Source organism: Saimiri boliviensis, chromosome 12, assembly GCF_048565385.1.
Source record: "Saimiri boliviensis isolate mSaiBol1 chromosome 12, mSaiBol1.pri, whole genome shotgun sequence".
In the NCBI taxonomy this organism is placed as follows: Eukaryota; Metazoa; Chordata; class Mammalia; order Primates; family Cebidae; genus Saimiri; species Saimiri boliviensis.
This window is the reverse complement of record NC_133460.1, coordinates 17,272,403-17,416,581: the sequence shown is the minus strand read 5'-3', so window position 1 is coordinate 17,416,581 and position 144,179 is coordinate 17,272,403. Positions and strand designations below refer to the sequence as shown.

The following is a 144,179-nucleotide window of genomic DNA, read 5'->3' as shown; positions in this document are numbered from 1 at the left end:
TGAGTTCTGATCTTAAAATGATCAGTATATAAAAGATGGAAAGAGGGGCCCAAAACTAAAGGTGAATACAAAAGAGTGGTGAGCATGGAGTCTCGGGGAGGCTGTGGTGAAAAAAAAAAAAAGAGCTAAGGCTTGCAAAAATGTTAAGGATGAGAAGAATTGATTTGGGGACACATTGGAAGCAAGAAGATAAATTACAGAATCGTGCCAACACATGACAGATTAAAAGCAGAACTTGGATTTCAGTTTGTTTCCAACAAAGAAAATGGTCTTCGGATTTGAAATAAGAAATCCTTAAAAATGAAATTTAAAGAGCAAGGGAGGTATAAAAAGAGACAGAATTTTGCTTCATTAAATAAGATTGAGCCCCCAAACCTGGCATAACTGTTAACTCAATCCCCTACTCCGTCTCTTGGGCCTTTTTTTTTTCTCCCCCAAGCTTGGCACTCAGGTCGCTTATTGAGTTCCGGGTATATTTCCAGCCAGTCCTCAGCTCTGTCTGATGAAAGTGATGATTAGGGAACCACACCAGGTGAAGACTTGTTAGAAAGAATAACTCTTCCATAGAGGGGCCTCTCCTGATCCTTATGATCGGTGTAGAAGAGGAATGAACAGCTGAGCATATATATGCTGGGTTGTGTATATGTATGTGCACAAGGGGTATTTCTTTACAAGGGAGGTCAAGGCGGGGGTGTCTTCTGATGATAGGAAACTAGGCTTTATTGTCACCGTCTCCTCCACCCGAGGTAGGAGAGTTTGGGGAACACAAGAGCTGTGGTTCCCCTGCTGCTAAGAAGAGCAACAGACATAGTTTTGGACTTTTCCAATCTCCTAAATACTCTAAGAAAAGTTGATAACACCTTCCCTTCTCTTGTAGGAGCCCCACAAAACATACCTGAGATGCAGAAAACCCTGGGGAGGTTGCTGGAGTGATACCCCAAGTAACAATTGCTAATTTTATTCAACAAACTAATGTTTCTGCATCATTGTTCTTGGATAGCAATATTGACCATCTCAGATCATAGTTCTGCCTTAACACAACATAGCAAATTTAGCCTTTATCTGGGTGCTTAAAATACTAATCCTGCATCAAGATCTCTGAATGCCCCTTTCCCGCTGTGTTAGAATGTTTTTCTGTTGCTATAAAGGAATACCTGAGACTCGGTAATTTGTAAAGAAAAGAGGCTCAATTGGCTCGAGGTTCTGCAGGCTGTGCGGGAAGCGCAGTGCTGACATCTGTTTCTGGTGAGGCCTCAGAAAACTTACAATCATGGTGGAAGGTGATGGGGAGCCAAAGTGTCACATGGTGAGAGTGAGAGCAGGAGAAAGACAGGGAAGCTGCGAAACTCTTTTAAACAACCAGCTCTCATGTGATCTGAACGAAAACTCACTCATCACCAAGGGGAAGGCACTAAGCCATTCATGAGGGATCCAACCCCACAACCCCACAACTTCCACGGGGCTCCACCTCCATCATTGGGGATTACATTTCAACATGAGATCTGGAGAGGACACACACCCAAACTATATAACCACCATTCTTTATAAGGCCATAAAAACATCTTTCAAAATTTGATTATTGCTTGAAAGTTGGGAATGACCCATACCCATGTTAATATGCTTTAATACACTTATAAGGCCGGGTGCGGTGGCTCAAGCCTGTAATCCCAGCACTTTGGGAGGCCGAGGCGGGTGGATCACGAGGTCGAGAGATCGAGACCATCCTGGTCAACATGGTGAAACCCCGTCTCTACTAAAAATACAAAAAATTATCTGGGCATGGTGGCGCGTGCCTGTAATCCCAGCTACTCAGGAGGCTGAGGCAGGAGAATTGCCTGAACCCGGGAGGCGGAGGTTGCGGTGAGCCGAGATTGCGCCATTGCACTCCAGCCTGGGTAACAAGAGCGAAACAACTCCGTCACAAAAAAAAAAAAAATACACTTCTAAATGCTTTCTTCTGGAGCCCATTTCCCTTTCCCCTGCTGAGCTGTCCTTAGTGTGGTCTTGACCTCTCTTTTTCATAGTCCAAACTCATAATTTACCCATTATCTCCCTGGTGGAATGACCTTGACTGTTGCACTCTGGATTGGACATTGGGTGTCCATGTGGTCATCTGACTATTGGGACCCAACTCTGCTGCCACAAGGGGTACCTATTTTCCCAGTTCCTAAGAATGGGATTCCATTTTGATTCCCATTCTTTGCTCTTATTCTTACAAATTGTTTGTGCTTTCCATCTCCCATCCCCGTGGGGATCACTGTTCTCACTCCAGCTGGGGGGCTGGATCCTGCCACCTGCAAGGAGGCTTCTCAGACACTGCCTTTCTGTCTGCCTGGGCTTCTGAGCACTGTTCTTCTGGAGTCTTTCCCTTAACCCCCATATGTCATTAATTTCCACAGCAGCCATTGCACCAGGCAACCACTTAGTTACACCATGACCATGGAAAATCATACACACATACATGCGGGAGACCACATCTTGCTATTTTAACCTGGGAGGTCAGCCCCTGCTACTTTCTGTGTCTTTTCCTTACTAGAAAGAGAATCTAGTCTAGATCATGGTCTGTCTGCCCTACCTACTTGACCTTGCTGTGAATTCTCTATTCTTCCTGACTCCCTTTGAACGGTAATAGTTCTAAAACTTATAAATATGAGATTCCCAAACAACTGTCAGTAACCATTTGACTTTTTGAGAGCGAGATGCTGAGTCTCATTCATCTTTCTGGCCTGGGGCAGTGAACAGCTACGTTTACAGGAAGAAAAATCAGGAGACTGGAAAAAGATGCCAATCTCTGTTTCCAAAAAAAAAAAAAAAAAAAAAATGGCAAATTCCAACAAGCAGAAGAGAGTTAAGTGGCGAAACCCTAAATAAATCCTTGCAGTTTTGCATTGTGGTACTTGGAAAAGAATGACAGTCACCAAGTGAGTCATATGAAATTGACCTAATCCCTAATTCTGAGGGGATGAGTCTCAGGGATATAATATAGAGGTTGTATATCTCAATCTTTTAAAAACTATATATCTTTATATATTTTATTTAAATATATATATTTAAAACTATATATCTTTATATAACATATGTATGTGGTAACATACGATCCTCCATTGTAACCATTTTGAGGTGTACATTTCAGTGGCATGAAGTATATTCACATTGTTGTGTGACCATCACCATCATCCATCTCCAGAACTTCTTCAACTTCCCAAATTGAAACTCTACCCAGTAACTCCCCATTCTCTCTTCCCCAGCTGCTGGTAGCCACTGTTCTGTTTTCTGTCTCCATGCATTTCATGACCCTAGGAACCTTTTATAAGAGGAATCATACAATATTTATTCTTTTGCTACTGCCTTATTTCACTTAGCTTAAGGTCCTCAAGATTCATCCATGTGTAACACATGTCAGAGTTTTCCTTCTTTTTAAAGCTGAGTAATAGTCTATCTCAATTTTAAAAAGACAGTTTCTCCCACTGTCCTACAGGAATCCGGACAGAGGGTTGAGATACAGAGACATCACAGAATCCATCCATCTGGAGGAAGCTGTCTCAGGAAGTTCCACAATACACTTGTCCAGGCTCTGTGCTGGACAACATTTCTAACAATGACTTAAGTGAGGACGCAGGAGGGCTGCCAAGCTAATAACTTGTGAATGACACAAAATTGGGCCTAATGTCTTTTCTGTCGAATAATGAATAGATTCAAAATACGTACTGTACTAAAATGGTATACTGAAACCAAGGAGATGAAATTTAACAGCAATACATATAATTTACTAAAATTAGGCTAAGGTGCACATGCGCATATGTGTGCATGCACGGGAGTGTATGTAACACACACACACACACACACACACACACACACACACAACTGCAGAAGCACAGGATGGACTACAATGCCTAAGAGTTGTGGATTTTAATTGACCACAAACTCAGTCTGAGTCAACAGTGGGATGTGGTTGCCAAAAAAAAAACAACTAATGTGATCCAGAGGGGCATTAATAGAAGCACAATGTTCAGAGCAAGGCAGGAAATAGCTCGTCTGCAGGCCCTGATGGTTAGGCCGCCCCTGGAATGTTGTGCTCAACTGGGTACCGCAGTTTATGAGGGCTATAAAAAAAAAACTGGAGGGCATTTGGCAGAGGGTGAATGGTCTAGAAAACGTGCTGCATAAGAAGCAGGAAGCAAATCTGGAAATTTAGCAGATAGAAAAGAGGACTTTGCAGGGACCACACAGAGAATGGCTTTGCAATTTGGAAGGCCTCCTTCTGTGTAGCATTAGGAAATGGAATCGTTACTCATGGATGGAAATTCTGGGGAGGGTAATTTCTACTTAGAAAAAATAAACAACTTCCTTATAGTTGGACCTACCAAACAATAGAATGGGCTTTTTTCAGGAGTGAGTTGCTCATCATTGGAGGCAATTAATCAGTTGCTTTAGAACAGTGGTTCTCTTAACCACGTGTGGTAGCTCCTGCCTATAGTCCCAGCTACTTGGGAGGCTGAGGCAAGAAGATTGCTGGAACCCAGAAGTTCAAGGCTGCAGTGAGCTATGATCATGCCACTGTACTCCAGCCTAGGTGACAGAGAGAGACCCTGTCTCTAAATTTAAAAAAAATCTTTTAAAAAAGAACAGTGGTTCTCAGGGACAATTTTTTCCCCTAGGGGATATTTGCCAATGTCTACAGATATTGTTCATATTCACAAATGGGGAATGGGAGGTGCTGCTGGCTTCTAGTGGGATGTTGCTACAATGTGCAGGACAGTCACCAGAGATTGAATGATCTAGCTCAAGATATTAATAGTTCTGACCTCTCCCTGTAATTCCAGCACTTTGGGAGGCTGAGGCGGTGGATCATCTGAGATCAGGAGTTCAAGACCAGCCTGGCCAACATGGTGAAACCTCATCTCTACTAAAAATACTCTCTCTCTATATATATCCAGGGGTGGTGGCAGGCATCTGTAGTCCCAGCTACACAGGATGGTGAGGTGGGAGAAACGCTTGAACCCGGGGGTGGAGGTTGCAGTGAGCCAAGATCACACCACTGCACTCCAGCCTGGGCAACAGAGCAAGACCCCATCTCAAAAAAAAAAAAAAAAAAAAAAGTAGCGCTAAGCTCAAGAAACTTCCTTTTGCTTTAGAAGGAAACCCTATACTAAAATGTTTTAGAGCAGAGGACCAAAGCTGCTGGATCTGGCCTGTAGATTATTTTTTCTTTTTATGTCACTTGCCAACTTTTAAGAATCCTGAGATTTAACATGGAGATTGGATTTCCAGCCCCCTTTAAAAAAAAATCCCCATATTTAGCAATATCTGGCCCACCTGCCTGCATGGCAGTAACTGCCTGGAGCTGAGTAGCTGATGTCTCTTTAGGATGAATCAAGAGCTGTCTAGTTCATCACAGTCCTCACCTGATTACCTGTCTGACATTGCAGGCATTTGAATTTGTGACCTCGTATGCCTTTCATCCAGTGGATCTCAATTCTACCGCGCACTTGATCACCCGGGGAGCTTAGAAAAATCCCAGTGCTAAGGCTGCACCCTCCACCAATTACCCCATCGGACTCTCTAGGGGTGAGACTCAGGCTTCTGTATTTTTTTAATAGGTCTCCAAGATGGGTCCAAGGTGCAGGCAAGGGTAAGAACCACAGCTGTAGATAATGTAACACTATAACCTGCAGGAAGGAGTTCTAAGACAAGCTGACTCACACCCAGCAGATAAAGAATTTAAACAACTGAATGGGCTGCTTTGGAAGTGACCTCCCAAAGAAATCCTGACTTTGGAATATCTGGTAAGGACAGAGATTGGATGAAAGCAGAGGTTTGTTGCCCTGAATGTGGATGCCTTGGGGAGTATCCCCAAGTACCCAGGTTCAGGTACCATCCTGGAAGATTATAATTTAGTAAAGTCAGGTGGGCTGAGCAGGTATAAGTTGAAAACCCTCCCCAGATGATGCTAACAGCTCTTAAAAGAGACCACTAAGTCAAATGGGTGACCTCTACAAACCCCCAACCTCAGCCTTGGCAATGACTCAGGTCCTTAAGAAAAAAATCTATGTAAACCTTCAAATACACACTGAAATACAAACATAAGTCACATAACCATTATGGGTTGGGGGGAGTATTTTTTACTGAGATTAAACTTGAAGCTGCAAGATTCTCTGACTTGGTCTAACTTTAAGGCCTAAAGGATGCCAGGAAATCACTGTTTTCTAGGTTCTAGCTCTTTTTCTGACATACTTGACGTGTGATGCTTGCTTAAATAACCTCTCAGAAAGCAGCTTATGTACTTGTGTGAGAGTTCTTGGCTTCAAGCAACAGATACGATGCTTGATGGTGCCTGCTTTAAGCTAAAAGGAATTCTATTAAATGGATGACAGTGTAAAAAGATTTTTGAATGTGTTTGCTTTAATAAAGTATGATACATCAATGCAATGGCTGATTTCAAAGCCATTAAAAGCTATTAAACTGATTTAAACTTTTTGGTATGTAAAGATGTTCACAATATTGGACTTTGTGAGAATACTAGGTTGCAGAACAGAATATAAACTATCGTGTGATTTATCTTTATAGCAGCATACATTTATACTGATAGCTATATGCAAGATCTGGAAAAACAACTAAACCTTATACCTTATTTAAAAATTAAAATAGATCATACTGTTAAATATTAAATGTAAATCTATAAAAACGTTAGAAAACAAAGAAAAATCAGCTGGGCATGGTGGCTCATGCCTGTAATCCCAGGACTTTGGGAGGCCAAGGCGGGCAGATCACAAAGTCAGGAGATCAAGACCATCCTGGCTAACAGAGTGAAACCCTGTTTCTACTAAAATTACAAAAAATTAGCTGGGTGCAGTGGCATGTGCCTGTAGTCCCAGCTACTTGGGAGGCTGAGGCAGGAGAATTGCTTGAACCCAGGAAGCAGAGGTTGCAGTGAGCCAAGATTGTGCCACTGAACTCTAGCTGGGGTGACAGAGAGACTCCATCTTAAAAAAAACTTCAAGATCTTGATTTTTAGACTTAACACCTGTAAGAGGAAAGATTGATAAATCTGACCTCATCAAAATTAAAAACTTTTGCTTTGCAAAAGACCCCATGAAAAGAATAAAAACATAAGGTGCAAACTGGGAGAAAATGCCTGTAAACCACAAAGGACTAGTAGCTATAATATATAAATGATTCTCAATACTCAACAGTAACAAAAAATAAGATGAGAAAATTGGCAAAGATATGAAGAAACATTTCACCAAAAAAGATGTGCATTTGAAAAATAAGCATGTGAAAAGATGTTCAGGATCATTAGCCATCAGGGAAACATGTTAAAACCATGATAAGGTATCAGCCACATACATCAGAAGGGCTAAAATAAAATAAAATAAAATAAACGCAACAACATCAAATGCTGTCAAGGATGTGGAGACGGGATCATTCATACATTGTAAAATAGTGTGGCTACTCTGAAAAACAGCTTGGCTGTTTCTTATAAATGATTGGGTTGGTGCAAAAGAACTTTGCATTTCGGACGGCCTGCTTCTGTGTAGCATTAGGAAATGGAACTGTTACTCATGAATGGAAGTTCTGGGCAGGGTAATTTCTACTTGGAAATCAGGTTGCTTTTGCACCAACCTAATACACATGCAATTACTATTTCATCCAGCAGTTGAGCTCTTGGACATTCATTTATCCATGGAAATGAAAACTTATGTCCACACCCAAAAACTTATACACAAATGTACATAGCAGTTTTATTTTTAATAGCCAAAAACTGGGAACAACCTAAATGTCTTTCAATGGGTGGATGATAAGAAACTGTGATACACCCATACCATGGAATACTACTCAGCAATAAACAAGAATGAACTATTGATACATGTCACCTTTTAAATCATGTAATATTATTTCATTTATGTAACACTGGTGAAAAGATGAAATTTTAGAAATGGAGAACAGATTAGCAGTTAGGGATGGGGAGTAGGGCAGGAGAGAGGTGGGTGAGGTTATTAAACGATACATGAAGGATCCTTGTGATGATGGAACTGTTCTGTCTCTTGACTGTGGTGGTGGATGAATGAACACAATAATACTGTATTCAATTAAACACACACACACAAATGAGCACAAGTAAAACAGGGGAAATCTGAGTAATATCAGTGGATTAATGTCAATAGCTAAATTAAAAAATTAGCTGGATGCATTTGCCTGCATCTGTAGTGCCAGCTATTCAGGAATCTGAAGCAGGAGGATTGCTAGATTCCAGGAGTTTGAGGCTGCAGGGAGCTATGATAGTGCTACTGCACTCTCGACTGGGCAACAGAGCAAGACCCTGTCTCTTAAAAAAAAACAAAACAAGAAGGTCAATATCCTGGTTGTGATACAATAGTTTTCCAAGATTGGGAGAAACTGGGTAAAGCATACATGGGCTCTCCTTGTATTATGTTGTACAATTGCATGTGAATCTACAAATAACTCAAAATAACACATTGAATTTATAAAAAGAAAAATGGGCCAGGTACAGTGATTGAGGCCTGTAATCCCAGCACTTTGGGAGGTCAAGGCAGGTGGATCACTTGAGATCAGGAGTTTGAGACCAGCTTGGCCGACATGGCAAAACTTGTTTCCATTAAAAATACAAAATAGCCATGTGTGGTGGTGAACCAGGATCATGTCACTGCACTCCAGCCCAGGTGACAGAGTGAGACTTTGTCTCCAAATAATAATAATAATAATAAAAAGAAAAATGCATTGACATGTAAAGATGTCCACAATACAGGGTTTTGTGAGAAAATTAGGTTGCAAAACAGAATATATTCTGTGACTTATTTTTGTAATTTTGTATATCTATATTAATGGTTACATATAAAATCTGAAAGATTATATGCTGAATTGATAACAGTCAATTCTGCAGGGTGGCAAGATTATGAGTAACTTTAATTATAACTTTCTTTTATTTCTGTTTGTGTTCTATTGCTCTTTCCACTGGACACATGGACTCAAGGGGTAGAAATAAGTAAACATTTTAAAAGAGATAATAAAAGGCTGTTGGGTAGTTCATAGAATTGCTGAGATGTCTGGAAAAAGAGAAAAGTGGGGAAGAGAAAAAAAAAAGAAAGAAAAGAGACTGAGCAGCAGAATCTCTGGCCAGATCCCCTCAAAAGTGGCCTATTTAGGGTACTGCTGCTGCTACCCCAGCAGTAGATGCAGCTCACCATCAGCACCACGAGCAATGGACTCTGGAAGACCCCATTCTTCCTGCTACCATTTGTCTTCAGAATATTAATCTTGCTGCAGCTGCCACTGACACACACACACACACACACACACACACACACACACACACACACACACACAGTGTGGGGTGGAGACTCTGTATAGCCCTTGCTTTCTTGTGTCTTTTGCTCCTGATCAAAGACCAGAGCAGATTCCCAGACAATTCCTAACATTTTCAGGGTTTAGAGCAAGAACACAATTGAAGGCCAACTGACTGTATGCTTAAACATTTAAAAATTATAAACCAAACCTGGAAAAGTATTACATAAAATATATTCTATAATATGCCTTCAGAACATTCTGAAAGGCCCAGTTCAAATGAAGGTGATGGCACAGGGAGAGCCAGCCTGGTCTGTGTCTCAACCCCCTTCTCTCTTCACCACTTACTCATTCTCCACTTTAAGTTGCCTTATACACAAGCATGTAAGCATTCAAGCACCAACCACACACTTCCCGCATCCTATCCCTGCAAATGGTCACTTCATGGCCACCCTTTAAGCCTCAGGATGTGTATGCAATCCGCCCTCTAAATAATGGACTTGGGGAGGAGACTGTACAGGCGAGATGTGGAGTGGGTCATAGGTGAACACATCTTGGCCCTGTGTACTCCTTACCACGTGGAAAGGGACACAGCCAGAGTCTGGATTTCCCTAGCTGCAAGGGAGTCCAGAAAGTGAAATATGACATTTTTCAGCTTAAGGTTTTGCCTGCCACCATGACTCAGTGAAGGGATTCCATAAACAGGAAAAGTGCTCAAAGCTGAGCAGCTTAAAGAAGAACAAATGTCCAATTTACCCAATTTGCAATGTTATCCAATTGTTGGCTCAGAGATTCACAGACTGATGATGATGATGACGACAATGACATTGTTCCCAATAAAGGCTAACATTTATTGAACATCCACTTCTATCAGGCACCATGCAAATCTCTTTACATACATTATTTTATTTTATTTTATTCTCATGATGACTCTAAGATTTAATCCCTTTGTTATTGCTGCCCCCAACAGAGATAAGAAAACCGAGATGCTAAGAGGTTAGATCACTTAGTTAAGGTCACTTGGGTAGCAAGTAGCACAGACAGGCTTTGAAAACAAGTCTACCTCTCTCCAGGGGTTTACCTCTACACTGGACATCCTCTAGACAGTAGGCTGGTATAAATGAACTTCCAAATCAACGTATACATTAGCAGCTATCTGCCTTGACTCTAGAAAACCTGACCAATGCTCCCTACAAATGTTTCATTCTGAATTAGAAAATCCACTTAAGATGAGTTCACTGGATGGTGAAGACATCCTAGCTGAGTTCAATTACATTTTAACACTGTTGGCCTTTACCCTCTCCTCTCACCAGCCTTCTTTAGGATCAAGGATTAACAGAGGTTGAAGTTGTAGAGATAGGACTGAGGAATCCCAATAGAAATGGAAAAAAGATGGTGAGTGGCCGGGAGGTGAACGTGTGTTACCCTCGTGGCAGAGAGAAGTTAGGCATTCTCTGGTCTGTTTCTTTTCTTCTCCCCATCTCCACACCACAAGTGTAGGCTTAGGATGGGATGCTTTTAGAGATTATTAATAAAGAACAGATTTTTCAGTTTTGCAGGAAGGTGATAAGAGATGAAAGAGCCTTTCATAGCTGAGGTGTTTTAGAGGAATTTAGTTTGGGAGCATTTGAGCAGAATGGTTGAGAGGAGGGTGAAATAATCCAGGTTCTACTGGGAGTACTGGAGGTACCTTGCTGCTTAGGGATAGATCCTAGGCAAAAGTTCCCCAAAGCTGTCTTCCCATTGGAATCACCTGGTGCACTTTTTAGAAATACAGCTTTGAGCTGCAATTCAGACCTACTGAATCGGAATCTCTCAGGGAGATTTATTGGTCAATAGATGGTTAGCCCGGTTTAAAGGAAAAAGGATCCAAAATCATATTCAAGCTTATTTTGGGGTCCAGCTACAATAGGAAAAGAGGCATATAGAGGCTCTCACTAGAAATAAAAGCAAACATTGGGCTATAGCAATGTTTATCCAAGTGTGGAGTGTTTATGAGTATCAAGATAATATTAGGCGTTACATAGCTATCAATTCACAAAGCAAGTTATTCTTTTGCAAACCTCTTTCAGTCCTTCTGATTACATCAAGAACTATCAGTCTGGTGCTAAAATGCCTTTAACACCTCTCTTGCTTATTCCTCTTCTAAACAAAGAGAAAGCAAGTCTCAAATTGAGCTTCTAGCAGACAACAGGATCTAAAGAATGTTATAACATTGTTTCATCTGTATTAAATGTGAGTGGTTGATTTAAATTATACTTTAAATTTTGAGATATATGTACAGGAGTGTTTTTAAAGATTTTTATTTCCTGGTTACTTTTTAATTGACACATAATAATTGTACATATTTATGGGATACCATGTAATGTTTTGATACATGTACACCTTGTGTAATAATCAAATCAGGATGTTTAGCATGTCCATCACCTCATACATTTATCATTTCTTTGTGGTGAGAGCATTCAAGTCTTCTTTTCTGGCTATTTTCAAATATGCAATACAATATTGTTACCCATGCTCATCCCACTGTGGAATAGATCATTAGAACTTATTTTTTCTATCTAACGTAACTTTGTATGCATTGAGCAGTCCCTTCTTATCCCATTGCTCACCTTTCCCTGCCTGGTGACCACTATTCTACTCCCTACTTCAATGCATTTGATTTCTGTAGATTTTACCTGTAAGTGAAATCATGTTGTATTTGTCTTTCTGTGCTTGGATTATTTCACCTAACATAATGTCCTCCAGGCTCATCCATGTTACTGCAAATGACAGGATTTCATTCCTTTTATGGATGAGTAGTATTTCATTATGCATATATACTATATTTTCTTTTTCCATGAATCCATTGACAGACCCTTAATTTGATTCCATGTATTGACTATTGTGAACAGTACAATGCTCCTAGTTATTGGGAGAACTAATATTGTTAGAATATCTATACTACTGTAGTAACCTACAGATTCAGTGCAATCCCTATAAAAAAATCAGTGACGTTCTTCACAAAAATAAAAAAAAATTCTTAAAATTCATATGGAACCACAAAAGACCTCAAATAATCAAAGTAGTCTCAAGCAAAAAGAACAAAGCTGGCAGCCTCACACTACCTGGCTTCAAATTATACTTCAAAGCTATGATAGCCAAAATAGCATGGTACTGACATAAAGATAGACACATTGACCAGGGGAATAGAATAGAGAACCCAGAAATAAATCCACCAACTTATAGCCAACTGACTTTTAAGAAAGCTACCAAGAACACAAAATAGAGAAAAGGCAGTCTTTTAAATAAATGGTTCTGGGAAAACTGTATATTCACATTCAGAAGAAGGAGGCTAGACCACTATCTCTCAACATATACAAAAATCAACTCAAAATGATGTAAGACCTGAAACAATAAAACTACTGGAAGAAAACAGGAGAAATGCTTCATGGTTGGTCTGCAAAGATTTTTTAGATAAGATCTCAAAAGCACAGCAACAAAAGCAAAAATAGACAGATGAGACTACACCAACCAAAACACTTATTCACAGCAAAGGAAATAATCAACAAAGTGAAGAGGCAATTTAGATAATGGAAGAAAATATTTGTAAACTACGGATCTGACAAGGGATTAATATCCAGAATAATAAGAAATCCAAATGATTCAATAGCAAAAGAAAATCTGATTTAAAAATGGACAAAAGATCTGAATAGACATTTCTCAAAAGAATGCATACAAATGGTCAACAGGTATTTGGAAAAAAAATGCTTAACATCACTAATCATCAGGGAAATGCAAATCAAAACCACAATGAGATATCATCTCATACCTGTTAGAATGACCATCATCAAAAAGACAGTTAAAATGCTGTATGGATGTGGAGAAAGGGGAACTCTTATACATCCTGGGTGAGAGTGCAAATTGTTACAGCCATTATAGAAAACAGTATGGAGGTTTCTCAAAAAATTAGAAATAGCTGGGTATGATGACTCATGCCTATAATCCCAGCACTTTGTGAGGAGAGCGTATCACATGAGGCCAGAAGTTTGAGACCAGCCTGGCCAACATGGTGAAATCTTGTCTCTACTAAAAACACAAAAATTATCCAGCCATGGTGGCTTATACCCGTAATCCAAACTGCTCGGGTGGCTGAGGCACAAGAATTGCTTGACCTGAAGAGGTGGAGGTTGCAGTAAGCCAAGGTTGCACCAGGGCCAGCCTGGTGACAGAGAGAGACCCTGTCTCAAAAAAAAAAAAAAAAAAAAAAGAAAGAAAAAAAGAAAAACTACCATATGATCCAGCAATCCCACTATTGAACATATAGCCAAAGGAAATACAGTTAATATGTTTTAAAGGTAATCTTCAATTTGGGGAAATGAGACTGCTGTTTTATTTTGAGTAATGATAAGGTTAACTTTTGAAAAATAAGACATATGTGTATTTCAGAGTCAGATAACATAAAAAAGTTACAGAAATAATCATACTATTTGTACCCTGGCGGGAGAGAAATCATGAAGGTGCAATGTGAATGAAGTTTGGGAAACATTCCTTGGAATATTCCCTAGTCCCCGTTTTCTCTCCCTTGGGAATCCGAGTGTGACGGAAAGAGTACAGAAAATTAAATAGTAGCCACATATTTTCTTCTTTAGGTCTTTCATCTTATTCTCAGAAAGAGGGACTCTAGACATTAACACGTCACTTCCTTTAATATATTAATGCATTATCTGACATGAAGTATAGTCCTTGCAGCTCCCAATGTCATTAGATAGGTTGAGGAGGTTAGGAGTCAGAGATAGAGCAGTAGGGGCATTAGGGAACAGGCAGTTGCTGATGAAAATAAAGAAGCCTTTTCATGGTTTGCAGCTAAGCCTCAAGCCATCACTGTGTGAGCAAGGAAGTGCTAGAAAGTTGTTTGTGTGAAATGAAGTGTAAACTGCAAACGTGTTATTGAGGTGGAGGAGAGGGGAACAGAGACTGAGGGAGTAGAAACGGAAGGCATGGACAGAAGGAGGGACCCGCTCAGGAAGCATTAGCACCCCCTGCAAGTGGGAGACATTGTAGGAGTTTGGCTGTCCTTATTTATACAATTCCAGATAAGGCTGCAGCTCACACTCTGTGTTTGCTGCCGCATCTCCATCAACAGATGGAGGTAATAAAGAGGCTAAAAATGGAAACATGAACTGGTGTGTAGTTTTGTTGTGGCAGTTTGTCACAGAACAGTCCAAGAATCCTTCGCCGGTAAGTGTGCTTGTGAAGGTCACCCATGACCTCTTTGATATTAAATCTAATAGACACTTGGCTGGTTGGGCTGTAGCATGACCAGGGAGGCCAGTCTCTTGGGGCATGAGGTTGGCCGCTGCCCATTTGTGATCAGTTGGACTCAAACAATGGTGTGGCTTCCCTGGGGTTTCTTGAGGGCTGTTAGTTCCAGCTTTGGTCAATAGCCTATATAATTAATCAACTTAAAGGGAGTGCTGGTTAGCAATGGTTTTTGACCCTGGTTGCACATTAGAATCACCCAGGGAGCTTTAAAAATAATACCAATGCCTAGGCCTCACCCAGGACCAATTGAATCGGAATCTTGGGAGGAGGAGGTAGCTTCAGATATCAGCATTTTTTTAAAGCTCCCCAGGTGATTCTAATGTGCAGCCAGGGCTGAGAATCACTAGGCTAGATCATTAAGGGACAAAGTTGAGACACACATGCCTAATACCAGTCTGGCTTCCTGCCTCTTCCCTGTCAACTCTAAATTGGGATAGAGGGTTGACACTGAGGGACCGTAATTTATTTAAGCAATAACAGGTTGATGCAGCATTAAGATTGCTTCCAATTTTATTTGTATAAGGTGACAAACACTAACCTTATGCATAAACCTTATTTTGAGAGGCTGAGGTGGGCAGATCACAAAGTCAAGTGATCGACATCATCCTGGCCAACATGGTGAAACTCTGTCTCTACTGAAAATACAAAAATTAACTGGGCATGGTGGGACATCCCTGTAGTCCCAGCTACTCAGGAGGCTGAGGCAGGAGGATTGCTTAAACCCAGGAGGTGGAGGTTGCAGTGAGCCGAGATTTCACCACTGCCCACTGCCCTATGGCCTGGTGACAGAGAGACACTCCAGCTCAAAAAAAAAAAAAAAAGCCTTTGTATGTATCTATAATCTATTTTCTTGGGGTACACTTCTACCCTGAGTGAAAAGGTATGAATACTTTCTAAAGTGTGTGACACACACTGCTAAATTGTCTTCCAGAACAACTGTTCCAATGTAAACACTCAAGTACGTATGAGTGTGCCCTTTTTATATAGGTTTGATAGCTGGAGCTTATCACTTAAAAAATATTGGCCAACTCATCGTTTTTGATGGCTGTGTAATATTCCATGGTGTATATGTACCACATTTTCCCTGTCCAGTCTATCATCGATGGGTTGGTTCCAGGTCTTTGCTATTGTAAATAGTGCTGCAATGAACATTCGTGTGCATGTGTCCTTATAGATGAGTTCATGTCTTTTGTAGGGACATGGATGAACCTGGAAACCATCATTCTGAGCAAACTGACACAAGAACAGAAAATCAAACACTGCATGTTCTCACTCATAGGCGGGTGTTGAACAATGAGAACACATGGACACGGGAAGGGGAGCACTACACACTGGGGTCCGTTAGGGGGAAATGGGAGAGGGATCGGGGGGTGGGGAGGTGGGGAGAGAGAGCATGGGGAGAAATGACCGATATAGCTGACGGGAAGGAAGGCAGCAAAATCACACTGCCACGTGTGTACCTATGCAACAATCTTGCATGTTCTTCACTTGTACCCCAAAACCTAAAATGCAATTTAAAAAAAAGAAAAAAAATATTGGCCAATTTGAAAGGTAAATTCTACTGAACATTAGTTTATTTTGTACTTCTTTAATGTTCAAGTTTTCCACTGGTAAATTAGTCACTTCTTCTTTTCTGAAACAGCTACTGATATGCTTTGACCATTTTCCCATTGTGGTGCTCCTTTTTTCTTCCCGATTTTTTACAGACTTTACTTATTAAGGGTATTAAACTTTGCCATATGTTGTTGATTTTTTTTTGGTGTTATGTGTTTTAAATTTTATTTTAAGTTGCTGTTTTTTTTTAATATACAGGTGTAAAGTGTTTACATAGCCAAAATTTACCATCTTATCCTTTATGGTATCTTCCACTGCTTTTATGTTTAAAAATTTCTTTACCTCAATATGTTCTTATAATATTTTATGGGTTAATTTCTAATATTAAATGCTTCAGTTCATTTGGAATTTGTTTTGTTTTGGCAAACAAATTGCCTCAACTCCAACAACCAAATGCCTACCCCATCACATATTCAGCAAATATTGAAGGCTTGTTAGTTGACTTTCTTTTTCATCCTTTTGATCAATTTGTGTGTTCTGTCTTAGACTAATACCACGCTGTTTAATTATCATAACTTTATAACTTATTTTAAGATCTGGGAAAGTACAACATTCTTTTTTATTTTCAAAAGCATTTTGTCTATTCTTTATGATTCTTCTTATATATTATTTCTAAAATAATCTTACAACAATATTACAAAATTAAAGCATGTTAAGATCATACTGTTTGTAAATATTGACAAATGGATCTATGGAATCAGAGAGGGAGTCTAGAGATTAAAAACATGGCATTTTATATCAGCGAGAAAAGAGAAGATCATTCAGTAATTGATTTTGGAAAATTACTTATCCAATTGGAAAAAAATTGGTGCACTACTTCAGATTTTAAACAAAAATACACTCCAGGAAAATTGGTAAAAGTCTGTGGAGAGTCAATTTATATGATCGTGAAACATATAAAAGATTCTCACACTTGGTGATAGGGAAATGCAAGTAAAAACAAAAATTTTATATCATTTTTCTTCCATACTATTGGCTAAATTATTTTTAAGATATAATTTCTTGATGTGTAAAATTGATGAGGTATTGGGATGGTATTGTTGGGGTGATGTGGATTAGCATTACCATCTTGGAAGAGAATTTGGGAGAATCTATCAAATTAAAAATATGCATACCCTGTGACCCAGTGATTCTTCTTTAGAGACACACTGCCATGTGTACACTGTAAGGAAAATATAAGCAGGCTTCTACCAGTTTCTAAAATATTGAAATGCTTCTCCTTTGGTTGGTAGATAGCCTCAAACTTAGGTCCTTTAAGTGTTCTTGACCTTCACTCCCTGGACCACTTCAATCCCTTATCCCTTGACCTTTACTCCCTGGACAGCTTCAATCTCTTACCCTTAGCCCCGTGCTTTTCCAGGACCCAGCAACTAAAGAGTTAATGACTGGCACAGAGGGCCAGGGTCTGTCTAATTGGCTGAGGATATTTTGACTGACCTTTGTTGTTAAAAGATGTTTATTGAAGCATTGCTGTTAGAATAAGAGTATAAACAACTTGAGGCAGAAACTGCGAGCTGCCTACTTCCTATTCACTTCTCTTTCAAAACAACAGAATCAATGAACACTACCACCCATCAAAAGAGTACATACCCTAGCTTTCCTTGTGGACAGATGTGGCCATGTGATTAAATTCCAGCCAATGGAAGGTAATCAGACATTCGTGTAGACTTCTGGGAAATCCTCTTAAGAGGGAGGAAGAGTACCCTTCTCTGTGTCCTCCACACAGTCAACAGGATTGGGGATGTGATTGTGGACATGTCAGGTGCCTATTTTCAACCGTAAGGAGGTGGGAGACATCCAAGGTTGCAGAGAGATGGAAGAAGCTTGGGTGCCTGATAACTTCATAGAGCTGCCATACAGACCCAGATTCCTTCCTTTTTCACTTCCGCTAAATGAGATAGATATATTTATATCCGATTCAAACTGCTGTTGTTTTGGAGTTTTCCATTATATGCAACCAAATCTAACCCTAAAGGATAGAAAGTTAAATGCCCATTAACACTGAAATGGATACATAAACCAAAACACAGAATCAATATAAACTGGAAATAACTTGAGGTATCATCTACGTGATGAAAATACCTTGAAGAGCCTAAGTCAAATCTATAGGCATTAGCATGTTCCGTGAAAAAAGCAAGTTGCAGAATACCCTTACCATGTCTGTACCTAGCAAAACCCCCAACCAAGTACGCTGGTTTAAAAATTTCTCTTCTATTTCTCTATACATGAAGGCATAGGAAAAAGATTAAAAGTATGCTACCTAAGCTGTGATAGTGTTAACAACTTTTTGGGAGAGGAAGAGAGCACAAAAGTTGCTGGGGGCGGGTGGTTAAGGGCACCTTATCTTTGGCTATGCTATTCTACATTTTTACAAAAGGACTGAGTCATATGCTGCTTGTATCACACAAGTTAATTGGGTTTCCCTCCTACCCACTGACCTTCTTAAACTGTTTACTTGCTCTCTGCTTGTCACCTGCAGAGTCCACATTTGAAAACGGCCAGAGCTGAAGACTCAAAACTGAAGGAGCTGCCTCTTTGGTACAGGAAGATTAACTCAAGGGCCACCACCTGAGTGTTTTTTGTTGGTGAAATTCAAGGTTGTTTCAGAACCCTTCTGTCACATAGATTGTATTCCTCACAATACCACCACATCTAATGGAATGAAATAAAGGTATTAATCTACAAGGACAAAGAAAGTGAGAGGATGCAATGGAAAATGTAAGATTACCATAAAATGTTGGAAGCATTACCCGGCATAGCAGACGAGTAGTTTGCAGCTGACTGCCTACCGTAGGAAATACTGCCTCAGAAATGCTCAAAAGTCTCAGCACTTGGAGGCATCAGGTACTGTGGGGAGCAGGAAAGAGGCACAAGTTTGAGCAGTTGGACACCCCATCTATCCCTTGCCATGCACGCAACCAGAAAACAGTGCCACTCACTCTGTAGTCACTTATTCTGCAGGAAAATGGATTAAGAGGAGCTTCTGACTGGGAGACCTCAAACATAGTGGTGGGAAGAGTAACAGTGTTAGCATGAATATTCATGGATCCCATACCAGATTCTTCTGATTATTTCTCATTTTAAAAAGGGTTAAGTTTTTAGTCTATTTGTTGCTTAAGAATAGGGTAGGGTCAGGGAGGAGGTGAGTGGTCTGTGCAGTTGGCAGTATTATTTTGGTTTATTGTCCCCCAATATTTCTTACCAGGTTGACAAGTCTTTAGCCTCAGGGATAGATCTTCTATTTAAGTGATATTAGAGGCCACAGAGGGCTTTAAATAGAAGGATTACTCTTTTTGAGTCTAAACTTTAAGAAGATCTGTTAGAGGACTATATCAGTCAGCATCTGCTCAGAAAAACAGAACAGCTCTAGGTAGTTCACAGAAAGGATTTATTAGAAGGAATTGGTCCCAAACGTCCTGGGGTTTTCCATTATATGCAACCAAATCTAATCCTAAAGGATAGAAAGTTAAATGCCCATTAACACTGAGTTAAAGGGGAGGAGCAAAAAGGGGAAAATAAAGTTACCTAAAAATTAATAACTGCAAAAACCATGCCTTGATTGTAGGATTAAAGAGAAAGTGGTGTTAACAGAGCCCATGACTGCTACATCACTGTGATAGCTGGAGCATCTGCTACTGTTACTGCTGCCTTAGGAACCATGGCCACATCCACCTTGCAGGAAGCCAGAAGGTCACACTTCCACTAATGTTGCAGGACTCTGGGGCACCCAAAATTGTCTGAGAGGTAGAGGGTCCATTATATCTGTGGGAGCCAGGACCTATGAATTCTGTGCTGCTGAGACTATAGGAATGCCCACTTCAACCACCACGCCACATGAGAAGGAAATAATAAATTGTGCACATTGCCATCCCTGCTGTTCCTGCTAATGCTATATGAGACATCTCTAGAAGCAAAACTTGGTTTTTTTCCTTCCATTTGTTTTCCAGTATTCTGCCAGGACCTCCTGTGGGTGAACCTAACTGGAAAACCAACTGGCCAAAGATTCTGGGAAATGTAGTTTTCAGACTTCCAGCATCTTGCAATTCAAAGGAAAATATGAAAGAGTGGGAATAGAATCCAGAGGAAAGAAATGACTGATAGTAGCTATCACAGGAATCTAGTTGAGAAAGGATGGTGACTTGGACCAGGCTGTTAGCAATGGGACTGTGAGTCAGTCAGATTCAACAATAGTCCCCGTTTATTCAAGAGGGATATGCTTTAAGACCCCCAGTGGATGCCTGAGACTGTGGGTAGTACTGAACTCTGTATACACTGTTTTTTCCTATATACATACCTATGATAAACTTTATAAATTAGATACAGTAAGAGATTAATTTATCTAAAATCACAAACAATAACTAAAAATAGAACAGTCATAACAATATGCCAGCATTACTGTTCTTGTGCTTTGGGGTCATTATTTGGTAAAATAAAGGTTACTTGAATGCAAACACTGTGATGCTGCAATAGTCGGTCTGATAACCAAGAAGGCTACTCATGATGAACAGGTGGGGTAGCATCTACAGTGTAGCTATGCTGAACAAAGGCATGAATCATGTCCCAGGCAGGACAGAGCAGGATAGGGAGAGATTTCATCATGCAATTCTGAATGCTGTGCAATTTAAAACTTACAAATTGTTTATTCCTGGAATTTTTCACTTAATATTTTTGAACCATGGTTGACTGTGGGTAACTGAAAATGCAGAGAGCAAAATTGCAGATGGAGAGGGACTACTGTATAGCCTTTGAGGAGAGAATCAGCAAGAGTTGCTCACACATCAGGTGTTAGTATGAGAAAGAAAATAATCAGGACTAATTCTAGACTTTTCTTGGCCTGAGCAAATGAAGACTAGGGTTACCATTTATTTACATGACTAAGACTATGAAAAAAGTAGGCTTTAGGGAACTCGTAAGAGTTCAGTTTGGGACATGTTTATTTGAGATGTCTATTAGGCATCCAAGTAGAGATGCTGAGTAGACAGTTTAGAGGAATGAAGATACGCCTTTGAGACTCGGCAGCATGTAAGTGGTATATCAAGCCACGAGACTCATATCACTAAAATAATGAATGTAAGTAGCAAAGAGGTGATGTCTCAATACTAATCCCTAGGATACTCCAGGTTAGGGGTCAGGGAGGCAAAAGGAAGTCATCAAAGGAGGCTTTGAAGGAGAAGGAGAGAAGTGCTAGAGACACTAGAAGAATGTGGCATCTTGAAATCCTGATGAACAAAGCATTTCAAGAAGAAAGTGTCAGCTGTATCAAACACTGCTTTTAGGTGGGTTCAATGAGGATTAAAAATTGACCTGAGTTCAACAACATGGAATTCATTGGTGACCTTGAGAAGAACAGTTGTAGAGGAGAGGGGAGAGGTAGAAGCAAAAGTTGACTGGAATGGGTTCAGGGCAATTGGGAGCACTAAAGATCATTCTGCTGAGGAGTTGAGCTGTAAAGGGAAGCATATTAATAGAGCACTAGAAAAGGCAAAGGTGAAGTCAAGATAAGGTAGTTTTTTGCTTTTTAAGATATCACAAATAACAACCTACTTGTATGCTGATGAGAGGGACCCAGTGGAGAGGGAAAGTTGACCACAAACGAGGGAGAGTGAAGAATTTCTGAGGTCATGTCCTAGGGAAGACAGGAGTAGACTGGGTACAGGTACAAGTGGAGGGGTTGGTCTTATCTAAAAACACAGACCATAAAATCATATTAATAGGCATTTGCAACAACATGGATGGAATTGGGGATGATTATGTTAAGTGACCTCCAGCCACAGAAAGACAAACATCTCATGTTCTCACTGATTTGCGGGATCTAAAAAGCAAAGCAATTGAACTCGTGGACATAGATCGTAGAAGGATGGTTACCAGAGGCTGGGAAGTCTAGTGGGGTATGTGTGTGGGGGGGAGGTTGGGATGCTAGTGGGTACAAAAAAGTAGCTAGAAAGAATCAAGACTTACTATTTGACAGGCCAACAGTGTTTGACTATACTCAATAATAACTTAATTGTACATTTAAAAATATCTAAAAGAGTGGAACTGCATTGTTTGTAATACAGAGGATAAATGCTTGAGGGGATGGATACCCCATTCTCCATGATGTGATTATTATGTATTGAATACCTGTATCAAAACATCTCATACACTCCACAAATATATACACCTACTATGTACTCATAAAAATTAAAAATAAACAAACAGATCACAAAAAAAATCATACTAACAAGAGATAAAATCAACTATATGGACACAGATGCAGGTAGGTGAGCAGAGGTGACTGTAAAAACTCTCTTCTGATTGCTTCTATTTTACCAGTAAAGTAAAGGCAAGACCATTGGCTGATGGGGATAGTGGAGAAAGCCTTAGAGGTTTGCAAAGAGGAGGGAGGTTACTAAGTAGCTATATAAAGCCTGAGAATGAATGGACTAGGAAATGTAGTATGATTGCCAGGAAGTGTTAAGGGCCCTCTTGAGAATAGAAATGATGAATTTTAAGTGAGACTAGTCGTCATGCTTGTACGTTTGCTGTGTTCAGTTGTGCGGGTGCAGACATTGAGTGGAAAGAAAGTTGATCTCAACCCAAGAAATACAGCACAGTGAGAAAGGGTCAAGAGGGTTGGTGGTTATAAGTGAAAAGGTGATTATCATGCTTATCCATGGAGTCGTGACTGAATAAAGAGGGAAGAGAGGACATGAAGGAGGTGATCAATAAACAGAGAATTTGGTCCTTTAAGGTAAGTTGTACCATGTCCTCATGGCTAAAATTGTTGTCCTTCAGGCAAAGGGGTGTTTGAAGGTATTATCTATCTATTTATCCAGTAAGCACTTATTGAACACCTGCCATGAGCTATGTCCAGAGAGGATATTTGGTTTCTTCCCTAGAAACTTTTAAAATACCAAGGAGATACACCGGATTCAAAGAAGAGGGGTCTAAAGTGATTACTGAGAACAGAAAATGATTTTATTTTGTTGTCAATAAAATTCTCAAGTTGGTTGAAAGATGTGTAGCAAGTTGAAAAGTACATATCTATATCAATCAAAATGGCTAAAGCCAAAAAAAGAATTTATTGATGGATGTAACTCAAAAGTTTTCAGCATGATAATAGCTAATGTTTATTGAGGGCCTATTGTTAGCCAGACTGTGTTCTAAGTGTATTACATTTATTACCTTCTTAAATCCTAGTAGCAGAGCCAAGATTTGAACCCAGGCAGTCTGCTTCCAGAGACTGCACTCCTAACAACTATGCTTTGCTGCCTCTTAAAGAGAGAGCTTTAGGCAAAGCTGGATCCAGGGATTCACGAATTATTATTAAGACTCAGCCTTTCACTGTCGCTCTGCTTGCTTCATATGCAGGTTAATTCATATGCAGGTTAGGCTTTCTCCATTCGTGGTAGCTGCAGACTCACACCGTCTTTACATCTAGAGTTTTCAGGAGAAAATGATTTTCTCTTTCTAAAAGTATGAGGCTCATTATTACATAAGTCTGTATTTAATAGCAGAATAGAGTCACACTACTACAAAGTTAAAAAAATCAGAACTTTACAAAACAGTAGGTATGAGCTAAGCCATAAGTAAACCAACATCCAAATACATTTATAATTGGAAGGATGTAAATAAAATGTGAACAATAGTTATTTCTAGGTGTGATATTTAGAGGACTTTTTTTCTTTTTTCTTCTCAGTATTTTCATTGTTTCTACACTGAGGATATATTACCTATATAACAAAAATGTTAAAGAGAAACCAAAAAATCAGTACAAAACAATAAAGATATCTCACTATATTGTTCTCTATAGCTAAATATTCTTCCATTCATTCCATCCTATACCATTAAGGTCTGTATTTTAGCAAATTGACAACAATTGTGGTCACCCCTATTTCAGTAGTGTCATTTTATCTGCTTCCAGATAAAAGGAAAATTAGAGGAGAGGGCGCATTCCTAGGTCAGCCCTACTGTATTATTGTGCAAGTGAATGGGCTTAGTATCATCTTTGCCTTTACAAATAACCCACACTGGACATAGTTGGAAATGAAATGTTAGTTCTTCCTTGGAAGCTCCAATGTGAGTAACAGTGGTCCATCAAAGAAGGAGAAGGGGATAAAGAACCCAAGGGAGGAGTCTCAACGTGAACATGTAGCCCAAATTCCAAGTGCCAGGCTGAGTTAGAACTTGTCACTTTGTTCCTGCCCCCAAGGAGTTCACAGTTGCATGAAGAAGCCAAGATGGTTAAGATTGGGTGAGATGAGATCGTATGGTTTAAATAATGCAGGATGGGAGATGGAGGTGCTAAACAGTACTGACCCACAGGATGATTATGAGATGAGTCAACCTGATCCTGGATCTCTCCATTAATACTTTTTTCTCACTAATTTCCCCCTCCCTCAGCCTGTAACATCTGTGGGAACATGGAAAATTCAACCTGCTTGAGACTTTCCTTATTTCTAAAGTAGGGATAATAATAATAATGCCTATTTTATTGGTTTATTGGAGTATTAAATTAGGTAATGCACATAAATGCTTATCCCAGTTCTCGGTGCAGAGTAAATGCTCAATAAATAGCACCTATTGTTATTAATGGCAAAAACACAAGTCACCCACATGGAGAATAACAAAGGATTTGGTCTCCAGTCTTCTACATTTGGATCCTTTCCACAGACAGTATCTGAAAGCCCCTTGAGCTTTTACCCTCTGCTTTTAACCAAGGAATGAAGCACAACTGAAATCTTCTCTCATTTTTGTGCTCAACCTCTTTCCTAAATGAAGCAGACATATACACATCCTCTGATTCAGATGTGAGCTTTGCACCTGAGAACCTGCAGGCCATGTGACTCCACTTCGCTGTCCTTTGCCCTCTTTTGGCAGTCACCCTCTTTAGGACATTTTCTCACATTTTGCAAAACGCTGCTTTAGGGAACAGATTTGAAGCTTACACACTGAAATAAAACTCAATAACAAGGCTTGATTAGGCCTAAAGACTGAAGGGAAAGAAAAATTCCTTCTTTTATAATTTTAAATTCAAGGTCTTGAATGCAGGGCATTAGAGTGGGAAGGAAGATTCAAGTGAATACTGACGCAAAAGAGAAATGAACTCAGAAAAAGAAAAGAAACGGAGTATAATGTGCTCTGTGGTTGATATTCTATTTAAGCCCAGTTCTCCAGCCTTCTTCTTAATTCTGTGAGCTATCCCAAACTTCCTTTCCTGTGTAAGATATTCCAAATCTCTTTTTTCTTCTAGTAACCATTACTGATTCATAAATTAAGAGCAATGGCAGTTAAGAATGAGAAACAAAATAAGTAAGATACAAGAGGCAGAGGTTGCAGTGAGCTGAGATTGTGCCACTGCACTCCAGCCTGGCACCTGGCAACAGAGCAAGACTCTGTCTCAAAAAAAAAAAAAAAAAGATACAAGAAAAGTAGAGAAGTTGAAAAAGGTAACTGGATCCTATGACTATCTCAAACTTGGAAGGGTTGCAGTCCTGGTGTATTGCATATCCTTCAAAATAAGCCCCCATCCCACCTCCATCACTTTATTTAAATAGTACCTATTCTTTGCAATTAAGGGAGGAACTCCTTTTGCTTGTTTGTTGTATTAGTCAGGACTCTTTCAATTGCAAGTGCTAACAGAAAGATAGCTAATCACTGGAGCAAAAAAGTCCAGGGGCCATGCATTCAGCATGGCTAGATTCAGAGGTTCAAAGGATATTATCAGGAATCTGATTCTCCCTCCTTCAGTTCTGCTCTCTTCTTCATTGGCTTCATTCTCCTCTTCGTGGCAGAGATGACCATTAGAAGCTTCAGGCTTATTTTAGATTAATTCATCATCTCAGAAAAAGAAGAGTTTCTCTTTTCCAATAGTTTCAACAAAAGTTGCGTGGTTTATTCTCACTAGAAAGATTTTAGTTATTTTTAGTCCTTGAAATATAATTAGAAAGTGATGATGTCAGGCTTGGTCCTATGCCTGTCTTTGAACTATGTTCAACCCATAAAAACCACATGGGAAAAAAAGAGGGAAAACTGTTTGTCCAAGGATGGTAAAGATTACCAGTCGTCCTCTGCAACTGTTCTTTAGTGCTTTCTTGATAACCAAATCTCAAAGTGTTAGTCCAGGCATACAACCATCCAGAATCAAGACTACATTTTGAAGCATCTCTTGAAGCTAGAAAGCCAAATGATGAAATGTTGTCAAATTGAATATGAGTGGCAATAATATAGAAAACTTCCAAGAAATGTCCTTAAAGAGATATGGCATGTCTTTACGTATTTACTGTGACCAGAATGTGAACATGATGGCTGTAGATGAATAAGTCACTGCAGACAATGTGGTGACTTTAGAATGGAGGAAACTCCTGGTAGAGTAACACATTAGAGGGAACCTGGGTCCCAAACGCTTTGGAGCTTCCATACAAGCCCTGAACCACCTTCATCTGGATTTCCATGGATACAAAAATAAACACATACCTTGCTTAAGTGAGTGTTAATTGACAAACTACACAACCCAACACAGTCCTACCTAAGAACCCCAAAGCAGAATCATGTTTGCTGCAGTAAACAGATAAAGATATGGGAGATGAGCAGGTATGTCCACTGTCTCACTTCCTAAAAAATTCTATCCAAGTCAATCATTACTCTGATTGGAAATGTGAAGAGAAAATGATTCCTGGCTCTGATATGTGTGAGTACCCAGGGATATCACAGCTTATGAATTCAAAGATTAAAAATTATTTAAAAATTGAGTCAAGCACAGAATTATGAGAAATCATTATATTCATGTTTTATTTTCTAAGGAAAAGTGTACTCATCATCGCAGCTTACTCCACATTTAACCTTTTAATTTTAACAACAGAATACAGAAATAGCAGATTCATTATATGAATCATTGTTCAAAGTATATTTAAGAGCTCATTTCAGGCCAGGCATGGTGGCTCATGTCTGTAATTCTAGCACTTTGGGAGGCTGAGGCAGGAGGATCACTTGAGCTCATGAGTTCAAGACAAGCCTGGACAACAAAGTGAGACTTCATCTCTACAAAAAATTTAAAAATTAGCTAGGTGTGATGGCACATGTCTGTAGTCCTAGCTACTCAGGAGGCTCAGGCATGAGGATCCCTTGAGCCCAGGAGGTGGAGGCTGCAGCAAGAACTATGATTGCACTACTGCATTCCACTGTGGTCAACAGACTGGGAACTTCCCCCCACCAAGAATAAGAATAAGAATAAGAAGAAAGAAGAAGAAAGAGAAGGAGGAGGAGGAGGAGGAGGAGGAGAAGGAGGAGGAGAAGAAGAAGGTCTTTCAGCACATTTGTTTTGACATTTTTATCAACAATTAGAATGACGTGTTAAGATTTGGATAATGGAATCATAGAATTACACAACATCTAAACTTTGAGAGGCCTTCAAGTGATTCATAGCTTTCCATTTTACAGCTGAGGAAGCTGAGGCTCAAAAGGGGTCCATTTGCCCAAAGTACACCTGGAATAAAGGGTAAAGCTACTTTTTCTTTTTGAATAAATGAAAGCTACCTCATGATTTGACTTCAAATAGACATTTGAAAAAAAGAACTGGAGCCGTGAACTGATGAGACAAGATGAAATGTAATCAAGTCAAATCTATAAGGACCTACATATTGGGTCCAAAAAGGCCCACTGTACAAGCACAGTATGGGGTGGCTGTGCCTTAATCAGCAGCACTTGTAAGAAACATTCAAAGATGGCACTTGGCTGCAAGTTTGAGATGTCAGCAGTATGATATAGCTACAAGAAAAGATAATGGAGTCTTAGGTAGCATGACTAGAAACAACTTATGAAAGAGAGGTGAGAGTCCTGTTGAACTTTTCAATCCATATCTGAAATTCATTATGCAGTCCCAGGTGCAAAATTTTAGAAGAGACATGGACAAATTAGCTCACATCTGGGAGAGGAGCCTAGGATGTAATTAAATGAGTAATGGCCAAAGGAAATTAGGAAGCTGCAAAGTGCTGTAACTAAGAGCTTGAATCTTGGAGCCAGACTACCTGGGTTTAATCCCAGCTCTGCCAGTTACTGTGTATATGTTTGTTAAACCTTCTTTTCACTGCCTGTAAATTAGGAATTACAATAATGCCTATCTCCAAAAATAAATGAGGTAGTGCATGTCAAGTGATTAGCGCATAACTGGCACAAAACAAACACTCAATAAATGCTAGCTACTATTAGCGTTAAGAAAGCAAAGTGATGTGGGGATAGTGGTAACAACTTCATAGGTTGTGGTGAATATTTAATCAGTTAACACATGCCAGGTGCTTGATATAAAGTTGGTAGCTATTATTATTATCTGCAGTAGAATTGGTTTAAGGTTTCTAGGGATGAGACTGGTTTGGAGATAAAATATTTTCTGGTTTGGGCTAAGGTTCACAGAATCTAATGATCAGTTTATGCCCTCATGAAGGAAGTCAGTTATAACCTGATTGGGGTGGGGGTGATTGTGGTCATCTAGACATTCTATGGCGGGGGTCGGGGGAAACTCACTTTGTGAACACCCGAAAGTGGTGACTTGGGATTGGCATTGTTGTTGAAGGACAACTCAGCTCTCAGCTGTGCTCTTGGCCATGGCTATTTAGGCCTGTTCTGATGTAGGGTTCTGATCCAAAGTACCAGTGTGGTTCCTCAGTGAAGTACTGGAGATGGTCACTCAAGCCTGTTCTGGGCATGGTCACCGAGAACTGTCCTGTGGGCATTCACTTAGGAATCAATCATTCGAAGTGGAATTGCTCCTGGATACGTTCTCTTTGTATTCTGTTTCCTCCTCCTAGCGTCTCTGCGTCAGGAAGCCCTCAGGATTCAGCCTTCAGTGACCCTCTAGTACCCTGGACAGCTCCCCGAACAGCTCCCGGGGGAGCAGTCTACCGCTAGGCGGCGGCAGCTAAGAAAGGAACCTTCCTGGCGCGGAGTCTGCGGCTCCGGGGCTCGCCCTCCGGCCAGGCCCGGGAATAGGGGGGTGACAATGGGCTGGGGTGCGAGCGTGCCTCATAGGTGTGAGACAGAGCGAGCCGCCGGGGTGTGAGTCAGCGTGCGGGGGGGCTAAGAAGCTCGGTGAATAGTCACGGAATCTCACTCACGCTCGGCTCCTCCACCCATGCCGTCTACAGCGCGTGTCCCAGTCCCGGGCGGGCGGGCGTGCGCTCGGTGAGCGATTCCGGGCCGTGTGTGTGCATTTGGCGAGATGTCGAGGGCGGGGGGAGTGTCCCTGTCAGTGTATCTGGGTCCAGGTTAGGGAACTTCTCCTCCCCGCCCCTGCGTGGATGTGGGGGTGTGTCTGGGCTAGGGCGCGTGTGCTTCTGTGCCTGTGCGTGCCGTGTACGGGTCAGGGTGGTGGGACCGCGCACCAGGGCAGGGTGCCTGCGTCTGCGTCTGAGTCTGTCTGGTCTAGATGTCGGCGCGATCTCGACCTGGGTTCCTGCCCCTGGGTGTCAAGAGGCCCGCGTGGTGGGGGTGTCCAGCCTCCCGGAGGAGTACCATGCCTTGACACCTCTTCACCACCCCAACCTGGCCTGGGGCTCCGTAGGGAGTGGCCTGCGGGGGGAGGGACCGCGTGCTGTGTTTCTGGGAGGGGTAAGAGAGTGGGGGCGCAGGGGGCGGGCCAGGTCCCCGGGCGCGGCGCGGGCTCGGGGGACCCGCGCGGCTGACGTCAGGCGACTCCTTAAATAGAGCCGGCAGCGCACTCCGCTCGGCATTTCCCGAGGAGCCAGATCACGGCCTGCGCCAGCGCCACCGTCCGGTCCACCCGCCAGCCCGCACAGCTGAGCCGCCGCCGAGCGTTTCGTGCGCGGCGCTCGGAGGATCAGGAATGGGGCTTCGGGCGCTGGGCGCGCTCCGAATCCGGCGCACGTAAGAGCCAGGGAGCGCCCGAGCCGCCCGGCTGCCCTGAGCCCCATCGCCTAGGACCACGAGATGCTGGAAATGCAACCGCCTGTTACCCGAGGAGCCGCTGCCCCCAGGATCCCGGGGCACCGTGCGCGCCCCGGCCAGCAGCGCCTGGAGAAGACGGTGCCCCCAACGTCCGACTCGCGCGGCCCGGGCAGAGCCACGCGAGCCCTCTAGGCGACCGCAGGGCTACAGCAGCTCCGCCGCCGGTGCCCCCTCGGAAACCATGAGCCCCGGCGCGGGTCCATGGAGCCATGGCCTATAGGGTCCTGGGCCGCGCGGGGCCACCTCAGCCGCGGAGGGCGCGCAGGCTGCTCTTCGCCTTCACGCTCTCGCTCTCCTGCACTTACCTGTGTTACAGCTTCCTGTGCTGCTGCGACGACCTGGGTAGGAGTCGCCTCCTGGGCGCGCCTCGCTGCCTCCGCGGCCCCAGCGCGGGCGGCCAGAAACTTCTCCAGAAGTCCCGCCCCTGTGATCCCTCCCGGCCGCCGCCCAGCGAGCCCAGCGCTCCCAGCGCTCCCACCGTGCCCGCCCCTCGTCTCTCCGGTTCCAACCACTCTGGCTCACCCAAGCTGGGTACAAAGCGGCTGCCCCAAGCCCTCATTGTGGGCGTGAAGAAGGGGGGCACTCGGGCCGTGCTGGAGTTTATCCGCGTGCACCCGGACGTGCGGGCCTTGGGCACGGAGCCCCATTTCTTCGACAGGAACTACGGCCGCGGGCTGGACTGGTACAGGTAAGGATCGGGAGCTCCACTCCTTGCTCCGGGTCTCTGATCGCTTCCATCGGGAGAGCCGTCTGTCTCTTGTGTTTCCTCTATCTTAACCCAACTCGTTGTATGGGTTCAGGTTGACACGTGGGGCTATGGGAGACTCTAGCAGGATTTACCCAGAACTTCCCAGTGATTATCTAGACGGGCAGATTCTGGAACTACAAAGGGCGTTCCCTGTTGTCACTGGAGTCGCTGGAAAAGAAAGGAGATCTCCAGTCAAGCCTAAGTGCCAGTTGGAGGGCAGGCTCCCTCTGTGACCAGCCCTTGGGGTGCCCAAGGAAGGAACTGGCAAAGACGTATGCTTCCTGAACGCCGCCCCATCCTGACCCTCTTTAGGTCTTTGCTGGTCCCCAACACCTGAAGGACCCTGAGGAAAGGAAGTCAGTTCAGAACCGTTTGCAGCAAGGGTCTGCTTGGGAAAGGTCCCCATAGTTCAGGCCAAATGAGAGCACATCCCCAGAGGTCTCTAGTAAGAAAGGTGCCTTAGGGAGTCTCAATCTCAAACCCAAGTATTTGCTGCTGTAACCGGGCTGAGACTCCCCCCCACCCCAGTAGCTCTGGCCCTGGGAAAGTGGTCTTGGGGTAGTGGAAAGAGCCCTTGAGTCGAGTCTTGGCTGTCACTCAAGCTTGAGCAAGTTTCTTCAGCTCTCTCAGCCTCTCTTTTCTCATCCATCCCAATGGGCAGAAAACAGTCCTTGTCCTGTATACCTTCCAAGGCTTTTCTAAAGCGTCTTAAAGGTGTAAAAGAGACACTTCATGTTAAGTGATGCTTCTAAACCAGCGGCCAAGATGTGGAGCTTGAAGGTGAGCACTGTGGGTGAAGTCTGGCCAGGGTCTTAGGGGCAGCCAGTTATGCATAGACTGTCTGTGCTTCCCATGCATGCCAAGGAGGAGAATTATCCCCACTGGGGGTATCAAGGCACAAACCAAAGCTTCTGTAAAGTGGCAGGGTCCACTCCTCAATGCCCATCTGCCTCCCCAGCTCTGTATGGTCCTGAAGTGTAAGACTGGACCGCGTGTGAGTGATGTAACGTCTGGGTTCCCTGTAACACATAGGTCACAGAATTCTCACCGTTCATCTGACCCTTTGAAGACTTTCTGGAAACATCTGCATAGGGGAGGGCTAACATGGTAGCTGACAGAGTAGCTGAGGCTAAATCTGCTATTTTTATCTACGGCCTTAGGCAGTAGAGGTCATATGCATTGGACAAGGGACAACTTCTGCACTTATAATAGAGGGCCTTGGATTTACCAAAAATGTGGGGGCCACAGACCTAATTTAGCACCTTTGCAGGTTACTCCTGACCCACAATAGTTGTCGTTGTGGGGACAAGGAGTAGGTCATGCACCACCCATAGCAGGCAGACACATAGTCTATCCCTATTGCAGCCAAGCAGGGACTAGCGAGCCTGTGGGTGGCCCCAGCACCATTACGCTGGTTAATAGGGTAGGTTGGCACAGAGTGGCAGATCTGGCTGTGTGCCAATGCTGATAGCTCACTGTGCTTTCCAAGCTGTGACTCACGGGCATCCCGTCTAGGTGTGTGTGGACACTGTCTTAACCAGACCCCGGGATGGGGCGGGGGGCAAACGCATTGACCAGCAGAGCCCTGAGTGGGTCAGCCATGACTGCATTCGAATGCAGGCCAACATTTCCTCGATGGAAAATCTGAAGATCATCATGAAACCTTTTGCCAATGTGAAGTGCCTTTTAAGTGCAAAACAGCAAAATTCTGAGCGTCTGGCTTTTAGATAGTGTGGCCTCTAAATACCTATACCCTCAACCCAGACTCTTTTCCTCCCCTCTCTTCCTTCCACCACTAAACAACATAACTCAGGCTTCCATCCCAGAGCCCATGTCATTCAGGGATGGCTGCTTTTTATTTTTAACCTTGGCATGTGTGATTCTAAGCCAGCTTAGCTGTGAACCTTAGAGATGGGAGCCATGCCTATGCCTTTTTTTTTTCTTTTCTTTCTTTCTTTCTTTCTTTCTTTTTTTTTTTTTTTTTAGCACATTTGGATTCTGCTAAAATTCTCAGCTGAGTCTTGGTAGGTTTTATTTAACATCAAGCATGCTGACAGCTCCGCTTCTCTCTCCTCTCCCCCTCTACCACCTTTCCCCATTTTATATTTCTAAGATATTATCCTAGAGGTCTGGTCATAATTGCCCCCTCCCTGGTCACAATTGCTTGACCAGGAAGGCTGGGAGCCTCCAGTGTCAGGAAAGGGCTGTGTGGTCTGTGCTTCTTTCAGTTACAAATCCACACCCCTAGAGTCAAGTGTTTAGCTTGTGGATTGCCATTTCTGTGCAAGGTTATACTACCCCACTTGGATGCTGTTTTGGTAATCTCCAGAACATCTTTCTGTATGTAAAAACATTTCTGTATATTTCTCTTTATTATGGCCAAGTCATATGCATTAATCGCAGAAATCACGGGGATTTCTGGAATCCTTTAAAACCCATGTTCTCACTTTCTTCCTGAATTCCATGAGCCATGTACAGTGGGTGACAGGATGTTCCCCTCTCTGTCCACTGCCTTGTCAGTTCACAGCTTGCCATCATAAATCCAGTGTCCACTGGGAAGACATGGCCAAAGAACCCTCATCCCATTGGAGTGGACTGTGCTTTCCAATGGGGAGACACAGAGTTGCAGGCAGTGTGGATCTCAGTACGATCTGCCCACATCAAAGCCCCTGGTGATAACTTCCTGGTCAAGAGGCTGAAATCCAGATAGTAGAAAAACAAAAGTTTTACCCTGAACCCAAAGGAGGGGCTTCTTTCTGTGGGTGAATGGAGATAAAGCTGAAGGCTGAGTGATATAGCTAGAGACAGGCCATGATCTGGAGAGACCAGGAGACAGTCTGCACCTCCTTGTCCTCAGCCTGATCCCCTTCTTGGGAACCAGTCCAGTTCAGGCCACCACTGGAGAGCTCAGCCTTCCACAGTGGCTTCTTTCCAATTTGCTGTCTTTCTGTGATGTCATCTCTGATGCTTACCTCACCTACGTATCTGGCCTGGGTTACCCCGACAACATTTCTTCCCCGAGATAAGAGCTGCAGGGTGAGATCTCCTAGCTGCCTGGACAGGTGGGCAAAGCAACACCACACTGATGAGGGAACCCACTACTGTCACAAGACCAGAGGTGGTCACCTAGGTGCTGTGTGACTTGAAGAAAGATGATTCTCCCAAGTCTCAGCTTCCTCATCATATAATGCGACCTGTAGTAACTATCCTAGAAGCTTGTTGTGAAGAATAAATGCAAAACCATACGTGAAATTGCCCTGGAAAATTCTATGCTATATAAAGATAAGGCAGTAATGTTACTACTGTCACTGCTACTAATTACTGCCACAGTCCTGTTATCACTATTAGTACCATTAGTATTAAAAATATTAATTTCTGATCCTGCTGCTGTTACTAAATGGGGCTGAGGAATTAATCAATTGCTATAAAGATAGTTTCATACTTTCCCCTCCCTCCCTCCCTCCCTTTCTTCCTCCGTCCTTCCTCCTCCCTCTCTTTCTTCCTTCCTTCTTTCCTTCCCTCCTTTCATGTTAACAAAAAGTCAGTTCACATATCTGTATGTCAGCTTGCTCACCTGTGAAGTGGGAATGATGCCTGAACTGCCTTGCAATCTTATAAAAATCAATTAAGACAATCTATATAAAAATGCTTTCCCAAATCTAAGATTATATTTAGGATGTCTTCCATTCTAAGAAAGTTTGGATGTGAAGTAGACTCTTCAGGGTCATCTATTATAAAGAGATGTAAGCTTTGCTATGTGTAGTAGTTTTTAGAGACACAGGGACAGCTGAGTTATGTCTGAAGTGTTCTCTCTTTTGCTCGTGTTTTGGTATGGCAGGTTAATGTGTGTGTGGAGGAAGTGAATCTTTTCTAAATACATTGAAATGCCAACAAGAACAAGTTAATATGTGATAATTGACTCTGCGTTCTGGTGTCCAAATTTTGATAGATGAGCCTGTTCTATAAATTTTAGACTTCACTTCACAACTCTGGGTATTTATTTGTTCAGCATCGATGATGTTCTTGGGATGGTGCAAGCATAGAAGGCAACTGTGTATTTGCTCCAGAGGCAACAGTCTAAGTAAGAAAGAGAATAAAAAGCACAGAATAAGATCTATCACATTATCCAGTACATTTTCATCAAGAAATTATATTTTAATTGCAAAGCCCAACTCTGGAAATGCAAACCTTAGAAAAAATTAAAAATCAAAGGCAGAAGTTAAGGGGTCTCCTGCATGAAGTAGTTAATGCAGACAGTTCTATCATCTCTTAACAAATTGACCAACACATGAAACAGACATCTGTGCTCACTGGGTGTGCACACAGATGAATGTGCGTGCACACCCCCACACGTACACCTGCATGCACAATTGCAGTATCTCTGCAGACTTAGGCCTTTATACAGAAATTGCCTGCCTTGGTCCAGGCGGACATTACACACTCTGATTAAATGAAACCATTGCGTCCAGAAACCCCCCATTTGTCTTGCAGCACTCTGTCAGCCTTGCAGCATGCTGGAGATATCATAGTTAGTGCCAGCACATGCACAGTTCTTGTCAGGCACGGAGGAACATTCAGAATGGGCAAGGAGAACTGTCATTGCTCAAGGAAGTTTTTTGAAGAGCGTTTCCCTTCCCCTTGGAACTGAGGACTGGCAAGAGTTTGCAATGAAGAATGGGCTTACCCCAAAGCCTTGGTCTATTAATTCATTTTCACACTGCTGATAAAGACATAACCAGGGCTGGGCAATTTATAAAGAAAAAGAGGTTTAGTAGACTCACAGTTCCATGTGGCTGAAGAGGCCTTACAATCATGGTGGAAGGTGAACGGCATGTCTTACATGGAAGCAGGCAAGAGAGAAATGAGAGCCAAGCAAAAGGGGAAACCCCTTTAAAAAACCAAGAGATTTCGTGAGACTTATTCACTACCATGAGAACAGTATGGGGGAAACCACAATGATTCAATTATCTCCCACCTGGTCCCTCTCACAACGTGTGGGAATTATGGGAGCTACAACTCAAGATGAGATTTGGGTGGGAACACAGTCAAACCATATCACTTGGCACGGGAGCATTTAAGTGGAGAAGATGCCGACAGCCCCAGTACTTTCCAGCCACATGCCTTGTTAAGGCTGTTTTGGATTTGTACATGTGAAAATAGGACTTAGAGATTCTAAGAAGCATGTTTAACATCTCTGAAATTCACAAGTATCTTATGATTGATGGTGTCTTAGATCGAAGAGATAGGATGTTTCCATAGTGATTCCTGAAATGACCTCTCCCTGGGAGTCCTAGCTTCCCCAGCCTAACCTGGACCCTCTAAACCTTCCAAAGAGCCAGCAACTAGACCCTGCTTCATCTCTGTAGCCAGCAGGGCTCTCTTCTGATTGGCCCAGGAGCTGAATCCATTTTACGTTTTTGAATGTTACTCATGCCATCTCCCTGAAAGCAACTATCCTGAAATTAGGGAAGGTGTGGGGCTTCACGGGTATGCGTGGTGGGCATGCCCTTCATGGCCTGCTGTACAGAGGCACTCGCTGTACCTCGCACACATCTGGAGACACATCCAAAGGGCCCTAACAAATCTGAAGCAAAGTCAATGTCCAACTGGTGCTATTACCTGCATGATTTGGTAATGCTTTGGTAATGTTCTGTGTATCTGGTGTGCAGAGATGCAGAATAGCTTCCTTCCCTTTGGTTAGACCTCTATGAAACATGGGGGGAGGTCATCTCTACCTGTCCGTCAGGGCAGGTGATGGGGGGTGGGGCTTTGAGGGGTGGTGAATCAGCCTTATAGGGGCTGACAGGCCACACAAGCAACCTGTGGGACTCACTGTCTCCACTGGAGCTAACTCTGATGCAGGTTAATCCATTCATTTGTCAGATGCTTTCCATTGGCCAGGCTCGGTGCCAGGCTGCCATAGGCTAGCTCGGCTGCCACTTTGTTCTCCTAATGGGCTGCAGGGCTGGGCTGAAGCACTGTGAAGTTCACAAGCAGCTTGACGAGGTGGGGAAAAGCCACCCAGGAGGGGAAATGACTTTGTGCTTCCGAGGTAATTGCTGTCTGTCAAGCTACATTGCTGGGCTGTTGGTTCAATGCTGTGCTCCCAGCAGCTTTCTCAGTGGGATAAGGGGACAGGGTGAGGACAGAGGACAGGGGAGTTATTATTAAGCACGTTCTTACAGGGCATATGAGACAGAGATTTGGGTTGGGTGATCTGGAGCCCAAGCATGACATGGATTTCCTGGGCATGGGTCCACTAGGTGTATCTTCCTAAGCTTTTCAAATCAGAGGAGCTGACAATGATTCTGCCTCAGTGCCTATGGCCACCAACCATCATCAACACTCCCCATGTGAGAAAGCCAGATGTGTCTGCTCTAGGTGAAGGCTCAAGGGCCTCTCAAGGTGCCTTCCAAATGGTGGCTAAGTTATTTGGGAGGGAGAATTTTTTTTCAGATTTCAGACATTCTTGTGCCACCTTCGTGACATTTGCCAAAGCCTGGCATGACCTCCACTATTATTTTCTTAATTTTTTTTTGAGACTCATTCTGTCACCCAGGCTGGGGTACAGTGGCACAATCAAGGCTCACTGCAGCCTCAACCTCCCAGGCTCAAGTGATCCTCCTACCTCAGCCTCCCAAGTAGCTAGGACTCTAGGTGTGCACCAACACATCTGGTTAATTTTTAAAATCCTTTGTAGAGATGGGGTCTTGTTTTGCTGTCCAGGCTGTTTTCAAGCTCCTGGATTCAAGCAAACCTCTTGCCTTGACCTGCCAAAGTGCTGGGATTACAGGTATGAGCCATCTTGTCTGACCTTCTTGATTTTTTTGCTTAAGCTAACCCATTTAAAAATTAAAAATTTTCACAAAGAACAATTTTTCCCTTCAGTGTATATATTTTAGAATAAGCAAGATATTCAGCTGGGTGCTGTGGCTCATGCCTGTAATCCCAGCACTTTGGGAGGCTGAGGTGGGCAGATCACCTGAGGTCAGGAGTTCGAGATCAGCCTGATCAACATGGTGAAACCCCATCTCTACTAAAAATACAAAAATTAACCAGGCATGGTGGTGTGTGCCTGTAGTCTCAGCTACTTGGGAGGCTGAGTCAGGAGAATTTCTTGAACCTGGGAGGCAGAGATTGAACCAGTGAGCTGAGATTGTGCCACTGCACTCTAGCCTGAGCGACAGAGCAAGACTCCATTGCAGAAAAGAAAAGAAAAAAAAACCACCCAGATATTTATATAGTGCAATTCAAAAGTGACAAAGGGCATTCAGAAAAAATTAATCCCTTCATTTCTACCTCATCTTTCAGCCAAGAAGTTCCTCTTCCCAGAAGCAACCATAGATACCTGTTTTTATGTGTCTTCTAAAGATAGGCTATGGATTGGCAAATCTAACACATACTGTGCAAGTATAGTTAAAATAAATATTGTTTAAAAGCAACTTTATTTTAAAGCCACCCTAAATGGAAACCAGCAACACTTGCCATAATTAGAAAGTGATCATAAAAATAAGTTGGATTGAAAACAAAACAGTGTTATTGAATTTTTTCTCTTTAGTGTGGCTGGAATGTTCCAAGCCTGCAATCTTTTCCATCTTTGCTTAAAAGAGGATACTAGGGGACACTACTAAGAGCAGTTAAATAAATATCAATATCAATGTGAGATGTTTCTTCTTGATGTAATCAGAAGGAACGAAAGCGAAGAGGGAGAGATAATACAGGTATCTGTGTGATCTGGTGGTATTTAGTAGGTCTATGTAGCACCTAAGATGAGGCACACACTGACGTTATGGGAAATATTGCTGGAGTTTGCTGAAAACTCAGCTTAAGTAAATCCAGTGATGTGCTGGGTGTGGTGGCTCATAAGTGTAGTCCCAGCACTTTTGGAGGTCAAGGCTAGGGAATTGCTTCAGCCCAGGAGTTTCAGGCCAGCCTCTGCAACACAGGGAGATTGCATCGCCAAAAAAGAAAAACAAAATTAGCCAGGCATGGTGGCGTGCACTTGTAGTTCCAGCTACTTGGGAGGCTGACGTGGGAGGATCACTTGAGCCCAGGAGTTTGAGGCTGCAATGAGCTATGATTGTACTACTGCACTCCAGCCTGGGTGACAGGGTGAGACTGTTTCTAGCTTTTCAGGTTCCTTTAATGTGTTAGTAATTGGGAAAGATCAACCAAAAGAAAACTCAGAACAAACATGAGCACTAAGAGGAGAGTTTGACCTGCGATATTTACAAGGGAGTGTAGCCCTTCCCAGCAGCCAGGTTCTCTGAATAAACGATGTGGTGGGCATTTAAAAGACAATGTAAACTCACAGGGTTACAATGAGTTTCTTCATTATTCTCACTGGTGGAAAGTCAGCAGTATTCTCCACAATTATTGCATCTACATAGATTGTGAGGTATGTGTAGGAGGCAGTGTAACAAAAGTCAGAGATAAAGTTGTCTTCACTAGGGAATCAGCAATTTATGGGACAGGCACAGGGCTCTTCTTTATTTTAATTTTGAGGCTCATGTGAGACAGAATGCCCCTTTTGTAAAATCTCAGGATGCAAAATATCTTTTCTTCCATTCTGGAAAACATGACATGAGGCTTAAAAATATGACATGAAGCTTACACACAGGGCAGAGCAGGATGTCAGTTTTGCTTTCTCAGGCAATTTAATTTCACTGAATCAAGAGTGGAAGACAATGCAACTTCTTTGTGTGCCTTTGAATATGTAAAAGGAGACTCACTGCAGAGAAAATGGTCCCTGGAATGTCCCTTATATTGTTAACAGAGGCAATGTAGAGGGTGCTTATGATGATGGGGCTTCCCAAGCTTGTCTTTAATTGGGCAGATGGTCAACTAAAGGGAGGTGGCTTTCTGCCAGCTCAGGTTGCCTCCTAGCCTCAGTGCTTGCTGCTGGGTGAAGGAACCCCAGATCAACCCTGGGGCTGGTGGAGAGATGAGTGGGCATTGAAGCAACGGTCCATGGTGGCACAAGGGCATTTTTGGAAGCAATGCAAAGATCTTATTGGAGAGAGAGAGAGAGAGAGAGAGAGAGAGAGAGAGAGAGAGAAAGAGAGAGAAGCCCAGATTCCAAGCATTGACTCAAAATAGAGATAAAGATGCAGAAACTACTATGGAAGGCAGTTTCAGCACAGCTATGAAAAACTCGGACTCTGGGGTCAGAAGGAATGTGTAAGAATCTCAGCTCCACTGCATGCAAGGCGTGTGGGCCAACCAGTGGCTTCTCCATCTCAGTTCCTCCGTCTGCACACTGGGACTAATCATATTGACTGCCGCCTAGGGTTGCTGTGAGGATTCAATGAACAGCGATACATAAAAGTGCTCAGAACATCTGTGGTACACGGGAGGTATTAAAAACCTGTTAGCTGTCATTATTGGTCATTGATTTCTTTATCATACCTTTATTGAGTGCCATGGTGAGGACACAGAGATGAATAGAACACAGAGCCTCTGGGCTCTTCGCTGTTTGGTGAGGCTATTAGATGTTCATGGGAATTTTGCACACAAGTCAGATGAAGCTAGGTACCATATTAAAGATACAAGGAGAGCTATAGTAAGTAGCATGGAAAGGAGGGAAAATTCATTTAGGGGAATTTTGGAAAGCTTCCTGGAGAAGGTGGTAAGTTATTTGGACCTCAATGGCCAGAGAGGATTTCCTTGCATAGAAATGTTGTTGGTTGGGGGGCTAATGAGGGGGACCCTGTAGGGATGCTGTTGCTAAATACATTCACTTCATGATTTTTACCTCTATTTACAGTCGAATCACAAAATAAAGTTGTTTCTGGGAGCGGTGGCTCACGCCTGTAATCCCAGCACTTTGGGAGGCCAAGGTGGGTGGATCACCTGAGGTCAGGAGTTCAAGAACAGCCTGGACAACATGGTAAAACTCCATCTCTACTAAAACTACAAAAATTCGCCAGGTGTGGTGGGTGGGCGCCTGTAATCCTAGCTACTCAGCAGGCTGAGGGAGGAGAATCCCTTGAATCCACGAGGCGGAGGTTGCAGTGAGCCAAGATTGCGCCATTGCACTCCAGCCTGGGCAAAAAAGAGCAAAACTCTGTCTCATTTAAAAAAAAAAAGTTGTTTCAGATCACTTTAGTTCTGCATGAATTTATTGGGTACCTGCTATTTGCCAGGCAATATGCTAAGCCCTAGAGAAATGAAGATGATAAAGAGAATTAATCTCTCCTTTAAAGAAATGAATGTGTAGAGAAATTCAGTAGTCAGACTTACTGAGAGAGAGAGAGCGAGCTCCTAGCATTTGCGGGGTCACAGATGAGGGGACCCTCATGCAGAGTGGGTCAAAGAGGCTTTCAAGAGAGCCAATGCCTGTTTTGGGGTGTCTGCATCCATCTGCTGTTCCTCCACGGGGATTATTCTTCCCCAAGAATATCTCATATCTGGCTACTTCTACACAGGTCCCAGCTCCAATGTTACCTGCTTAAAGAGACATTTCTCAGCCTCCTAGTCTAGGCTGGCTCACCTCTTCATCACTCTCTCTTTCCTTACCACCTTGCTTTGTTTACTTCTTACTCTCACCGCCATCTGAAATTATTGCGTTCATTTTCTGTTTTCCTTACTGTTCACCCACTAGCCTGAAAACTCCCCAAGAGAGTAGGAACCTTGTCTGTCTTGTTCATGGTTGTATCCCTGAAGCTCAGAACAGTGCCTGACACACAGTGGGTGCTCAATAAACATGTTTGAGCAGATACTCCTATCTACGAGGGATGACTAGGAATTAAGGAGTCTGCTCCCTTTATAAAGCTTGCCACACCTGGTTCTGAAAGAATGTGGAATACAGATGCTGGTAACTTGGTAATTATGTCAATAGGTGTTTATTGAGCACCTACTGTGTGCCAGTCACATAGTCGCTGGGGAGCGAGCAGTGAAAAAAACAGGTAGCAATTTCTGCCTTCATGAGGCTTACTTCCTACACGGTGGGAAGGAGATAGTCAATAAATAAGTCAAACATATCTATGCCAGATGACAGGAAGTGCTATGGAGAAAATACAGGGAAGGAAGAGGGAGAGTACTCGGTGTGGGGAAGGTGTTGCAATGTTAAACACGGTGGTTAGGGAAGGCCTAGTGGAGAAGGTGGTACTTGAGCAACAATCTGAAGGAGGTGAGAAGGCAAAGCATGCTGTGATCTGGGAGAAGAACATTCTAGCAGAGGGAACACACATGCAAAGGCCCTGAGGACAGAGGGTGGCTGGCATAATTGAGGAAAACTCAGGGGCTAGTGTGTCCAGGGTGGGAAGCAGAGGGAGTGCACAAGGGATGGGAAATAAACTTGGTAACAGGGGCCAGATGGTGCAGGAGCCTGTAGGCCATTGCAAGAATTTTGCCTTCTACTCTGAGCAAATGCAGGACTGTTGGATAGTGTTAAGGCACTATATGATCTGACTTGCACTCTACAAGGATTTCTTGAGTTGCTATGTAAGGGAATAAGGATGGAAGCAGGAAAACTGGTTAGGGGCTGTTGCAAAAGTGGCTGCAGCAGTACTGGCGGAGAGAGATGGGAGAGGAGACAGATGGTGGGTGCACTTTGAAGGGACAGTGGGAGGATTTGCTGATGGATTGCATGGGGCAAGGTGTGTAAGAGAGGACTCAAGAAAGATGTCATTGGTGATGATGAGGGTAGCAGTGTTGCTGCTGAGGATGATGATGATAGCCTTTCTCTCTCTCTCTCTCTCTCTCTCTCTCTCTTTCTGACAAGGTCTTGTTGCTGGAGTGCAGTGGCACAATCATGGCTCACTGCAGCCTTGACCTCCCAGGCTCAAGCGATCCTCCCACTTCAGCCTCTCTAGTATGAAACTACAGGCATGAGATATCATGCCTGGCGACTTTTTGTATTTTTTTAGGGACAGGATGTCACCATGTTGCCCAGTCTGGTCTCCAATTCCTGGATTCAAGCAATCCTCCTGCCTTGGCTTCCCTCAGTGCTGGGATTACAGGTGTGAGCCACTGTGCTCAGCCCCGGTTCCTATTAAGGACTTGCTATCTTTCAGGCTCTTCATTACAAGTGACAGGCTGGAGTGTGAACCAAATATACTTCCCAATGCAGCCCCTGGCTTGACTGGTCCTGTGTATCTATGGATGCCCCTGAACTAAGCAAAGAACATTATGTTCCACTGTAGCTTGGAGTCCTCACTCCCAAGTGGGTGGGAGAGGGCAGATTCCCCGTTTCTAGAGATCTTTGAGGCCCTTTTTATATATATAGAGTTCTTAGGTAACCTCTTGAGATCTGTTAAAGGTTAAATTAGCCCTGCTCCAACCCAGTAAATGGACGCGTCACTCAATGGGAGCCACCCTGTTTCTCAGTCCTGTTCCAGCCTCATCAACATGCATGGGGAGGTGTCTGAGGTGCTGACGCTGCCAGAGGTAGGGGGCTTGTGTGTGTGGCTTCCCTCAGGCAGAATCAAACACTCTAACACCTTCCTGCAAGATAGTCAGAATCCAAATCCCTCCAACTTTCCCAAAGCTGCTGAAGCATGGGGAAATGTTCTCTGCCTTGGCAGCCTCTTTGCAGTGTGTTTCTGCTTTGATGGTTTTAATGAAGATATGAAATCATCTAACAGCTTTCATTTTGCTCAGGCGAGATGGCTTAAAGTGGAGGTAGCATTTCCTAGGATCAATCCCCATTTTCAGAAGTGGTTGGTTAAACTCTCTGCAGTTTATGGCCACTTCTAGCTGAAACACCGTGGGATCTGAATTATTAATTCTGTGAAAAATGAGTTAAGTCATTGCAAAGCTCTGTGGTGGTGCAGTCCCTACTTTAGGCTCCCTTTCCTGTATTTTCTCTAGCACGAACATCTCCATTAACAAGAAATTCTTGGGTAACTTGGCCAAATCTTTGTCACTCCTCTCATGGAGAGGGAAAGAACCTGACTTAATTCCATTGTTCTTTCCTGCCTAGGATGAAGAAGAGAAAATAACCAGAAGTGACTCTGGGGAATACTCATGTCAAAGCGACTTACAGGGTCTCAAATCTGGGCACCATTCAAATTACAACTATGCAAGCAAGGTAGTCTATAAAACATGAACCTCTGAGCACCTCCTTCTATCCGGGTGGCTGCTGCCAAGGGAGGTGTGTAGATGGAAGGGGAAGCTCTGAGCTGTTCTGCATATATCTTAGTGAGCTGGGGATAGTGGCCAAGCTGCAGAGAGCTCCTATCCCTTGGAGAAGCAGTTGGAAGCAGTGATGACATCACAAACTCAACATCCTTAGGGGCTCTTTGGGCACATAAATGAATGAATGAAGTTGGCTGTGGGTTATGAAGAATAGGTGGGGACTTGTCACATTTATACGTCTCATTTAAATAGAGTATTTGGTCCCATTTAGATAGAGTATTGATTGTCCCATTTAGAAGACAGTAGTCAGTCCTAAACAACATTTTTGACATCTCTGCATGGCCACATCTCCCAGCTATGGCTTTTTTTTTTAAAGTAAAAGCTTGAATATGGCATTTTAAAGAAAGTGAACTCTCAACTTGTAATCACATCTTACTGATTCACAACTATTATAGAACACTTGTGGGTCAAACAGAACATGTCTGTGGGCTGGATGTGACCTACAATCTTCCCTTTTATGACTCTAGGAAGGGGGGTATCAGAAATAGGTACTAGTAGCTTCTAATCCTCCTTCTGCTATGGCTGTGGGGTAAGTTGCTTCGTCTTTCCAAGCTTCGGTTTCTCTTATGTAAGTTGAGGATATGATGTATTCCTTCCTTATAGGTTGTAGTTGTGATTCAATGTGATAAGAGAGTGTTTGATTTTATTATTCCTGTCTTGGGTCCTGCTTCCCTGATCATGTTTGAAGGAGGTGTAATCATCACTAAGCCGATGGCTGTGCTTGGAAGGCAAGAGCCACTCACTGTCATCACGTGGACCTTGGTCAATATGAGGGAAGCTGGGGTCTTACCAATTGGGCCAAAGAGGAGGAGAAGAACCTCAAGCCAAGATGATCCATGGTTGGAGAAACTCATTTGGTTATAGAACTGGACCCCAGACAGAGAGCCAGCAATCTCCACCCCTCTTTATTGCTATTCATGTACATGCCCATGGACTCCCTGTAGGATGTTGAGTTTGTGATGCTGTCACTGCTTCTCTGTGGGATAGAAGCTTTCTGCAACTTGATCACTACCTCCAGCTCCCAATGACATATTTGGAACAGCTTAGAGCCTCCCCTCCATCTATACACTTCTCTTGGCATCAACCACCTGAATCAGTTGGAGGTGCTCACAGGTTCTTGTTTTAGAGATGAGCCTGCTTGCACAGAAGGTGAGTGTCTCTCTGATTCTAGTGGTTTGGATGAAGTCTAACCTGGAGCATGTGATTTTGCTAACAGGAGGAGACTAAGGGATGAGCAGTGCACCCTAAAGATCACCTGTAAAGAATATCTGCTCACCCTTGATGAGTACTTTGCATCTGCCGAATGACAGAAGAACATTGGAATGGTTGGGCAGAGAGGCCTAGAGAATGAATACCTGCCAAGGTGGCCTCAGAGATGACCCAATTCTCTTTAAAGCCAAGCAAAACTTTGATGCAAGTGGAGGTTTGTTGGGATTGATTCTAAGTTCAGTATTGAGAGCCTGGTTGCATGAACCTTTGGTGGAAGAGCTGGGAGACCATCCAAACCTTGCCTTGCCTCTGGGGCAATCTGTTTACAAACCTCTCCAATTATGGGGTCATCAACATCCTTTACAAAGTCTAACACATTGCCTCCTATCCTTTAATCATTTGTGTGCCATCTTCATATTTGGTTTTTGGACATATCTACCAATAGTTCCATTTACTTTACATCAATTGAGGTCCACTCATAACTTTTACTCAAATGCATTTACTTAAAATTGAAACTTTATATCACCATCCTAAATGAGGCTCCTCATCTATTACCATAAATAGAATGTAGTCATAGAATGAATGCAGTGAAAACCAAACAAGGCAGTTCAATTCCAGCCCAATACAGTTGTCTATGCCTTGTTCTACCTGAGGCATCAGAAAGGCGTTAGTGACATTCTAGCACCCAACGAAGACTTTCTCCAGGATGGAAGAGGAAGACTTGAATAGAATGGAAAAGGAAAGATAATTGTCTTCTAATGATGTGATTAGATGACATTTAAAGCCATATCATGTGCCACCTAAATTTGTTTTTATCCACTAGTGGTACATATTCCATATCTTGAGACATGCTGACTTACCTAGTAAGATCCTCCCTGCTTTGATTCCACTGTATTATTTTATCATGTTTGGTTGTCATGGTCTATCAATAGCCTGGGAGGGTCTGGCTGACATTACAAAGTCTGAGTGGTTTAAAAAGCTGTGATTCCAATTTCAATTGCAAATGGATGGGGCATCATGGGAAAGCAAGTGCAGACGTGGAGAACTGGAAGAAAAGATTCAGCTATGCAGTATTTTTAGGTCTTGTTCCATGGATCAGTTTTACGTAATTTGTATCTGGACTGTAAGTTTGATAAGTTCTGAGATCTGCTCTCTAATAGTTGTTTTTTTTTTTAAATTGCAATTTAAATCACCTATGGAAATCCTTTGTTTATTGTTCCTTAAAAACCCTGTGACTTGGATGAATCTCAAAGGCATTATGCTGAATGAAAGAAAGGTTATGTACTGTATGTTTCCATTTCTATGACACACTCAGACACAACAAAAATGACAGAGAACAAATCAGTGGTTCCAAGGGCTTAGGGCAGCGGGAGGGGTGACCACAAGAGGCAGACAAGTGAGTTTTCTGGGTGTTTTGTACCCCAAAGGGAACTCTGGGGTGGTGGTCACATGTATCTGTACGTATGTTAAAATTCATAGAGTGAATACCAATAAAAAGACTTTTTTACTGTATGATAATTTTAAAGATAAAATTTTTTATTTTATTTTTATTTTTTGAGACAGAATCTCATTCTGTTGCCCAGGCTGGAGTGCACTGGTGCGATCTCAGCTCACTGTAGCCTTGGGCTCCAAGGTTCAAGTGATCCTCCCACCTCAGCTTCCTGAGCAGCTGGGACCACAGGCATGTGCCACCATGCCCAGCTAATTTTTTGTTTTTGTTTTTTAGTGGAGATAGGGTCTTTCTGTGTTGCCCAAGCTGGTTTCAAACTCTTGGGATCAAGCAATCCTCCCGCTTCAGCCTCTCAAAGTGCTGGGATTACAGGCATGAGCCACTGTCCCTGATCTGAAGATAAAATTAAAAAATAAAACTTGGTTCAAGAAACATCCCTGATTATACAACTCAGCAACTGGTGGGCATCCAGCAACACCCCTCAACTAAGTGTGGTTCCCATTGATCAAAGAGATCCAGCCCTCACATTTTGGGGATCCACAAACTTGCCTAAACTTTCATCTTTATTATGAAGATGAATTATGAAGTTAGAATCAAGGATGTGGGTAGTATTCAAGTCTTCCCCATCCCACATCCACATTCCTGAATGATGCTGGGGTCTGAAGTAAAGGCTGGGAAGATTCCACTGTGGTCTGAGGCCAGGGTGGCTAGAATAGATGTCCAGCCAGGCTTCTACTGAAAGGCATGAGAGCTGGAAGGCAGCTATGGGAAATGCATCTCATAATAGGAGTGAATGCTGGTGGATAGAAAGATCCACCTGAGGTCCCGGGGAGAGTTGAAGGGGATATAAGATGAGGAAAGATGAGCCAAAAGCCACAGTGGAAGGGGTATCCCAGGGTTTTCCCCAAACAAGATAATTCACTATCTACTGACAGCACTGATGACCTCCTGACCACCGGACAGCCTAAGGACTGAGATAGAAGCGTCCCTGTTGCTCACCCCACCCACCCTACATCCTGAGCTAACTTAGCAAGGACGAAAAGCTCTCTGATGCGCTGTCCCCAACCAGAGTACCCCAGAGTTAGGGGAGAACATCTACCCTGGACTGTTGATGCCCACAGTTCCCTCTTCTCAGTAATGTGTAGAGAGAACCCATGCTTCCCAGAGGCTCAGGTGCTACAAGACCTCACTCCTCAGCCTCTGCTAAAGATGGACCATCAATGGTTTTGATCTGGAATTTTTGGACACAGAGACTATGTATCTAACAGAGAGAGTCGCCATTAAAGCCTGGCTGAATTGCTTGCACTTTATATCCACAAGGCACCCCTGCATTCTTCCATAACCCCAATTTTTCACTTGGCCGAGGTTGAGTGGGTTTCTTTCCTTAGGTGACTAAGACAATGCCTGTGTGGTTGTCAGCGCACACACTTGGGTGATTGTGCTGAAGCCACCTGGACTAGAGGCAAGAATGCATGTCTTGCTAGCCTGTGGATGATAATTAAATTCATGGAAGCAGCAGCAATGACCCAGGAGCACGTATAGCTGGAGAAGAAGGTCAAAGGTAGGATGTGACTAGGAAATAGATTAACAAAGCGGGGAGGAGGGGCAGAAGATGGTGTCACTTCATAAATTAAGGTGGGACAGAGAGAAGGCACACCAGACCTATTTGGGGAGTCTACTATTCCAAAGGCTCTTCCTCTGGGCCATCCCATGAGAGAAAGACATTTGTTATTTCCTTCCATTTTTCCATGGTTATTTGTCTATGTGGACTCTTGTAGGACCAGCTTTAGTTATTTATATTTGTCTATTTTCAAGATAATGACAATCACACTACATATTGAGATGTGTGGGATCTGCTACTGTCATCATTGTCTCCAACATATTCTTTTATCTTTTGTGATTATAAGAATAATTAATTTACAAATAATTATTTAAATAAGCAAAAATAAATAAATAAATAAAGAGACATTCACATGGCAGAATCCAGCATAGCAGATGAAAGAAAAATATATACTCTTATGGGAAGTTCTCAAGATACATTGTTCATTTAAAAAAAAAAAAAGCAAAGTAAAAAACATATTATCTTTTGAATAAAGGAGGGAATAAGTAATGTATATTTAACTCATCTTATTTATGCATAAATAAATTTTGAAAACTTATGCAGGAAACTAATGAGAGTTTCCTGGGTGTGAAATTGGGCGCATGGGAAACCAGGCATAAGAGAGAGACTTTTTGTATATCTTTTGCATTTTTTGTGCTATATGAATATATTCTTTGAAAAATTAAAGTGGAAATCGTGCATTGTGGAAAAATTAGGAAACTGATAAAAGAATCTAAAAATTACCCAAAGTGTACTCACAGTTGTAATCATTGTTAGGATTTTGCTTTTAACCATTTTAGACAAATCATGTGTATACTTAATATACCATTTTACACTGCTATTTATGTCAGTATATATTGCAGATATTGTGTGCTTTATATTCCATTTTATAACTTGCAATTTTATTTAACAATGTGATACAGATATCTCTCCATGCCAATAAGTATGGATGTACAGAATCATTTTAAACAGCATCTAGTTGGATAGATATACTATTATTTATACAACCATTAGCCAAATCACCTACTGATAGATATTCAGATTTTCCCCACTTTTTGTTGTTTAAAAATGAAAGGATACCAGCAAGTATTATGCCCAGTGATTTTGCTCAGGATAAATTTATTTTAGAGGAATTTTTGGGTTTGTGGGTAATCATGTTTTAAAAAGTATCAATTTTTAATACAGATTATCAAGTTTTCCTCACCCTTATGGCAATATGACTGAAGCATTTATACTTCCCTAGGAAAGTCTGAAAGGCCTTTCTTTTCCAAATCCTTGTCAACATTGACTGTTAGCAACTTATTTGTTCTTTGTCAATCTAATGCATGAAGACTATCTCCTTTTCATTTGAATTTTGGGGTAGTTGTTTTAAAATGTTTATTGCCCATTTGCATTCATATTTTGAAATTTTTGCTTATTTTTTTCCCTGTTGGAGATATTTCTTTCCATTTTTAAAAGAGGATGTTTAATGATTAATGATGCTTATTCTGGATTGACTTCGTCTTTCAGTGTTTTATTACTTCAGATATTTCTAGTGAGCTGAATTTGGCTAGATTTTATATTTTCATCCAGTGTGATCATCTCCATCTTTCAGTAAGAAAGTCTGAATTTTTTATGTATTCTGATTATCAACATATTTGGACTTTTCAAATATTCATTTTGTTCATTTTTTGTTTCTTTTTTTCTTTTTCTCCTGACTTTTCAATATTGGATTTAGTCCCCTCTTTCTTCCTTCTGAGGTGGAAGGTAGAGAGGTTATTTCTTTACTTTTTGTTTGTTTGTTTTCTCCTCCTCCTCCTCCTCCTCCTCCTCCTCCTCCTCCTCCTCCTCCTCCTCCTCCTTCTTCTTTTTTGATGGAGTCTCACTCTGTCGCCCAGGCTGGAGTGCAGTGGTGCAATCTCGGCTCACTGCAACCTCTGCCCCGTGGGTTCAAGCAATTCTCCTGCTTCAGCCTCCTGAGTAGCTGGGATTACAGGCATGTACCACCGTGCCCAGATAATTTTTGTATTTTTAATAGAGACAGGGTTTCACCATGTTGGTCAGGCTGGTCTCAAACTCCTTACCTCATGATCTGCCTGCCTCAGCCTCCCACAATGCTGGGATTACAGGCGTGAGCCACCATGCTTGGCTCATTTTTGTATTTTTAACAGTACTCGTTTATCTGACCACACTAAGACTTAACAAAGAGTAACTTAGAGAACAACTCCAAAACTCCCTCTGCTTCAATTCTATCCATGTTATGGCTGCCAAGTATTTTTACTGCACTTTGTTTTTGTGATTTTAATGCTTATCCAAATAATAATAACATGTCTACATAGTTTAAACCGGTAAATAATATTATAAGGCTTATCACAAAACAGTAGCCTGCTGTCTGACTACCCTGCATTCTGATTCTTGCTCCACAGAAGCAACAGATTTTCAATTCTTTGGGCTCTCTCTCCACTTCTGTGTTCCTCCATATTACTAAATAACCCTGTGTATATTGAGCAGTCTTACAAATCACAAAAAGGATAGCCTTGGGAATTAAAATTGCAGCTGTCAGTTACTCAGGTAAAAGATAAATTTTAAAACCGCAGTTGTATAACATATAGAGAGTAATGATAACGTGTACAATACTTACTAAAACAAGTCAGATGTAGCCAAAACTACACTTAGCAGCAATTTAGCTTCTTTATTAAATGAAGAAAATGAACTGGCTAAGGATTCAACTACAGAAGTGAGTGGACTGTTGAAGATAAGGAAACAGGAAGTAATTTGGAAAGATGAAAACAGAAATTAATGAATGGAGGGAAAAGAAGCATTGATTCTTAAAAAAACAAATACAGGACTTATTCTTTGAAAAGAAATCAATAAAATATACAAACATCTATCATTGATTCTTAAAAAAACAAATACGAGACTTATTCTTTGAAAAGAAATCAATAAAATAGATAAACATCTATCACTGATTCTTAAAAAAACAAATACAAGACCGAGACTTAATCTCTGAAAAGAAACCAATAAAATAGACAAACATCTATGGTATCTAATCTAGAACAAGAGACAAAATAGACAAAATTAGGAATGAGAAAGAGGAGATAACCAAAATCTGCGAAGGGCTCAAGCATCTTTATGATACTGAAAAAAGGATTAGATAAAATCTAACATTTAATCTTCATAAAACTCTGGTTACATATTAGAGATAGTTTCTTAGCATGATTTTAAAAACAATTTTCAAGCTAAGAGAGGCATGCTAATAGAGGTATTAGTCTGTTCTTGCAATATCCATAAAGAAGTACTTGAGACTGGGAAATTTATAAAGAAAAGAGATTTAATTGACTCATAGTTCTGCAGGCTGTACAGGAAGCATAGTGGCTTCTGCTTCTGGGAGACCTCAGGAAACTTACAACCATGGTAGAAGGTGAAGAGGAAGCAGGCATGTCTTACATGGCCAGAGGAAGCAGAAGGATGTTACTTTGGATGTTGCACTTAAGCCTTATGACTGTATCAACAATTACGTCTTTGTTTACTGGCTCTGGTTCTCTCCTTCTTGTCTTCATTAATTTATACCTTTCTTTAGTTGCATGTTTGAATTTATTCCTCAATCAGTTGATGGACTTTTATGAGTAACTCGTTTTGTTTTATTTTGTTTTTTCCAGTTAGTGCTTTAACCTAACTGGTGTACAAGTTTAAGAATTTCTGCTTTTCTCACACATGAGCAGTAATTCAGCCAAATTAAAATTTTTAGAATGGCTCATTGTGACCTCTGTTTCCCAGTTTCAAGTGATTCTCCTGCCTCAGCCTCCCAAGTAGCTGGGATCACAGATGTGCATCACCACACCTGGCTAATTTTTTTGTATTTATTTATTTATTAATAGAGTCAGGGTTTCAACATGTTGGCCAGGCTGGTCTCAACCTCCTGGCCTCAAGTGATCTGCCCGTCTCAGCCTCCTAAAGTGCTGGGATTACAGGTGTGAGCCACCATGCCCAGCCAGGACAAAATCTTTTTAAAAACACCTCTGAAATCATGGATCTGTTGTCTTAGGGTGTGTGTGTGTGTGTGTGTGTGTGAGAGAGAGAGAGAGAGAGAGAGACAGAGAGAGACAGAGTGGCAGAGGAGACTGATGACTGATGTCAGCTAGGTCGTTTTCTTTCCTCCTTTGTTGGCAAACTCTATTGCTTTGTTTTTCCTTTCTGGATGCCTATACATTTTCTTTTCTATTATTTAAGTAAAAACAGGGCCTCTAGAGTCAGACTGTCCCAAATTCAGCTCCCTGCTCCTCTGCTTAGTAACCTGTGTCCTCTTGGGCAACTTGTGTATCTGCTCTACGTCTCATTCTCCCGTGTGTGAAGTAGGGGTGATAATCATACTTGGATGATACGAAAAATGAGGAATTAACTGTGCAGAGTGCTTAGAGGAAGACTGAGCCCATAGCAAGTACTACATAGGAGTTTTCCACCTTGATATTGTAGTAGTCATCCCTTATCCAGGGGGCTATGTTCCCAGATCCCCAATGGATTTCTGAAGTTGCCAATAATACCAAATCCTACATATAAAGTTTTTTTCCCTATATGCACATATTTATGACAAAGTTTAAGATCCAAATTAGGGAAAGTAAGAGTTAATGCATAATGAGGCACAGTATTGTTGAGAGATTAACAACTAATAATAAAATAGAATAATTATAACTATACTATAATAAAGTTATGTACATGTGGTCTCTCAAAATATCTTATTTTACTATACTCATTCTTCTTATGATGATGTGAGATGATCTATAACACAGCAGTCAGAATTTAATGTTTTCAAAAATAAAAATTTAATCTTTTCAATTCTCCACATGTGCTCTTACATTTATCTACTCTTTGTGGCAAGAGGTACTGGTTTTCCATTTGTGTGCCTAACAAAATTTTAGGTAAAAAATAGTTTTATGTAAGTTTAAAAAAATGAGTGGAATTCAAAGAAAAATATAAAGTAAACAATAGTGCAAGAATATTCCAAGAATTGTGGGAGTTGCATGTGAATGACTGAATTTTGAGAAAATAGACTTAAAGATTCTTTGTCCAGCTCTAGAATCTCTTTGTGCAAAAATCCCTCTGTGCAGTACTCAGAGGGATTTTTACACAATGAGATTCTAGAGCTGGACAAAAGATCTATCTCTTGAGCTCAAAAGGGGGCTTAAGATGTACTACTCCATAGCCCAGGATTTTGAAGGCTCCCTTTTGGATTCCTCTGGAATATATTCGAAGCTGACCCGCTGAGTATGCCTGGAGCTGCACCTTTCAGATGCAAGCATGCCTGCCACACTGGATCAAAGAGGCTTTTTTGACAGTTGGTGGAGGCCTCTCTCCTACTGCAGCCACAGAATGAGTCCTTAAAAATCATAGACGTCAAATGGGCTCTTTGGCTGCTTTGACATTCTTATTTAGTTCAATCCAAGTGTGTGGTAGCTGAATAGTTTGGACCAGAGTCCTGGCTGGGGAGAAAATCGTTATGAAAAGCTATCGATTAGGTGTCCACAGCTGCTGAAACTCAGCCGTGGAAGCTCCTGGAGCTGCATTTATGAAAGGGCAGGGGGCATGGAGAAGGGCAAGAATGTGATGGAGTGAGGAGGCAATCTGTTTAAAGGACAGTGGTGTGTGAAGGCAGGCAGCTAATGAAAAGTCAGTTCTTCCTTGTGCTAGGTAGCTGAGTGGGTCGTACGGTGTCTGCTAGGTTGTGTCTTACGACCCCTTGAAGCCTGGGAGAGAGTTCAGGGGATGCTGCTGCTTCCTGTGAAGGCCTGCCTTGCATCTCATTACCTTCCTTTTTCACCAGTCCAGACCATTGCTGCCCTTCACTGCCCAGCAACAAACACTCAACCCCACACTTCCCTGCAGAACCCAGCCTGCACAGCACAAGCCAACACTGCTTCCCCAAACTATGAATGGCACTGAGCTGTGATTAACATGGCGCACCCCTGCGTTGCCTCTGGCAACCCTGTAAACATGCTCCTTCGCTGTGCTGAACATCCTTAAGCACCTGAGCATTACTGCAAAATGAAGCACAGCCCTGCTTATGCCTCCATCTTCTGTGCCTAGAAAAGTGCTTGGCACATAAAAAGATTGATAAATATTTGTGGAATGAATGAATGAGGGTTTGCACCAGATGGGGCGGGACTCAGCAAGGCTCACAGGTACCCACTGAAAACATATCAGACTTATAGCTACAAAAGCACGAAAGACTGAAAAGCGCTCAGAAAACCTGGAAGGAGCTCCTGACAAGAACAAAAGTGTAAGTAGCAAAGGAGTAGAACAATGCTCCTTCCTGCCTGGAGCTTCAGAATAGTTGTAATTTTGAATGGTCTGTCAATCACACTTGATAAATGAAATCATACCTTACAGCAGCATTTCACAACATTGTTTTCTTCTTGGCTCAAAAGCTGCGGCATAGGTAACTCTGAGAGTTATGTGAAATTTTCTTTTCTGGGTAGCACTAACTTCAGTCTTTTTCTTCAATTCAAGTCAGGATATTGTAGGCTTTTTTATTTTTTGAGACAAAGTTCAGTTTTTTCTCCTTTTACCTAAAGATTCTGATATCAGCCACCCACCTGCTACTCTTGCTAGTTAGAATTAACGTCTTGGATGCTTCTTACCCTCATTTTGTTCATCAATTTACGATGAAAATTACATTGCCATCTCTTTCCCCCAAATTTGTAAATACATACATGCAACATTTTGCAGGGACTGCATCCTATTTCAGTGGAAGACGATTACCTTCAAAACCATGCAATGTGAATGTGATCTTTACAAAGTGCTATCTATTCCCTTTTGCCTGAGCTTCTTGATATAAAAATACATGATCATATTCTGGAAAAAAATATAATGTTTTTTTTTCCAGACCCAAAGTTGTGCAAAATAAGACCCAAAGCAGCCTTTAATCTTACTCAGAAGGAAATTTCAGTGATAATGTGGCTGATGTTTAGCTTGCACAAGGAGCTGAAACTGTGGTGCAAAGCCACATGCCATCTCTGACATCAAATCAATTCTGACTTTGGGTTTTGATGGTGTCTGGCACCTGACTTACAAAAGTAAGTAGAAGCAAATGCAGCCAGAGGGTTCCATGGGTACCTTTGCCTGATAAGGGTGGCCATGGGTCAAAGGGCACAAGATTTCTCCAATACTTCTCTAGATGAATTCGTGTCACCTCATTTCCTTTGTGCTTGTGTCAGGGAGGTCATTTCTAGCCCAGTCTGCATATTTTTTTTTTTGCTGGATAAAGGAACTTCCTTATTGCAGAGATGTCGCCCGTCTTTGCAATGTACCAACAGGAGCTTACAAAATTGGAATATTTTTTTCTTGAGACAGAGTCTCATTCTGTCACTCAGGCTGGAGTGACGTGGCATGATCTCAGCTCATTGTAACCTCCACCTCCCAGTTTCAAACAATTCTCATGCCTCAGCCTCCCCAGTAGTTGAGATTACAGGTGTGGGCCACCATACCTGGCTAATTTTTTTGTATTTTTTAGTAGAGATGGGGTTTCTCCATGTTGCTCAGGCTGACAAAATAGGAATTCTTTGATGGTGTCAGGGTGCATATATGAGGTAAGCACAAGCTTCTGGCTGCCCTGCGAGGTAGCAGCAATTTATCAGCTACATGCTAGAAAGAATGGGGGAATTATCGTTTTCCCCATGACGGTCCTCATACTATTATGAGAAATGCCAGTGGTTCCGGAGTAGATGATGACATTCTAAGGAGGCACTCCCTGAGTTTCTTTTAGCACTACCTGCATTTCTTCCTTTGCTCCTAGCCACAAGCCAGCTTGACAGCCTCGCTGACTTCTCTCCTTCAGCTACTATGGAAATCATCTGTCCTACTTATATTCTTTAATGATTATGTTTACTTAACAGTTCAGAATTCATCAATATTTTACTTTCTCCCCAAATAATACAAGAACCTTAGCACACTAATTCCTATCACCACCCCCACCTACTATGCAATTGTCTAATATTTTAATTACACCATGTTTGTATCAACCAAAACTATATCATCATTATTGCTTCGTTTTAAAAAAAAAAACAGTAAACATGTAAGTAGATTTATCCAGAAGTTTTCCTAATTCTCCTGGTTACCACTGCTGCTTTCATCTACTTCTTATGAGTTCAGTTGCCTGTAGCGGCATTTTTCCACTGGTGAATTCTGTCAATATTTTTTAATGAAAATGTCTCTGCTTTGCCTTCGCTTTCTTCTTTTTCTTTTCTTTCTTTCTTTTTTTCCTGTTTTGAGAGGGAGCCTCATTCTGTTGCCAGGCTGGAGTGCAGTAGCACAATCTTGGCTCGCTGCAGCCTCCGACTCCCTGGTTCAAGCGATTCTCGTGCCTTAGCCTTCTGAGTAGCTGGGATTACAGGTGCATGCCACCACACCCATCTACTTTTTTGGTGTTTTTAGTAGAGACAGGGTTTCACCATGTTGTCCATGATGGTCTTGATCTCCTGACCTCCTGATCTGCCTGCCTCTGCCTCCCAAACTGCTGGAATTCCCAACGTGAGCCATTGCACCTGGCCCTTCACTGACTTTTTCTCTTTCTTTTTCTTTTCTTTTTTTTTTAGACAGAGTCTTGCTCTGTTGCCCAGGCTGGAATGCAGTGGCATGATCTCAGCTCACTGCAACCTCAGCCTCCGGAGTTCAAGCAATTCCCTGCCTCAGCCTCCTGAGTAGCTGAGATTACAGGCACGCGCCACCATGCCCTGCTAATTTTTGTATTTTTAGTAGAGACGGGGTTTTATCATCTTGGCCAGGCTGGTCTTGAACTCCTGACCTTGTAATCCACCTGCCTCGGCCTCCGAAAGTGCTGGGATTATGGGCATGAGCCACCAAGCCTGGCAGGCCCTTCCCCTTCAATTAATTGTTTAGCTCAGTATGGAATTCTAGGGTGGCGATTATTATAGACTCTGGAAGACATAATTACAGCATCATCTGAGCTTTTCTATTGTTGTTGAGAAAACTTCCCTGAATCTAGACAATCTGTCTTTTCTCGCTGGTTGCTTTTCACTGTATCTTTGGTGCTTTGTAATTTTTTTTTTTTTGACAGAATCTTGCTCTGTCACCCAAGCTGGAGTGCAATGGTGCGATCACTGGCTTATCACAACCTCCACCTTCTGGGTCCAAGTGATTCTCCTGCCTCAGCCTTCTGAGTACCTGGGACTACAGGTGCTATAGGTGTGCACCACCACACCCAGCTAATTTTTACATTTTTAGCAGAGACAGGTTTTTGCTGTTGTTGGCCAAGCTGATGTCAAACTCCTGACCTCAGGTGATCCGCTCACCTCAGCTTCCCAAAGTGCTGGGATTACAGGTGTGGGCCACTGTGCCCGATTGGAGTACTGTAATTTCATTACAAAGTGTCTGAACATGGATTTATTTATCATTTTTCAAGAATACAATATATTGTTATTAACTCATCACCTTGTATAGATCTCAAACATATTCCTCATATCTAATTGAAATTTTGTATCCTTTGACCAACATCTCTCAACCCATCCTAGCTTCTGTAACCACCCTCCTACTTATTTATTTATCAGAATACATTTTGCTTCCACCTTCTGAGGATTCATGCCATTTATCCATCCCAGAAAATTCTCGGGCATCATCTTTTTGCTTTTGTTCTCTCCCATTCTCCTACTTCCTCCTCCCGGAGCCTCCTGCTGGACACACGTTGCTCCTTTGGATGTGTCCCTCCCATCTCAACCTTCTCTCCAGTTCTCTTTCCTTTAATCTGTCTGTGTTGAGCCATAGAAAATTTCCTCTGTGATTTTTCGTTTGTTTAGAGCATGTATTTTTAACAAGAAAAAGATTCAATTTGGAAAGACTAGAGCTTTTGCCCAAACTGGGATTTGCCTGTCTCCTCATGCCACAAAGTGTGTTCTTCTTTCATTAGCATTTCCGTTCTCTTTAATCTCTTCCATTACAGTAAATGTACTTACGTTATAGTTTCCTTTAACTTGCTCTATTATGTCAAGTTTTGGGGAAGATGCCATTCTCTTTTTGACATGTTGTGTAAGGAAAAACTTACTCAAACCATGTTTTTCTTCTACTCTCACACTACAAAAATCATAATCACGGAATAAGTTCTCTCTCTCTCTGTCTCTCTCACACACACACACACACATCATAACACTGCACATGTCTTCTTACTTTGCATTATGATGAATCATTTCCTGGCATGTTTCGTCATTTTTGAATTTTGAGCTCATTTTAGCTGAGTTTTTGTTGTTGTTGTTGCTGTTATGTGAGTGCCATGTGTCCCAGGTGTGGAAGCCATTGAGTGGCTTTACATTTTGCTTCTGCTGCATTGTGACAAACTTTTCAGCTAATTTGTCACTTTGGGATTCCTGCGTCACACTAGACACAAGCTCAAAGTTTCAATTTCTCAAGACTTAGTTTTTCCTTCCAGAGCCCTGAGTAAAGACAAAGCTTCTTACAGTTCCCATGGGCTAGTGGGAAGAGTTTCCCTAGTCTTCCTTCCTTGAGGACACTGTTCCCCAAAATGGCAACCTTTACAAGATTCCCAACTCTATGCAGAGTCTCAGTTCTGGGTAACCTCCTTATATAAACTGGGGGTGGCACTTTCAGTCTTTCTGCGGGGGTGATACGGTTCGGAGCTGTGTTCCTACCCAAATCTCATGTTGAATTGTAATCCTCAGTGTTGGAGAAGGGGCCTGGGGGAGGTGATTGGATCATGGGGGTGAACTTCTCCATTGCTGTTCTCGTGATGGTGAGTGAGTTCTCACGAGATTTGATTGTTTAAAAGTGTGTGGCACTTCCCCCTTCTCTCTCTCTTCCTCCTGTCCCCACCATGTAAGCCGTGCTTGCTTCACCTTCACCTTCCACCATGGTTGTAAAGATTCCTGAGGCCTCCCCAGCCATGCTTATTGTACAGCCTGCAGAGCTGTGAGACAGTTAAACCTCCTTTTTTGTGTGTGAGAAGGCTCTCACTCTGTTGTCCAGGCTAGAAGGCAGTGGCATGGTCTCCACTTACTGCAACCTCCGCCTCCCGGGTTCGAGCAATTCTCCTGCCTCAGCCTCCTGAGTAGTTGCAATTACAGGCACACACCATCACACCTGGCTAATTTTTTGTATTTTCAGTAGAGACAGCATTTTACCATATTGGCCAGGCTGGTCTCGAACTCCTGACCTCAGATTATCTACCTGCCTTGGCATCCCAAAGTCATGGGATTATAGGCATGACCCACTGCACCTGGCCTAAACCTCTTTTTCTTATAAATTACTCAATCTCAGGTAGTTCTTTATAGCAATGGGAGAACAGACTAATACAGGGGGCAGTACAACTTCATCCACTAAGGCCTATCTCTGTAGGCTACTGTAGCATCATTCCAGCTGCCAATGCACTCATCACTTCTGGCATTCAGGAATTTTGTTTTTTTGTATGAACTCATCTATTTATTTGTGATATTTTATTCATTATTTTTATTGGTACAGAAATCCATGTTAGGTCAGGCTACTTTGCTGTCAGGCCTCATGATATCTCTTTCATCATGGTAACATTTGTTTAGCAACACAAGAAGCAACTTGGTAGGATGCTGAAGATAAGGGTTTTGTGTTAAAGCAAATGCAACTTCTGATGACGTTTCAGTCTTTTCAGATTGAGTTTTCTTCTCATTGATAAAAGCCTCTTATTGCCTGATGTCGTTACAAGATGGGAAGACAGGAGTTGACACTTCAGTTTTATCCTCATTATTCTCTCCCATTTCCCTCTTCTATAGGCAATCCGTGAGGATTCTATACATGAGAAATCCACGACACTTCAGATTGGTTGCTGCATTGGGCCAAGAGGCCCAGTCGACCCTTGTTAACATATTATTGTTGGCTATGAGGCTGGGCATGGGGGCTCATGCCTGTAAAACCAGCACTTTGGGAGGCCAAGTCAGGTGGATCACCTGAGGTAAGGAGTTCGAGACTAGCTTAGCCAACATGGTGAAACCCATCTCTACTAAAAATACAAAAATTAGCCAGGTTGGTGGCATGCACCTGTAGTCCCGGCTACTCAGGAGGCTGAGGCAGGAGGTGGAGGTAGCAGTGACCTGAGATAATGCCAATGCACTCTAGCCTGGGCGACAGAGTGATACTCAATTTCAAAAACAAAATGTATTATGTCTGTATATATATAAGTATATATATTTACTTGTATATATAAGTATATATAATAAAGTATATGTCCGTATATGTAAGTATATATATTTACATGTACAAATAAGGATATGTTTAAGTATATATGTCTGTGTGTGTATATATATATACATATATATATATATATATATATATTATTGTTAGCTATGGGCAGTGGTGTGCCCAATAATCTCATTGCAAACCCTTTCTTTGCTCTCACCTCTAATGCTTCCCTTGTTATATTCCAGGTCTTGCTTTCTGCCCTCATGTTAGCTTAGTGAGAGTCTGGACCAAGTCATATGTGTGTTTCACATCACTCATGATGTCAAGCACAGAGTGAGATGTTTAAAAATCTGGATGTTTATGTGAACTCATTTGTAATCAGATATATTAAAATTACCACCATTTGAGTTGTCATTTAACACCAATTAGACTGGCAAAAATTAGAAAAATGCCACGTGTTGGGGTCATGAGAGGTTCAAGGAACTGCTGTGTGCTGCTGATGGGCAGGTGGATGAGGGCAATTCCAAAGAGCAATCTGACGTTGCTGTCAAATTAAACATATCAAATCCCAGAGATCCACTCCTGGCCATGTAACTCAAAGACAGTCTCATAAACCCTAATTTAAAAATGTACTAGGAAAGTAACTGCAGAGTGGTTATGATGGTGGGGAGCTGGAGACAGTCTGGATGTCCATCTCTGGCAGAGTCAGGGCACGAACGTGGGATACACAGCATGGCGTTCCTCTACAGTGCTGAGAATCAGTAAATGTGATCAACACAAAACAACACGGACAGATTTTTTTTTTACTTTTATTTTAGGTCAGGGGTGCATGTGCAGGACTCATACCATGGTGGTGGGGAGGGGCGGGAATATACAAAATCATTTGTACAGATTATTTCATCACCCAGGTACCAAGCCTAGTATCCAATAGTTATTTCTTTCTGATCCTTACCCTCCTCCCACCCTCCACCCTCCACCCACCTTCCTCAAGTAGGCCTCAGCTTCGGCTGTTCCCCATCTTTGAGTCTATGTGTTCTCATCATTTAGTTCCCACTTATAAGTGAGATCATGCGGTATTTGGGTTTTTCTTCCTGCATCAGTTTGCTAAGGATGATGGCCTTCAGCTCCATATATGTTCCCACAAAGGACATGATGTCATTTTTGTGGCTGCATAGAATTCCACCGTGCATATGTACCACACTTTCTTTACACGGATAGCTAGATCTTAAAAACATAGTGCCCTACTGAAAAACTCAAGAAAGGAAGTGAGATATTTAGATAAACATCATTTACATAAAATTTTCAAAACCTCTTTGCAAATTTCTTAAAGCCCAATGCTAATTTTTAAAAACTCAGTGTATATTGCGAAACAATATACATTTTGCAAGATCATAGTGAAGCCAAAAGATACACATTGGATATATGTTTCCTCATGGATTGCCTATAGGAGACGGAAATAGAGGCGAAGAATGAGGCTACAACTGAAAACATGAATTAATAAATATATTTTTAAAAGGAGCTGGGCAAAGGGCATACATGATAAGCCATTAAGCCATAGAGTCAGGAGTACAATTAACTCTAAACACCTGATGATAAAAACAAAAAAACAAAAACAACAACAACAAAAAACAACAACAACAAAAAAACAAGCAAGAAGAGGGAGAGGAAGAGAAAGCAGAAGGAGGAGGATGAGGAGAAGAAATAAAAAGGAAGGAAGAAGGGAGGGAGGGAGGGAAGGAGGAAGGGAGGTAGGAAGGGAGGCAGGGAGGGAGGATCGAAGGGAGGAGGGAGGGAAGGAAGGGAGGGAGGGAAGGAAGGAGGGAGGGAGAGGGGAAGAAAGAAAAAGAAGGAGGGAGGAAGGGAGGGAAGGAAGAGAAGGAAGGGAAGGGAAAGAACAAGGAAGGAAGGAAGGAAGGAAAGAAAGAAAGAAAGATTTGTTCAATATTTTGTCTCATTTTCTTCTCAAATTCTTGCCTGATCAGGTCAGCCTCGAGTGTTTTTCTGGAATCTGTAATTCTTGTTTTAATGTGTCCTTTTCCTATAACTGGCTGGTAAGCCCCTTCATTGCTGGTGTTATGTTTTGTTGTTTATTGTTACATGGCTGCAGCGAAATGTAGCTAGAAGAGCCTGGAGCCTCTATCACTTACTGCCTGTTTCACCTTAGGTGGGTCACGTCATCTTCTGAGCCTCAGTTTCCTCAGTTGGAAAACAAGGGCAAGAAGACCTCTGATGGCTGTCCCAAGGACTAAATGAAATTTGGACTTTTGCCGATACCGGGCCTACAGTAGGCACTCAGAAAATGCTGGCTTCCTCTCCTTGATTTTATTTCCTATAATTCCCAACACATTATAGGTGTTCTGTCAAGATTTTCTGACCAGACATTAACTGATGTTCATCAGATACTGGAGCAGAAGATGATGGCTTTAGCTCAAGCTGAAAAAAAAACTTCCATACAGCATTTTTTAAAAAGCCTCAGGATTGCTTCTGAGTGCAGTTGTGAAATATGCTCTTTTGAATACCTTTAGAAATGAATTCTCTGCTTTCACATACGCTTCCACCACTGCACTCCCTGGTTTTCTCTGTGTTCAGTCTTGAGCATCCTGTGACTTCTCACTCACCTTCCTCCCTGCTGGTCTCTTGCAGAAGTGCTCTACATATTCCAGTTGATTTCTCTCTCTCTTTTGTTTTCTGCTGTCTGTTAGAGAGATCATACCTTAACATGAGGCTCTATGATTATCCCTATGCCAGCTGCCGAGGGAAGGAACCCTGATACTGTACCATGCATGGTGGTGATTTTCTGAGGCCTTTAGATTGATTGCATTCATCTTAGCAGCAGGTTATACCCGCCTTACAATTATCCAGCTGCTTTTATAAAACCCTGCATTCAATGTGAGAGTCTTTAAAAGCTTTCACATTTGGAACATTTAAAACTCCAGCAGGTTTGGACAATGAAACTGACTCACTGTGCTTTGGGTGGGTGTTTTTACGTCTGTATGCCTTGCTTTTCTCATCTAAGAAACGGGAATAATCTTCTATGTGGCATAAAACGCCCAGAGAGACTCGAAGCATGTGATGTGCCCTAAATAGCAGGTTTCATGAATGCAGCCCCACTCCCTGGCATTTATGGCTCCCTGACCCTCTGAAGGAACACACTCGTGCTGTCTCACCGTTTCCAGCCAACAGGAACTCACAGATGTATGCACTTTCCTCTTTAAAGTAACCCAATCCTCTCTTTAAACTAAGCCAGCCCATCCAGATACTAACCGTATAAATTAAGGGCAAACAAATCTCTTACTAAAATATCTGCAATACAGAAATGTTACAGCTCATCTTCTATATATGGAAATACCATCTTTTATTTATTTATTTCTTGGTCTAGTTCTTATTCTAAATCTATTTAGCTGGACTGAATAGGTTAAGTTGTGCTGCAGTAACACCCACAACATATCAATGACTTAGCACAGCCAAAATGTGTTTCTTGCTCATGCTACATGTCCTACAAGTATCCATGTGCTCACTGCGGCCCCTCAGGTACCCTGCTGATAGACGCTTTATCTCAACGTAGGCTTCCAAGGTTGTCACAGAAAAGGAAAAGGAAAAGGAAAAGGAATGCAGGGAATTGTGCACTGGCTCTCAACATGTCTGCCTGGAGGCAGCTTCAGGCAAGGCTTGATTCAGGACACGAACAATACCATTATGCTCCATCTTTCAGATCTGCTTCCTCTGGCTAATCTCTATTCTTGGCTTCTGCTGGATAACCTCACGGCACCTATTCAGCCAAAGGGACAGGATGATTTTGAATTAGTTCTCACACCAGTCCTGGGATTCCCTTTCCCATTACCCTGGATGGGGTAATATAGCCATCCTGAAGGGAAAACTGTAGCTAGGGGGATACTAGCTAAGTGTAAGGTCCTCCCAGCTCCCAGGGCTGCGTATGGGAGGCGGGTTGCTCCCATACAATAAAATACAGGATTCCCAGCTAAATTTGAATTTAAGATAAACAATTTTTTTTTAGTATAAGTAGGTCCAAAATATTGAATGGGACATACGTATACTAAAATTATTCAGCCGGGCATGGTGGCTCATGCCTGTAATCCCAGCACTTTGGGAGGATGAGGCGGGCAGATCACAAGGTCAGGAGTTGGAGACCAGCCTGATGAACATGGTGAAACCCCATCTCTACTAAAAATACAAAAATTTAGCCGGGTGTGGTGGCACCAACCTGTAATCCCAGCTACTCAGGAGGCTGAAGGAGGAGAATTTCTTGAACTCGGGAGGTGGAGGTTGCAGTAAGCCAAGATTGTGCCACTGCACTCCAGCCTGGGCAACAGAGCAAGATTCCGTCTCAAAACAAACAAACAAACAAACAAAAATTCATTGTCTATCTGACATTTAAATTTAACTGGGCATTCTCTATTTGTATTTACTAGTTAATAAAACAGGTAACCCTTACTGGGAGCCCCTTTCCAAAACACATGTAGGGAAAGGGTGGTTCCCTCCAATGCAAAGCTGGCATGTAGCATGATCAGAATGAAGACAGTAGTAGCAACCATAACTGTTCACTCTAGTGACTGTGTTAGGGCTTGAATGGGTGTAATCCTCTCTGTATGTGTATATGTGGGATATCGCCCTAAAAAATAATATCTTACGACGGCATGCTTGTTCCAGTTACCTATTGCCATGCAACAAACAACCCTGGAATTCAGTTTCTTGAACCATAATTTATTATTTCTCATGATTCCATGTGATGACTGGGCTAAGCTCTTCTTATTCAGACTCTCGTATAGGCTGGGCACAGTGGCTCAAGCTTGTAATCCTAGTACTTTCGGAGGCCGAGGTGGGTGGATCACTTGAGGTCAGAAGTTCAACACTAGCCTGACCAACATGGTGAAATCCCATCTCTATTAAAATACAAAAATTAGCCGGGTATGGTGGCGCTCACCTGTAATCCCAGCCTCATCTCAGGGAGATGAGGCAGGAGAATCGCTTGAACACAGAAGGCACGGAGGTTACAGTGAGCTGAGATCATGCCATTGCCCTCCAGCCTAGGCAACAGAACGAGACTGCATCTCAAAAACAAACAAACAAACAAATAAACCAAACAACAACAACAAAAACCCAGAATCTCTCATACAGCTACAGTCAAATATCAGTTGGTTTGTAACCATCTGAGGGTTCTACTGGGATGAATGTCCAGAATGGTTCACCCGCATGGCTGGCAGCTGCTGCTGGCTATTATCTGTAGTTCAGCTTGAGTTGTCAACCAGACTAACGACTCATGACCCCTCTGTTGAGCCTGGGCTCCCTGCACATGGCAGCTGGGTTCCGGGAAGGAGTATCTCAAAAGCAAGCGTTTCCAGAGGTCCAAGTGGAAGCTGCAGGACATCTTATAACTTGGTCTCAGAAGTCCCAGAGCATTATTTTTGCCTTATTAGTTAAGCAAGTCACTGAGGCCAGTCTCAATTCAAGGAAAGGGGAATGAGACGCCATCTCTTATGTGAAGAGCATCCTGTGTGTACAGGGAGGGGAGGAACTGATGGGGCGCATGTGACATCACAAACCACCTGCATTTTATGTGTATAATGTAATTTAACACTCACATCAGCTCTGTTGGGTAGAAACTGATTTTGTCTCATTTTATAAGTCGAGGGACTTGCTCAAAATCAAAGAGCGAGTAGGTGGCAAAACAAGAACTAGAACTTAGTCTTCTGATTCTCAGTTGATGCTATTTGTTTTTTCCCCGTTGCAGCCCAGCTGCCTGCTCGTTGGAGTGGTATAGCCATAAAACATGGGCTTAAGAATAAAGATGAAAATCTATCCTCCTGAAGGAGGGAATCTCAGATATAATCCATACTCTCCGGATTCCTGGGAATTTCCCATCCCCTAGTTGTTTATCATATTTCCTGGGTCTCCTCTAGGATAATTTAAGATAAAAGGTGAAGAACTCCTTAGACTAATATAATTTCAAGCCAGCTGTGGTGTTGATGGCTGTGATAGTTTGATGATTCCATAAATATTCACTCCCATCTCCCCTCCACTGGGGCAAGGTACGCCTGCTCACTCCATCAGAGTTGGGCTTGACCATGTGGCATGCTGTGATCTGGGGATGTTTGCTGATGTGACATGACCAGACATTTGAAATGTGCTTGTGGAGTTGGACTTGTCCTTCTGCAGTCACCTATGCGAACACCCTGAGCTACCTGGTCCCAAGAAGATGAGAGACATGTGGAGCAGGCTTGGACCCAATCTGAAGCTTAGACCCAGGCCCAGGTGAGTGCAGCTCAAGCTCAGCCTAGACCAGTGGTTCCCAACTGAAAGTGATTTTGTCTATCAGGAAACATTCGGCAATGTCTAGAGACAGTTTTGGTGGCCACAACTAGGAGAAGGGTGTTATGAGCATCTAGTGGGTAGAGATTACTTCTAAACAACACAATGAGCAAGACAGTCCCCATCATAAAGAATTTTCTAGCCCCAAATAGCAATAGTGCTGAGGTTCAGAAACCCTGGTCTAAATGAGCTCCTAGTGTAGACACAGGAGCAAAAATAAGTGATTTCTGTTTAAAACCTCCGAGTTTTGTGGGAGGTTTTAAATGCAGCATGATTGCGGTAGTAAATAGCAGATATAATGGCAAATGTGAGAACCATGTTTTATGAGGCAAGCTCAGTAAATCGTTCCTTCTAGTGAAACTTTGCAATCTCCCCGCTGGCTCTGGTCCCCAGTCCTTCCTTCTGGCATAGGACAGTCCTGCAGATGAGCTCAGATGTGTACCAGTTGTTAGACACTCTGGGAGAGGAAGTCACCACCTTGGACCCCAAAGATTCCTCCCTCAAGCTTCATGGCATCCTTTCTTGCCTTTTGAAGACCTTAATGACTCTCTGCCTCACAAGGCCTGCCCCTTTCCCTCTCTGTCACATTCAATTTGTCTCAAGAATTTTCTCCAGCTGGTTATTAATGCGGGTTTCTCCTGCAGAAAAGCTCAACCATTTCTCTCATCATTCCAGGCTCAACTCTCCAGCCCTGAGGACCACATGCCCTTGATGGTGACTCGTGTTCCCCAAGGAACCGAATTCATTCTGTACTTTTCCAGAAAAGATGAAAAGTGTGTCCTTTGGTCCCTCATAAAATCCCCACATCCCTTAGGATATTTTTACCTAGGTTTGGTTTCCAAACTGAGAAAAGAATCAGGTTCTGACTAATCTACACGAAAGAAATTATAGAAACATTCTTTTCCTCTACTGATCATGCTATCCCATTTTATATCAGCTTACCTTTCTCACCCACTTGGAAGAGTTTTTAAGAATTGAGGTTTAACTTTGCATATAGCAACATGCACCAATTGGAAGGGTACAGCTTGATAAATTTTTACATCTGCACACCCTTGTGTAACCAGCACCCAGATCAAAGTTTGGGATATACTGTCACCTCAGAAAATCCTCTGTGCCCATTTCCAGACAGTCACTACCCCCACAAATCTGCCTGATTCTGTCTTGTACCACCAAAGGTTAATTTTGCCTGTTTTCAAACTTCTTACAGGTGGAATCATACAGTATGTCTTACAAGATATGCACATGTGTGTCGGAGTTTTTTCAGTTAATCTCAAGTTTTGAAATTCATCCATGTTGTTGAGTGTAACAGTTAAAGGATTCTTCCACAGAAAAGAGGAAGGATTTTCTAACAATTTCTTCCACTACTATTTCAGGAATCCATGAATAGGTAAAAGAGATAACTAAGGACTCCGGGGGAAGATGGGGACTTGAACACAGGCATCTACATCTTCCGTCCTTCCTTCCTTCACTCCCATGGCAATGATCAGCACTAATAGGAGGATAATACACATTGGTTTTCAGGTGCTAGGATAGCTTCATCCCTCTGGTGGAGACTTCAAGATGAGATGGGTCTGAAGGTGCCATGGAAGTCAGCTTCCCTCTTCCTATCCTGAGAAGAGGAGAGAGAGAGCTGTGAGATAGGCAGAGGTCCCTACAGCAGAAACCAGCAGAGGGATAGGCAGAGGCCCCTGCAACAGAAGTGGCTGGACCTCCAAGACTGGAAGGCTGCCATGATCACAAAAGTTCCAAGGAAGGCATCTCCCCAGCGCCCGAAGCCAAAACAAATAAAAATCCACTGAGACAAGCCATCCTCTGAGGCTGGTTGTCTGGTCAAGCAGGAAACCTGGCACACTTATTGGCCTCAACAAGTGGACTCTTCTCCAGTCAATTCTGGTGATTTATCTTTTTCTAGAAGACCCTCTACTTCCTATTTTCAGTTTCTAACCAGGGACTCACATGGTCTCACTATTGTATTTTTAATCAGCTGATGATTGGCTGGAACATGATTTCAGTTGGGTAGAATGTAGGTACTGAACTTCCTGAGCCCTAAAATACCCGAGAATATCTTCCCGTTGCTGTGCAGAGGGGAACAACAACTTGGTTATGTGTGTAGATTCCTGGTGTTGCAGACTTCCAGAACCCTAGAACTCAACATCGTCTTTGCTGTCTACTGTTACAGAGGTAAAGTCTGAGGCCAGGCTGATTTTTCCTTTAAAAGTATGCTTTTCCCCTGCGTATTTATAGAGTTATTGTCCTTGAAGTTAGAACTTTTCCAGAATGGACATCTAGGTTTTAGTCTCTTTTTTATGAATTTTTTTTCTGATGTAATTGTACTCTTTTGAAACACAGGTTCAGATTTTTCTTTAATTCAGGAACTTTTCCCTCATACGGACTATTGCTTCTATTGTACTTATTTCCAGATATTCATTTTCTGTGTGTTATGTCACATTGTCTTCATTATCACCACTTCCCTCTATCCTTTTGCTCTGAATCCTGAGGAACTTTCTCAAGCTTCTTCTTATCACTGAGTTGCTTTTCTGCATTGTTAATTTATCTGTTACTGTTTCAAGTTCAAATGCTTTTTTTTTTTTTGAGACAGGGTCTCACTCTGTCATTCAAGCGGGGGTGTAGTGGAATGGTCATAGCTCACATCAACCTCAAACTCTTGGGCTCAAGCAGTCCTCTCACCTCAGCTTCCCAAAGAGCTGAGACTATAGGCGCGTGCCACCATGCCCAGCTGATGTTTTAAAATACACACCTGTAGGGACAGGGTCTCACTTGGTTGCTCAAGCTGGTATCAAACTATTGGCTCAAGCGATCCTCCCACCTTGGCCTCCCAAAGTGCTGGTATTATAGGCGTGAGCCACCAGATCCAGCCTCAAATGCATTTTTAAATGGTTTAATTTCTTTCTGGTTTTAAACTACAATCACTTGAATCTCTTTTTCTTCTCAACTCATCTATGTTTTTGTGTCATGGAGTCTGCATTTGAAAAAGAAATTTATAAAAAGGAGAAAGCAGATGCTATTGAAATTTACTCTATTTCCTGCAGTAAATCATTTTCCAAACCACATTTTCCTCTGCCCATTTTATGACGTAGGCATTTTTCATAGGCCTCACATCTTCCCCCTGTTTATTGCTTTTAACTGATGAGAGTTCTATTTGGGTCTGGCATGTCCTCCCAAGCAGAGGGCAATGGATTCTTCTAGTAATTTCCCCCAACGTGGGCCTTGAGCTGGGGGGTTTTGCAAGTTCAGGGGTTGAGCATCCTTGGGGACACAGAAGGAAGGTGAGGCCACAGACAATCCCAGGCTCCTCCACATTTGACAAAGTCACCATGGCAGACTTCAAATACCTTCAGCATCCAAGCCCCGTCTGTCTGGCTGCTTCCTACCAAGCCTGCAAGAAGCCTGCTGCCTTGGGAAATTTCCCCTGTCCAGCTGCAACTGCCATGCCCCTGCTGCTCTCTAAACATCTGGAAGGCTCTCCTGCTACCCTGCTCTTGAACTCAGAAAGCATTCCTTTTCAATCTCTGATCCTCTCCCACCTCCAAGCCATCTGGCTTCGGGAGTATCAGGAACAATGCATCAGTTCTCTCTCTTTGCTCTTCTATATTCTTCTCTCTTCTCTCTACTTCATATGCTGACTTCATTCTCAGACCCCTTATGTCGACATGATGTTTCAACCCTTATATCCTCACAATTCCAAGTGCAACAGAATTTTCTTTTCTCCCAGCATTCCCAGAAAAAGTCTAGGTGTGACTCATTGGCTCTGACTGGGTGACCTGCTCATCTTTGAACCACTCATCACATCTAGCGAGTAGGATATTCTGCCTGGTTTAGGCATGGGTCATATGCTCACTTCTTAAGCAGGGATTTGGATCTGCCACACCCAAACTCTAAAAAGCAATGTTGGGGTGTCATTACTATAAGATGGATAAATGGTTGGTAAGCAGCACAAATAGTAGACATACATTACAGAAGACTTCTCCACTTAATTCTGCAAAAGCACCCTGGTTCCTAAGTATGGTAAATTGTGAATTGACTCAGCAGGGAGGCCATGTGAGACTGAGCAGGTTGTGCACTGCACAACCATGCACATCTAAGGGGCCCCTAGTCACATCATAGACACTACAGATTTGCGTAACTTGTACAGTTTTCCAGCAGATGGAAGTAGGGTTTTGAGGAAGGGACATCTTGTGCTAATCATACAACAGTGCCACGTAGACTGGTGACAAGTGACAGTCTTATTGAGATATCTTTGCTCAATACTCCTTTCCACAACCTGCAACTCCTTTGCCTGAGCTGCCAGTCCTGATGCAGTTTCTTCAGATTATTTTTGCATCTTTAAGTCTGCAAGTCTCAGACTTCTGCCTTTCCCAGAAATAGAAATCCTATTGCTAATATAGGATTGTCCTTCTCTCTTGCTTCCATGCTTATCCCCAAAACACATAACCTCCACTAAGAAACCCAACTCTCCCCTCCTTTATCTTTGGGGTTTTGAGCATTTCTGATGGGAAAGAGTGATGTAAAGTCCCTCCTGGGGTAGCTGGATTAGACTCTGGAGGAGCAGGAGAGGCCTGTGTCTGTTTCCATTCGGTAGCTGATGTGTCCAGTTGGCGGTGACCTCAGAGCACCCTGGGGAGCTGTCCTCTGTGATCAGGAGTCCAGGCCAGGGATCACCTGGATTTTAGTCCTGACTTTTCTCTGCCTTGGGCATGTCACATCACTTCTCTGGGCCCTTCCATGGGAGTGCAGAGCTGAGTCATTTCTGAAGGCTTTTCCACTCTCAGATCTGATGCCTGTGGGTGTCATTCAATCGCGAGAATAAAAACATTTTCAACAGATGCTATGTAATCTCAATGGCAATCCTTAATACAGTGGACATACAATATACACGAAGCACCGTCCTAGGTGTTTTGTACGTACCATGCCGTTTCATCTTTCCAGCAACCCCACAGATACATGTTACCATCATGATCATTTCATACATGAGCAAAGTGAGGTTCAAAGAGGCTAAATGACACCTCATTAAAAAAAATCAGTTAGGTCTCAATCTCATGACTTTGCATATGATTTCCTGGTGCTGAATATAATGATGAAAGTAATGTTATTAATTTCCACAGTTATAATTTTAAACACAAGTCAGTATGAATTCAGATTGTTTCAAACAATGCTCTTGCATCTTTCCACGCGTATGTTACCTAACCACCGTCTTCTTTCTTCAAGCTAGAGGCCTTTTGATGATTTTCTTTTAAAAAAGCACCTCTTTGTGATTTTCACTGTAGCCTCTTGATGAGTATTTGAGATGATTTTAAAGCGTAAACAGTGGAAAACGCGTTAATATCATTTCCTTTCCAGCCTCATTTCAAAATGAAAGGGAAATGTGTTTGGGGAAAAATTCACTTACAAGTTTGGCCAAATGCCTAAACTACGCAAACAGCCTGACAAATGGAACAAAGTTTAACTTGCTCTAAATAAAATCTCCATGCGTCTGGTTCTGCACTGGGGAAAGCTCTTACAGTGACCCGTTTGCTAATGATAGCCCGGACATCAATAATGGAATGTGAAAGACAATCTTCTAATCAATTTTTTTTTTCCTGCTGGTTTAGATTAAAGCATAGAAAATGCCCAAATGCTCCATCTGCTTCCTCTAAGATTTCTGGTAGGCTGGAGCCCAATTATGGCTGCCTTATCCATTTTTAATAATCTACTTATGATCGTGCAAACACAGGGTGTGATTATACCCACATCGGTTTCTGTTTCAGAGCTTCCATTTCCATCCATAATTAATAAGCCACTCAGTACATCGGAGGGGAGCTGAAGGAGAGATGTGAGACATTCTTAAGTAGGATAGCTTCTGCAGTGGTTGTTCTTTGATTCATTTTACAAACCTTTGCTATGTCTGCAATGTGCCAGGCACTGTGCTAGACACCAAAGGTAAAAGAATAACACACAGGACTGGGCGCCGTGGCTCATGCCTGTAATCCTAGCACTTTGGGATGCTGAGGTGTGAAACCACCCTGGCCAACATGGTGAAACCCCATCTCTACTAAAATACAAAAAAAAAAAAAAAAAAAAAAAAATTAGCCAGGTGTGGTGGTAAGCCTATAGTTCCAGCTACTCGGGTGGCTCAGGCAGGGAAAATTGCTTGAACACGAGAGGTGGAGGTTGCAGTGAGCCAAGGTTGTGCCACTGCACTCCAGCCTGGCAACAGAGCAAGACTGTCTCGAAAAAGAAAGAAAGAAAGAAAGAAAAAGAATAACACACACTTTTGCCCTCTTTAAGAGCTCTCGGTAGTTAGAAAGAATGAATAAGACCTAGTATTTGCTAGCACAAGGTGACTATAGTCAAAGATGATTTAATTGTACATTTAAAAATAGCAAAAATAGTAAAATTGGGCTGTTTGTGACACAAAGGATAAATGTTTGAGGGGATAGATACCCGATTTACCTTGATATGATTATTATATATGCATTTTCTGTATCAAAATATCTCATATAACCCATAAATATATACACCTAGTGTGTACTCACAAAAAATTTTTAATTTTTTTTTAAGAAGAGCTCTTGGACGATCAATAAAGATGTACATGCATGTATGTTTTGTTTGTGATGTGAATTGGGCTTTTTAACCAGAAAATTCAGCTGCTAAGACAATCAAAATGTTTTATGTTCCCAAATGATGAAGTATAGGATTATTAGATCACTATATTATTACAAATACAATTCTAAGAGGCCTTATTTTGGAATCCTTTTTGTTGCTGTTTGTTTGAAAGGAAGTGAGCTATTCTGGGGAGGTAGTCAATTTTATAAGGATATGAGAATAGAAAAAAATAAACTTGCAGCTAGACAGCCTGTGTTCAAGTCCCAGCTTTGCACTGTGTGACCTCAGACAAGTCTCTTGACCTCTCTGAGTTTGTTTCTGTATTGTAAAATGAGGAAACTAGTGCCTTCGCTGTGCTTCTCTGAGATAATATGCATGAATTCAAGGTATGGTTTGCAAAGTGCTATATCAGTATAATAAAGAAAGTCCAAAATCTTACTGATCAGAAATATGATAAAACAACTTTTGGCCAGGTACAGTGGCTTACACCTATAATCCCTGCACTTTGGGAGGCTGAGGTGGGAGGATCCTTTGAAGCCAGGAGTTCAAGACTAGCCTGGACAACATAGCGAGACCCTGCCTCTATTAAAAAAAAATTAAGAAATTAGGTGGGCATGGTGGTGGTCACCGGTAGTTCCAGCTACTTGGGAAGCTGAGATGGGAGGATCGCTTGAGCCCAGGAGTTAGAGGCTGCAGTGAACTATGATCGTGCCACTGTACTCCAGCGTGAGTGTGACAGGGCAAGAACCTGTCGCCAAACAAACACTTTGTCCTCATTTTTCTGATTCTGTTACTCTAACCAGTTCTCCAGCCAAATATTACCCATGCTGTGAGAAGAACAAAGCCTTTACCTTAGTGACTAGTATGATGTATTTTGCAGTACTCAAGGTACAAGCTTTTTAAAATTTTTAATTTTTTTTTTATTTTTGAGACAGTCTCGCTCTTTGCCTAGGCTGGAGTGTGGTGGTACAATCTCAGCTCACTGCAACATCTGCCTCAACCTCCACCTCCCAGGTTCAAGCGATTTTCCTGCCTCAGCCTTCCAAGTAGCTGAGATTACAGGCATGTGCCACCACATCTGGCTAATTATTTTGCTTTTTTTTTCTTTTTTCAGAGTCACCCTTTGTCAGCCAGGCTGGAGAGCAATGGCATGATCTTGGCTCACTGCAACCTCCATCTCCTGGGTTCAAGCAATTCTCTGCCTCAGCCTCCTGAGTAGCTGGTACTACAGGCATGTGCCACCACGCCTGGTTAATTTTTGTATTTTTAGTAGAGACGGGGTTTCACAATATTGGCCAGGCTGGTCTCAAACCCCTGATCTCGTGATCTGCCCGCCTCAGCCTCCCAAAGTGCTGGGATTGCAGGTGTGAGCTGCCGCACCCGGCCAAGTTATTTTTCTTATTTGCAAGCAATGCAAACTGCCTCTAATAATTTTTAACACAAAAGGGATACTTTAGGGAAGATATTGGGGCCTCACACATTTGCAGAAAGCTAGATAACTGAATTTAGTCCATGTTCTGTTATTATTTGCTGAAAATGTAATTGAATCAATGATTTACTACTTATTCTCTCATTTTCAGTGTTATAGCTGTCAGATTCCTTACATCTTTATGGGTCTTGTGTTAAGATTCCACCGTGCTCACCCTCCTATCTCAAAGTCGTCCTTATCGGGCCAAAGGGGTTCTTTCTTGACAAAGTTGCTTTCTTAGTCAATCTCAGAGGAATTCTCTACCTCTGGTTTCAAAACTCCCACTGCTAGGCTTGATGGAAAATTCCAGCAATCTATAACCTATGATTTATAGCTGAATGAAACCTACAAACATTAATCTCCAGCAGTAACTGAGCAGTATTAAGTGAGGTTGTAGATGCCTGTTTCCAAGGCACAGAGTTACTCTGATCTGGTCTGGGTCTGGTCCAAGGGGGTTTCTGACTTGGGCAGGTAGGGGTGATTGGCAGTGGAGTGGATGCAGAATGGGAGGGGTCTGAGCCTGTGCACCCCAGCTCCCTGACATCCCCCTCAATCTGAAGTCCAGTCACATTGCTCTTCCTCAAATACATCAGGTTCACTCTGCCTCAGAGCCTTTGTACTTGCTCCTCTTACTAGAATTCTCTTCCCCCGGAAGGCCACACTGTCCATAACAACTCTATTTAAAACGGCAATTGCCCTCTCCCTGAGTATCGATCTGTTCTCTTGCCGCTAATAAAGACCTACCTGAGACTGGGTAATTTATAAAGGACAGAGATTTAATGGACTCACAGTTCCATATGGCTGGGGAAGCCTCACAATCATGGCGGAAGATGAAGGAAGAGTAAAGGGACTACTCACATGGCGTCAGGCAAGAGAGAGCTTGTGTAGGGGAAATCCCCTTTCTAAAACCATCAGATCTTGTAAGACTTATTCACTAACCCGAGAACAACATGGGAAAGACTCACTCTCATGATTAAATTACCTCCCACTGGGTCCCTCCCATGACACATGGGAATTATGGGAGCTACAATTTGAGATTTGGGTGGGGACACAGCCAAACCATATTGCCCCACAGGTGCATCAGAACTCCCCATCTGATTTCTGTGCTTCATTTATTTATTTAGTTTTGGAGCAATGATCACTTTTTACTACATAACTTGTTTTGGGGAAGGGGTCTGTCTCCCCCCTTGCGGCAGGAATTGCCATCTATTTTGTTCACTGCTGCAATCCTCAACACTTACACCATTTTGGGCAATTGTAGGCTCCCAATAAATATTTGTGGAAGGAACCAGTGAAAATCCTAGTCTTAGATATATAAATTGCCTTTATGTATCACAGTTATGAGTGTATAAAAGTATGCAATACAAAATATACATATTTAATAAATTAATCCCTTTTATATATTTAAAATCTTATAATACATGGTAGCATATATAGCATATTGACTATAGTAAAACATATAGTTAATATACTTATATAGAGAGAGACAGGGTCTTGGCTTGTGGCCCAGGCTGGAGTGCATTGCTGTGATCGTAGCTCAATGCAGCCTTGAACTCCTGGGCTCAAGCAATCCTCCTGCCTCAGTCTACTGAGTAGCTAGGACTACAGGCAAGCACTCACCACACCTAAATAATTTTTAAATTTTTTTTTTGTAGATACAGGGTCTCACCATGTTGCCCAGGCTGGTCTTGAACTCCTGAGCTTAAGCAGTCTTCCTACCTTGGCTTCCCAATGCACTGGAATCACAGGCATGAGCCACCACGCTCGGCCTATAATTATATTTTATATATCATAGTTGTATATCTTCGTTTTGATATGTAACTTTCTTTTCTGGCCTCTAGAACCACCGCCCACTCTGAGGGGTCCATCAGGGACTCTGCACTTGTGGGCCCATCTCTCTACTTTTGTCCCTGCTTGTGGCCTGGGGGCAGCTGCCCTGGCTGCATCTGAACTAGAGTTGAACCCAGTTGGCTACTGGCACAAACGGCACCTGTACTTGCTGGAGAGGAGTTTCTTGTTTTTGAGAGGCCTGGAGGACTGAGACCATGCCCTGGAATGGCAGTGGTTAGGTGAAGTGACCAGAGCTGGAGGAGCCACAGACCCCAGGACCAGTCTTGGCCCTCTCCTCTTCCACAGGCATCTGAGCTGTCATCTGAGTACTAAATGATGCATGGAGATATTGACAGTCATAGAGTTTTGGAGCACAGTAACTAAAAGAAATACAATTTTTAATCCAGAGCTGGGAAGAGAGCCTCCTTCTAGAAGTCATGAGTCAAGGAAACTTAATAAAATGCGCATCTCTTATTGTGGCCTCCAGCATCTCACGTGATACAGCTGCTGCAATCCTCTGTGGACCTCCCACCTTCCCCTTGCTCACCACCCTCCAGCCACAGTGCCCTCTCTGGTTTTTGAACCTGCTGAGCCACTGTCCTGCCTTATAACCTTTGCACTGCTCTCCTAAAGAGACCTGTTCCCCAGACTCAGCCTCCTCTCATCATTCAAACCTGAGCCCAGTATATCCCATTGAAGAGACCTTTCCTGTCTAAAATAGCTGCCCCGTCCTGTTTATGTTTTTCATAGTTAAAAGTAAATCCACTTGTTAAATGTTCACTGTTCATCTGTCTGCCCAAACTGTGGTAATGTGAGCTCTGTAGGTAGGGGCTTTTCTTTGGTTGATTTACAGCTGTAGCCTTAATGCCGAGTACAGCACCTGGCACTTAACGGGTGCTCCTTAAGCATTTGTTGAATGAATAAATGAAGAATGCACCAACAGACCAATTAGGCATTCCTGTTTTGGGATCTAAAGACAACTCTGTGTGTGTGTGTGTGTGTGTGTGTGTGTGTGTGTGTGTGTGTGTGTGTCTCATTCATGAGGCAGGCTTCTCCTCAGCATTTTTTTTTCCTTTTGGTAGGAAATCAGAAGCAAAGGTTGCAAACTGGTAGACCGTGGGCTAGATGGAGCCTGTGGATCTGTTAAAGTGGTTTGATTGGCCTCCCACCGTGTTTTAAGAGCAAACTAACCAGGCACCTGTTATACTTGCAATCCTAGCTGTTCAGTACAGTCTGTTATCTGCCTGGCTTCTGCAGCATGTAAGCTCACCCACCCTGGACTACTGGATCATTTGGACTAAGATCACTTGATCTGTAGTTTCTGTGGCTTCTACTGCCGTCCTGTGGATCAGAGTTCATTCTCAGGAACCTGGGTGGCAAACTAGTCTTCTCACCTGGGACTCAGCCAGGTTGCCAGTCTGAGACATGTCTACCACATTCCCAGGCTGAAGGAATAGGCAAGGCATAGCTGCTGGCTTTCTTCTTTCCAGAGAAGCCAAGCAAGTTTGACAGCCAAGAGAGAGGCAACGGGTGGAGGATTAAGATTTGGAACATCTCCTATGGGGATGCAGGGAGTAGCCCTCATGGGCAGGATCCAGGTCTGTTTTGTTCGTTGCTTATGTCTTCAATATCCAGCATAGCTTGGAATACAGTGAATGCCAAGGAAACTCCCCAACGTAAGGTCCTTCACTTAACTACATCTGCAAAAACTGCTTTTCTTAATGGGGTCTCATTTCCAGGTTCCAGGGGTTAGGACCTGCTGGGGACCATTCTTCAGCTGACTGCAGACAGTCTTCCCAGTTGTCCTGGGCTGCAATGAGGCACTAGAAATTGCAACAAGTTTCTGTAGGAGCTTTTGGAATTTCTAGCAGCCCCATCGGTGCCTCCAAGTGAACAGAACTCGTGATACATGTTTGAGAATGATGTAACTCCAGAATCTTGCCCTTTGGGATAGCACATTAGTAGATGTCATTGCCAATTTGTCCCCGCCTTGGGGCCATCACGTTGGTCTTGGTCTCACGAATGTGTTCATAAAATGGCCACCTCACTCACGGCTGTCATTCTACACATGTGCAAGTCCTCTGACTCAGTGCCCCCCTTCCTCCAGGATGCCCTCAAAAATCTCTGACCTCCCCGGCCAGGACTCTTCTGAAGGACCTTTTTTTCTCTTTTTTAGAAAATAATTTTGACTTTTATTTTAGATTCAAGAGGTGCAGGTACAGGTTTGTTACATGGGTATATTGTGTGGCACTGAGGTTTGGGATACAAACGATTCTATCACTCAGAGAGTTAGCATAGTCCCCAACAGTTAGTTTTTCAACCCTTGCCCCTGCCCCTGCCCCGTATTAATCCCCAGTGTCTATTGTTGCTATCTTTATGTCCTGGGACCCGTCTTCCGGCTGCCCCTAAAATCATCAGCTCCTATGACAGTGCCTTTGACCCAGCAAGCTGCCATTGCTCACAAGGCTCACATGCAAGGGACTGCCTAGAAATCCCATCAATGAGGGCCATTCTGGCTCTCTTAGCATAATCCATAGCTCTCCAGGCCACACAAGAAGCTCCATAGCAATGACTTGCCACCCTCTCACTTCATCCTCTGTGGCTCCCAACACTCAGTGCTCCACGATTCCTTCCCATGTTGAGTTTGGCAGGGTTCCCCACTCTATCTGAAAGCCCCAGCCTTAAGTTCAAGTGACCAGAACTTGTCACTTGAACTTGTCCTCAGATGTGTAGGACAAACATTTTCTTAGTGAGTAGAGTGGAAATTGAAGTCTCAAAGTAACACATAAACTTAAAAATTTATACCTGGCTTGTGCAGCATGTAAAACCCACGCCGGACTATTGGATCATTTGGACTGAGATCATTTGACCTGTGGTTTGAACAGCAGTCACCCAATCCACCCTGCCCTTTCAGTCAAGCCTGCACCCACATGCTCAGCATAAAATTTATTCTACTTCTTGAGGTGGTGATATGATGGATGCCTGTTCCTCTGGTTGCAAAGAGCAGAGACATACTCAAATTAGATAAGGCAGAAAGAGGGTTGATTATCAAGTTACAAGGATATTTCATGGAACCAAACACAGGAAATATGTCAGGACTTCATGAAGAACTGTATCTGGGAATCAAGACGATAATTATTGGTTTGAATACATGGCAGACATTAACTAGCATCTCTAATTCTCAATTCCAAGTTCCCAGGAGAGATGGTTTGATGTAGCTTGAGCCAAGTGTGTAGCTGGTCTGGTCCAGATCAAGAGGGCTGGGTTATTCAGTCCAAATGTGGCTGCAGGGGTCCCTCCTGGGGTGAAGGGACTGCTTACAGAAAAGGAGATGGAGAATGAGCAGAGAGCCCAGAGTATATCTATGCTAGTGACTGACTGCATACAAATCATATGTCTATCACTCTCCTAGGAGGAGGGCCCTCAAGACACTGTAATTAACAAATAAACCCAAGTGCTGCTGTTTTAAAAAGACAAAATAGGGAGGCTTTGGCTAGATAAATCAAGGATCATGCCTGTAATCTCAGCACTTTGGGAGGCCGAGGCAGGAGGATCACTTGAGCCCAGGAGTTTGAGACCAGCCTGGGCAACACAGGGAGACCCTGACTCTATAAAAAAAAAGTTTTTTAAATTAGCCAGGCATGGTGGTACACACCTATAGTCCCAGCTACTCAGGAGGCTGACGTGAGAGGATCACTTGATCCCAGGAAGTTGAGGCTTCAGTGAGCCATGATCGTGCCACTGCACTCCAGCCTGGGCGACAGAGTGCGACCCTGTCTCAAAAAAAAAAAAAAAAAAAAAAAAGAGGAAAAGAAAAAAAAATCTCTCATATCCACAATATTAGAAAGACAAAATGCAGATTTTTTTAAAAAATTAAGTTGCATTTATTAAAAGGTAAAACCTCATTTAAGAAGGCAGTTTTCTAGAAAAAAATATTGACTCAAGAAAAACTGAATATCCCAACGAACACTGGAGTATCTGTAAATGATATCCCAAAAAAAAGTGCTGATAGGCCAGGCCTTCGTAAGTGACTATCCCAGCACTTCAGGAGGTCGAGGTGGGTGGATCATGAGATCAGGAGTTCCAGACCAGCCTGACCAACATAGTGAAACCCCATTTCTACTAAAAATGCACAAAAAATTAGCCAGGCCTAGTGGCACGCGCCTGTAATCCCAGCTACTCAGGAGGCTGGGCAGGAGAATCGCTTGAACCTGGGAGGTGGAGGTTACAGTGAGCTGAGATCATGCCACTGCACTCCAGCCTGGGCAAAAGAGCAAGGCTCAGTCTCAAAAAAAGAAAAAAACCAAAAACTTCTGTTAGATCCAAAGATTTTATGTATGAGTTCAATCAAATCTTCAAGGAACTAGGCTATTTAGGCTGTTTCAGAAATATAAAAAATGCACTTCCTTGTTTATTTTACTAGCCAGTAACTGGAAACTCTGAATACAGATGCATAAAATGTGAGTAATATAGGAGCAAATAGGATTCAAGTAAATTAGCAAAGATAAATATGCATCTAGAAAATTTAGGGGGAAGGGCGGTGGGGAGGGGGAATGTGTAGTAGCCGAGTAGGATTCCTTCTAAGGATGCCAAGAATGTCTTGTTATTGGGATGCCAAGTAATATAATTAAAGCACTATAGTGGGTCAAAAGAGGGGAAAATACACTATCAAAAGGATGATTTTAAATTGGGCATTGATGGAAGTCAATTATCATTTCTGAAAACAAAATCCTAAATTAGAACTAGAGGATGGTCTTTAATGTAATCAAGAACAATTACCTGACTGGCTCCTTATGTTATGTTTAAGGCAGCATTTAAAGCCCAGAACAACATGACTGCAATTATTTAGTATTGTTCTGGAAGGTACAGCCAACGTGACAAGACAAGGAAAAAGAAAAAAAATCTTGAAGAGAAGTCATATTGTTTTGTGATTAGCAGATGATGGCATTGTCTGCCTGTAAAACCAAAGAAAACCAACTTGACAACCTGCTAGAACTAATAAACAATTTTGCAGAGGGGAGAATTCGCACATGCACACACACAGACACACACACTAACCAATTTGACAATATGGTGTGCATGTGTGTGTGTGCACACGCATGCATGTGTGCTGGGGTGGAGGAAAGGTTACTTGCAACGGAAACAAAAATGTTAAATATTTGAATAAATATGCACAAATAATTTGTATGAAGGCTGGGCACAGTAGCTCCTGCCTAAAATTCAAGTACATTGAGAAGCTAAGGCAGGTGGATCACTTGAGCCCAGGAGTTTGAGACCAGCCTAGGCAACATGGCAAGACTCCCATCTCTGCAAAATAAAGAAAAAGTAGCCAGACACGGTGGCATGCACCTGTGGTCCCAGCTACTTGGGAGGCTGAGGTGGGAGTATCACTGTGGTGATTGTGGAGAGGGTGGTGAGCCAAGATTGTGCCACTGTACTCCAGCTGGGTGACAGAGTGAGATCTTGTTTCAAAAAAAGGAGCAAAAGTTTGCATGAATAAAACTATGAAACTTTTCTAGATAACATAAAGATCTGAGTAAGTTGCGGGCCTGCATATACCTGGATGTTAATTCTACTCAAATGAATCTATTCATTTTATCCAATTAAATGGAAACTCCTATTAAAAGAACTCTTTGACTTTTAAAGTTCATCTAGAGATTGGTGAGAACACTTGGAGAAAATCTGAACATGGAGAGTGGATTATCATTTTAAAATGTAAGTTTATAGTAATTAAAAGTATAGTACTGCTGTAGAAAGATCAGTGGGATAGAAGAGAAGCTCCATTTTAAAAATAGAGTTTACTGTATGCCAAGGTGGCATTTGAATCAGTGGGAAAGACTTCTTTTACAAATAGTGTTGAGACAACTGGCTTGCCATTTGGAAAATAATTCTTCCCTCATATATACCAAAATAAGTCCCAAAATAATTACAGACTTACACATTAAAAACAAAACTGCTTTTTAAGTTATGGAATGGTGAAAATTTTTTAAACGTGGCACTGAAGACAGAAAACATAAAGAACAAGACTAAGAAATTGAACAACAAAATATTTGCTGGCAATGCAGCCAGCAAAATGGGTCATGGAATATGCAACATATAAAGTTGAGATGTAGATATCCTCAACTTGTAAAGATTTATGACATGTAAATAAAAAAGAGATAAGCAACCTAACAACTTGGGCAATGAGCATGAACAAGCAACGTGCAAAAGCAGAAATTCAAATGGACAATCAGCAAATGAAAGAAAAAGTGCTTGACTCAGTAGGCATGAAAAAAATGGAGCGAAAAAATGATAGCAATTTTTGCAGTGGAGAAACATGAAAAGGATCCACTTTTAGTGCTATTATGAGTGTCAATTGGTACAACTGTTCTGAAAGGTTATTTTGCCAAAACTTTAGACTCAATCACATCCAGGGTGTGTTTTTAGAAAACAATTTCAAGGAAATAAAGGGTATAAGCATATTTAACCTCAGAATGTTTAATATAGTTTTGTTTGACTATTAAAAAATGCAAACAAGTATCTGATATGGAAGATTGGTATGGAATACAATAAGCTCTTTGAAAAGATTTAGTAAATGGATATAAACAACTAATACGGAATATTATCCATTGTATATTATCAAGTTTTAAAAGGTTACAGAATGATGCACTTACTTCATGTGATTCTATTTATTTTTTAAAATACTATACATGCACAAAAATCACACAGACACACAAATAACATTAAAAGTCTGGAAGGATTGGCCAGCTGCAGTGGCTCATGCCTGTAATCCCAGCACTTTGGGAGGCTCAGGTGGGCAGATCATGAGGTCAGGAGATCAAGATCATCCTGGCCAACATGGTGAAACCCTGTCTCTACTAAAAATGCAAAAATTAGCTGGGCGTGTTGGTGTGCACCTGTAGTCCCAGCTACTTGGGAGGCTGAGGCAGGAGAATTGCTTGAACCCTGGAGGCAGAGATCGCAGTGAGCCAAGATCATGCCGCTGCACTCCAGCCTGGGTGACAGAGCAAGACTCCATCTCAAAAAAAAAAAAAAAAAAAAAAAAAGTCTGGAAGGATATACAACACACTGTTAATAGTGTTTATCCCTCCATGGTGGGATTGATTATACAAGATCTTCATTTTTTCCTTTACTTATTCAACGTGTTATTTCCATGTATATCAGTCAGAGAATGCAAAGTCAGGAAGTATTTTAAAGCCAACAGCAGTTAAGTTTCAGATCCATTTCTGAGCCTGGACCCTACCCAGGACTGTGGTTAATTTAAAGATAAATTCATCCACGACCGTGCTCTATCTTACAATTCTGGGCATTGATTTGTTTCCTTTTGGCGTTAATTTTTCTGCTGCAGCTTTCTGAGGTCCCTGAGCTGGGGGTGCCTGTTTAACTACTGGTCCTTTGTGTCTCTTGCCAGATTTATTCAGCAGTTTATCTAGTGCTTTTCCTAATTGAATAAAACCTATAATTTCATTTTTAAAATACATGAAACCATTAGTGTCAGTAATTAGACATTAACTAGTATGAAGATGGTCCATTAATGAAGCAGCAGTTTTAGGAGGCTCCACTGGTAGAGTCCATGGGGGAATCACGTGTAAATGCTGTCCCTTGCTGATTTATGATGGGCCTGTTTGTGATCCTCTGAACAGCAGTGGGACCCTACAATGAAATTAGCATTTTTCCTAACAGGTATTAAACAGCAAGAACTGCAAATGAGATTTCTGTTGTTGGTGGAACAGCCCAGAAGCCTAGTGAAAAGGAGTGCTCTGTAACACTAGCTGTCAGAGACAGAGCTGATCCTGACTTTCTTCCTGATAGAGACTTCCCTCATCTGGCCTGCTGGACAAATCATTGAGCAAAAGGTCTTCCAACAGCCATGGGAAGCAGCATGGCATCATGGTTAAAGGCAGGCCTTTAGCATCAGATGGCTGTGGGTTCAAATCCAGCTTTGACACTTTCTGGCTTTGTAATCTTGGGCAAGTTACTGCTAATTACTTAGCTGGCCCAAGACCCAGTTCCCCAATTTGAGATTATAAAGCAAGCCTCTGTTAAAAACCGTGTTAGTCTGTTTCAATGCTGCTGATAAAGACATACCCAGGACTGGGCAATTTACAAAACAAAGAGGTTTAATGTTCCACATGGCTGGGGATGCTTCACAATCATGATGGAAAGTGAGACAGAGCAAGTCATGTCTTACATGGATGGCAGCAGGCAAAAAGAGAGCTTGTGCAAGAAACTCCCCCTTTTAAAACCATCAGATCTGTGAGACTCATTCACTAAAATGAGAACAGCACAGGAAAGACCTACCCCCATAATTCAATCACCTCCCACCAGGTTCTTTCCAGGACACATGGGAATTATGGGAGTTACAATTCAGGATGAGATTTGGGTGGGGACAAAGCCAAACCATATCAAAAACCTAAAATCTTCAATCTCCTGTTAATGCAGATCAGGGAAGCAAAAGGAGCCCTCTTTCAGGACTACGTTGAAGGCAAAGCCTCAGAGCCTCAATCTTAATTTGGGTCACAGACTCCTTGAGAAAATTAGATGGAAATAGCTCATGTAGATTGAGCACTTACTACGAAGTGTTATGCAAACATAGTCTTAAATTCTCACATTGAACTTATAAGCTAGGTGTAATTATGAATATCTCTAAGCCTACAGGTGAGGAAACTGAGGCTTACAGCAGGGTTTATACCTCCCTCTAGGGTTACGGAAAGTGGCTGATGTGGAATTTGAACTCGGGCCACTTGACTACAAACCCCTGGCTCCTGACTACATACTGCCCTTCTCTGACCTGCTCATGCATATATCATATACAAAACAGCATTCCATGGTGTCCTGGACCCCCTGAAGCCCACCCAGGAATGCCTAATAACCTGTAAGGACAGGAGTAATTCCACGATTAAAATGTATCCAGATACAACAACTGCTCACCCACTCTCACCCAAGCCAACATCATCGCTTTCATCATGACCGTGTGCAGCTCTTAACTGATTAGTGTGCTGCCCTTTCCTCTCTGCTGTCTGTCCTCAGCAGAGCACCCCACAGGTCTGCTAAAGCGTAAGTCCAATCATGTCACTCCTCTGCTTCTCATCTCATTCAGAGTAAATGTTAAAGTCCTTTTACAGTCTCCAAGGTCCTACATCCAATGCCTGTTCCTATTTGTCTCCGTGATCTCCTCCCCTGCTACTCTGTTTTGCCCGTTCTGTTTCAGCAACACAGGCTTCCTCCCTGTCCCCTGGACACACCAGCTGCATTCCCACCCTGGACACTATGCACCTGTGTGTCTCCTGCCCAGCATGTTTGCTCCTCCGAGAGCCTTGTATCCGGCTCCTTCACTCCTTGTTAAGTGTTTATTCAAACTCCTCTTCTGAGGGAAGTTTTCCCCAGCCATCCTTTGCACAATGTTAACCTCCCCAGCCCTCCATCACTCCCTGCTTTATTTTTGCTGCTTAGGACTTATAACCACCTAATGTGGTTAAACTGTTAGATACAGATGATCCCTAACTTATAACGGTTCAACTTAACAATTTTTTGACTTTATGATGGTGCAAAAGCAATAAGCGTTCGGTAGAAATCATACTTCAACTAGTCATGCAAGCACCCTCTTTTTCACTTTCAGTACAGTATTCAATAAGTCACGTGAGCTATTCAACACTTTCTTATAAAATGGGTTTTGTGAGCTGGGCACGGTGGCTCACACCTGTAATCCCAGCACTTTGTGAGGTGAAGGTGGGCGGATCACGAGGTCAGGGTCATAAGGTCAGGAGACTGAGACCATACTGGCCAACATGGTGAAACCCCATCTCTACTAAAAATACAAAAATTAGCTGGGTGTGGTGGCATGCACCTGTAGTCCCAGCTACTCGGGAGGCTGAGGCAGGAGAATAGCTTGAACCCAGGAAGCAGAGATTGCAGTGAGCAGAGATGGTGCCACTGAACTCTAGCCTGGCAACAGAGCAAGACTTCTTCTAAAAAAAAGGAAGGGAGACGTGGTGTTAGATGATTTTGCCCAACCATAAGGTAATATAAGTGTTCTGAGCATGTTTAAGGTCAGCTAGGCTAAACTACTATATTCAGTAGGGTAGGTGCATTAAATGGATTTTTAACTTAAGATATTTTTAACTTGTGGCTTTAGCAGGTTGTAACCTCATTTTAAGTTGACAATCATCTGTACTTTGTTTTGCATCTTACTGTCTGTATCCCCACAACACCATAATTTCCATAGGTCAGAGATTTTGTTTCTTCTGTCCAGTCTATCTCTAGGCTCAGGAACATTACCTAGCACATAATAGATGCTCAATAAATATTTGATGAATGAATGAACCTGGCCCACTGCCCTCCTATCCACAGGGGTCTGCAATTTGACAGGCAAAGTCTCAGGGAAGCCAGAAAGACTCCTACATTGAAGGAAGCTGCTAGTGGTAACACCTTGTGGGCTAGAAACCTGTGTGACTCAGGACGCCAGTGTTGACAGGGAAAGGATTCATTTCCAGGGCCAGGGTTGGCTCATGTGGGAGGTGCAAACAGGCCTGAATAGCTCCACAGGGAAGTGACCAGCCATGCGTACATTGCTTTTGGTACTAGCATAACGATTACAGATGGTGCCAGTGCTTCTCCAGACAGTCTGTTTATTGTTGATGGAAATGAGATCTGTATACTTTAGATACCCAACAAGCCAATAGTACAGCAGACACTTTGAGATTAAAATTTCAGAACTTGGCTTATAAATCTGCTCTCTACACAGAAGTGGGACAATCTTGTGATTTGTCAACTGAGCATTAGGATTTCAAATGGCAGCCCTCGAGATAAACCCAAGTAAAAGACTATTTAATAATCTACCTTTCACTTCTCATATCGACCTTAAGGATGATTATTCCAGACTTATTTTCCAGGAGATAAGTTCCCCACTTCAATGTATTCTGATTTTTATTGTCATTTACCCAGAGCTTTATCTCCTATACCAAATATAGCAAATGCTCTTGGGTAAGATCTGATCCAGAGAAGTTTTGTTGGGCTCACAAGGTTTTTTGAGGAAAAAATTCTTTTATTGTGTGCTGATTTAAAAATCAAAACATACCAAAAGAGTATAGTTCTGGCTTCTCTTGAAAAATGGAGAGACTGGGCAACACTGGACCTATATTCTTGCTTGTTAATGATCAGCTGGAAAGAAATGGTTTCCTCTTTAGATGGGGCACACCCTCTAGGGTTACCCAACAGCCCCCACTGTACTCATCTGTTACCTGCCTGACCCATGTAAGTACCTCAAACAGCAACTCTGACTTCTACTGCTGGGTGGTGAACTGCCTCACTGAGGATGGGGAGGGAGCAGCGTGGACCCCAGAATACAAGATTCTCCTTAACATTATCCTAGAGAACCCAGAACATGAACTTATTTGGCAATCTGCTTCCCTACCTAGAGCCCTCACATTGGTTTATAAGAATCACATTGTATAAAAGCTATTTATAGGCCTGGGGTGGTAGCTCATGCTTGTAATCTCAGCACTTTGGGAGGCCTGATCAACATGGTGAAACCCTGTCTCTACTAAAAATACAAAAATTAGTGAGGCATGGTGGTGCACACCTGTAATCCCAGTTACTCAGGAGGCTGAGGCAGGAGAATCACTTGAAACCAGGAGGTGGAGGTTGGAGTGAGCTGAGATCGTGCCACTGCCCTCCAGCCTGGGCGACAGAACAAGACTCCGACAAAAATATAAGGCTATTTATATAATGAATATAATGAATATAATGAATATAATTTCGACCCTAGTATTGAGATCTCTAGCTGAAAGTGAGGAGTCTGGAGCCATAAAGCCCAGTGTCAAAACCTGGCTCAACCCCTCACCAGACATGTGACCATAGACAGGTTTCTTAATCTTTCAATGCCTCAGTTTCCTTATCTGTAAAGTGATGATAACAATAGTTACTATTATACAATAGTATACAATGCGCTAGAGTTGAGGATTAAATTATTCATGTAAAGCATCCAGAAAAGCATCTGGCATGCAAGAAGTGGTCAAAAGTGTCTGCTGGCAGAGGAATCCTCAAGTGTCAAGAAAACAATCTACCTTGGGAGCCAGCAGAGTGGAATTCAAAGCCTGGCTCCATTACTCCAAGGCAAAACCAGCATCACTTCTTTGAGCCTCACCGTCAGTATGTGTAGAAGCAGAATCTATTTTGCAGGTTATTAAATGGGAGTGGCAGAGGCAAAGGAAACCAAGAATTCTTTAAACACTAAGTTCGAAGGCTGGAACATAGCAGACATTTAAATGTTCACTAAATCTTATCTCACTTTAACGATAAGTTTCTTGGACCATTTTCTCAACCTCTAAACCAGTTGGGTAACAGATAAACTAGATTAGAAGAGAGAGAGAGAGCTCAATGGGAGATGGTTTTTTGGTTTTGGTGCAGGAACTTTTGAATATATAGTCAAACTTTACAAGTGGCCATTGTGGGATGTTCTGGGTAGATATCCTAGTCTACCAGGATTAGGCCTAGTCTATCCCAGAAACCTCTGACACAACAAAACCCATGTGTTTCAGTTTGCTTTTGCTGTGTAACAAACAACCCCAAAACTTAGTGGCTTAACACAACAGCCACTTACGGAGCCCAGCAACTCTACCGGATGGGTTTGGCTTGAGTTCACCTGGGCAGTTCTAGTCTGAGCCTGGGTTAGCTGAGCTTGGCTGGGTTCACTCATGCATCCAGGATCAACTAATGGGTCAATTGTGGGTGGCTGATGGATGGCGGCCTAGCCCAGAGTGCTTGAGATGATGAAGGCCCCTCTCTGACTGGTTTCCTGTTCGCCAGCAGGCTTACCTGGGCTTACTCAGTGGAGATCACAGGGTTCCAGGAACAGTAGGAGGGCAAGCTTCAGTGCACAAGAACTTTTCAAGTGTCTGCATGTGCCACGTTTGTGACTGTCCTGTTGGCCAAATCAAGTCTGGAGCCAAGTTTTGAGTGAATCTGGGAGGGCACTACCAGAGGGGGTTAATACAGGAAGGGGACTTCATGTAGCCATTTTTTGCAAACAGTAGACCCCTTCAGGATCATAAGCTAAGCTAGAAAACTGTTACTTCAACTTCTAGTTGTCAACTGAGCACTGGATTTCAAATGGCAGCCCTAGAGATAAACCCAAGTAAAAGACTATTTAATAATCTACCTTTTGCTTCTCATATCGACCCTAAATATGATTATTCCAGGTTTATTTTCCAGGAGATAAGTTCAGAAGGTGAGTTTTCTGCCTCCACGTCCCATCTGCAAGTTCTCAGATTTGTGTGGAATTTATTCACTGGCAACTGCACTAACCAGGCTTCCAGCAAAGCGGAGGCACAGCCGTCCTCAAGCCTGGTTTCACAGCGATCCCTGTCTGAGTCTCCCAAACCATGCTTCCTGGGGTGGCCTGGCTTGACCATGGGCAGTGGGCCCACATGGCTGTGAGTCTGTGTCTCCTAGGTGCCAAACTCTGCCAGGGCCATATGCTGTCTGGAATGAGGCATTATTCACTGTGAGTGTCATTGCTGAGAGCTGGCAGAGGCACCTGCTGTGGCTGGAATCTGTTACAGACAAGACAGTTCTGGGAGCTGGTACACCTCCAAGCCCCAGGAAGCCGAACCACCTGACCCAATGACAAATCTCCTGGTTCTCCTCAGATTCCTGGATCCTATAATTTCTAGACCATTAACCTTAAAAGGCTGCATCACTCTGTGTGGCTCCCCCAGGAATGAGTCGATACAGTGGTTAGGACCCTTCTCTGCAGCTGAGAGTGTTTGGAGCCTAAGGGTCAATCCCAAATCACATCAGGGAAGGGCATGGGGGCCAAGGCTGCAGGAGCATGTCCTAATGGAACGGTCCTAATAGAGACAATCCTAATAGCGGCCAGCATTGACAGAACACTCACCTATACAGTCATGTATTGCTTAATGATGGGGACATGCGCTGCGAAATGCATTGTTAGGCCATTTCAGTGATATTGATGATCCTGGCCCTGTGCAGGCCTATGTTAATGTGGGTGTTTGTGTCTTAATTTTTAACAAAAATGTTCAAAAAGTAAACAATACAATTTAAAAAAATTAAGAACAGAATAATGGTTATAAAGATACACAGGAAATATTTTTGTATAGCTGTACAAAAATATTGAGCTAAGTATTATGACAAAAAAGTCAAAATGTTAAAAATAAATTTAAAAGTTTATAAAGTAAAAATGTTATCCTGGAGCTCAGGTTCCCTATGCACTTGTTATTGAAGAAAGAGAAATACTTTTTATAAATTTGGTGTGGCCTAAGTGTACAGCATTTATGAAGCCTACAGTCATGTGTACAGGAATGTCCTAGGCCTTCACATTCACTCGCCATTTGCTGGCTCTCCCAGAGCAACCTCCAGTCCTGCCAGCTCCATTCATAGTAAGTTCCCTATGTAGGTATACCATTTTCAACCTCTTATACCATAGTTTTACTGTTCTTTTCCTGTATTTAGGAGACACAAATGCTTCCCAATGTGTGCCAGTTGCCTATAGTATTCAGGACAGTAACATGCTGTGTAGGTTTGTAGCCTAGGCACAATAGATGATACCATATTATCTGGGGTTTGTGTAAGTACATTCTATGATGTTCACACAGCAAAGTTGCCTAATGTCACATTTCTCAGAACATAGCTCTGTCATGGAATGACACATGTCTATATATAATACTGCATTCCTTTCTTCCCCTCCCAAGTTCAAAACCCATTGAGTCAAGAGTCAGACAAATGGCCATCAAAATGTCAGCTGTAACAAACTACGCATCCAACAAAGGACTAATAACCAGAATCTACAAGGAACTCAAACAAATCAGCAAGAATAAAACACATAATCTCAACAAAAAGTGGGCTAAGGACATGCATAGACAATTCTCCAAAAAAAAATGGCCAAGAAATATATGAAAAAATGCTCAACATCACTAATTTTCAGAAAATACCAATCAAAACCACAATACAATACCACATTACTCCTGCAAGAATGGCCATAATTTTTTTTAAATTAAAAAACAACAGATGTTGGCGTGGATGTGGTGAAAAAGGAACACTTTTACACGGCTGGTGGCAGCACCACTGCTATGGAAAACTAGCACAACCACTGTGGAAAACAGTGTGGAGATTCCTTAAAGAACTAAGAATAGATCTACCATTGAATCCAGCAATCCCACTCCTGGATATCTACCCAGAGGAAAAGAAGTCATCCTATGAAAAAGACACATGCACATGCATGTTTATAGCAGCACAATTTGCAATTGAAATAAATAAGGATCCAGCCCAAATGCCCATCAATCAATGAGTGGATAAAGAAAATGTGGTGTGTGTGTGTGTGTGTGTGTGTGTGTGTGTGTGTGTGTGTGTGTATAAATATATGCGCCATGGAATACTACTCAGCCATAAAAAGGAACAAAATAATGACAGCTGCGCGATCTAAATGGAATTGAAGGCCATTATTCTAAATGAAGTAACTCGGGAATGGAAAGCCAAGCATCGTATGTTCTCACTTATAAGTGGGAGCTAAGCTGTGAGGACACAAAGGCATAAGAATGATACAATGGGCTTTGGGGATTTGTGGGGAAGGATGGAAGGGGGTGAGGGATAAAAACTACACATTGGATACAGTGTACACTGCTTGGGTGATGGTGCACCAAGATCTCTGAAATCACCACTAAAGTACTATCCATGCAACCAAACACCACCCATTCCCCAAAAGCTTATTGAAATAAAAAACAAATGTAGCTATCTCACTGGTGAAGGTGGCTGGGAGATAAGACTTTAGTTCTGAAGTCAGAAGAGCCTGCTGGGTTAGACTCACCCACCTGGTCACCAGAATAATTGGGTGACTGCAGGCATTCCCCAAAGAGCCCTCTCTCTGCATGGATGGCATAGAGGAGAAGAAATACCTTTGTTTGAAGTGGGATAGTCTCAGCAGGCTTGACAGAAAGGATTGCTGATCATGGCATGCTTGGTGACTTCTAAATTTGCCAACCAGTTGACTCAACATGAGCAGACTGGTTATAAGTGGACAGGGAAATGGAGATTCCTTCTGACACCCTACGCTGGTCCGGATACTTGCCACAGAGTGGAGGACGCACATCTTTCTTTATTGGTCCATGAGATTTTCACCTGGACGGAGGAGAGGATCTGAAAATCCAAAAGAGTTGTTGGATCATGACTTATGCTGAAAAGGGCGCAGGTTGGAATCAGATTGGATTTCATCCCAGATCTACCCCTAACTCCAAAGTACTAGGTACCCAAATTATCCCACAGAATGTGTCAGATGGTGTTTCATTCAGCATTCATTAGCACCTGATATGAACCAGGCACTGTGCTAGGCATGGCAGTAATGAAGAGCAAGAATGCAGTGTCTGCCCTCAAGGTGTTGCTTGTCTGACCAAGTAAGACAGTGCCATGTAATGAGTGCAACAAGATGGATATTACAAGGTAACCAGGAGGCAGAGAGAAGCAAAGGATGAATTCTTTCTTGCACAGAGAGGGATAATGAGGGCTTCTTGGAGGAAGTGAGGCTAATGCCGATACCTGAAGGACAAGCAGTAGCCTACCCACAAAGCAATGCTAGGAAGCATGCTCTGGGCCGAGATGTGTAAAAGTGTGTTAAGTGCTGGGGGAAGCCTTAAATATTACTGTATTTTCAGAGTCCAGGCTGTGCAAAGGAGAGTGTCTAAGATCGCAGCAAGTACCAGATCTGGAAAGGTCCAAGTGCATCACTCAAATATATTTAAAATTTATTGTGTACATTATGATGCCTTAAACTTCTGTCATTCATGTAACCCCTTAGTGGTTTTCTTCATATCACCTACCTGAGTTTTTTTACTTAAATTTTTTTGGAAGGTCAACTTTTTAACACTGCAGTAAATAGAAAACAGGGGTCTTTTTGTCAAAGAAATAAGTGCAACAAAACCCAAATGATGTTACTAATTCTGATTAGACGGTGTTGCCTGCTGAAGACTCGAAGCCTGAGATCTGCCTTGTCTTTGTTAAAAAGGGATATTAGTACATGTTGGAGACACACTAACACTACACTGAGACTGTCCTCGATTAAGGGAGGAGTTGGAAGGGATGAACCATTTGGGTCTGCCATGCAAGGTTAGTTGATGCTGGGCTCACGGACCGCCCAAAAGCATCCTCCCTGGAAGCGGGGGAAACCACTGAAAGACATGAAGCGGAGGCCTAACAGGGTCCAAACCAAAGAAACAAATACATTATAGAGCATTTTAGAAGGTGGTAAGTGAGGCAGAGAAAAGCAACCAGAGTTGAGGGTAAGGGGTACTAAGGGAAGGGTGTGGCAATTTTAGACAGGTAGTCAGGGAAGTCCCCCCGAGAGAGCAACATTTGAGTGAAGACGTGAAGAAGGTGAGGGAGGAGCTGGGTGGATATAAGGGAAGCACTTCCATGCAGGGTGGACAGGTGGACAGCAGGTGCCAAGGCCCTGGGGTAGGTGGGTGCCTGTATGTTCAATTGCAAAATAATCAGTGAGGCTGGAGTGGAGTAAGAGAGGGGGACATGACTGGAGACAAAGTCAGAGAAGTTAGGGGAACAGGGCAGAGGGTCTCCTGGCATTTGTCCAAAGCCCTATCTACATATTCCTGCAACCATCTTAGTGGGAGAAAAGTGAAAAGGTTAGCTGTCCGCTTCATGCTCTCTTTTCATGGGCTGAGCACCCACCTTCATAAGTCAGTGCCAGGGTCATCTATGCAGACTGCCTGGGCTCTGGCTGCAAACTCAGCAACAGTGCTGTGTCGTCACCAACCCAGCATCTCTGTCTACACAGCCCCAAACTCAGGCTCTGTTTTCTGAGCAAATAACCCGTCTCACTGATTATTTCTTTGGATTCCAACAGAATCCACAGGTGTTTCGGTGTCTTGTAGATGGCCTCCGGAGCCTTCTTATAGCTTACACCCCGAAGGCAGGACTGCTGATGTCACGAGCCCTCCCACCTTCAAAACTGTTACTGGGCTCTCCAGGGGAAGGTAACCGAGCTCCTCTGAGGACTGTGTTCGTGCCAGGTGTTCTGCACATGCCCTTGGAAGGATAAAGGCAGATGGTGAATGGGTTGGGGGTGTTGGGCACATTCTCCTGGGGGGCATCCTAGTTGGAAATCCACCTCAGGGATCGGACACTTAGTGCATGTGACCCGAGTGAGTTGGCCTCACTTTACATGAGATTAGTTGTGTCCGAGGTGTGGCAAGGGAAGGAAAGGAGCTCCGAGCTAATGAGCTGAGTTCCCGGCAGCATTAATGCAGCTGCACACCCAGCAGGCATTGCCATCCATCAGTCTGTCAGCCTCTCTGGGGGCCGCTGGAGTGTAAATTAATCTGGAGGTACCAACTCCACTGCTGAATTCTTCCTCCAATTTGTTTGTGTCTGAAATCATTCCCTCGGCTCCCAGAGAGGATAAGGCAGTCACTTCTGCCTTCTGCCATCAAACCATGGGGATTTTTCGTGACCATGAACCCCACACTGGACTTGGGGGCCACTGGCTTGGGAGGGACACTGTGATTTCCAACCATAGACTGGGCAAATCATGGTGAGAAAGAAAAAGGAGCCTCTGAAAATGTGCAAAGCTCCATAAAGCACAGAGCTCGGCCTCTGGGACTATTGAAGAACATTCTGCTAACCTAGGTACTGGAGAGTAACCAAACCACATGAGGAAAGGTTCATAGCTGCTCACTCTACTATCTTGATTTGTCTTCTTTCCAATAAGTGTGGGAGCTGGCCAGTGGCGGTGGGTGGTGGGTTCGTTCCTGTAATCCCAACATTTTGGGAGGCCAAGGTGGGAAGGATCACTTGAGTCCAGGAGTTTAAGATGAGCAAGAAGGGCAACATAGCAAGACCCTATCTCTAAAAAAAAAAATGTACAAATTAGCTAGGTGTGGTGGCACACCTGTGGTCCCAGCTACATAGGAGGCTGAGGTGGGAGGATGGCTTCAACCTGGGAGGTCAATGCTGCAGTGAGCCATGATCATGCCACTGTACTCCAATCTGGGTGACAGAGTGAGACCTTGTCTCTAAAAATAAAATAAAGTTAATTTAAAATTAAAAACTGGGGAATAAAACCTTCAGTAACAGAAAGTATAGACAGCAGATGTATACACTTTGTCACCTAGATATATACATCTGTTGTCTATATTTTCTGTTTTACCTGTCTAGTATCCAATCCCCTATTTTACTGGTACCACTTTGATTTTTCTTTAGGGAGTCTTTTGTGCCATGTGGCCCAGGCTGAGTGTATAATGCTGCCCTCCTCCCATGAAGATGGGCTCATGACCTGGGCTATCCACTCAGGGAACTCCATGTCCCTTGGCCATTGGGATTTGTTCAGGAATGGCATGTGACTCAAAACGGGTCAATCCAAACCTCCCTAAGTTACAATCTATGGACTCTGGTAGAAATAAGTATCCTTTCCTCTGGGATCAAGCTGTGAGGATTATGTAACCCAGGTGCCAACAGACATCTTTGCCAGTCACCTGGAGGGAGCAACCTGCAAAATGAAACCAACATACAAAGAAGAGCAGAGTTGAGTGATGGAGACAGAGAGCCCCAGGGACACTACTGGATGCCTTAGATCTGGATGGGCTTGAGACTAGATACATCGTTGACTTTCAACCTATCTGTGGCAATACATTCCATTGTTGTTTGACTGAGTTTGAACTGAGTTTCCATCACTTGCAACCAAAAGACAGATCTCAGGTCAAATCCTAGCTCTGCCAATTACTAGCTCTATGATTCTGGGATAGCACTTCCCTCGTCTAAAGTTACCTCCCTCATCTGAAAATTAGAAATAATCACAGCACATGTCCTGTAGTGCTGCTGAGAGAGTTAAAACGAATACCTATGAATGCTCCTGACCACTTCTTGACTTCAGCAGGTAATCCATGAAATGCTAGTTCCCAGCCAGGCGTGGTGGCTCATGCCTATAATCCCAGCACTTTGGGAGGTCGAGGCGGGTAGATCATAAGGTCAAGAGATCAAGACCAACCTGGCCAACACGGTGAAACTTTGTCTCTACTAAAAGTACAAAAATCAGCTGGGTGTGGTGGCGCCTGCCTGTAGTCCCAGGTACTTAGGAGCCTGAGGCAGGAGAATCGCTTGAACCCAGGACGTGGAGGTTGCAGTGAGCTGAGGTCATGCCACTGCACTCTAGCCTGGTGACAGAGCAAAACTCTGTCAAAAAAAAAAAAGAAAAAAAGAAAAAAAAGAAAAGAAATGCTGGTTCCCTTCCTTCTCCACTGCTGAGCATTGAGAGGACACTCTGCATGCTGCTGGGCGGACAGACGCTGGTGCTGTCAGGAGATAGGGCTGAGTCCACGTGGTCACTGCAGGCTCTGAGGGCTCTCCTAGGTCTAGCTTCCTGCTCTGTCTCTACCTTTTTTTTTTCTGCTTCCCCATCTCCTCTCAGTGTCCAGAGGGCTCCATACTCTAAAGAGGGTTCCAAAATCCACATCCAGCCATACTGGAATGGAAATAGCCAAAGGAAGCCAGTTGAGAGAAAGTAGAGCTTGCAGGAAGCTGAGAGGAGTGGGAACAAAGGGGTCAACATAGGGGCAGATGATTCTCACGGCAGGATCCTAACTTCTCAGCAAGATGAGGACAGGAGGGTTTCCGGGAACCTTGAGAAGCTGGAGAAGACTCTTCACAGCATTTAAGAGACTCATAACAAAGGTTCGTAGGTTACTTTAATTCCGGGCAAGATTCACAAGGACAAGAACTGGGGGTCCTTTGCTCACTTCTGTTCTCCCAGCTTCTTCTCAGGTGCCTGGAATTGAACAAGTCCTTCGTAAGCATCATCGAAAGAAAGAACAGGCCAGTGGCTGAAGTATGCAGGCTGCAGACTGGCAGAAAGTAGTCTGAAGAATCAGGAGATGCAGTTTATTTGGCCCTTATCATATTTGTTTGTTTGTTTTGTAGCTGTTGATGTTGTTTAAAAATCATTTGCTAACATTTTATAACAGATATTTTGCATGAAATCTTTATTCCTTATTTCACATTTTAAAAATGATATACAAAGCCAGGTGTGGTGGCTTACACCTGTAATCCCAGCACTTGGGGAGGCTGAGGTGGGAGGATCCATTGAGCTCAGGAATTTGAGAGCAGCCTGGACAACATGGTGAGACCTCGTCTCTACAAAAAAATTTTAAAACTTAGCCAGGCATGGTGATGCACACTTGTGGTTCCAGCTACTAGGGAGGCTGAGGTGGGAGGGTCAATTGAGCCTGGGATGTTGAGGCCGCAGTGAAGTGTGACTGTACTACTGTACTCCAGCCTGGGCAACACAGCAAGACCCCATCTCAAAAAATAAAAAATGATATACATAGGGTTTTCAAAAGAATCTTGGAGATCAGTGAGGGAGTGAACTTAGCGATGTTAAGATTCCCAGACTGCCAGGCACAGTGGTTCATGCCTGTAATCCCAGCACTTTGGGAGACTGAGGCAGGTGGATCACTTGAGGTCAGGAGTTTGAGACCAGCCTGGCCAACATGGTGAAACCCTGTCTCTACTAAAAATACAAAAATTAGCCAGTCATGGTGGCATGTGCCTATAATCCCAGCTACTCAAGAGGTTGAGCTAGAATTGCTGGACCTGAGAGGTGGAGGTTGCAGTGGGCCAAGATCGCACCACTGCACTGCAGCCTGGTGACAAAGCGAGATTCCATCCTGAAAAAAAAAAAAAAAAAAAGGATTCTCAGATTATAACAACCTTCCTGCTATCTATATCCTCCATTTGGGGAAAATTCAGATCACTTTATAGTGCTTGAAGATTATTATAAAGTGCCAACAGATGCCAATTCCCAAGCACATGGGCCATTCTTTCCTCTGAGAACCACAAGATGAAACAAAATAATTGTAAAGAAGCTCAGGAAGTGTCCCACCAGCCCAGCTGTATCAGACAACTATTGTCCATAACATCAGCCCTGCAACTCAGTCTCAGGGTTCATACCCTTTTAGAGAGAGCCAGAAAAAATTGGAGAGGCCAGAAGGGCAAAAAAAAAAAAAAAAAAAAACAAACTAAAAAACAGGTCCAATGAGAAAGAGTTGAATGAATAGGAGCTATTTTGCTGGGACAAAAGCGTTATCTAAGATAGAAGTATTTGAAAAGCTGTTATGTGGAGGAGAAATTGGGTCTGTGCTGCGTAGGGTGGGTAGGAAGTCCAAGAATCCACAATTAGCACAATCCAAAAACTAAAGTGAGCTCTTTTAGAAAGTCTCTGTAGTGGCCAGAATAACCCTGTAACTGGTTTCTGTTTTTGTGTTTTGGTTTGAAAGTAAAATATTAGATGATGGCTAAACCGTACACTTCCCTTCAGTTGAGGTTTGGGGTTAACAATTTGTGCCTCTCTTCACTTTCTGGTTCTACACTAAGTTTAAAAAATAGGCACAGGTGGAAATTAAAATATAATTTCTGCTTGTATTCCTGATCAAGCTAGATTGAAGACTGCCTCTGGAACTCAAGGCCAAAATTAGGCATTCCATAGCTACCTCTTAAACTTGACTTTGGGATCTGCCTGAAGGAAAAGTTGAGGTACCCACCGAGCCCTCCACAGAGGGGATTTAGACCACTCTCACCCTCTTTGGGGCCTCTTAAACAAAAATCATAGATGTCGTTTCCAGACCCACCTCTAGAAATCAGAAAATTGGGTCCTACTCAATGAGGATAAAGGCTTTAGCATTTCTCTGTGATGGGCAAGTCACAGAGACAGAGGAAAAGGGAAAGACCCAGGGTCAAGAAAGAAATTGAGCTATGCTTGACCCAGATTCCACCATGTAAATGTGAATTATGGCATCCGATACCTACAGAGTGCTTGTTATGAGCCAGGGACCATTCGTAGGGCTTTACATGATCTCATGCATCTCATTTTATCATCTCATTGAATCCTTGCAACAACCCTGTGAAGTTTTACTACTACTGTCTCTGTTTTATAGCTAAAAACCCAAGGAATAGAGAGGTTAAATAACTTGTGTAAGAACACACTAGTTAGAGGTTGGGCTGACTTTTAAACCCAGGTTTCTGACTCCAAATTGGAGCTTCTGTGAGGTAGAAGGAAAAGCAGAAGCTTTATATACAATAGTTTACGGAGAGGATGCAGGTGTTGGCGGGACTCTCCATAGCTTCTCATCATAGGATTCTATCCATAATAAAAGGAGCTTCACATTCTATGTCTTCTTCTCCCTGAGCCCTGGGACTGATCCTGTACCTCTGGGATTAAAACCTTTGCTTTGCCACCTTTGAACTGAATGGCCTTGGGTAACTTCCCTAATTTCAGTTTTCCCGTTTGTAAAATAGAGAAATACACACACACACACACACACACACACATATATATGTGTATATATATATATATATATATATATATATATATAGAGAGAGAGAGAGAGAGAGAGAGAGAGAGTCAGTTTTAGCCCTGTGCAAAGTTAGGCAGGCTCTGATCCTATCTAGACATCTACCTTGATCAGCAATCCTTTTTGCCTTGTAGCTTTTCAGCCCTGAACCATTGCATTTTCATGCTTCTCTCTCTCTTTCTCTCTCTCTCTCTCTCTCTCTCTCTCTCTCTCTTTTTAAACAGGGCCCTAAGAATGGTCCCTGACACATAACAAGCCCTCTGTAGATATCAGATGTCATAATTCACATTTACACGGTGGAATCTGGGTCAAGCATAGCTCAGCTTCTCCCTCTGTCGCCCAGGCTGGAGTACAGTGGTGTGATCTCAGCTCACTGCAACCTTCACCTCCCCAGTTCAAGCGATTCTCATGTCTCTGCCTCCAAAGTAGCTAGGATTACAGGCATATGCCACCACTCCCAGCTAATTTTTTTATTTTTAGTAGAGATGGGGTTTCGCCGTGTTGGCCAGGCTGGTCTCGAGCTCCTGACCTCAGGTGATCCACCAGCCTTGACCTCTCAAAGTGTTGGGATTACAGGTGTGAGTCGCCACTCCCAGCCAACATTTTTCACTCTTGTGTGACATACTGCCACCTCCTCCCTCCCACCTGTGCTCCGTTTTTCCCTCTTTAAGGATCTGTGAGAGGTGGCTTAGAAAAAAATAAGTCTTGCCCTAACTTTGTTTCCATAAGCCTCCAATATAGAAAAATCTTCCAGATGTCAATGTAAGCCATAGTCCCTAGAGATAAAATGGAGAGGAGAGGGGGAGAAAAAAAACAGAAAGAGCAGAACTTTGAACTTGGGGCTATTGCCCTTAAATCTCACTCTCTGCTAGAGGACCTCACTGTATGTCATTGTGGATCCCATTTAGTCCTCAATTTTTTTTAGATGAGTTCTCACTGTTGCCCAGGCTGGAGTTTAGTGATATGATCTTGGCTCACTGCAACCTCTGCCTCCCAGGTTCAAGGAATTCTCCTGCCTCAGCTTCCTGAGTAGCTAGGATTACAGGCATGCATCACAATGCCCAGCTATTTTCTGTATTTTTAGTAGAGACAAGGCTTTATCTCGAACACCTGGCCTCAGGTGATCTACAGGCCTCGGTCTCCCAAAGTGCTGGAATTACAGGTGCGAGCCACCGTGCCTGGCCTAGTCCTTAATTTTTACGCAACATGTTCCTCTGCTGTAGACAAAGTGGGGACCCTCCCCAAGAGGAAGATGGAGCAGAAGGTTCCGCAGTCACCCACTCCACCCACTGTGGTCACTGGTTGACAAAAGGCCTGGAGTCAGAGATAGGGACAGACCATCTGGCCCAGCCCAGCTCTCTCAGCCTGTCTCCAAGGGTCAGGCCATCAGAAAGCCTTTCTTTCCTGGCTCATGTGTGGAGACCCAGGCTCCCTCATACCCCAAGACTGAGAGCTAAATGTACATCGCTTACAGGGGATGCCGTTAACACATGGATTATCTTCTAAGCAAAGTAGCCCTGGAGGTTCATTTGCTTTTCCCTCAAAACCCTCTCCAGGCAGCCACGGATTCTGTTTTATAGCTCAAGTTAGCTGCACAATTAAACCCAAAGCAGCTCATTTATGAATGTGAGATGCCAAGTTTCCCTGCAAAACATAGCAAAGTAACAGATGCTTTAGAGCAATAAACAAATTGAAATATAGCTTTTTGTTTCTTTCTCTGATACTAATGGGCAGAAAACCTTTTTTGGGGATGGAGTGATGCACAATGCTGTGTTCACATCTCTCCATCGGACACAGGGCCTGGATGACACATTTTTGAAGACCTACATTTGCCCAAACCCCTGGTTGACAAACTAAGTGAAGACTTGATTTAACCTCCATATCTCCCTTGGCTGGGTGCCCTTGGCCAGAAAACAACTTGGCACAACTTTAATAGCAGGCCTGATGCAAACATTTTTCTACCACCTAGAAAGTGGCCTCTGTTTCATAGATTTGAAGAAACGAAACAAAAATCAAGAACCCAAAAAGGGAGACATTTACTCTATTTTCCTTTGCTGGCTAATACTTCACAATACTTCACATTTTTAAAGTTTTACTGTGGCATTGATTCCACTTGTTTTTTATTTTTATTTTTTATTTTATTTATTTTTTTTTTGAGACGGAGTTTCGCTCTTGTTACCCAGGCTGGAGTGCAATGGCGCGATCTCTCGGCTCACCGCATCCTCTGCCTCCTGGGTTCAGGCAATTCTTCTGCCTCAGCCTCCTGGGTAGCTGGGATTACAGGCACGCGCCACGATGCCCAGCTGGTTTTTCTGTATTTTTAGTAGAGATGGGGTTTCACCATGTTGACCAAGATGGTCTCGATCTCTCGACCTCGTGATCCACCCGCCTCGGCCTCCCAAAGTGCTGGGATTACAGGCTTGAGCCACCACGCCCGGCCTATTTTTATTTTTTTAAGACAGGATCTTGCTCTGTCACCCAAGGTGAAGAGCAGTGGTGTGATCACCATTCACTGCAGCCTCAAGCTCCTGGGCTCAAACGATCCTCCTACCTCAGCCTCCCAAGTAGCTAGGACTACAGGTATGCAGCTAGCTAATTTTTAAATCTTTTTGTATTGCCTGGGTGCAGTGGCTCATGCCTGTAATCCCGGCACTTTGGGAGGCCGAGGCGGGTGGATCACCTGACGTCAGGGGTTTGAGACCAGCCTGACCAATATAATGAAACCCCATCTCTACTAAAAATAACAAAACAGCCAGATATGGTGGTATGCGCCTGTAATCCTAGCTAGTTGAGAGGCTGAGACAGGAGAATCACTTGAACCCGGGAGGTGAAGGTTGCAGTGAGCCAAGATTGCACCATTGCACTCCAGCCTGGGCAACAAAAGCAAAACTCTGTCTTAAAAAAAATCTGTTTGTAGAGATGAGGATATTTTGCTATGTTGCCTATGCGAGTCTCAAACTCCTGACCTCAAGTGATCGTCCCGCCTCTGCCTTCCAAAGCTCTGGGATTTCAGGCATGAACCACTATGCCTGGCCTGATTCTACTTTTAAATTATGATTAGAGTCCCTAGAATTTCTAGTCATTTATTGTGTGCACCTGGGAACCTCCCACTCCGTTCCCCCAGTGGTCATTGCAAACCTTTCAGTCCACTCTGTAAATCTTTGGCCCTGCTCTTCGGCACATGACCTTGCTCCTGCAAATCCTTCCATTTCCCATTGTCTTCATCTGTTTAGGTGGCTTATAAACAACAGAAATCTATTTCTCACAGTTTGGAGGCTGGGAAGTTCAAGATCAAGGTGATGGCAGGTTCAGTGTCCAGTGAGGGCCCATTTCCTGGTTAATCCTGTGTCCTCACATGGAAAAAGAGGTGATGGAGTTCTCCGAGGTCTATTCTATAAAGGCGTTAGTCCCATTCACTGGATTCTGTCCCCACAATCTATTCATCTCCCAAAACATGATCTTCACACAGCATCACCTTGGGGATTAGGTTTCAACATATACATTTTGGGGCAACATAGTCTACAGCACCCATCCAATTATTGACACAGCTATACACACCTGTAGCAGACACAGTCAGTGCTTGGCTCGGATCCCCCTTAGTCTTCACCCTCACATGATAAAGGCTGTGACTCAATAGGGGCATGCTTGGCCCATGAAGGCCAAGGTGGAAGGATCACTTGAGGCCAGGAGTTTGAGGCCAGCCTGGCAACATAGCGAGATCTCATCTCTACGAATAAATAAATAAATAAAACTAGCCAGGCATGGTATGTATATGCATATAGTCCCAGTTACTCATGAGGCTCAGGTGGGAGGATCACTTAAGCTTCCAGGAGTTCAAGGCTGCAGTGAGCCATGACCATGCCAGTGCAAGCCAAAATTCTGGAGATGTCATAACCCTGGAGACAGCCCTCAGTGAATAACAGACAAAGATGTGGAGGATAAATACAACAGCTTCCTCGTTCTTCAGTTGGGACAAGTCTAGGTTGGATACCACACTGCCTCCCAGAGCTCCCCAGTGGGACTGAGCCTCAGTTTACCACAGTGACAACAGCACATCCTTTATTGGTTTCCTTTCTGTCCCATTCTCTGGTGTTTTCTAAGATCAACTTCCAAATACATTTCTTGTATTTTTAAAAAAATTTTTTGAGATGGAGTCTCACTCTGTCATCAGGCTGGAGTGCAGTGGCACAATCTCAGCTCACTGCAACCTCCTCCTCCCAGGTTCAAGCGATTCTCCTGCCTCAGCCTCCTGAGTAGCTGAGACTACACGCGCAGTGCCACCACGCCTGGCTAATTTTTGTATCTTTAGTACAGACAGGGTTTCACCATGTCGACATGGATGGTCTCGATCTCTTAATCTGGTGATCCGCCTGCCTCAGGCTCCCAAAGTGCTGGGATTACAGGCGTCAGTCACTGTGTCCAGCGCATTTCTTGTATTGAAATCCTTGTCTCCATGTCTGCTTCTGGAGTGGGGACAGGAGAACCAAATCTGAACACTCCCTAAACTAGTCGCTAGTCTTCTTTCACTCGTTCAAGGCTAACTGATCTGTGCTCTTACACCTACGTCTTGCTGAGGCTGTGTAATCTCACAGATACAAAGGCTACTTTTCAAGAAGGTCTCTGGCTTTTCTGAGCATTAGACACCACTGACCATTTGCTCCTTCTGGAAACTATATGGTCTGTTGTTGGCTACCACTTCATTGGAGTGTTAGTTTGGATATAGATTTAACCAAATTAATGTTGGCTTAACCAAGACACTCTTGCACTCTCTGGGGTAGAGTGAGGTGCCACTGCCTCGCAGGCTCTCACTGCATCTAGGGTGCATTTCCACCCTGATCATTTCTCTTTGTTTTGTAGCCCTTTGTCTCCTTGGCTAGAACATGAATTCCTTAACTAAGGCAAAAATTTGCTATCAGCACCAGGGACAGTGCATAGCACAAATAAGTTCCCTTCTCGGTGGATGTTGAATGGATTGGTTGACAAAATTGTGCAACAGCCATGGCATCGTGACAATCGAGGTCAGCCCATCTTCCTTTACGCTTTACCCACACACAGAAGTGTCTACCTGAAAATTCACATGCAAAATCTTGGACAAACACAAACACAGACACAGATACACGTTTCCTAAAAATGGACAAAGGAGTAAGCAGAGAGAACAATGAAAGCTTCAGACTCACGGACTTTGGTGACAGATTTACAATCAAAATCAAACTTATCTGCAATGATAATAAGTACAAAGGGAAGTTGTGAAGGGCATCCTATAACAGGTGCCAACACTTCATATACAATTATTTAATCATATAAATCATTCATTGAAGCCTCACAAAAGCCATGAAAGAAAATCCCCAATCTGAAAATCCAAAATTTGGAATACTCCAGAATCCAAAGCATTTTGAGCATCAATATAGACAATTCAAGGAAATGCTCATTGGAGCATTTTGGATTTGGGATTTTTGGATTTGGGATGCTCAATCGGTAAGTATAATACAAATATTCTGAAATCTGGGAAAATCCCAAATCTGAAACACATCTGGTCTCAAGAATTTCAGATAAGGAGTATTCAGCCTGAATTGCTTTCTCCATTTTAGATGTGTGGAAACTGAGATTGGGGAGCTTAACGGACTTGCTCAGTGTACCTCAATTTTTAGGTGACAGAAACAAGATTACAACTTAGATTTGTGTTTTTCATTACACTAAAATAGTTTCCAGTGGGGATTACCCTTTTCACATTCAACAAGTTTCTGCCACAATCAGGAAGTGGGATGAGATGAGAGAGTCTGGGAATTGACTATAAATTTCCAGAAAATAACAGACCTTCGACAAAAATATTTTTTAAAAAATAAAGTAAAATACAACCGATTAAATTATTGCATTTTCAGCTCTCCTTTGACCTCCTTGCTAATCTGAAGATTTCTTTCCACACAAGGACTTAGAGTTAACTAAAAATTAGTTACATGCATGTGACAACCTGTCCGTTGAAAAATGGCGACATGAGAGATGCCATTTAATAATAACATTAATAATCAGACTTCGGGGTTTTCTACAAGGGTTTTCTCCTTAAAGGAGCATTGCTTTATTTTTTCTCACTGAAATGTTTTTGACTATAATAGGATGATACTTTTTCTCATATTTTACTTTTAGGGATATCTAATAAGCCAGTTATTTATACAGCTACCAAAGGGGACAATGTGAATGTTCTTTGTGACTGCTTTTTTTCTGGTTGTTATAGGTTTCTTTAAAGAGATCCCAACTACATAGATTTTTCTGCAATAGGCCACCTTCCTGAGGAAGGCTCTTCTAATGCAAAAGCACATACATCTTTGTTTTGTCAACACTTTTTAGGTCTTACCAAGCACCAGGCACTGTGCAAAGTACATCACACTTAATTATTACCATGATCCCAGGAGGTTAAACACCACAATTTGACCCATTTAACAGATGAGAAAACTGAGGCTTAAAGAGGTTAAATAGTGCACCTGTGATTACTCAGGAGTGGGCGAGAAGAATTAGAAACTATGTCGGGCAAATTCCAGAGTCTGTAGGTTTAACCACCAAACTCTCAGCCTTCCTAATTTTAAAGAGCTATCAAACTGACCTAATGCATGAGAAGTGCCATTCTGTGGGTTAAGTAAAAGTTAGCCTTAACCATCCGGTTCTCCAGGCATTCAGCAACTGACTGTAGGCACTAGTAGGTAGAAGAAATCACCTGTGTTTAACAGAAAAGGGCCAGAGTTTGCTGACATATTTAGCTAATCCACATAGAGCTTGCTGATGAGGATTCTGGTTAATTAGTTGTGGAATTTTAAAAAACGAGCAGATGTGCTGTGGTGAAATGCATTTTACTTCCTGAACCCTGGGGGAAAGCATTGGGTATGTTCTGAGGCTGTGTACTTACATATCTTGATTGAACATTCAGCTCCATGTTTTGCAAGACTCAGGTATCCTGGCCTGGTTCCAACATGAATAATTACATTCTGCTTCAGTTCTCCCTACTGCCTCAGGCAGGTACAAGGTTAATCATAACTACAGCTAACAAGTGCCTACTATGCATCAGAACATACTGAGAATCGAAGCCTTTCCACAGTTCCGTAGAGTGAGTTTTATTTTATCCCTTTAATGGGGAAACTGAGGCTCAGATTGAGGTTAAGTGACTTGCCTGACCCTGCAGTCGTAAGTAGCAAAACAGAAATTCAGATTTTTCCCTTCTATGATCTTTATTTAAAAAAAAAAAAAAAAAAAGCATTTGACCTAAGAAGTCAAAGGGTGCAACGAGGATATAATTTATATTTCAAAGGATTAACATGACAAAAATTCACTTAAAATTAATTTGTAATTACAATCAGAAATTAATTTAAAAATTACAAAGGATTTAAATTTTTATTTCTTTGATATCTAATGACTGAATATTTTGCAAAATTTCTATCTTCTTTCAGGAATTGTGTCTTGCAATAAAAAACGACTTTCCTTCCAGCCCTTAGCCCTCCAGTTCCCTTCTCAGAGACCCAATGTACTATGTTCTTATGTATCATGCAATATATTCTATGCATCTACACCTGATTTTCTCTTTGAAGTTGTTGTTATAAGTTGTTTGGCTGAAATGGACTCTACGTCTGTACCGAAGCTTCCTATTTCAATTTATAAGTGTATTGGGAGTAAGGCAGTGAAGGGTTTTGTATGAATATCAAACAAAGACTAGGCTGTTCTATACATCTTTCAGGAAAAGTCATCAGGAACTGAAAGTGGTGTTTGTTTGCTTGTTTTGGTGAGAGAGAGCCTCGCTCTGTCGCCCAGGCTGGAGTGCAATGGCGCAATCTCGGCTCACTGCAACCTCCACCTCCTGGATTGAAGCAATTCTTCTGCCTCAGCCTCACAAATAGCTGGGATTACAGGTGCTTGCCAACCATGTGTGGCTATTTTTTTTTTGTATTTTTAGTAGAGATGGGGTTTCACCATGTTCGCCAGGCTAGTCTTAAACTCCTGACCTCAAGTGATCTGCCCACCTCAGCCTCTCAGAGTGCTGAGATTACAGGCATGAGCCACCATGCCTAGCCGCAAGTGGTATATTTTATATATAGTTGGGAGAGGTAGAGAATACTAGAATATCATGAAAAAATTATGTCTTCCATTTAATATCAAAGTACACAAATAGACCAGTTACCAATATGTACAAAGTATTTTCTGACTTTTTTAACGTACCAATTTACACTGGCATTTCCCCTGTATCTCCAACATTTTCCAAAATGTTACTTATACCCACAGCGCAGCATTTCATAAACAAATGTAGTATCATTTAATAAATATTAGTATTGTTATACACCAAGGTTGCATCTATTACTTCACCACTTTAAATCAATAATACTAAGCTAAGCATCCTTATCCATCTTTTTGCAGATATCTTAATACTTTGACAGGATAAATTACAGAGAGTGACTTCCATAAAATTTAAACTTACCTGCAATGCAAATATTTTATAAGAGTGCATATTTCTATGTGCCATGGATTGCTAAATAATTTTTAACACAGTGATAGGTCAAAATGCTATCTTACTTGGATTTAATTTGTATTTCTTTGATATCTAATGAATGTCAGTATTTTGCCAATTTTATATCTTCTTCCAGGAATTATATCTTTCCTCAGTTTTCTGGTAGGGTGTTTTTCTTACTGATTTATAAAAACTGTGTATTAAAACTGTTTGTCTATTATATTTGGAACACAGTTTATCTTTTGCGTTTCTTCCTCTCAATGGTGAGTGTTTTGTCTTCCAATACTTTAAAATTTTTATGTGGTCCATCTAAAGTCTTTTCCTTTGCTTTATTCCAATAATATCATGGTTATAAAGCCTCCCCAATTCTCAAGAATATATACATATTTATTGATATTTTAATTATTTGCATCATTGTTTTCTTTTTAACATTGAATTATTTCATTCATCTTGAATTAATAATGGGCAGGGTGTGAAGGAGAAAACCTAACTCCATTTTCCCCTAACTGATTGACTAATTGCCCCAACGAAGTTCCAATAATTCACAATTTCCCAACTCATTTGAAATGCTTCCTTTATCATGTGTTTTTTTTCACATAGCTCTGATCATTTCTGATTTTGTATTCTCTCCTGTTGATCCATTTGCCTATTCCTGAGCCAGAACCACACTGTTTTAATTACTACAGCTTTACACTATATATATTAATATGGAATGTTACAATTTCATCCCCCATGGCTCTTCAAAATGCATTGGCTCTTTTCATTAATATACTGATCGAATAGAAACTTTGTAATTATTAAGTCAAATTCAAATTTTAAAATCCTTTTGGGATCTGGATTGGAATTACACTTGATTTATAGATTCATTTGAGAAGAATTGATGCTTTTGAACATTATGATTTTCCATCTCTCCAATTATTAAAGTTTTAATTGAATTGTCTACACATTATAGAACAATATTCAATATTAATTGTGTTAGTGGACATCTTTGCCTTGCCTATCTTTAATGAGACTCATAGCCTGGAGGTTATGGGCACAGGTACTAGAGTCAAAACACCTGAATTTGTATCTTAGCTTCATTACTCAGTACCCTGGGTCTTTGGGCAGGTTACTTCTCTGCCTAATTCCCTTAAGTGATAATAAGGTTAATCATAAGGCTATAAAATTAACACTAATAGCTACTTGATGATATTCTATGATATTTAAATGAGATAATACATGTGAAAGCTTGTATAGCTATGCCTACCACAAGGCTCTCAGTAAATATTCGCTATTGGTATTATTTCATCCTTCAATATGCTAGTGCCTGTGGGGTTGAGACGGATATTCCATTTCACATTAAAGATGCAGCCTTCCTGCTTTCTTAAGATTATTATTATTTTCCCTTAATGAATAATAGATGTAAAATTTTCTAAGTGCTTTTTCAGAATGTGTTGAGATGATAATTTTTTCTTTTGACCTATTTCTGCACTGAATTATAACTGGATTAGATGCAATGATATTGATCTCAATGGGATTTGGCAGCTTTTCTGGTTGTGTGTGTGTGTGTGTGTTTTTTTTTTTTACTCTAAGTTCTGAAACTGGAAGCCATCATTCTCAGCAAACTAACACAGGAACAGAAAACCAAACACTGCATGTTCTCACTCATAAGTCGAAGCTAACAATGAGAACACATGGACACAGGGAGGGGAAGTTTTGTCCCTTTTTTGAAGCGGGGTCCCACTATCACCCAGGCTAGAATACAGGGACATGATCATAGCTCACTGCAGCCTCAACTTCCCAGGCTCAAGCAATCCTCCCACCTCAGCCTCCCAAGTATTTGGGACCACAGGCCTGTGCCACCATGACTGGATAATTATTTTTACGTTTTTGTAGAGACTTGGTCTTACTATGTTCCCCGGCTGGTCTTGAACTCCTGGGCTCAAATGATCTGCTGGCCTTGGTCTCCCAGAGAGCTGGGGTTCCAGGCGTGAGCTCCCATGCCCATCCATGCTTTTCTTTTCCCTTCCTTCCTTCCTTCCCTCCTTCCTTCCTTCCTTCCTTTCTTCCTTCCTTACCTCCCTCCCTCCCTCCCTCCCTCCCTTCCTTCTTTCCTTCCTTCCTTCCTTCCTTCTTTCTTTCTTTTCTTTGAGACAGAGTCTTGCTCTGTCACCCAGGCTGGAGTGCAGTGGCTTGATCTTGGCTCACTGCAACCTCCGCCTCCCAGGTTCAGGCAATTCTGTCTCAGCCTCCTGAGTAGCTGGGATTGCAGGCGCACTCCACCATGCCTGGCTAATTTTTGTATTTTCTTTTTACTGGAAACAGGGTTTCACCATGTTGGTCAGGCTAGTCTCGAGCTCCTGAGCTTGTGATTCACCCACCGTGGCCTCCCAAAGTGCTGGGATTACAGGTGTAAACCACAGCACCCAGCCATGCTTTTCTTTTAATACATTGTGCTCTGATAGATTGGACCTGACACTTTGGTCAGTTTCTCTTGAGAGGGTCCCACTTGTCAAGTGGGAATACCTAAACTGCCTGCCAGCTTTCTGGCTTGGTGCCTCACCCCGCTGTTCTCTGATCCCTGTGTCACTGAGCCTGGGGGTTCCCTGGTTCAATATCTCCAAGGCATAGTCTTCCCTCTGCTGCCCTAATAGGGGCAGGGCAGTGACCTAGCTGTAGATAGGGGAAGGCTCCTCCTTCTAGAGACCTCTAACATTGACCGTGCCCTTTTGCTGTACCTCTCCTCCCCACTGGGGTCCCTGGTGCCTTCAGTTCCTGAGCTTTTGGGAGATTCTGTGTTAAGAACTCACTTTCTCCTCCTTAGTGACATCCCCTCTCCCGCAGCCACTTGAGTTTCAGCCTTCTCCTCTAAGTCCAATGCCTCTCACAAATCAGCCTCAGGACCAGGTGCTGTGACTCATGCCTGCAATCCCAGCCACTTTGGGAGCCCGAGGTGGGCAGATAACTTGAGGCCAGAAGTTCAAGACCAGCTTGGGCAACATGATGAGACCTCATCTCTTTGAGAAAAAAAAGGAGGACTTGGAGGCTGTCAGGAGCCATGATCTTGCCACTACACTCTCACAAAGTGAGACCTTATCTCAAAACAAATAGATAAATCAATAAAAATAAAAATAAAAACAAGTGAGCCTCCCTTCTTCCACAAATATGTCTGTATTTGTTGTCTGCCACCAACCTTTCATCATTTCTCTTTGATATTTGTACTTTTTGTCCACTGATTATCAATCTACCACTAATCAGAGAGGGAGTGGAAGTAAAGGCTGGGTTTGATTCACCATGTTGTGTACAAGTTCCAAGTATGAATTGGTTCCTTTTTGTGTGTGTGTGACAGAGTCTCACTCTGTCCCTCAGGCTGCAGTGCAGTGGCACAATCTTAGCTCACTGCAACCTCCATCTCCTGGGTTCAAGTTATTCCCCTGCCTCAGCCTCCCGAATAGCTGGAATTACAGGTGCCCACCACCATGCTTGACTGATTTTTGTATTTGTAGTAGAGAGAGGATTTCACCATGTTGGCCAAGCTGGTCTCGAACTCCTGACCTCAGGTGATCTGCTTGCCTCGACCTCCCAAACCGCTGAGATTACAGGTGCTTTTTTCAATATTGAATGATTCACTTTGTCTCATTTAATGTGTTTTTCTTGGGATTTGACTTTCTCTGGAATTAATATCCTAACTCTAGCTTTCTTTAGAATTATGTTTTCCTGATGTGTCTTTACCTCTCCATTTTTGTAAAAATGTTTCTGCCTCTGTGTTCTTGGGTGATCTTGTGAACACAATTATTCTTATTGTTGTCATTTTGGAAATTATGGTGTTTGGTTGATTTCCAACCATTTTTAATATTAATACAATCCATCTTCTACACTTCTGTCAACTTGCTCTAAAATTTTTCCTTTTTTTTTCCTTTCTCATCCCCTGTATCTTTTGTTTTATGGCCACGCAATTTCCTTTTCTTTTCTGCTTTCCAGTATTTCGGAAGGTATATAACCTGTTTATAACAGTTCATTTTACAGTTTTCTAATAAGGTAAATGAGTAGACAGTATCTCTTAGTAAAGAGACTTGTGTAGTTTTTCTCTGCCCCGTCTCCTTTGCTTCCTGTATTGCCAACTTTTTGGTCTTTGTTAATGTGGATTTGATTTATCAATTTATTAATTTTTATCTTTTTAACAGAAAAAGGGTCTTACTATGTTGCCCAGGCTGGAATCAAACTCCTGGGCTTAAGCAATCCTCTCACTTCAGCCTTCCCAGTAGCTGGAACTACAGATGCACACCACCATGTCCGTCTGTATCTTTTTAAAAAGCATGATCTTGACATTAGAAGCTAAATGTGTCATTTATTTGGGGTTAGGGTTTGCTTAACCCCATCACTGTCCTTTTATATACAACTTCTCCATTCTTGAGCTCTTCCATACCATCACTCAGGATGTTGTTTTTATTTTCAAGGGACTTTCTCAAGAGCAATAGCTAATGCTTTTTAAGCTGTTGCATGCCATAAAACACTTTTTTTTTGCCTTCCCAAGCATGTTAGTGCATTAATAAGTATTATTAGGAGTTACACATCTTTTTCCTGCAAAACTCTTTAGATGATAATGTGTGTTTTCCTAGCATTTAATGCTGCTAAAAGGCCTTTGACTGGCTTGAATTTGTGGAAAAACTGTTTTGTTTGCTTTATCTGCCCTGGGTAACTGTAATACTTATAGAACTTTGGATTTTTTCCTATAATTTAAAATGTTTTGACCTGGTGCATTTATGCATGTATGCATAGATGATGGATGGGTGGGTGGATGGATGGATGGGTGGGTGATGGATGTTTAGATTCACGGATGTGGGTTTTATTTCATTCAGTCGGGGCTGGATGACCTTTTAATGTACCCACAAAGCCATCTTATATCTCTAGGAAGGTCTCTTTAATGAAATCTTTGCTTATAGCTCTGTCCAATTTGTTTTGGGTGTCTTCTTCAATAACATCAGCAAACTACATGTTGCCTACAACCACTCTGTCTTCCATCCCACTTTCTCTCTCATCAGCTCAATCCTGTGAATTTTATTTTAGAAGCCTAAGCTCAGGCTCTGGTTTGTTCTAATGTTGATTTTCGACATCACTGATTCTACTCTTTACTGCCATCAGTGTAGATGTATTTTTTTATTCTTTCTGGTACTAGCTTACTTCATCCATACCTTGTTTGTTCTGATCTTACTGTGTTTTCATGTCGTCCTATTGTCTTTTCTCTTTCTTTTCCCTTCTTTCCTTCTTTCATTCATTCTTTTTTTTCTTTAATTGAGACAGGAACTGGCTTTGTTGCCCAGGCATATTGGAGTACAATGGCACAGTCTTGGCTTACTGTGGCCTTGACTTCCTGGGCTCAAGCAATCCTCCCACCTCAGCCCTACCAAGTAGCTGAGACTACAGGTGTACACCACCATGACTGGCTAATTTATTTTTTTCGTAGAGACATGGTTTCACCATGTTGCCCAGGCTGGTCTCAAACTCCCGAGCTCAAGCAACCCACCCACCTATCCTTCCCAAAGTTCTGGGATTACAGGCATGTGTCACCATGCGTAGTCTTGTCTTTTCACCTAAGCCTATGCTCACCTCTTGTGCTTCTGCTCAAATGTCCCCTCCAGGGTTTCTCCAGTCACTTAGTTTCCTCATTACACTTGTTCTCTTTCTTTTCCTTTATCACAAGTTGTAATTAAATTTCTTCTTATTTTGCCCATTATCTCCTCCACCAAACCAGAGGCCCTGTGAGAGAAGCAAGTACTACACTACACCTATCTTATTTATAGCCATGACCTCAGCACTTAGCAAGATGGCTGGCAAAGAGTGGGGGCTTAATAAATATTTGCTGAGTGAATATATCTCCACATTACTCTGGTTTGGATTCCCTTTGGCTGCACCAATACTGTTTTGAGCCAGAGGTTTCCAAACTTTAGTCATTGAAGGTTCAACTTTTTACCATATTGAAGGACCCCTTAGACTATTATTTACTGGATATTTGTCTTTAGACCAATTCACATTTTCTATCTTCACTATGTATTTAAGCTTCATCCTAAACGATGGAGTTGGTGAAGTAAAAGTGATGTCCTAGTTCCAATTTTCTAAAAGATATTAAAATAAACATGTAACTGTAAAAAATGTAAATTTCATCCACGAATCACTTGTGCACCACAGATGATAAATCAACACACTTTGGGAAATTCTTTCTGAAGCTCTCAGGCTGCCGCATTTCCTCCAGGAGCTCACATCTTCTTGATTTAGGCTTTGATTCCTTCCCATCTTATTCATTTAGCAAGCAAAATATTTGGTGGGTATGATTCATTCTCTTTTGCCTGCCTCTGATGGCATGGCTCAGTGACAAGGACAGAAGATACCACAGCCAGCAAGGAAGACACCGTGCCTTCCCGATGGTGTTCACAGAATAACCGGCGGGAAAGGCAATAAACAGATATGCAAGATAATTACAGATTGTGCCTAGAGTGATGAGGAAATAAGCCAAATAAACCATTTCAGAGAGTGACACCGTGCCTTCCTGATGGGGTTCACAGTCTAACTGTGAGGAAAGGCAATAGATAAACAGATACACAAGATAATTACAGATTGTGCTTAGAGTGATGAGGAAATAAGCCACTTCAGAGAGTGACATTTGGAAGTCGTGACATTCTAACTGAGACCTGAGCATGAGAAGGATTGAGCCACAGGAAGAGTCAGGGTAAAGTGATCCCGGCAGAAAGAACAGCAAAGCCCTAGAGACAGAAAGGGAAAGGATTGAGGGATTCCAGAGTGTCTCCTAGTTCATCTTGCTGGGTTTTGCAAATGCCTTTCAGAACTGATGTGCAGAGCTGGACCACTCCACACCAGAGCCTAGAAAACAATTCACATGTGTATAGTTTAGGCAGGCCTTGAACCTGCGGGAGTATTAGTGACCCAACAACCATCCAACAATTAGTGACCCGACATGTGGCTTTAGGCACATCCGAGACATGAATTATATGTTGGCAGCTAACTTCCCAGTGCACGGCCCTTGCTCCCTCCATGATGAGAAAGCCAACTCCTGCTCACCCCTTGCAATCGTGGAGCTTGATGTATCCTGATACAAGGACAACATTCAGGAGTCAGAATGGAAAGCATTCCTATCACTGGTTAATTTCTTCCAGGGAGGCGACAGATGTTGGCTCCAACCACTGCAGTTGGATCGCCTCCCACTACCCACTAGGGGGCGCTGCTATGCTGCAAGAAGTGGGGCAAGCTTGCGGAACTCATCCCTGCAAAACCGTTAATACCCCCGGAGACTCTGGAGTGTGAGGTTGTAAAGCTTGGTGTTAACAAACAAAATAAACTCACTGACTCATGTAGTTGTTGGCTGGGGAGTTTGCAGATGCCTGGGAAGCATTCAGATCTGGTGGGAAAGGATGAGGGTGCAGATGGTCGGAGGGCGGGGACTCCGTGGGCAATTTAGGCAGGAGGCAGAGGAGGTTTCAAGCAGGGAAGCTGGCACCAGGAGACAGCTGGGTTGACCCTCTCCGTCCTCGTTCTAGTGCTGGGCAGGATAGAAAACGTTATGTGCTTGTTAGCAGGATATTGAGGGCGTTACATTCTCATGATTCCTATGTTGTTCTCTGTGGAATGCGATGCAAGGTCACCTACTGAGAATGGCTGGAAAGGGCAGGCTTTGGTCAGCTGCAGAAAATGGAAATGGTCTGAAATAGTCATGCAGAGTGAGAGAGCCAGTCATCCAGAGACACAGGGTGAACTGTGGTGTGTGCTAAAGGCCCCTGAATTTGTCTGTTCTCATGCTGCTAATAAAGACATACCCAAGACTGAGTAATTTGTAAAGCAAAGAGGTTTAATAGACTCACATTCAGCATGGCTGAGGAGGCTTCACAATTGTGGAGAAAGGTGAAGGAAGAGCAAAGGCACATCTTACATGGCAACAGGCAAGAGAAACAGGGCACATGCAAGGGAATTTCCCTATCAGATCTCGTGAGACTTATTCTCTACCATGAGAACAGCATGGGAAAGACCCACCTTCACGATTTAATTCCTCCTACCAGGTCCCTCCCGTGACACATGAGAGCTACAATTCAAGATTTGGGTGGGGACACAGCCAAACCATATCATCCCCCTTTGTGTTGGCAATCAGGTATCTGGAGTGGAACCAACCTGCTATTTCAGGTGTTCTCCAGCAGTGGCTCTGCCCCTTGGGGTGCAAGTATAGAGAGAGGGCAGTCAGTTGCTCCTGTCTCCCAGTTTTGCCTCTAGAAGCTTCTTGTACAGGTTCCTGGCCCTTTTCAAGGGTCTCCAGCAGGTACTCAGGGATGATCTGTCATTCTCTCTGGAGGTGGTGGCTCCAAAATGTCCATGTGGGGTAAGGGGTAGGAGTGGCCCCGTCAGATGAAGGTAGAAAGCTTATCTGGTAGTTGGCATGCATGCTGTCTCATGGCATGCATGAACTCTGACTAACGGAGACTAGAGGGGGATAAAGATTCCTTTGGCCTCCACTTGGTGTATCACTGTCCCCATGTACCATTTTGTTTCCTGTATGCTAACGTCACTGAGGAACATCTCACAAGAGCAAGCTGACTCAGGCTAGAAGCTACAAAGTAGAGCCTAGCTAGAGATAGGTGCTGAGCTGCTCCCCACAGCTCTGACCAGGAATAAAGGGAGCTGTGGTGTGTCCTGAGCTGGCTGGGACAGACGTCAGAAGGAAGCGTGAGAGATCGCCAGTTGAATTTGGTTATAGATTAGACGTGGGTGTTGCTGGGGTAACTGGCAAACAGTAGGGCCATGAATAGAGACACGAGAAGTGGTAAGTTGAGGAGAAATAACTGAAGTGTGTATGGAGAAAGAATGGTCAGTGGGCAGGAGAGGGGGCTGGGAAGAGAAAGAATGTGTTCCCAAAGAAAGAAAAACAAGTTTCCACAAGCAGGAAGTGGGCAAGCGCTTCAGAGACCACAGAAAAGTGAAATGAGCCGAAAATCCAAGTGGAGTTGGCATGTAGAGTTGTGCTCAGAGAGAACCGCTTCAGGGGTGGGAGGAGATGGAGCAAGAAGTGGACGAATGTGAGGTGAGGAAGTGAAGACATGGAGCTTGATTTCATGAACTCTGGCTGGGATGAAAAGGAGATATACGGGACTGTCACAGGAGCAGGTGAAGGGATAAATGGCTGGCTCTTTGAAAATGAAAAAGACTTGAACTAAAGAGGGAAATCAAGTGCAGAAAGAGGAACCTGCTAATGGATGGCCACGGTGCATTACACTTTATATGGGATTCTCGCAGCTTAGACCTCACAACAGCCAGGTGAAGTCAGCATTATCATAATCTACGTGTTGCAGGTGAAGAAACTAACACAAAAGTCACATGGCCAGGAAAAGGAAAAGCCGGGACTCCAATCCAGGCTTTCTGAATTCAAGTCATCCACAGTTTTTCCTCCAACATCAATTAGCTGATTCTGATTAATGCAATAAATATTCATTGGCTATGTATGTCCTTTGTACCAGTATTGCCAGTGCTGCCTTAAGACCTTGCAATTCAATGGATGGTCCAAGGAGCAGCAAGTCAGCCTCACTGTGGAGCCTGCTAGAAATGTATACTCTTAGCATCCCCTCCCTAGACCTGCTGAATCAGAATCTGCATTTCAACAAGACCCCCACACCTGATTCAAATGCACATTAAAGTTTGAGAGGCACAAGCTTATGGGGTCCACTCCCAGGAAGAGGGAGGGCAGGGAGAGGAGCTAAGCCCAGACCACAGAAGAAGAGATATCCTGGGAGTTACCTCCAGATAGTGTCCCACGGTCAGCTGCAGATGGGGACAGAGAAATTGAAGTCCAGTTGCCTGGAAACTTATCAGAGCTGTACAGGCAGCAGCAAAAACATTCCTTCAACACCCACGATCACCGATCACCGTTCCTCCTTTCCAAGTGAGCTTCTTGAGAAAGGAGCTATACATTTTCACCTTCCATATCCTTCCTTCCCACCCACACCTCAGCCACTCCAGACATGTTTCCTCCCCCTCACTCCACAGTAGAGGCTTTCTTCATCCTAAATAATACCAATGGAGACTTTCAAAAATAGCTTTTCATTAGCTAGTTTTTTTAAATGACAAAAAATACATGCTCATGGCAAAGAGAAAAATAAACCCAACTGCAAAAAGCTAAAGGTGAAAATAAAGTCCCATTCTACACTACAATCCAGCCCAGATGCCCCAAGGTTACTTTTCAGAGATAATGACTGTTATATGTATTGTGTATCCTCTTAGAAGAGGACTATGCCTCTATACACTAGCACATGTATGTATATTTTGTATGTAAATAGGGACATATTAAACTTACTGTACTGTAACCTGTTTTTGTCACTTAGTACACTGACTCCTTTCTGTGTCGATATTTGTAGATCCACCTCATTTCTTCACAGCCAGATCATAATCTATCATATAGCCTCACCATGATTTACGTAAGCAGCCTCCTACTAATAGACACGTGGGTTGTTTCTGCTCTTTCTTTATTACAATGTTGCAGTAGCTAAGCTAATGTTAGCTGCGATAACTAACAACACCCTAGAAAAAGTGTGTTTCCTGCTTAGATGATAGTCCATCCTATAAGATTTGGAATCAAAGAGACCTGGGTCCTGTCACTTGCTAACCACAAAAAAATGGGCATGCAACAGTCGTCAGCCATACACGTTGCCATCAGGGAACAACCCTGCCCTCCAGGAACAACCTATGCAGGTGACCTTGGGAGAGGCCTCCCCATCTCCACCACAAATGCTGCAATCAACACCTGATACATGAGTCTTTACGTACCTGTGCAAATAAATTTCCAGGAATGGAATTGCTGGGTTGAAGGGTGTGTGCATTTTACATTTTGCTAGATAATATCTAATTACCTTCCTAAAGACTGCATCAATGTAGATGCCTACCAAAATTAGGAGAGTGTTAGTTCTTCACGTTCTTGCCATCATAATTGTTAGTTTTAAAAAATATTTTTTCCAGCCTCACAGGTGAATAATACTATCTCATCATGATTTTAGTTTAGATTTCCTTAATTTTACAGACATTGAGTATGTTTTCATATGTTTATTTTCTATTCATGGCTCTTTATTAACTCTTTTCTCATGCCTATGATCCTTTCTTCTATTGGCTGGTTCTCCTTTACTTATTGATTTGCAATATGTCTGAAAAAATATATAAAATATAAAAGATATGAAATCAGGTCTTTGTGTTTACAGGGTAGGTGCTGCAGACACTTTTCCAATTAGTCATTTTCCTTTTATTTATGGCATTTTTCTATTCCAGGGACTTACATTTTTTTTTTTTTACGAAGTCTAACTTTTCAATCTTTTCCTTCATGATTTTTGTCTCATGCCTAGAAAGGCTGTCCTCATGCCAAGATTCATTTTTATATTCTCACGTTTTCTTCTTGTGCAAGAGTCACACTTGAATCTAGACTCTGCAAACCGGTTGTGTTGCTTTGCTGATTCACTTTAGCTCTCTGTGTCCTAGTTTCCTCAGTACAAAAACTGGAATCGTGTGAGTGCCCACTCTGTAGGGTTATTGTGAAGATCAGATGAGATGATTTAGAACAGCACGTGGCCCACAGTCACTGCACAATAAGTGTCAGCTATTACCTTGTTTATGTCCAGGGCGCCAACGGCCACGTGTATGGCTGATGACTGTTGCATGTCCATATTTTATGGTTAGCAAGTGACAAGACTCAGTTCTCTTTGAGTCCAAGTCCTGTACTCATGTCCAGCCATTAAAGTAGCCAGTAGCTGAAAGTGGGGATGATGACTGTCACATCTCTATATTGGCAATGCTTAGTCCTGTGCCTGGCATGCAGTAGTATATTCATTCATGAGGCAAGTGTTTGCTGGGCACCTACTATACACCGGGGATACAAAGATAAGTGAGGTACAGTCTCTTTCCTCAATGGTCCTCTATATGGTCATACCATGTGAGAAGGATCCCTTAGTAGTCTCCACTTGTCACACAGCAGGATTTGGAATAAATTCCACAATACATAAGGGACGGATAAAGGAATAGGCTTTACTGGGATCACAGTATAAGAGGCAGAAGGACAGCATTACTCTTTCTTCTCACCATGTCATTGAGGGGACTGCCAGGGCCTGGACCTGCTGTGGTTTCTGCCCCAGGGATGGAGGGACTCTGCCTGTCCACCTTTATCAACTTCCCTCTTATAGTGCAGGGATCACAGCAGCCTTGTCAGTTGGGGAATAATCAAACAGCCGGCTGATCGGATTTAGATGCCAGCTGTTTACAGGAGTTATCTGGGACAGCCAGCTGCCCAGCACCTGAATACCTGAGGACCTGTGAGAAACTGGGTTCAGGGTTAACCTCTCCTGCCAGAGGAAGAAAGCTACCACTTCTCATAGGAAGCCAAGTTTAGGTGCAGTTCCTCACACTAGGAAAAGGGGACCCTGCCCTCTCCTGTCCCAGTTGGTCCTCAAAGCTGTTAACTCTTTGAGGAAAGAGACTGCATCTCACTTATCTCTGTATTCCCAGCATAGAGTAGGTGCTCAATAAACGGTTGTCTCATGAAAGAATCCATGGTTACGTATGAGCAGAGAACTAGGTATTGTCAATATAGAGATGCCACAGTCAGGATCCCTGCCTTCGGGGACATGGAATTTTAGAGGGATAATAGACTCAGAAAATACATCAAAAATGGGTTATATCTATAGGGGGTACCATGGAATCACAAGAGTGAAAAAACACCTAACTTCTCCAGAAAGGGAGAAATGATAAGGGCACAGGGAAGGCTTCATGGTGGAGGTGACGATGAGCTGAGAGATGAAGTTTTGCCAGGCAGGTTAAGGAGGGGTTCATGCAAAGGGTACAACAGGTCAAAGTCCCCTTAGCATGAAAAATACAGTTTTTGGAGGAGTACAGACTGGCTTCGAATAATCTAGACTAGCCAGAGCCCAGGAGGGGCCACGGAAGAGCCACAGAAATCATGGGGAAGACTTTATCTTGTGAGCAGTGAGAATGGTCACTGGAGTTTGAGCTGAGACTTAGTGGTCTGCTCCAGGGTCACATAAGTGTAAGGATTTGGGGCTGTGGACTTGGAAGAAATGGTCCCAAGATATGAGAGGGGGCTCATGGCTACACTTAACTAGACGAGGATAAATGGCTACAGGTGCTGGGCCTGACGCCTGGCTCAGTGTGTGGGGGTTTAGCAGGTTTAGTTTTAAGAACAGTTTCTTGCAATAAGGCCTTTTCCCTCCTCTTCCGCTCTTAATTATCCCTCCGGAGACTGCGATGATTTTCAAGGAGCCTGGTTGCCCAGTTAAGAGCTAATAAATCACCACAGGCCTCCAGGCAGCCAAGTCTTCCAGAACACATACAAAGAGTGTACAAATTTAGCAGAAAATGAAATCTTCCAGAGAATCCTATCAGTAATAATCAGTGGTGTGCCGGTTCTGTAAGTTTCCGACGACGGCGCAACATCAGGCAGGTTCCCATGCGCTCACACATGCAAGGAAGTCCCTTGGGTAGACAGTGGGTTCCAAGGGAGCTGTCATGTGTTACACTGGGTAGCCCCGTATGGGTCAAAGATCTAATTTCCAGAGAGCCTCAGGATGGGAGGAGAGTACTTGGGTTTTTTTTTTTCTTTTTTTTGGAAGGGGCTATAGGAAATCTGTGCTGTTTCCCTTAGGGTGAAAGTGTATAGACTTTTATGGCATGAGAAAGAGGGACACATCTCCACCAGTACAAACAATACGATCCTGCCTCATTATTCCCAGATTAAAGCCTTGTCTTTATGTTATTTTTTCCCTTCTGCAAGTATTTTCTGAACCCTTACTAAGTGCCAGCCTTTGTCTAGGTACAGAGAATACAGCAGTGAATAATATAGACAACAATCTTCACTCTCAAAATTTACAATCTACCGGGCCAGGCACAGTGGCTCATGCCTGTAATTTTCAGCACTTTGGGAGGCTGAGGTGGGTGGATCACCTAAGGTCAGGGGTTGGAAAACAGCCTGACTAACATGGCCAAAAAAACCCTGACTTTACTAAAAATACAAAAATTAGCTGGGCGTGGTGGTGTGTCCCTGTAATCCCAGCTACTTGGGAGGCTGAGGCAGGAAAATAGCTTGCGTCTGGGAGGTGGAGGTTGGAGTGAGCAGAGATCATGGATCATGCCATTGCACTCCAGCCTGGGCTACAGAACGAGACTCTGTCTCAAAAAAAAAAAAAAAAAAATTTTACAATCTACTGAGCCATGGGATGGGTGTTATGCAAATAAACATAAAATATATTAGGTAGTAATGAGTGTGCCTATGTTACTTATGAGAATACCTTTTGTTAAGGTTGTATATCTCAAGCTTCTCTGACCGTAGGCATCATGGGGGGAGCTTATTTAAAATGTGTGTTCATGAACTGCACCCCAAACCTACTGAACTTGGAATGTACAGAAGAGGGACCTGGGAATTTTTTCTTCAAGATGCACCAGTTAATTCTCATGAGCAACTGTATTAAGGAACACGTGGCTAAAGGTAGGTGCAGTCTGCCACAGTGCTTCTTAGCACTGGTGGCCCACTGGAATCATCTGGAGAGCCTTAAAATTGCAGGTACCTGGGCCACCTGCCCAGAGTTTCTGATTTAATTAGTTGGATGTGGGACCCAGACATTTGCATTGCTCCAAAACCCCCTCAAGTGGTCCTGGCATGCAGCCTAACTTCACCACCCTTTCACCACCAGCCACAGGGATGGGGACAGTGGACAAGTGGCCAAACAGAAACGGCATGAGATGTTCCCTTTAAATCTCATTCTACCTTCCTACATTTGGAAGGTTTGGTGGAAGCAGAGCTTGGACACCCCCTCAGTCGTGAGCCAGAGCCCCTGTGGGTACAATGAAATCTTAAACACAACAGAAAAATTCCCTCCAGGACTAGCTGCCCAAGACCAGAATGCTAAAAAGGGCTGAGCTTTATAAATCAGCACTGACAGCTTCTGAGGACTCAAGGGCCACTTCTCAATGGGCACCTACCTCTGACGTTGGATCTTTGATCCATTTATTGAGCACCTATGGTATGCCAGGTATTATGTGAGGCAAAAATGAATAAGAAATGTGCAAGCTGATGAGGATCTGTTGGTATAAATGAATGCATAACTAACAATTCCCACACAGGGGGATGAGGGTGCTAATAGGCTGTTATACAAAATGCCATGAGGTTACAAAGAAGTGTTTACAGAGGGTGTGTGTGACTTTTGGTTTGGACTTGGAAATGTGCGTAGGCATTCAACAGGGCAAGAGGGACAAGTAAGGTGAACCAGAGTCTTATAAATCATTCTTATAAAGACACTTGCACACATATGTTTACTGCAGCACTGTTCACAATAGCAAAGACTTGGAACCAACCCAAATGCCCATCAATGATAGACTGGATAAAGAAAATATGGCACATGTACACCATGGAATACTATGCAACCATAAAGAAGGATGAGTTCATGTCCTTTGCAGGGACATGAGTAAAGCTGGAAACCATTATTCTCAGCAAAGTGACACAAGAACAGAAAACCAAACACCACAAGTTCTCACTCATAGGCGGGTGTTGAACAATGAGAACACATGGACACAGGGAGGGGAACATCATACATAGGGGCCTGTTGGGGGATGGGGGGCTAGGGGAGGGATATCAGGGGATGGGGGTATAGGGGAGGTAAACCATTAGGAATACCTAATGTATTTCGGTATTTCTAAATACATTGAATGCAGCAACCACCATGGCATGTGTATACCTATGTAGCAAACCTGTACATTCTGCACATGTACCCCCGAACTTAAAGTACAATAAAAAATAAAAATAAGACATGGCAAGTGCAAAACACATGTGAAAGGGCAGGTTTATGTTTGGTGAGTGGATTTTATGTTCAGCACGGCATGAGCACCAGGATACCAAGGAAGTGGCAGGAAATTAATTCTAGGCAGGTAGGCAAGGGCCTCAAATGCCCAGCCAAAGAATATAGACCTTATTCAAAAGGATCACTGATGCCTGGCATAACTCAATTTATAGAAAGCTTAGAATCCATGATTGGATTCCCTAGTGGATGTGAAATGTAGAATGAGTTGAAAAGAGAAAAAAGAATAGGAGCATCAAGGGCAGAGAGCAATCCGTGGTCTGAGGAAGAGTTGACAAGGCCTGCGGCTATGCTGATGGACTAAGTGGGGAGGCTGGAGACTTCAGAAGGTCGGGAGGTAAAACTTACAAGAATGAAAGACTTACAAGTTTGAAGTGAGGAAGAGTTAAGAATGATTCTGAAGTTTTCCTGCTTTCATGATGATATTTGCAAAAGCTGGCAAAAGAGAGAAACAAATCTGGGGAGGAAAATGTTTAATTGTTGAAGTGAGGTATCCAGTCCATAGACAGGCCTTCCAGTTAGGAGCATAGGAAGGCTTTAAGTTGGAGCAGCAGTTACAGATTTGTGTGTCAGCATCTCTTAGGTGATGGTTAAAGGCTGAAGGAGGAATTAGGTCATCCAGGAGGATCACATAGAATGAAAGAAGTGGGCCCCGGTGCAGTGGCTGACACCTGTGATCCCAGCACTTTGGGAGGCTGAGGTGGATGGATTGCTTGAGCCCAGGAGTTCAAGACCAGCCTGGGCAACATGGCGAAACCTTGTCTCTACTAAAAATACAAAAAATTAGCCAGGCACCTGTGGTCTCAGCTACTTGGGGAGCTGAGCGGGAAGGATTGCTTGAGCCTGGGAGGTTGAGGCTTCAGTGAGCTGAGATTGTGCCACTGCACTCCAGCCTGGGAGACAGAGTGGGATCCTGTCTCAAAAAAAAAAATCAAACCAAAACAAAACAAAACCAGAATGAGAGAAGTGGAAGGTAGGCCACTGAGAAGATCCAGAATGGTTTGGGGAGAGTTAGGAATTTGCAAAGGGGATGAGGGCTTCAAGGCGTAAATGGATTAGATAGGTTGTTGGCTTCATTTAAACCTCAAAAATATTCATGGAGACCTTACTTGTGCCATGGATTGTGTCAGACTCTGGAACTATAGCTGCAAATAAGATACACCCCGCCCTGCCCTCGTGGAATTTACAATCAAATTGTTGAGTGTCGCTTCAATAGACAATAAGAGTCTCAGTCCATTTGCTTTTACTAATAACAGATTACCTGAAACTGGGTCGTTTATAAAGAAAATGAATTTATTTCTTACAGTTATCAAGGCTGAGAAGTCCAAGGTCAAGAGGCCCCATCTGGTGAGGGCCTTCTTGCTGTTGGGGACTCTCTGTAGAGTCCAGAGTCAGCACAGGGCATTACATGACAAGGTTGGGTGTGCTAACCTTGGTAGTTCGGATCGCTCATCCTTTGCTTATAAATACACCAGTTCCACTCCCATGATAAACCACTAATTCATTAATGCATTAATGCTTTAATTAATTAATTCATGAATAGATTAATCTATTCATAAAAGCAGAGCCTTCATGACCCAATCACCTCTTAAAGTCCCTATCTCCCAATGCCAGCACATTGAGGATTAAATTTCAACATGAGTTTTGGAGGGGAAAAATATTCAAACCATAGCCAGGGGCCAGGCTGTAAAAGATAAGATAAAATTCTTGGATTGAAAGCAACAAAAACCAACTCTAACTAATTTAAAATAGTAGAAACTTACTGGAAGGATGTGTAGTAACTCACAGAATCCAGAAGAAAGGGGAAGAACCAGGTCTCAGAAAGGGCAAAAACCTAGATAGCTGCGGGGATTTGACAACAGAAACGAAAGAGGATTCTCTTCCAGGGTTTTATATCTGGATAAGCTCTATTTCCAATCTTTATGACACATTTTTAGTCTTTGTAACACCATGGGTTCTTAATAGCCTAACTTTGGACATGCACCCCCACCCTTGGCCCACCAAGATTTTGTCCAAAGCAGGAGTGGTAGTCCTCAGAGAAAAATCTGGGGCTGTTACCAGATATAGGGAAAATAGCTCCTGAACAAGTTAAAATAACAGATGGGAGGAAAGTCCAAACAATGAGCTAGATTATTCTTGCAGTAACTTTTGCAGAGCTACATAGAACACAAAGGAGGCGGAAGCTTAAAAGGGTTGCAGGGTGAGAGAAAAGTTCAGCTGTTTGCTAGCAGCTGGAAACAAGTAAGCAAAATTTAAACAGTGACATAAAGAAGAAAGATGATACCCAAGACAAAATCTAATCTCTCCCTCCTCCAATGTGCACAGGGTATGGGAATGTATACATGGTAGCTTTGCACATTATCGTCACATAGGACGCCAGCACTCTATTCCAGTGACCCAAGGAGAAGTAAATATGCAAGGGCGTTTTTGGTGGGATCGAGAACATTTAAAGTACCCAGGAGCCCTTTGACTTGTGGCATGACTATGGCAATACTGTTGGCAGTCTGATTCTTTTACCTTCTTCAGTATTTGCCGTTTGGTTTTGCAACTGATAACACCAATTAGAAATTAGAAGGGTGGGCCGGCTGTGGGGGCTTAGGCCTGTAATCCCAGAACTTTGAGAGACCAAGGTGGTTGGATTACCTGAGGTCAAGAGTTCAAGACCAGCCTGACCAACATGGTGAAACGCCGCCTCTACTAAATACATAAAATTAGCCAGGTGTGGAGGTGCGTGCCTGTAATCCCAGCTACTTGGGAGGCTGAGGCAGGAGAATCATTTGAACCTGGAAGGCTTGCAGTGAGCGGAGATTGTGCCATTGCACTCCAGCCTGGACAAGAGCAAAACTCCAAGAAAAGAAAGAAAGAAAGAAAGAAAGAAAGAAAGAAAGAAAGAAAGAAAGAAAGAAAGAAAGAAAGAAAGAAAGAAAGAAAGAAAGAAAGAAAGAAAGAAAGAAAGGAAGGAAGGAAGGAAGGAAGGAAGGAAGGAAGAAAGAAAGAAAGGAAGGAAGGAAGGAAGGAAGAAAGGAAGGAAGGAAGGAAGAAAGAGAAAGAAAAGAAAGAAAGAAAAGAAAGGAAGGAAGGAAGGGAGGAAAGGAGGGAGAGAAAGAGAGAAAGAGAGAGAGGGAGGGAGAGAGAGAGAGGGAGGGAAGAAAGGAGGGAAGAAATTAGAAGGGTGGAGCTTCACTTTCGTGCACAGATGGGGGAATAATGTGATACTTTGGAGATCACTGGATTTGGTCAGCATTTTCAAAACTGGTAACAAAAAGAGATGTTAATTGGTGCTTCACAGCTCTAGTCAAATAAGCTTAGAAAATCTGTCCTCAATTCCTTCTTGGATATTCTTTAGTGTATTGAAGGATATTGCAAAGGAATCTGTTTAATGGCAAGTCAAGTCAATTTCCTTGTGCTGGGGAAGACCTTTATTTCAATAGCCCCTGTAGAGTTTGGGAAGTCTTCAACACAGTTTAAATGCACTGTCACACTTATGTAATTTCATCTATTACTGTCATACAGGCCAACACCTAATTACCATATATGCTACAGTCTCAATACAATGTAGCAGACCAGCAGGAGGGGCTCAGGATGGCTGCACATAAGGATCAGCTTTGCGATGGAGGAGAGGCAGGTTGAAGGAGTTGAGGAGTTAGGTTGAAAGCTTATGCCTTTCTAGTGTCATGGGAGACTAGTTGCATGTTTAGGGTGGATGACAGGACTCAGGCTGGGAGTGTGTGGTGAGAATTGGAAACATTTACTATGAAAAATGATGGAAAGGGCCTGAAAAGACAAATATAGGATTATTGAGCAGTATTGAGGATTCAGTAGAAGGTAGACTCCATAGACATATTAAGCATCTACTTGTAAGTGCCAGCAATTTTCTCCACTACTATTTGGCAATGTAGAGACGGAACTGGAAAGGATAGAAGGCTGGAAGGATGCATTATTGGAGACTGAGGAGAGCCACTAGAACGGGAAAATTGATGAGGATGAAGATGAGGCTATTGAAATGACTGTTCATTGGATCCAGGGAAGCTATGAAATAAAGTGAAATCAAGAGGATCCCAGATGAATCTGAAAATGGGTATAACAAGCTTGAGACTGGGGAAATGGTAGAAAGGAACAAGGCTGTAATCTGCAGTTTCCTGTGGCTGTCATAACAAGTGACTGCAAATAAGGTGGCTTAAGACAACAGAAATGTAGCCAAGTGTGGTGGCTCACGCCTGTAATCCCAGCACTTTGGGAGGCAGAGGCGGGTGGATTGCCTGAAGTCAGGAATTTGAGACCAGCCTGGAGAACATGGTGAAACCCCATCTCTACTAAAAATACAAAAATTAGCCAGGTGTGGTGACAGGAGCCTTGTAGTACCTGAGTAGGAGGCTAAGGCAGAAGAATCCCTGAATCCAGGAGGTGGCAGGTTGCAGTGAGCCAAGATTATGCCATTGCACTCCAGCCTGGGGGGAGAAGAGTGCGACTTCATCTCAAAAAAAAAAAAAAAAAAAAAAAAAAGAAGAAAGAAAAGAAAAAGAAAAAGAAATGCTTATTTCACAGTTCTAGGGGATAGAAGTCTGAGATTAAATAGTTAGCATGGGCAGTTCCTCCTGATTACTCTAAGAAGAATGTGCTCTGTGCCTCTCTCCCAGCTTCTGGTGGCTGCTGGTGGCAGTCCTAGGTGTTCATGGCTTGTAGATATCTTACTTCACACTCTGCCTTTGTCTTCAGGTCACCTTATTCCCTGTGTGACTCTTCTTCCCTTCCCTTACAAGGACACTGGCCACTGGGCTTAAGGCCCACCCTAATCCAGGACAATTTCATCTGCACATCCTTAACTTAATTACATCTACAAAGACCCTTTTGCCAAATAGGTCATGTTCAAAGGTTGAGGGTGCGCTGGGCATGGTGGCTCACACCTGTAATCCCAGCACTTTGGGAGGCCAGGCAGATCTCTTGAGCCCTGGAGTTCAAGACCAGGCAACATGGTGAAACCCTGTCTCTACAGAAAATGCAATAATTAGCTAGGAGTGGTGGTAAGTGCCTGTAGTCCCAGCTACCTGGAAGTTCTGAGGTGGGAAGATCACCTAAGTCAGGGGAGATTGAGGCTGCAGTGAGCCTGATGGCACCACTGTACTGCTGCCTGGGTAACACTGTGAGACTCTGTCACGAAAAAGAAAGAAAACAAAAGAAAAGAAAGAAGGAAGGAAGGAAGGAAGAAAGGAAGGAAGGAAGGAAGGAAGGAAAGAAAGAAGGAAGGAAGGAAGGGACATCCCAAAAAGAAAGAGAGAGAGAAAGAAAAAAAGAAAAAGAAAGAAAGAGGAAGGAAGGAAGGGAGGGAGGGAGGAAGGAAGAAACGAACGATCGAACGAACGAATGAACGAACTTACTTCTTGGGTAGTTCTAATGTGCAGCCAGGATTAAGAAAAAATGCAGGTAAGGGTAAATGATGACCTTCATCATGAAGTAGTGACTGGGAACCAGGGTTGCTCCCCTCCATCAAGGCCTAAACAAGATGCACCTGGGAAAGAGACTTCAGCACTTTCTCGCAAATCCCTTCAGGTCTCAAGCAGAGCCAGGAAATTCAAAAATAAGGAAAAGAGAGGTTATATTGCCTGGCTTCTGACTGAGGTCCCAACCAGCCTGGAGTTCTGTTCTTGTTCAAGCCTACACAAAGGATATATTTCAAATGGTTTTCAGCAGGAGAAGACGTCAGAACTCATATCTAAAACAGTTGCTATTCCTGCAAGACAAGACTTTTTCCCCCAAAAAAGATTTTCTTAATATATGTGGAGAAATATCTTTTGCCAGAACAATATTCAGTGGCTTACGTTGTAATTTTTGAACATGTAATAAACGCATTAAAATTTTCAAGCAGTTTAAAAGGTTATACAATTAAAAGTAATTTTTAGACAGGTGCAGTGGCAGGTGCCTGTGGTCCCAGCACTTTGAGAAACCAAGGTAGAAGGATCACTTGAAGCCTGGAGTTTGAGACCAGCCAGGGCAATGTATTGAGACTCTATCTCTACAAAAATTACAAATAATAAGCCAGGCCTGGTGGCTCACACCTGTAATCCAAGCTGCTCAGGAGGCTGAGGCAGGAGGATCACTTGAGCCCGGGAGTTCAAGACTAACCTGGGCAGCATAGTGAGACCCCCATCTCTACAAAAAAATTTTTAAAAATCAGCCAGGAGTAATGGCATGAGCTTGTAGTCCCAGCTACTTGAGAGGTCAATAGAGCCCAGGAGTTCAAGGCTTCAGTGAGCCATGATGGTAACTCCGCACTGCACCATCAGTGATAGAGTGAGAACCTGTCTCTCTAAAAAAATTAAAAAGTAATTCTCACGTATCCCCCATCTTCTAATTCTGCACTCATCTCGAGTGTGTTCCCTAGAAGCAACTGCTTTTATTGGTTCCTATGTATCCTTCCTAAGATATACAAGCTGTATCTTGCCTGTTTTCATTTAACACTATATGTTGGAAATCATTGTATATTAATGTATACAGATCTACCTAACCCTATTAATTGGCTATTCCACAATTTATCTAGCTCACAATGATGGAGGTTTAGATTGTTTCCAGTCTTAAGCAAACAGGTTAAAGATTAAATAAGAAAAAAAGCCTATAATCCCAGCACTTTAGGAGGTTGAGGTGAGAGGAATGCTCAAAGCCAGGTGTTCGAGATTAGCCTGGCAACTCAATGGTGAGACCCTGCTCTATTAAAAAAAAAAAAATGGAAAAACTTAGCCAGGCATGGTGGTGCACACCTGTAGTCCCAGCTACTTAGGAGGCTAAGGTGGGAAGATAGCCTGAGCCCAGGAGTTAGGGGCTGCAGTGAGCTGTGACTGCACCACTGCACTCCACCCTGGGCAACAGAGTGAGACCCTGTCTCAAAAAGAAAAGAAAAATCAACAAGATTCAAAGTGGGTCCCTCACCAGGTGAGAGCTTTGAATGGAACAAAGGAGAGGAAGGGGATGCCACAGGTCCCTGGGTGGAGGGGCTGATGTCACTGGGCCTGAGGCCTGGCCCCAGGGAAACCTGCTTATAATGTGTTCCTTCTGCCCACACAGGAGCCTGATGCCCAGGACCCTCGAGAGCCAGATCACGCTCGAGAAGACACCCAGCTACTTTGTCACTCAAGAGGCTCCTCGACGCATCTTCAATATGTCCCGAGACACCAAGCTGATTGTGGTGGTGCGGAACCCTGTGACCCGTGCCATCTCTGATTACACCCAGACCCTCTCCAAGAAGCCAGACATCCCGACCTTTGAGGGCCTCTCCTTCCGCAACCGTACCCTAGGGCTGGTGGACGTGTCCTGGAATGCCATCCGCATTGGCATGTACGTGCTGCACCTGGAGAGCTGGCTGCAGTACTTCCCGCTGGCTCAGATTCACTTCGTCAGTGGTGAGCGGCTCATCACCGACCCGGCTGGCGAGATGGGGCGAGTCCAGGACTTCCTGGGCATTAAGAGATTCATCACGGACAAGCACTTCTATTTCAACAAGACCAAAGGATTCCCTTGCTTGAAAAAAACAGAATCGAGCCTCCTGCCTCGATGTCTGGGCAAATCAAAAGGGAGAACTCATGTACAGATTGATCCTGAGGTGATAGACCAGCTCCGGGAATTTTATAGACCTTATAATATCAAATTTTATGAAACTGTTGGGCAGGACTTTAGGTGGGAATAAGCCCACAGAGGAAAGGGCTCTCAAGGGTTCTGCCCATCTCTTCCATGAGATTTGCTCCCAGACCCTCTGATCTTCTCCCTCCAACAAACCTTGGCTCTAGCCCCCTTTCCCACCTTGAGTTGCATCATCTTGGAACCGGGCAGCCCAGCTAAAGCCAAGAGACCAGAAGGTCCCTGCCACTAGCTCTCAGCCTGCTCAAGCAAAGTTGATCTGCTCCTGGCATGTCCAGTAAATTCCAGAATCATTCTCCTTTCTGCCCACAAGAGGCCTTGGGGAATTGCTTTAAGAGTGAATGTTCCAATGGTGATAGATATTATAAGCGATGATGGTTCTGTTGCTATGAACACAGCAGCTGGTCCCTGTCATTGTCCACCCAGGAGTGGCCTTGTTAATTCCAAATGGCATGTATCTTCCCTCTGAGCTTCATTTCTTCAAGATGCCCTGGGTAGTGGGATGGGAGACCATCCTCAGTCCTCCTCAGACCTTAGCAACTCATTCAGAGATTGCAAAGCTGAAGGCACCACCCTGGCCACTCCTGGGAGACAGATCCTTTGGTGATGAAATGAACTAGTGACTTCAGAGCCTGTGGTCTCAACGGTGCTTGAAGGACACTGTCTCTGAAAACCACTTTGTGATTCTCCCTGCTCCCTGTGGACAAAAGCACATAATTCTGCTGTTACGGGTACTTTGCTCATGCGAGCTTTCATGTTCAGCATGCAATGGAATCATGCTTGTCCATGTGAAATAAATATAGCTCTCTCGTGTCCTTAATGCTGGGCTTTTCCCTGTAAGCTGGGTCTGCAGCACAGTTTATTCATTCAGTTTCTCCCAGTGCAAGAAGGCAGCTAGTGCTGGGGGTGGTCTGGGGGTCAGGGAGGAGGCCAAGGACTACATGGGGCAGAGGCAAGGCAGTGGAGATGGGGAAAGAGGTTCTTGATGGCAGAAGCTGGCAGAAAGATCATGTGAGATCTATGGAGACATCCTTTATCTGAAACATAAGTCTGTGTTCATTCTCTGCTTAGAAATTTTAGAACAGAAGTGCCACACTGAAGGTCCGAGGGTTGATGGGGCATCAGATATCTTTTTGCTTGGCCAGCATGATATTTTGAAATAACTGTCAACAGTTAGAAAGTGGGAGCATTCATATGTAAAAAGTATGTATTTCCAGCTTCTTAGAAAAAAAAAAGAGAGAGAGAGAGAGACTTGGCTACACTGAGCCTGCCCCACAGCATGGCAACAACTGGCTTCTGCCTTTGGATGGGGCTTGCACGCCCCAGTTTTACAGCTCCCATGTAGGTACCCTCCCTTGCTGATTTGTGTCATTTGTCAGGCTCCTGTAGGCATTTGGGTTCCCAGCCCTGCCTTCATTGTGTCTCAAAACCTCCAGTAAAGCCCAAATCCCCCATCATGGCGCCCAAGATGACCCCAACTTACAGTTTCTCCTTTACCCTCTGCTCCAGCCTCACAGAACAATGTGCCTTTTCTTGAGTCTTTCAAGTCCCCTTACCTATTCCCATGCCATTTCCTTCACCTGGAATGCTTTCCCTGACACGTTTCCAGCTAATGGAAACCCGTGCTCCCAGTAAGACTTCACTCAAGTGTTGTTTTCTAGATATTTGTGAAGCCTTCTCCAGCTAAGCTATCTGCTCACTCTTCTGTTCACTTGGGAGCTTGTACATGACTCAATGGCAGCTTTTATCACACTAGATTATAATTATTTGTATAAATGTCTGCCTCCACCATAAACCATGAACTCCTTGAGAGTCAAGACTGTGCCTTGCTAAGATATAGTAGGCACATAGCAGATGTTTGATGGTTGAATGTGTGAGAGGGTGGATGGATGTTGGAGGTCTGGAACTGTGGATGAGGATGTTTCAAGGAACTGCATTTCTGGGGGATGCTTCCCAGATAGCTCCATGTATCCATAGGAAACAAAGGATTGCTGAACATCTGGGGACCGCTTGGACCTTATGTGTTCTGTCAGGCACAGTAGAAGCTCCCTGAAAATCAGATATACTTGTAAGGGTAGAATACACTAACGCATAAGACAATAATTCTGCATCTTGGCCTATCTTCCTTACCCAAGCATCTTACAGGGAATCAAATCACTGGACCCATGGCACCAAGAAATCATTTCTGCAGGTCTGCCTCTCCGTGCTTCCCCTGTGGATCTGGAGAAGTGACAGGGTGGAAGCCATTCCTGCTTGGAAACTGGGGCCCTGACCCTCTGGTGATCAGAAGAAGGGTGGATTGTATATGGGCATTAATTAATTGCCCTTATACATTTCCCTTCCAAAAGGGTATTTGGTGTTCGGTGACTCTGAGCCACATAGGAGCCAAAGCCATATCCAATTGGAGACAGAAGTGCATTGAGACACAAAGGAATCGCCTAAGAGTCAATGAAAATTTGCTTGTTTATTCTGATTGGGAAGAGTTCAGTCAGAATTGATGAAACTTTTGAATTTTGTGCGCATAAATGCAGTTTTATTCCTTTGCGTGACAAGCACTCTCAGATTGCCCAGACTAAGTAAATTTCAAGTATTAATTAATAGGTATGAGTCTCTTGTAATTAGCATCTCAATCATTGTATGCAAATGGAAGATGCTTAAAAATCCTAGTTTAAATGAGTAAAATCTGGAGTACATGAATCTGCTCAGCAAACTCTGATTTTTTAATCCAGTGCAAATGGACCTTTTACCCAGGCTGCTCCAGGGCAAACTCGCACAAGTTCCAAATGAGTACGCTTTAAATAGATGAAGTTTGAATGTTCAATCTGAAATAAAAAGGCTCCTCAGGGTGTGTGTGTGTGTGTGTGTGTGTGTGTGTGTGTGTGTGTGTGTGTGTTTGGTTAGGTTGCTGAAACAGAGACACGAAAAGGCAATGTCTTAAAAGACTGAAGTGTATTTCTCTCTCACTAACAGCCCAGAGTGGACGGCAGTTCTGTGACACCAGAGAATGGAGACCCTTGCATCCTACTATATCTGCATTCCACTCAGCAAGAGGAGGGTGTAGAAATAAATGAAGACTATCCAAAAGAGAACAAGCAGAGGTCATTGATTCAGAGCTTGCTCTAGCAAGGAGTCTTACATTTGGCAGAAACTCACAACCTTACAGAACAGTGGGAAAGCTTCATAGTGGAAAAGAGAGAAGGTGTCAGGAGTGCCTCACTGGAGGTAGTTGGCATAGGAAAGCTGCAAGTGGGCTCATTAGAAGTGGGCCATCTGGCTGGGTGCAGCAGCTCACACCTGTATCCCAGCGCTTTGGAAGGCTGAGGCTGGCAGATCCCTTGAGCCTAGGAGTTTGAGACCAGCCTAGGCAACATGACAAAACCCTGTTTCTACAAAAAAAAAAAAAAAAAAAAGAGCCTGGCATTGTGCCACGCTCCTGTAATTCCAGCTACCTGGGAGGCTGAGGCGAGATGATTACTGGAGCCCAGGGAGGTCGAGGCTGCAGTGAGCTGTGATCACATCACTGCACTGTAGCCTGGACATCTAAAAAAAGCAAGCAAACAAACAAAAAACCCAAGGCGTCTTACGTGATAAATTCATAGTCATATGTGACTTTCTGTAGTTAGTCCTGAGTTAGAATTAGGGACAAAAAATAGAGGAGCCGGCAGTTATTGACCAGGTCTTGCTCATTCTGGGCCAGTTGCTGCAGGGGTTGTGGTCTGGCTTCCCAAGCTGGTTGCTGAAGAGGTTGTGGGTCAGAGTTCTATTGCCATTGTTTGTTGGTCCATTAAGTCTCTTAGAAGCAAAAAGGGGCACAGGAAGAACATGCCTCTTCCATTTGAGGTTGCAACATAATTTCTGCTCACAGCAACTTCATACTGTGAATGGTGCCTCCTATAGTTGTGCAAAGGTAGTGGTACCACCTTGACTTACATCCTCCTGGGTAGAACGTAGTTATTTGGTCACACTTAGATATGAGGGACGCTGGGAAATGTAATCTTTAATTTGGGTGTTACTATGCTCAGCTAAAATTAGGATATTCTACAAAAGAAGGGGAGAACAGATATTGAGGGATATGTAGCTGTCTTGCCACAGAACCTTATCCACATAGCAAAGCCTCCAGGTATTTCTGGTTCTCTCTGTGGCTTTGTGTCAATACGTGAGTATGCTTCTCCACACATATTAGAATGTGTCTGTACCTGTTTAAGTCCCTGCTTTCTTTCCTCTGCCTCTGTCTAAGGACAATATGGTATAGAAGCAACCACAACTTGCTCAGATCCAATAGGTCTGAGTTTGAGTCCCACCTCTGTTATTTCCTGGCTATATGACCTTAGGGAAATGATTTAACTTCTTTGAGCCAATTTTATCATCATTAAATTGGGACATAAATTTGTACCCAAGGTAAGGGGTTTGTGGTGAAGGTAAGTGAGAAAACACTTGCCTTCCACATAGTAGGCACTCCATTCATATTCCCTTTATTCCTGGCAGTGGAACCCACCAGAGCTCCGATACTCCTGTTGGCTGAGATCAGCTGCAGCTCTAATAGAACTACAGAACTGCTCATAGCAATTTCCTTCATCCTATAAATGGGTGAATTAAGTCACTTTCCCAACCTAGGATCAAGTGGCTCAGTCTAAATGCTGGGCTCCAGATATCTCTGGCCAAACAAACCCAGTACCTATACCCCTAGAGTAAGGTGCTCGCTCACTCTGATTTTCCCAGGACAGATCCAGTTTATTCCTATTGTCCTGGCATAATTATCAACATTGCCTCTTTTACTCTCAACCGTGTCACACTTGGGATGGTAAATCTCCGGGTATCCTTATTGTCCCTGAACTCTGACACCAGCTTATTCATCCTAAAGGGCTAATCCTCAAGATTTCATGTTCATCTCTTTCTTATCGTCCAGTCCTCAGCTCAAATATCCACTCTAAACTTTCCCTTCATCTTCCCAGTCACTCTCAATATTGTAATTCTTTTTTTTTTTTTCTGAGATGGAGTGTAGTGGCGCGATCTCGCCTCACTGCAACCACATCCACCTCTTGGGTTCAAGCAATTCTTCTGCCTCAGCCTCCTAAGTAGCTGGGATTACAGGCTCCTGCCACCATGCCTCGTTAATTTTTGTATTTTTAGTAGAGATGAGGTTTCACCCACCACGTTGGTCAGGCTGGTCTTGAACTCCTGACCTTGTGATCTGCCCTCCTCAGCCTCCCAAAGTGCTGGGAATACAGGCGTGAGCCACTGCGCCCAGCTCAATTTTGTAGTTTTTGTAAGTCTATTATAGTACTTATCACTATCTGACATTATATATTAATTTACTTGTTTGGAATTTGTTTCCTCTAGAGGTCTGGGAGCTACATGAGGGTGGAACTATGCCCATGTTTTCCAGCATAGTGCCTGACATACATGAGTACTTAATAATTATTTGAGTAAACAAATGAACTTCTGGGGCTCTCTAACCTGAATGTTAGCTTTTTTGACCCTGTTTTTCAGCTCTATCTTCTGCCTGAGATCCCTCAGGTCTCTTGTGATCTTCATCGCCATCATTTGCCTTTGTGAGAGTTAGAAAAAGGCACTCCTCATTGGCAGATAAACGAGAAAAGGTGCATCTTTGGAATGGACACTGCATTTTGAGTATACAGCACAGTGAATGGAGTACGGATTGGATATCAGCACCCACTCGGCCCTCAACCCCCAGCTGGTATCCTTTTTCTTTTTTGAGAAAGAGTCTTGCTTTGTTGCCAGGTTGGAGTACAGAGGTGCAATCTCGGCTCACTCAGCAACCTCTAACTCCCAGGTTCAAGTGATTCTCCTGCCTCAGCCTCCTGAGTAGCTGGGACTACAGCTGCATGCCACCATACCCAGCTAATTTTTTGTATTTTTAGTAGAGATGGGGTTTTGCTGTGTTAGCCAGGATGGTCTTGATCTCCTGACCTACCTCATGACCTGCCTTCCTCAGCCTCCCAAAGTGCTGGGATTATAGGCGTGAGCCATCACACCCGGCCAAGCTGGCATCTTTTTGTAAGGCACAAACTGCAGTCCTGCATGGCAGCCCTGTCTTCAATTCCTCCCCATTCACTGGGATTTCACGTACCTAAATGCTCCAGAAATTCTGAGATACTTCTGCCTTTGGACATCCAAGACTCTATTTTTCTAGCTCTGCCTTTCAGGAGCTTCTCCAGCTCTGCTGGTATCACGATCCTTAGTGATTCCTCATACTTCACATTTAGGGTTTTTTTGGTATACACATGTATGTCTCTCCATGGATGCATGCTTATGCATGGGTTTGTGTCTTCTTGTATGTATGTGTCTATTTCATCCTCATAAACGTATATTAACTCTCAAAACTATTGAACAAGAATTTACTGAATGTATGCAAAAGGGAAGTACAGACATAATGACAACTAACATTTATTCAGTGCTTTTTGTATGTCAAAGATTGTGCCTTCTGTATCTTATAATAACTCTGTAAGGCAAGCACTATTTCAAAGTGTAGTAAAAAGTAGAAGTATTTGGGTGTGGTGGTTAAGAGCATGGATGCCTAAGTTCTAACCCTGGCTTACCACCCTCTTACTCTGGGACCTTAGGCAAGTTGTTTTAGGTTCCTGTGCCAGTTTCCCCATCTATAAAATAGGAGTATCAAGAATCGTACCAATATCATAGTGATTTCATGAGGATTCAACAAATTTAATTTATATGAATGTCTGGAATCACACTCAAAAGTGATAGCTGATATTGATGCTCTCCTCATTTTGAGATGAGAAAAGTAAGGCTTAAAAAATGTAAAGAAAATGGCTGAAGTTCTCACACAGGATAGTAGGAGCACTATCCTGGAGCAAGCCACACAGGAGACACATGAGACAGTGAGCAAAGTGCAATCACTGAAGCAATGCAACAATTTAAGGTCATATAAAAGAGGAGAACAACACAGAATCAGCAAGAGCTTCAGGAATATGGCCATGGAGCACCTTCCCACTCTTCTCCCACTGATGATAAATCTCTCAGCCTCTTGGTTGAAGTTCAGCTTGTTACCCACACAATGGATGGGTTTGGTAGCCCAATGACCAGAACCAAGAGGGATTTAACAAGGGGGTTTTTATTACTCACAACAATTAAGAAGAACACCAGGGATAGCTTCCAAAGCAGTGCCTCCTCAAGCTGGGACTGGGTCAGGTTTTATAGGCATAGGGTAATGAGGTACAATCTGATTGGATCTTGCAATGAGGTGATGTCAGGAGGCCTGATCTGACTGGATCCTGCCATGGGGTAACCGCAGAGCCCAATCTGATTGGATTCTAGATCCTGCTGTGTGATATCTGCTTCTCAATTCAGTCCCCACTCCTTGGTCTGAGCACTTTGGTTGCCCGGAAGTTGCAAGCTTGGTTCATCCGCGCATGCTTAGGTTACATGAGCTGAAGGTTTGTGGCAGCTGAGAAATAACTCACAACTTTGTTGCATAAAAGTTGAACCAGATTGTTCATTGGAAACACTTGCCCCAGGGAGCAATGAGGTTATATCTTTTCCTTAAACTTGATGAAGAATCTTCTAGATGAATTTTTTTTTAATGAGTACTTGATGGGATTTCATTCATTTAGCCTTGAATACCTAGGTGTACTGGCCAGGACCAGAGATGCACAGTTATATTGGTCTTCCTTCCTGCCCTCCACCATGCAGCCCCCAGCCTAATGAGAATTAGAATTGTATAAACCAATAATTACTATATTATGTAATAAGTGAAATCTATGTGATAAAGGGCACAGAGGAGAGAGTGGAGACTTTCCTGGTAAAAACTGGGACAGGAGAAGATAACAATGGAGCCCTGTCTTAAAGAATGAGAGGAATTGGGCTGGTGTGATGGCTCATGCCAGTAATCCCAGCACTTAGGGAGCCCAAGGCTGTGGATCTCCTGAAGTCAGGAGTTCAAGATCAGCCTGGCTAACATGGTGAAACCCATTTCTACTAAAAATACAAAAAATTAGCCAGGCATGCTGGCATGTGCCCTGTAATCCCAGCTACTTGGGAGGCTGAGGCAAGAGAATCACTTGAACCAGGGAGGTGGAGGTTGCAGTGAGCTGAGATCGTGCCATTGCACTCTGGCTTCGGCAACAAGAGCAAAACTCAGTCTAAAAAAAAAAAAAAAAAAAAAAAAAAAAAAAAAGAGAGGAATCTCCATCTTTTGGAAGAGTGTTACATGCCAGTCTGAAAAGCCTCTGGAGGCATGATTGTTTTAGGTGGGGGCAATTGGGACCAATAATTAAGGCCACATGGCTAAATTCTGGTCATAGGATTTAACCCTGGACCAATTTACATCATATCCCAGTCCTGGGAATATGCTCAGTTTTCCCATAGATTCAAGGTGGATCTCACACCTGCCTACCTGTATGAGGGGCAGAAATGCAGACCCACCTTTCCCCGGATAAGATGGGCTGCTGGTCTCCTTCCCGTTTAGTCCCCTTCCTAGGTAGACATATGCAATCTCTTCACCCTCTCACCCCACCTCCCAGTGTTCAGCACCAGAGATCTGAAAAACCAATTTAGGCCGATAAACAATCGTCCCAGTGGGGCTCCTCACATTTTGACAATGAACTTTGCCTTTGGTTTTCTGGTAAATACTGAGAACATGTTGCTTTTATCACTGTTGGGGGGTGGGGAGAAGCAAGCCACAAACCCCCAAACAACTTATTACACATTTTATTCCATTTTTCTAGCGTGAAATGAAAATATGAATGTGCCTTCTAGGAACTGTATTACTAACTGGCTTTTATTGACAACAGTGGCTTAAATAAATCAAGGGTTTCTTCTCTCAATTTAAAGAAGGCTGGAGTTGGACAGTTAAAAGTTAGTGCAGCAGCTCCATTATGCTATCAGGGACTCAGTCTCCTTTTGTCTTTTTGCCACACCATCCTTATTCCATGGTTTCCATCCTCATGGTCCAAAATGGCTGCTGGGGCTCCAACCACCACATCTATGTTCTAGCCAGAAAGAAAAGGAAAAGAAAGAAGCCAAAGAAACTACTCCTAACTAAGTCAATATTCCCTTTGAGGATATTGCCCAGAAATTCTAAATTCTACCCAGTAACCTCTTCCTTTCTTTCTTTCTCTCTTTTTTTTTTTTGATGGAATCTAGCTCTTGTTGCCCAGGCTGGAGTGTAATGATGTAATCTTGGCTCACTGCAACCTCTACCTCCTGGGTTCAAGCAATTCTTCTGCCTCAGCCTCCTGAGTAACTGGGATTACAAGCAAATGCCACCACACCTGGCTAATTTTTATTATTTTTAGTAGAGATGGGGTTTCACCATGTTGGCTAGGCTAGTCTTGAACTCCTGACCTCAGGTGATCCACCCACCTCGGCCTCCCAAAGTTCTGGGATTACAGGTATGAGCCACAGTGCCTGGCCCAGTAACTTATATGTACATCTTTTTGGCCACCTCTAGCTGAAAAGGAGACCAGAAAATGTAATTTCTTTGCTGAACACATTGCTTCCCTGACAACCGAGAATTGGAGTTTCTGCTAAGGAAGAAGGAGAGAATGAATATTTGGAAGGAATTTAACAATCCGTGTTACAATGAAACCAACTATTTGAAAAAGCTGTCTCTTAGCTTACCAACATTTTCCAACCAATCTTCAAAATGACTCCAGCACCTCCCACATTAGGGACCTCCAATTTGTCTCACTATCCCTTCCACTTGACTTCTCAAGGCAAATGCCCCCAGCACCACCTTCTCCCTGCCTTTAGCTCCAACTAATAAACTGGCTCTCTGAGGGAGTATCAGGGGAAGGAAAGACATCTGATTTGCAGCATCTGCCAATTTCCCTGGTGTAAATACACCACCCACCTGGGCCAATTTCAAGCTACCAAAGTGGCATCACTGCATGCAAATTAGGAATAAACATGCACCATCAGCTCTCAGAAGACAGAACTAGCAAGCTCAGGCACACCACTCTCCCTGCTTCCTGTAATGAGGGAACATGTGAGAGAATACATCGAGGTCCTGCAGTTTTCTTATACACTTGTATGCCTGGTGCCTGGATTCACCCTGTGCTCTGGGCACTGGACCAAACACATTTTCAACACCTCTAAAACAAATCAGATTGCATTTCATCTGATGATGCAATGGAGTCATCTCATAAAGCATTTAACTTACCTAAATCCAATCCTATTTTGTCAGTCTGAGAAAAAAAAAAGAGATGACTTAAATAGTATAAGCAATTTTACCTAACTTGTTCATGAGCGTATCCTGCAGAATAACTGAGAGAAGGGAGGCATAGATTTTTTTTGTCCCTTCAATCTTGGCATATCCTTCACAGTGTGAGCTTTTCCTTACTAATTGTGATTCTAATGTTAGTTATTACTTATTACTTATTTTTTATGCTCTATGATCCCTAAATGCAAGCCACCTACTTCCTCTGACCGACTGAATAAACAGAAATGTGTAGCAATGATGGAAAGCAGTATGGTTTGAATGTTTGTCCTCTCCAAAATTCATGTTGAAACTGAATTCCTAATTCAACAGTATTAAAAGGTGGAGCTTTTGGGAGGTTTAGGCCATGAGGGAGGAGCCCTCATGGATGGGATTAGCACTCTTATAAAAAGTGAGACGTAAACCATGACCTGCGGAAGTCTGGCCTTCAGACCCTGACTCAATGGCCAATGAATGATACATTCTCACACCATTACAGTGAATCAAGAGGGCTAGGGATGGCTGTTGGCTGCTTCCTGAGGGTGAAATGGAGTCAACCAACCAAGACCCTTTGTCCATCCACACATATATCCCATGAAGATTTTACAAGAGAAGTTCTAACTTAACACACTTATGGATAAATAACATGGTGAAATGAGTGGTTTTACGAACGATAAAACTTTAGGTTCTGGGCCCAGAGTAAACACTATTAACAGGTAATTCCCCTTTGATCTCTCCCTGAGGGGACCATCCAGCATGAAGTTTACATGAGTAAACAGTGAGAATAGAGACAAAAGGATGTGGGGTAAACGGACTTAACTGGGAAGGCCTCATTCCTATTTTCTCCCTAACTTAATGGACCTTCCACGTTCGGCCTGTCCCAATAAAACCTCTTGGCTTTACAAAAGGTTTGAGACTAATCTATAACCTTTCCTAATATATCTTTAATATTTTGCCAGCCACCCTGAGTGAATATCAACAAAAGGGGCTTGAGGAAGTGGGTTTGGCCCCTTTTGCCCTTCCCTCCCTTCCACCCTGTGAGGACACAGTGTTCAGGGTGCCATCTTGGCAAGGACCTTGCTTTCACCAGACACTAGATCTGTCAACACCTTAATCTTGAACTTCCCAGTCTCCAGAACTGTGAGAAAGACATTTCTATGATTTATAAATGGTTGGGTCTGTGGTATCTTGCATAGCAGCTCAAACAGACAGAAGGTAAAACTGGCAGTGTTGGACTGAGGGGATTTCTCAAGGCGACTTGCTAATGTGCCTTTGTCATCTGACTGGTTCACTCCAGAACCCAATATCTGAGTAAGATGCAGCTCCACTTTCTTTGCCCCCACCATGTGGCATCTGCCCCTGCTGGGTATATAGCACACTCAGACTGGAGGAAAAGGGACCAGACAGTAATGAAAGGTGGTAAGAGAGGAGCCAGGGAGGATGGAAGGGCTTCTAGCAACTTCTTAATTCTTACATCAGCCTCTTTCCTGCATGCTGCTGAGGGCACGTGGTTTGTGCTCCTGTCTCATGCAACAGAGTGTTTGATGGAAATGTACCCAGTGGGCATGTGTGTGACTGACATTTATTTTACTCCCACATGCCTTGAAGAACTGGAGATGAGTCTGTGGGACTGACATGTGTCTGGCTGATCCACCTCTGACTGGAACATGATCGACTACACACAACTAATTGGATCATGGCTGACTGACACATGCTTAATGGATAGCGCCCACCCCAGCACACCCCAGCCTGCAGCTTGTCTGTGGAGTTCCAGTCAATTGACATATGCTCAGCCTTGCAGTGGGGCTGGCATCTTGCCATCTGTTGATGGGCCTGCTATCCTGCCCTCAGGCTTCTAGGAAGGGACTCTGTTCCTCTCCAGGCCTAGAAGGAAGGATGTATTTATAGCTTGACTGTAGCTGCAGCTCAGCCCCTGACCTAGCTGCCCTTCCACACTGGGCATTTTGCTGTGTCT

General features: G+C 42.9%; 1 protein-coding gene across 1 annotated transcript; it reads left to right on the top strand.

Moving 5' to 3' along the window:
- Positions 1 to 29,909: 29,909 nt before the first annotated feature.
- Positions 29,910 to 133,009, top strand: HS3ST2 (heparan sulfate-glucosamine 3-sulfotransferase 2). The gene is made up of 2 exons (XM_003930186.3): positions 29,910 to 30,847; positions 131,458 to 133,009. Exons 1-2 carry the CDS (start codon positions 30,369 to 30,371, stop codon positions 132,074 to 132,076), a joined length of 1,098 nt encoding a protein of 365 aa, XP_003930235.1. The 5' UTR covers positions 29,910 to 30,368; the 3' UTR covers positions 132,077 to 133,009.
- The last annotated feature ends 11,170 nt before the right edge of the window (positions 133,010 to 144,179 follow it).

Coding starts and splice junctions, on each gene's coding strand:
- HS3ST2 (XM_003930186.3), top strand. CDS start 30,369: ATGGCCTATAGGGTCCTGGGCCGCGCGGGGCCACCTCAGCCGCGGAGG. Junction 30,848..131,457: donor CGCGGGCTGGACTGGTACAG/GTAAGGATCGGG, acceptor CTGCCCACACAG/GAGCCTGATGCCCAGGACCC.